The sequence below is a fragment of the Muntiacus reevesi genome, chromosome 2, assembly GCF_963930625.1.
Source record: "Muntiacus reevesi chromosome 2, mMunRee1.1, whole genome shotgun sequence".
Classification (NCBI taxonomy): domain Eukaryota; kingdom Metazoa; phylum Chordata; class Mammalia; order Artiodactyla; family Cervidae; genus Muntiacus; species Muntiacus reevesi.
The window spans coordinates 267,674,364-267,814,591 of NC_089250.1; the positions used below are offsets into that span (position 1 = coordinate 267,674,364).

Here is a 140,228-nt window from a genome sequence, read left to right on the forward strand (position 1 = left end):
CACAACTATATATAAAGCAAGGACCTACTATATAACACAGGGAACTATACTCAGTAGATCTTGTAATAACCTATAATGGAAAAGAATCTGAGAAAGAATACATGTATAACTGAATCACTGCTGTACATCTGAAACATTGTAGATCTGTACTTCAATTTAAAAAAAAAGTTTAAAAAGTTTTTTTAAAGATGTAAAAAGACTGGGTAGAGGAACTTCCCTGGTGGTCCTGCAGCTAAGACTCTCAGCTCCCAGTGCCCGGGGCCTGGATTTCATAGATCTCTGGTCAGGGAACTAGATCCCACATACAGCAACTAAAACTGCATGCCACAAGAAAGATGGAAGATGGAGGATCCCTTGTGTCACAACTACGACCCAGCATAGCATAAACAAATAAATAAAAATCAGGTAGAGCGGAGGGTCCTCACAGGGCCAGGACAGAAAATGGCCTCCAGTTCATGACGGCAGGTTCACTGTCTGTGTTTTTACTTCCTAATGATAACAGAGGAGTAACAAAGCAAGGTTCTGTCAGCAGTCGAGATGTCAGCTCATTTCTGGATTAAAGACGAAATAGGACAATGGCGAGGACACGTCAGTCTGGTGGCCACTGGAGAAGGGAGCCATCCGCAGACCTTGCAGAACACGTACAGAGGCTCAGGACTGCAACTTCAGGGATCACAAGGGTAGGAGACTGGAATAGGATCTGTACGCAGAACGATCGCACTCTGTTTCCGCAATCAGAATGCCTAGGAGCTGGGCATTTGCAAATACAAGTTTCTCAGCCTGAAGGCAAAGTTGGCCTGATAACTAGAGGCAAACTGTCAGTGAAATCCAACTGCACACACCAGGTTCTAGTGTTTTTATTTTTAATTGCCTCAGTTTTTACAAGCATATAACCAAAGATCCCAGACATTTGAAAAAAATGTGCCGAAAGAGACCACAAGATAAATAGAGAAACTGGTCCTGGAGAAGACAATTTAGGGAATAATTAAAAAAAAAACTTAATACCTCTAACGACTGTATTTTCATAGATACTCCAGATGTTGAAACCATACTTCTGGAGTTGGTTATGAAAAACAGTCCATGTTGGACTTTCCTGGCATAGTGTGCGTGCTAAGTCACTCAGCCACATCCAACTCTCTGTGACTCTGGACCACAGCCCGACAACAGACCAGGTACACAAAGACTGGACAGGGGCTTCCCTGGTAGCTCAGTGGCAAAGAATCCGCCCGCCAATGCAGCAGACACAGATTTGATCCCTGGTCCAGGAAGATCCCACGTAGCTTGGAGCAACCAAGCCCGTGCGCCACAAGTACTGAGGAGCCCGGGAACTGCATCTACCGAGCCTGCGCTCCCTGACGTTTGTGCTCTGCAACAAGAGAAGCCACTGCAATGAGAAGTCTGCTTGCCGCAACTGGACAAGGCCCGCACACGGCATCAAAGACCCAGCGCAGCCATAAAGAAAGAAAGAAATCTTAGGAAAAAAAAACTGGACAAAACATATAAAAGTAACTTGTGAAAGGCTTTGGGGAGCAAACAGTTGTAGGCCACACTTGAGGGGGTCTGATACCAAGAAAGGAAAGCATACAGAGGTGAACTTCGTATTTACTCTTGGGGGCTCAGACAGTAAAGAACCCACCTGCAATGCGGGAGACCTGAGTTCGATCCCTGGGTCGGGAAGATCCCCTGGAGAAGGGCATGGCAACCCACTCCAGTATTCTTACTGGGAGACTCCCATGGACAGAGAAGCCTGGTGGGCTACAGTCTATGGGGTCACAAAGAGTCAGACATGACTTGAGTGACTAACACTTTCTTTCACTTTTCCCTTGAGGATATTTGCCAATTATTGTGGCAGGACAGACTCAAAAAAGTGGTGGAAAAGACTCAGAAAGTGGTGGTCCTCAACTCGGCTGAGCTGACAGAGTTTGGACCAGACAGCGGGACTTGAGGGAGAAACTCCCAGATGGGGCGCTGAGTCTCAGAATGGACATGCAGTCTTCCCCGAAGGCATCTGCCAACTCCTAAGCGGCTCACTGTCCTTTCAAGACCCCCAGGGGGCTCATCAGAAAGCACTGAAGGAGGCTAAGTTGCGGAGCAGCCATGTAGCCCCGGCGGGGAGACAGGCTGGGTTCCATGCCTGCAGTGGAGAGATGGCTGTACCTGAGACTTCCAGAGTAACACAACATTGGAGTTGGGTCACATGTGAAATAGACCAGGCCTAAGAAAACCTAAAACCAGACCTCTCTCCTGCCAGAAGAAAACTGAACTTTCTGTGGAGGAAGGGAGAGCCTATGTGGTTTTTTTTTTTTTTTTTTTCATTTATTTGGCTGCACCAGGTCTTGGTTGCAGCATGTGGGATCTAGTTCCCTGACCAGGGATTGAACCTGGGCCCCCTGCATTGGGAGCTCAGAGTCTTAACCACTGGGCCAGCAGGGAAGTCCCCCTATGTGGTTTTTAGTACAAATGGGTGTGTGTCTTAGTCACTCAGTCATGTCCGACTCTGCGACCTCATGGACTGTAAGTCGACAGGCTTCTCCGTCCATGGGATTCTCCAGGCAAGAATACTGGAGTGGGTCGCTATTCCTGTCTCCAGGGAATCTCCCAACCTAGGGATCGAACCAGGGTCTCCTGACTCCAGGCAGATTCTTTACCGTCTGATCAACCAGAGGCTAACCCTTAGTGCCAATACTTAGCATTTATTCAAGGAGGAAAAGACAATAAAAACACGTTGGAATTATCAGAGGCTGAAATAATTATGTTCCCAAAATAAGGAAAAATGGAGAATTTGAATAGATCTTTAAAATTGTAAAGTTTAACAGGAGTCTTAAAAAAAAAGTCTATTGGAAATTTCAGAACTGGAAACCATCTGCAATTAATTAGTAGACACATTAGGTAGTTGATTAGATACTAGATGTGCAAGGGGAAAAAAGAATTAGAGGAACTTTCTTGAAGGACAAATCTCACAATCTTTGTTTCCCCCCAACGATCTTTTTAGGGAGTTATTAATAATGGGGGATATACTTTACCGAAATGAGGGAGTTAAAAAGCGATGATCCGGTTCAGCAGGGCAGTGGAGGGACATTCCAGGACGGCAGTTTCTTGGTTCAGACTGGAGTCAGAGGATTGAAGTTTACAAGAAGCCTCAGGATAAAAAGAGTCAATAAAGTAAGTGTTGTGATGCAGAGTTTGAAAGAAATTAAGAATGTGATGAGAGAAACAAAAGTAGATAGACATTACAGGGAAAAAAATGGAAGCTGTTCAAGAAAGGAAATGTAATCACAGGACAATACTTGAGCTCATACAGCCAACAGTAAGTATTGAATACTTAGACATAATGTGAGCCTTTTATTGACTGACCTAAAAACTGGTACCATAAAACTACCATGGGAAGAGAGGGGAAAGGTTGTAAGAGCAGAAAATCAATATGTAATATATTGCTAACAGCTAAAATTGAAAAATTGAGAAATGATATGTTACTTAGCTACAGAAGCAACTAGCAGGTGAAACATCTACCCCTTGTTGCCTCTTGCAGTGAGGAGAATTAGGATGGGGACAGAGGCCGGTGCTTTCCGTTTTGTGTGTGTGTGGGGGGGGTTGTTTTGTTTTTGTTTTTTAATTTTCTTGGCCTCCACACATGGCACGTGGGATCTTGGTTCCCTGACCAAGGATCAAACCCACACCCCTTGCTTTAGAAGTGCAGAGTCTTAACCACTGGATCACCAGGAAAGTCCCATGGGGCTGGTGCTTTTCGATATTCATCCTTCTAGGTCATGTACTGCTATATTTAAAATGGATAACCAACAAGGACCTACCGTACAGCGCATGGAACTCAGCTCAAAGTTCTGCGCCAGCTTGGATTTGGGGGGGGGGTTTGGGGGAGAATGGATACATGTATGTGCAGGGCTGAGTCCCTTCGCTGTTCACCTGAAGCTCCCACGACATTATTCATCAGCTATGCCCCAATACAAAAGAAAACGTTTGGAAAAAAAATTAAAAGGGACAAAATATATTTATCCTTCTGTATTATTTCATTTTGTTTTAAAGTCCATAACTATGTTCTTCTGTTGTTGTTGTTAAAATGAAAAGAGAAAAACACTATGATGGCAAGAGGGTAAACAAACCTGCTCTAGTCCTCTCACGTTGCAAAAACCCCTTTCTGGATTCCATCCCACTACTGGTGAGGTTACCCGAGGATGCACTTTCTGCATCCACTGATGGCTGAATAGCCAGGCTTCTCCAGTCTCATCTGCCTCTACATGTCTCTAACTCTCCAGAGAATCTGATACCACTGCTCACTTCCTTTTTCAGAAACACTCTCTTCTCATGGTTTCTCCCACCTGAGTTTTCCTCCTACCTTTCCAGCTATTCTTTGTCTTCTTCCTGACTTTTATACATTAGGAGTTTTGAAGAGTCTGTCTTCAATCCTCTTCATTCTAGATTCTCTTCTCTCTAGCATTCTTGTTCACTCTTCTGATGTTATTTAGCAGCTTTGCCTAAATTCTCAGAACTGCTTGCAGGCCTGGTTTACTGCACAGGTTCCTCAAAGTCAAAATATCTACTGTCCTGTCACCAGCATAGACCATCTTAGCAAAAGGCCCCACATGCACCTTAATATCCCCTTCTCCTCCACCTCTCAGGCCTCATATACAATTAAGACACATCCAAACATCTCCAAATCTGTCCATATACCCTCCACACCTCTGCTCATTGTAGGATTACAGGGATGACCTCCTGATCTGTCCCCCGATCCCAGTTTTGCTCCCATCCAATCCAGTCTCCACACAGTGTCCATGGTGATCTTAACATACACATGTGACTATCACATTTTACTTGTAGGAGTTACCATGAAGCCAAAATCCTTAACATGAATAAGCCAACATAAAAGGCGGGGCATCAGTTATAGCCTGTCAACCTTTCCGCCTTCCTCATAAACCACTCCAGTCCTTACTCTGCTATCCTGCCATGGGGAAGTGACCCACGCTGCACCTCTTGAAGATCTTACCTCCAAGAACTTTCCACCAGTGTCCCTCCTAGATCGTCACCTCCCTACTCTCATATCTGTCTACCCGCCTCCACCACCACCCGCGTCATAGGATAAGCTCTAGGAGGGCAGTGGGCTTAGTTGCCCTGCTCACCATCGTGTCCATGATCTTGGGCCCAATGTGTGACATAGCTCAGTTCAGTTCAGTCGCTCGGTCGTGTCCGATTCTTTGCGACCCCATGGACCGCAGCACTCCAGGTCTCCCTGTCCATCATCAACTCCTGGAGTTTACTCAAACTCATGTCCATTGAGTCGGTGATGCCATCCAACCATCTCATCCTCTGTCGTCCCCTTCCTCTCCCGCCTTCAATCTTTCCGCAATGAATGTGGAAAAAACGGATAGAAAGGAGACAGACAGGTGAGGCGGGCAGAACAGACAGATGAGATGGAAGGTGGTGCAGACAGACAGAAGCTGCAATAGGAGGGGTCACTAACCCAACAGCCGGTTGGGGTCTGAGGGCAGGGCAGCGAGACAGGACCCGAGGCGGGAGGGCAGGCGCGCACGCCGGGCCCCGCTTCCGCAGGGGGCGCTCGTCGCCGGGGCGTGGCCTCGCGCAGCCCCGCCCTCCTCGCCGGCGACCGGCAGGAGGGTGCCTCGCAGCGGCGGCGCGGACATGGCTGCGCTGGTGGAGCCGCTGGGGCTGGAGCGGGGTAAGCGCGCCCCGCGGCCCTGCCCACCCGGCCCCGGGTCTGCATCCCGATCTCCCGCCCCTCCCCGCGCAAGACCCGGGCGGGTGGGCGGGCCCGGCGGGGGTGGGCGGGGCGGGGCGCCGAGAGTCCGGCCGTCGGAGGGTGTGGGAGGGTCTGTGGCGAGCGGGCCGGGGAGGGGGCGCCCGCTGCACGCACACCTCTGCGTGTGTGTCTATGGGGATCCCGGGGACTCAGGGCGCCCGGCTGGCCGCAGTCTCTCCTCTGCCACCCGCGGCGACTCTGCGGGTGTCCGGCCAGGACGCGGCTGTTCTTCCCCGGGTCTGCGTTCGCCCTGACTTGGTCTCTGGCCGCAGTTTCTCCGTGTTCTCTGCGTCTTCGCGTCTCTGACTGTGTGTATCTGTGCGCCCCGCCCCCGCCCCGCAGAAGTGTCCCGGGCGGTGGAGCTCCTCGAGCGGCTCCAGCGCAGCGGGGAGCTGCCCCCGCAGAAGCTGCAAGCCCTCCAGCGAGTCCTGCAGAGCCGCTTCTGCTCTGCCATTCGGGAGGTGAGAGCACCGCGGCGCCAGGGCACGGGGCGGGCGGCCGTGGTCCTCCTCCTGGTCGCCCCAAGCCGAGGGACTACGCCTCCCAGCAGCTACCGGGGCGGCCCTCCTGGGGCGGGGGTGGTGCCCGGGCTTCAGCTCAGGGGTTCTTCGGGAGTTGTAGTTTCCGCCGCTTCGGAGTTGCGGGGCCGGGGCGGACCCTTGGGTGGGAGGGTCTGCGGGCCTGGACGCCTGTGTTGAGGAGCTGGCCTGGCGGCTCCCTGAGGCGGGGCTGCGTCCTCACCAGGTGTATGAGCAGCTCTACGACACGCTGGACATCACCGGCAGTGCTGAGATCCGGGCCCACGCCACGGCCAAGGTAGGCTCCCCCACCCCATGGCTCATGGTATCCATTGAATCGCATGGTCCAGCTCAGCGTCTTCCTAAAGTCAGTCATTCCTGTTTCCTCCTTCATGATTTTTGCCACATCTATCTACCACCTTTACTAGTATTTATAATGTATTCTGATTAATCTCACATTTGTAGCTTCAGTGTCATATAAAGGTATCTTTGAAAGTGAAAAGTGAAAGTTTTAGTCACTGAGTCCTGTTCGACTCTATGTGACCCCATGGACTGTAGCCCACCGGGCTCCTCTGTCCGTGGAATTCTCCAAGCAATTAGCAAGTACAATTAGAAACTAGTATGAAATGCCTGACTAGAAGATAACTTTAAACCTTTACATGATGAAAACAGTTTGGGTTAAACACTGAAATCTTACTAAACCAGGTTAGATGTTGTTTGCTTGGTCGAGGCTTGAGACTCTGTCCAGGCCTTTGTTTCTCTCTGTAAAAAAGTGAGATTGGCAAAAAAGTGAGATTCAAGACACACACAGACCAAACGGAGACCTTCTCTTTGACAGTATGAAGTGTCCAAAGTGACTTAAAATGGACATCTCCTCACTACAGAGTGATCTTGTGTTGACTTGTGTGGCAGGCGCCGCATTCTTGAGGAAAGCTCCCTGGCCGAAATCCCTCTCCCGGGCGGGGTCCTAGCCTCCACCCGAATGCGCATGCCCATTGTGGGGGGGTCCTCACCGCCCAAGGCTTTCTCATTCCCAGGCCACGGTGGCCGCCTTCACAGCCAGTGAGGGCCACGCACATCCCAGGGTAGTGGAACTGCCGAAGACGGACGAGGGCCTGGGCTTCAACATCATGGGGGGCAAGGAGCAGAATTCGCCTATCTACATCTCCCGTGTCATCCCCGGGGGCGTGGCTGACCGCCACGGAGGCCTGAAGCGTGGGGACCAGCTGCTGTCAGTGAATGGTGTGGTGAGTTGGGGGCTGAGGCAGGGCTGGGGGTCATAGTCTGCCCAAGGGAGCAGAATCCCTGTTTTTCATATTCACTGAACACACTGACCACTGCCTCTGTGTCTCACCCTGTTCTGGGCTTTGCTGCAGACCCTGAGAGTTCCTAGGGGGCTTCCCAGGTGGCTCAGTGGTAAAGAATCCCCATGCCAATGCAGGAGACCCGGGTTTGATGCTTGGGTCAGGAAGATCCCCTGGAGAAGGAAATGGAAACGTACTCCAGTATTCTTGCCTGAAGAATCCCATGGACAGAGGAGCCTGGCAGGCTACAGTCCATGGGTTGCAAAGAGTTGGACACTGAAGCAGCTTAGCATGCACACATGCTGAGAGTAACTGGCCTCCGCTGCCACCTCCAAGGACACTCTCTTGGGTGGGGGAGATAGACTCTGGCTGAAATAATCCTAAACCAAGGAGATAATGAGAAAGCACAGAGCACTGTGAGAGCCCAGATGTGGCACCAGACCACTGTAGATGAGGGATGTTTTTGGAGATTAAGGAACATTTGAGTTTGTTTGTTTGTTTTGGCTGCTCCAGGTCTTGGTTGCAGCATGTGGGATCTAGTTCTCTGACCAGGGAGTGAACCTGGGCTCCCTCCATTGGGAGCACAGAGTCTTAGCCACTGGACCACCAGGGAAGTCCCCTCGAGTTGGGTTTTGAAGGATGAGTAGGAGTTGGTGGAGAAGAGTGTTAGGTTGAAGGTACTGTAGGCAGGGACTGTGACTATGCACTCCTGTAAGCTGAAGAGAAAGGGCTTGATTCTGATGGACTAGGACATGCAGATAATTAAAACCTCTGTGGTTAGAGTAGAAGGAGGCAGAGCTAGATAGGTGGTTGGGGCCAGCCTGGGAGCACTGTGAGCAGTGGAAGGATAGGCTCAGTCTGGAGGTGTAGAAAGACCCCCTTGGGGCTCTGGGGAATAAGAGACTGGAGGCTGGAACACCGAGGATGAGGTCTGAGCTGGGGCCAGGTGGTGGGGACAAAAAACAGGGCAGGAGGGATGGACTGGGGGTCATCAGGCTTTGCCAGGGAGGAAGGGGATAAAGATGAGCTGTCTGAACGGCCCCTGCAGAGCGTTGAGGGTGAGCAGCATGAGAAGGCAGTGGAACTTCTGAAGGCTGCCCAGGGCTCGGTGAAGCTGGTGGTACGCTACACACCTCGGGTGCTGGAGGAGATGGAAGCCCGCTTTGAGAAGATGCGCTCCGCCCGGCGGCGCCAGCAACATCAGAGCTACTCGTGAGCCCTTTGCCACCACACCCCTGGGGCTCCTCTGCCTCCCTCATCCCCAGACTCCCAGACCAGGCCGGTAATTTCTGAGACACTGATTGCCACCCCCAGCCCTGGCTCCTTTCCCTGGGATTCTGACCCTTGACCCTGACTCTCACCCCAAGCCATTCTGACTACTTTGGGGCCCCCTATTTAGCTCACTCCCACCCCAAGATGGGGAACCTGCTCTTTCCGGAATCCCTCAACCCACTTCCCTGGGCTCTTGGCTCTGGAACCCCAATCCTGGCTCTCTCCCATGCCTACCCCTGTCCCCTCCGCTGAGCTTGGCTCCCCTCTCTTCACCCTCCTTTTAGGTCCTTGGAGTCTCGAGGCTGAAACCACAGATCTGGACCCTCACCCCCTCCCCTGTACAGTATTTATTGTCACCAACTCCTTATTTAAAGATCTTTGACCCTCATTGAGTGTCTGTGTCTGTCCTGCATCCAGGGGTTGGAATGTCTGGAGATGTGGGAGAGGGAGAGAAGCTGAGGTCGAGACCAGACCTTTTTCAGGGTCTGAGAGCGGAACTTGAGAGTTTTTGCCAGGTCCGAAGACAGAGGCTGGCCGGCTTCCTGGCAATAAATCCAGGATGGAGGCTGGGACCTGGTCTGGGTCTGAGCGCGGCATCAGAGCTGAAAACAACTCCCCCCAACCCTTCCGAGATTCTGAGGGTGGAAGCCAAGCCCCCTTTCGGTGTAGCTGGTCTGACAGAGGAGTCCTGAAACGCGCCAGTCAGTGGGCGGCCTCTGTGTGGGCGGGGCGGAGCGAACCATTAGCTTAGTCCGCCGGGGGGGCCCTGCCGGCCGCGCAATAGTCTGCGAGAGGTGGGGGTGCCACGTGCAGTTCCCGAGGCGGGCTCAGGGGGTGCAGAGTAAGGTGCACTCGCCGACCAGGCATTCACCCCACCTTATAACCCGAGCGCGTGTCTCCGGGAGCCGCCCCCATCTTAAAAGCCATCTTTTACTCCCACCTCGCCGCCCGCCCAACCCTCCTGTCCCGTGCGGCGTGAGGGCAGGCGCGCGCCACCGCCGGAATCCGGGGTCGCGACTGGCGTTCCACGCCGCGCGCCACTCGCTCCAGGTGACATCATCCCCATGCCGGGCTCCGCCTCCCGCCCCAGCCGCCTCACCCCGCATGCCTATTGGCCGGCCCGCCTTAGCCCCGCCTCCCGCTCTCCGCCCGCGCGACCCCTCCCAGGCAGCGCGGGGGCGGGGCTTAACCGCCGGCCGGCGCCGACACCACCTCCCATTGGCCACTCGGCGCCGTCTGTCAGTCTCCTGTTAAAGGGGCCACGACCGCCCCAGCGCTGGTTGCTGGGGGGAGGAGGGAGGAGGAATTTTTTGGCGGGGGAAGGTGGGATTTGGGGGGCGCTGGTGAGCACCCCTAGATCTGGCGGCTGCGGCCTCGCGGGGGGAGGCTGAACGGTGACAGGGGCAGGGGGCTATTTTAGGGGGTAAAGGGCTGTTAGACGGTGAAGGGGAGGGGGTCCCCAGCGCCCAAGCCGGAGCAAGAGACGCGGAGCCCGCGCGAGCCGCGGAGACAGGGCTCCAGAGCTACAGATCCGGGCCCCGGCCGCCGCCAGGGGCCCCGCCCGGTCCCCCCACCCCACCCCCCACGTCCCTCCTGCAGCCCAGCTCCGCCCGCAGCCGCCGCGGACCAGGTAGGTAAGAGCCCAGCCCGGCCCGCCTGGCAGCGCCCACCCCGGGGACCCCTCGCCGAGCTTCCCCCGCCTCCCCGAGAACCTGGATTCTCTTCTCCTTCCCCGAGGACCTTACAGCCCAGATTTCATAGCCCGACCCCAGAGACTCAGGCGTGTCCCTCCCGGCTCTCAGAGTCCCCAACCGAACCCTAGGATCCCAGGCGTACTGCTGCCTTGCGCCTCCTTCAGGGCCCAGGAGCCTTAATTTCCCAGGTCAGCTCCGGGAATCCCCTCTGGACCAAGATCCTCCTCCTGGGCCCAGTCCTGGGAGATCGACACCGACCAAGGCTGTGTCAGACTCCCCCAGCTAGAGCCGCCGGCCCCCCCTCCCCCGGTCGCGTCCGCATAGTCCCCCATTTGGGGACCCAGTCAGCCCATCTCCGGTCCTTCGGCTTGTACAGCCGGCCGAGTCCCTCAGTCCAGGCCGGCTCAGCGGCCGCCCTGGACACAGGCCCGCTCTGGAGCTGTCCATGGTCACCATTCTCGGCAGCCTTGCCTCCCCCATCTCCTGCTGCCGCCGCCGGGGAGGGGGCGCCGGCGGCGCGGGGATCCCCCTCGCTGCGCCTTTGACCTGGGAATACCCAGGCCCTCCCCGACCTGGGCGCCTGGGCCTCAGGATTCCGCTGGCCAGGCTCTCGGCCCCATCCTTAGCACCCCAGTTGCGGTCACCCCAGCTGCTACTTGAGGAGTCGGAGCCTGAATGTTCTTGCCTGGTCCACCTTAGGGATCTTGGCATCCGGGGATCCAGATCCTACCCGGCTCTGGGTGCCTTGTCAGTCCTCACTTCCTCTGGTTAGAGGCCCCAGCTGGTAGCCTTCACCCCCTCCAGGAAAGAATCCAGTTTCCCAGCCTTTGCCCCCTTGAGAGACTCAGTTCAAAGCTCTGTTCCCCTCCAATAAGTATACTCAGCCTCCTGGCACCCCAGCATCTGCCTCCTTAGGGATTCAGGCGCCATGATTCCTCCCTTTCAGGGGCTCAGAATGCAATTCTTAATGCAATTCTCTGGTTTCTGCCTGTCCTCCCCCTTGAAGACCTAGATGCCTTGTCCCTGATCCTGCCTCCCCTCAGCGACCCAGGAGTTCAGAACTCATCTTCTGTACTGCCCATCAAAGTCATCTACCCCTGCCCTTCCTTCCAACAAGGACTCAGGCTCCAAACTTCCATCTCCTGTCTTTTGCCTCCACAAAGATTCAGGAGTCCAGTCCCCCAACTGTGACCTCCAAAGTATCTAGCTGTTCAGCTGTTACTCTTAGGAACCCAAGTCCCTACAGCCTCACCATTGCCCATCAACTCTGGTGGCCTTGAAAAACCCCTGCCTCATCCCCATATCATCTCAGATTTGGGGCTTCCTGGGGTTTCCAATATTTCCCCTGAGACCCAGGTTCTTGAGATGCTTCCAGCACCCCATCATGATTTTTTCATATCTTGATGCCCCATCCTTCAAGTACATTCTCAGACTGATAAGTCGAGCATACATCCCTTCCTCCAGATGTGCTCTGTGACATAGGTTCATTTTGTGATCTAGAATTGTCTTCCATATTTCCAACTAAACAGGCACCCTGGCAGTGCTTCGTGGAATTCTTTCTAAATCCTAGAATACTCCCAGTGAACATCTCTGTTCCTCTTTCACCCAAGGTATGTTCTAAATTCTAGGTTAGATGCTAAATTCGAGTCATGATGTTCCCCAGGTAAATTCAAATTTCTAGCCAGTGCTCCCAAGCCAAATTCTGATCCCACTTTCCTCCCCTTAGACATGTTCCTTCCTCCCCCCTTCACTTCCTCCCCCACAGATCTTAGTTCCCTGACCAGGGATCCAACCCAGGCCCCAGCAGTGAAAGTGCATAGTCCTAACCACTGGACCGCCAAGTAATTCCTGACATATTCCAATTTTTAAGAAGCCAGTTTTTGCTTATTTTCTTTTAAAATTTCATTTTGGGTGTGTTCTAGGTTCTAGCCACATCCTTGGCATTGTTCTAGATTTTATTCTTTTCCCAGGGGCATTCTCAGTGCTAGAATGTGTGTGTGTGTGTTCCATTATGGGCTCTAGCTTTTCTCCAAACTGCGCTATCAATTCTAGAATATGCTTCCGTATTTCATTTTATTTATTTTTGGGCTGTGCTGTGAGGTATGCGGGATCTTAGTTCCCCAACCAGGGATCGAACCTACACCCCCTGCAGTGAAAGGGCAGAGTCTTGACCACTGGACCACCAGAGAAGTCCCTGCACCTCCCTATTTTATATGCCATCCAGTTCTGCAGTCTTAAGTCCCCAGGATTACACTGCACCTTCCTTCTTCAGGTTCTGTATTCTAAGCCCATCCATCCCCACCTTCTCTATCTTTTCCCCTAGTGTGACCTTGGCTCAGAACTTGTCCCCTGGTGGATTGTGGGCTTCTTCCATCTGCCACTTCAGCATTCTAAACATGCTCTAGGCTCTCTCTTGTTCTGGAGTCTTCAGCCTAGAAATGTCCTCATTTCTAGAACACACCACCCCCACCCCCACCTCCTTTGCCAGCTCAGTCCTTATGCCAGTAAATTCTCAATTGCCAGAATGCCTCCTTCAGCATTCTCCCCCAGGCAGTTCTAAGTTCCAGGCAAACTTCTTGCTATTTTCTAGGTTTTTTTCTTTGCTCCAGGGCATGTTCTGAATTCTAGAGCAAATATTCTGCCCTCTGAGTTCTAACATTATCTAGACACATGAAGAAACCAAGAATGTGACCTCTGCTATATTCTGTGTTATACTTTCATCCCTGGTAGGTTCTGAGTTCTTGTTTATGTCTTCTGACTTAGGTTTGTTAAGCACTGCATTAGGTCTGTCCTTAGATATCATCACCCTCCCCTCTATGTTTGGGGTTCTAGGGTGAACCAGACACTCTTGTAAGTTATTGGATTGCTCTTGGCTGGTTCAACGTTCTAGACCTGGGTTCCAGAATATGCCCCTCTATTTGGTCCCATGTGAGGCTCTTACCCCAAGCACATTGTAAATGTGAAAGCATATATCCTTTCTGCATGCTGTACTGTGTCTTTCTAGATTCTACAGTTAACCTTGCTGAGTTTTGTTTCCTTCTCAGGGAATCTGAAGTTCTAGGGCAGCCTCCTGAAAACATCCCTAGCTGCATCTCATTAGTAGGTTCTGAGTTTTAGATACCATGCTGATTTTTTAAGGCTGGCTTGCTCTCTTATAAACATTTTCTTGAATCTGACCTCTCTGTTGGGACTCAGATGTCTAGATTCTTAGATATACCTCTTCAAAGACCCAAGGGTATAGACACCTAGTTGCCTCCTCTCCCAGGTCCTGGGGCTCTCAGTCCCTACCTCTCCTCCCTGGAGTCCAGGGTTCCAGTCCCAGGCTGTAGATATAGTCCAAATATTGGGTGGGGCTGGGAATTATCCACTCTGAGAACCGGTTATTCCTCTGTCTGAGGGAGAGAAAGAAAGGAGAAAACAGAGTGAAAGTCCCTCCTGCTTTCGGCTTGGCCAGCCAGACCCGTCTGACCTGATGTGAGCAGGGGGAGTGTCTCAGGAGAGCTTCCTTCATCCCCGCCCACGGCTCATGCACCCAGACTCCTGGGTCCTGGGGGCCTGGATTCCGAGGGAAGAGAAATCTGAAGGCTGAGATTTCTGGGTATACAGTTGGAGTCTGAAAGCCCAGACTCTAGTGCCCTGGAAGGAGAGGGATCTGGTCTCTGACTTCTGGGTCTGGGGAGGAGAAGGATGGAGGCTCAGACTCCTCTCTCTGGGGGACAGAAGGGACAGGGGAACCTAGATTCCTGTGACCTGAGGGAAGAAGTAGCCGGATCTAGGATTCCTGTGTAGTGTGAAGTGGCTAGCATGGTCCATGCCATCTTTTATTGCTTCTGCCTGGAGTGAGTCTTTGATTCTCCTGTAACTAGATATCTAGATACCTGGGCAGTTGAAGGAGGCAGGAATTGGGCTGAAGAGCAGCTGAGGACCATCCCTGTGACATTATACAGGTGACCCCTGTATATGACCAGTGACCTCATCCTGTGACCCCTGGTTTTGTGACCTCCTGAAGACATAGTCTCCTTCTCCTGGGCCTGAGTTTTCTCATTCATACAGTGAGGTTGAAGGGAATTCTCAGCAGGGCCAGAATAGGTAGACTGATTTTCCCACAGTGCCAGTGATGGACGGGGCCTGAGCCCCTTGCAGGGGTGGGATATGGACTGGAGGGGAGTGCCTGTGCACTCAGTCATGTCCGACTCTGTGGGACCCAATGGACTTCCCAGGCAAGAATACTGGAGTGGGTTGCCATTCCCTTCTTCAGGGGATCTTCTCCACCCAGGGATCGAACCTGTGTCTCCTGCATTGGCAGGTGGATTCTTTACCACTGAGCCACCTGGGAAGCCCTTGGGTGGGGGGGGGGCTTCCAAGCTTTCAACTTTCTCTCAGGGAGTGGGTCATTCGGCCTTTGTTTCTCTTAATAGGCTGAGTCTAGATTTGCTGCCCGTTGTCAGATGAAGTCTGACCTCAGTTTCTCCAAGTGCTCTCACCTAGGTCTGGTTTCCTGAGAGCACTGGGTTTCCGTTTATCTTGCACCATGATCGGAATGGATGGGCTTCCGTTTCTGCTGTGCAGTTGCTTGGGTTGTCTAGCCTCAGTTCTCACTATGTAGTATCCCAGTGACGGTGCCTCAGTTTCGTTGCCTGCGCTTTGACGAAGCCGCTCTCGGTTGCCTGCCCCCTCCCGGTACACGCAGGCCAGCACCGCCGCCATGATGTGCGAGGTGATGCCCACCATCAGCGAGGATGGCCGGCGGGGCTCGGCGCTGGGCCCGGACGAGGCTGGCGGCGAGCTGGAGCGCCTCATGGTCACGATGCTCACCGAGCGCGAGCGCCTGCTGGAGACGCTGCGCGAAGCGCAGGATGGGCTTGCTACGGCGCAGTTGCGGCTGCGCGAGCTGGGCCACGAGAAGGACTCTTTGCAGCGCCAGCTCAGCATCGCGCTGCCCCAGGTCTGGGCGGGGCCAGGGCGGGGCCTGAGGGAGGCGGGGCCTCGGCTCGCCAGGGCAAGGGGGAGGACGGCAGGAAGGGGCGGGACCTGACTCTTGAAAGGAGGAGGGGCTTGCCTGTGATGGGCGGGGCCTAGGTCTCTTGAAGGGGCGGGACTTGGCCGAGAGGGGAGGGACTTACTAATCTCCCAGTCCTTTGGGATGAGGGAGATGGGGAAAGGATTGATCTGATTGTACAATTCTGCTCATCACTGGACAGGAGTTTGCGGCTCTGACGAAGGAGCTGAACTTGTGTCGGGAACAGTTACTGGAACGGGAGGAAGAAATTGCGGAGCTGAAGGCGGAGCGGAACAATACACGGGTGAGGCGTCTTGGGGGCGGGACTTAAGCAGGGTGGGCGGAGCCTTGGGTGTTAAAGCCTGACCCATCTTTTTATACCCTGCCTTGCCTTCCTTTCTTCTTCCTGCTTCCACAACTTGGGCGGGTCTCCTCTGGTCCCCTCCTTCCTTCATGTCCCCTCCCCTATCTCCAAAACTGTTCTCATTTTCTGTACCACTTCTTCCTGACCACCCCACCCCCGACCCGTTATCCCTCTCTTCTCCGAATCTGTCTCTCTTCACACCTCTTTACTTGGCTCCACTTCTTCCCTGTGTCTGCCCCACCTGTCTGAATCCTCTTCCTGCACTCTGCCTCTCTTCCCTTGACACTTTTCCTTGTCCCGGTGCTCTATCCCTGTAGCTTCTCCTAGAACACCTGGAATGCCTGGTGTCCAGGCACGAGAGGTCACTGCGCATGACCGTGGTAAAGCGCCAGGCCCAGTCTCCGGGCGGGGTCTCTTCCGAGGTGGAGGTACTCAAGGCTCTAAAATCCCTCTTCGAGCACCACAAGGCCCTGGATGAGAAGGTATGAGAATCAGAAGAGACTGCATGTAGAACAGAAACCTGTGGTCGGCTGGGGCTGTCTTGAATGGCAGAAATTCTGGCTGTGATTGATTGGAGATAGCCCAAGTGGGGAGAATGTTGACTGTCTTGAAATTGAAACAGACTATTGCAGAGACCTGATAATGGAAAAAAGTAATGGAATAGGGTATACCAGTGGGTGAAGCTGCCTTACTAGCTGGTTGGGGCTGCACACCTATTATAAATAGAGGAATGATAATGTCGTCCTGTCAGGTCCATCCCAAGGTGTTCTGCATCAGCTATCCTCGATCGGGTCTGATCTCTATCTCACTCGGTCTTGCCCCCATCCTCAGGTCCGAGAGCGGCTGCGAATGGCGCTGGAGCGGGTGGCAGTCCTAGAGGAAGAGCTGGAGCTGAGCAATCAGGAGGTGGGGGTGTGGCCAAGAAGGAGGCGGGACTAGTGAACTTACCAATGGGGTGGAGCCGATTGAGTGGGTCCTAGAATCTACTGGGGACAGGACCAGGGCACAGGACCAGTAGGATTGGGCTGTGGAGAACCGGGTTCCTAAGGTGAAATTCACTGGGCAGGACTAAGGGGAGTGGAGGACCGCTCTGTGACAGTGAGCCTAGGGTGAGAAGCAGGGCTGGGGGCGGCTAAGGGAAAGAACCGACTTCGTAGGAAATGGTTGGGTGGGGTAAGTCTGGGCACAGGACTTAACCTTAGGGTTAAGATTAAGGGTGGCTTCCTCTCTGGTGGGTGGCTAAGGAGAGATACGAGGACACGGGGCCTAAGGGTAGACTATGAGATAAGTGTGGCCCCAGCAGGACCAGAGCCAGTGGGAAGTAAAACGGGGGTTGTAGGACCCCCTTCACCCTGATCTCCCTTTCCTGTTGCCAGACTCTGAACCTTCGAGAGCAGCTGTCTAGGCGCCGGTCGGGGCTAGAGGAGCCCGGCAAGGATGGGGATGGGCAGGTAAGAGGTGGACGTTTTTCCGTCTCCTTGCTCCTCACTGGCCCCCATCCCTGTGGTCCTACTCAGCCCCGTGACTTTGTGGTGGTCCCGTTAATGTTTGGTATGATTCTCACAGACCCTAGGCCATCTGAATCCCTCAGACTCTAGCTGACCTTTGACCTCTGATTCAGGTTAGCTAGCTAAATTTGTGATCCCCATGGCCCTTAACTGATCTTTGATTCCCTCTCACCCCCGTCAGCTTTCTCTTTGTATTCTATCTCTGTGTTACCCAATCTGAGTTCTGTGCCTTTCTCCCTCACTGTCCCCATTACAGACTCTTGCCAATGGCCTGGGTCCTGGTGGGGATTCGAACCGGCGCACGGCGGAGCTGGAGGAGGCCCTGGAGCGGCAGCGGGCAGAGGTGTGCCAGCTGCGGGAGCGCTTGGCGGTGTTGTGCCGCCAGATGAGTCAGCTGGAGGAGGAGCTGGGCACCGCCCACCGCGAGCTGGGTAAGGCCGAGGAAGCTAACGCCAAGCTCCAGCGCGACCTCAAGGAGGTGAGGCCGGAGCCCCTGCTGGGCTGCCCTCTGTCCCTCCCCCGCCCCCCCCAACCCTCCCTATTCCCCTCTGCCCATAGTCACAGAACTCATGAACCTGGATTCAGTCCACAGTGAGTGCAGTTTCTTCTCCTCTCTGAGCCTGTTTCCTCACCTGTAAAATGGGATTTATGGCCCTTGTCAGAGAGTTGGTACATGGCACATAAATGGTAGTCACCCAGTATCTGGTTGTAGTTTTTATGTTACCATTGGGAAATTCTCTCCCACCTCTTAGTTGAGCTCCATTGGCTGTATTTCACCCCATCCTGGCTGAGGCTCCTTGATCTTAACTCCCACGCTCTAGGGACTGCTGAGAAATGTAGGGCATGGATTCTTTAAAGCCCTGAATGAGAAAGAAGAGAGAGCACTTTTGTTTTCATCATCCACTGGGGCTTTTACCTCGGATTTGAAGTGTGGATGGCCCGAGGGCTTATTAGGAAGTGGGGTCCCACCACACCAGCTTCTAGGCAGGAGTCCATTCCCCATGAGACCCTGGAACACCTTCTCTGGTTTTATAAACCTGTGCTACCTTGGGAGGTCTTGGGAGATGTTGCCTCCCAGATGGAAGGGACTTTTGTTCTCTGTGAGACCCTATGGCATTTGCTCTGTGATTCTAAATCCGAGTTGTGTCAGAAGTTGCTGAAAAATGTAAAACTTGGGTTTTTGAGTGGGCCAAGAAGAGTGGAGACTTTCCATCCCCTGGGCCTTAGGTCATCCATATGATAAGCCAATACTGTCCCCAAAGTTTATGGGAGGTGCTGTACCGCCATTTTATCTGCCAGGTGGCAGAGGGCAGGCAATGTAACGTTGGCTATTGTCAGGAGCTCTTGGCAGGTGTGGTTCCATCTTTCTGACGCCCAGATGGCAAGGGACTTCATTTCCCAGTGCACCCTGGGGTGCCTGCATTGAGGTTCTAAGCCTAGGCAACCCACAGGACCTTCTGAGAGCTGTAGTCCACGCGGCCCTTTGTCACCTCTGCAGGCGCTGGCACAGCGGGAGGATATGGAGGAACGGATCACAACACTAGAGAAGCGCTATTTGAGTGCCCAGCGTGAGGCCACCTCTCTACACGACGCCAACGACAAGTTGGAAAACGAGTTGGCCAGCAAGGAGTCACTGTACCGACAGGTGGGGGCACAGCCGGGGAGGGGCGATAGGGGCGAGGCTGTGGCCCATATGACCAACCTCCTCCTTTCCCCTTGTCTGTGTCCCCCAGAGTGAAGAGAAGAGCCGTCAGCTGGCCGAGTGGCTGGACGATGCCAAGCAGAAGCTGCAGCAGACGCTGCAGAAGGCAGAGACCTTGCCAGAAATTGAGGCCCAGCTGGCCCAGCGCGTGGCGGCTCTGAATAAAGTGAGGGCGGCCTGGGGTGGGCCTTGAATCTCTGGGGCGAAGGGGAGGGGCTTAGAGAAGGCGGGGCCTGGAGTCTGGAGGGGATGAAGACCAACAGCCTGAATTCAGATGGAAAGGGCAGGGCCTGGGATCTAGAAAGGGATGTGACTTAGAATGGGGGAAGGGCCTAGAGGTTTGGTGGGAGGTGGTCTCTGCTAAGTCGCTTCAGTCGTGTCCGACTCAGCAACACTATGGACTGTAGCGCCCGCCAGGTTCCTCTGTCCATGGGATTCTCCAGGCAAGAATACTGGAGTGGATTGCCATTTCCTCCTCCGGAGGATCTAACCGACTCAGCGGTGTTTTCTAGTTTGAACTAAAAGGATGGGTGGGACCTGAACTGAGAAGGGGACAGAGCTTATAGAAGAGGGCAGGGCTTGAGACTCCAGTGCAAGGTTTGGAGTTTTGTGGGGGAGGAGCCTGGAGCTCCAGGGGCGGGGCTTGGAAGCCAGCCATAGAGGAGGTGGGGCCTGGGGCCTGACCGGGTCCTAGTGGGACAGTCAGATGCCATGGGTTCCAACTTCTAGGCTGAGGAACGTCATGGGAATTTTGAGGAGCGGCTTCGGCAGCTGGAGGCCCAGTTGGAGGAGAAGAACCAGGAGCTGCAGCGGGTGAGCGGGCTTTGAGGCTTGGGGGATGAGCCTTAGATGAGGGGGTGGGCTGAAGGGGATGGGAGCTGGGAGCAGGGGCAGCGCTCAGGGCTCAGCACCTGTGCCCTGCTCTCCTCTGGGCAGGCCCGGCAGCGGGAGAAGATGAATGATGACCACAATAAGCGGCTATCTGAGACAGTGGACAAGTTGCTGAGTGAGTCCAACGAACGACTGCAGCTTCACCTCAAGGAGCGCATGGGGGCACTGGAGGAGAAGGTGTGCCCCAATCTAGGACTCCCATAAACTGGAATCGTGGGGCCCCAGGCCTTTCCCCAAACCATTATATTAGATCTCCCCAAATCTAGGCATCCCGAATTCAAATCTGACAGACTGCTGTATTGCTGGAACCAGCACTATTTCACCTGAGCACCCTAGGGCTGAATTCTGGGGCACCTATACCCCGAATTCTTGGCGTTTCCCTAAGCTTATAACCCTATGGACCCTCAAACTCTGAATCCACTGAAATTACACAGGATGCTGAATTCTGGGCTCCCAGGGACTCCCCCCTCCTCAGCAGCATCTTCACTCCACAACCCTCTTCCCCTCCAGCTCACCATTCCAGCTCACCCATTACCCTTGGGGGTTCCCTCAGGCCTGGAGACTGCTTCCATGGTCAAGCCCCTCACTGCACCCCTGTTCCCCTACAGAACTCACTAAGCGAGGAGATTGCCAACATGAAGAAGCTTCAGGATGAGCTGCTGCTCAACAAGGTAAGGAGGAGCCTGGGGGGTGAGGGCCAGAGAAACAGAGCAGGCGTTGCTGGGGTTGGAATCAGCCTGGCTGGGAGGGGCCGATCTCAGAAGCGGGCAGATTCTGACCTGGCCTCTCCAACCTCCTCCCCCAGGAGCAGCTCCTGGCTGAGATGGAGCGGATGCAGATGGAGATTGACCAGCTTCGGGGGAGGCCACCGTCGTCCTACTCCAGGTGACAGTAACTTTCCTGTGCCCACGGGGCCCCCTTGGCCAAGCACATCCCTTCTGCTTCCCAAGTCTCCCCACCCCCTCCCTGTTCGCCTGAGACTTCCACCGGCCCCTCTTATTTTTGACCCCTGACTTCATGATCTCTGGCCCCAGACCCTTTTTTCCTGACTTTTAACACAAGATCCTTCTTCCAGTCCTCTGACCCCAAGCCCTTCCACATGACCACTGACCTCTATTTCCTTTTCCTGACCCTTTGGTCTCCACCCTCTCCGTGCCCACAGATCTCTCCCTGGCAGTGCCCTGGAGCTCCGTTACTCTCAGGCACCCACCTTACCTTCTGGCGCCCACCTGGACCCCTATGGGGCTGGCAGTGGCCGAGCAAGCAAGAGGGGCCGCTGGTCAGGGGTCAAGGATGAGCCCTCTAAGGTCAGCAGCCACTTCTGGGGCCTGGGCTGAGCAGGGCCGGGGAGGGCAGTAGTGGGAGGTGGTGCTCAGTATGCAGGGCTCTGGGCGGGGACTAGTTGAGAAGTAAGGTTTCCTGGACCCACACTGTCTTCTCTTCTTCCATCATCCCCACTTGCCTTGATGTCTCCTCATGTGGATGTTCTGCTGCCTGGTGAGAACTTTAGAGGAATGATGGGCTGGGAAGAGGGTTTTTGGGGAGATGACATGCAAGGTGTAGAATCCTAGAATGGATGGGGCTAAGTGAAGAAAAGAAGTGGGCTGGGTCAAAGGAAACAGTGGACTCAGGGGAGGTTGTGGGCGGTGTCAGGGGTGATCAAAAAATGGGACCCACCAAGAAAGAAAGGTGGGCTTGGGAAACTGTGGGGACTGGATCACAGGGTGAGGGCAGTTAGTTTCAGCAGACGTGGGCAGGGTCATAGAGGGTGGGAAAGGTCAGAAGCAGTGAGGGAAGACCCAGCTTCTACCTTTGGCCCCTGTCCACCTGTCATCCTTCTGTCTCCACACAGAGACAGGAGTGGGAGAGGTCTGCCCCTGCGGGGTCGATGCCACCTCCATTCCCTGGCGAGCTGGATGGCTCAGATGAAGAGGAGGCCGAGGGGATGTTTGGAGCTGAGTTGCTGTCCCCCAGCGGGCAGGCTGATGTTCAGACACTGGCCATCATGCTTCAGGAGCAGCTGGAGGCCATCAACAAAGAGATCAAGTGAGTACTGGCCCAGTTCTCTCTCGTCCCACCTGAGCTAAGTCCACAGCCCCTCTAGCTCTTGAGACTGATCTGAATACTTAAGCCCAACTCCTTTCTTAACCATCCTCAAGGAGTTCTCCCAGCCCAACACTATTCAGGAATCCCTGAGGAAATACCCGGAAGTCTCCTATGTGCTATTTATACATTATATACCACCCCCCGCCCCCAAAGAGTACTCACAGTTTCCCCAAATACCCAAGACTGCATCCTCAGATACCAAAAATCAAAATCCAATCCAATCCATCAAGAGTCCATTATATCACGGCTTTCATGACTTCAAGCAACCATTACCCAGAGACTCCTGGTACCCTAAGCATCTCAACACGAGGTCTCCAATCCTAAACACCTTAAGAACCTCAACTCTAGATAGCAAGAATTTCTACCTGATAAAATAAAAATCCTCAGTTTATTAAGACTCCCCCATCACATAAAGTCTACTTGGATTCCCCAGCAATTCTTAGCAATTCTCTGAAAACACACTTTGCATGGACCCCAGCAAACACATCAACCTGACCACCATCTTCCATTCCAACTTGTTCTGACTGGAGATATTGACTTTCACCAAATGTCTCTATGACATTCCCAGATCCCAGATTGACTTCAGAGTCCCTGATCTCACCTTTCTCTTATTATAAGCTTGCTCTTTCTGTCCTCCTTAGAACTTGACCTCTTGCCCAGGGTCATCCATTTATGATTTTCCAGAGCTGCCTGGTCATCATCAGGGTCATCCTGAGGCACACTCTGGTCATCCTGTCATCCCTAATCTTTCCACGACCTCCTGAGCCTAGCATGGTCCCTTGACTCCCTTTGAACCTATGAAGCTATCAGGGATCCACCAAGATCTCATTGTGCCTTCCCCAGAATTACTTTTGCTCCACCAAGCCTTCCTGGTCCATTGGGATCCCCAGACTGCCCCTTTAGGACGTGCAATGCAGCGTGTGGGATCTTAGTTCCCCAACCAGGGATTGAACCTGCATCCTCTGCATTGGAAGCATGGAGTCTTAACTTCTGGATCACCAGGGAAGTCCCCGCAGGCTCCCTCTCCTATCGCCTGCCTCCGTCCTCTCATCCCATCTCCCCATTTGCCTTCTCAGGTTAATCCAAGAGGAGAAGGAGACAACAGAACAAAGGGCAGAGGAGCTGGAGAGCCGGGTGTCAGGCTCTGGCCTGGACTCACTGGGCCGCTACCGCAGTAGCTGCTCACTGCCCCCCTCCCTCACCACCTCTACCCTCGCCAGCCCCTCCCCTCCCAGCTCTGGCCACTCAACACCCCGCCTGGCACCCCCTAGCCCTGCCCGTGAGGGCACCGACAAAGCTGTGAGTATTCTTAAGTCTCCTCAGCTTGGTGGTGGTGGTGGTGGTGGTGGGAGATCATAAACAGGGCTCCCTAACAAACAGCAACAATAATCATCACACCAATGATAGCAACCTTAGCTTCCGCTAAAAGCTCAACTCGAAGGGCAAAGGAGGACTTCCCTGGTGGTCCAGTGGTTGGGAATTCGCCTGCCAGTGCAGGGGACATGGATTCGATCCCTTCTCCAGGAAGATTTCACATGCTGGGGGGAGGCTAAGCCTGTGCACCACAACTATTGAGCCTGTGCTCTAGAGCCCATGCGCCACAACAAGAGAAACCACTGCAATGAGAAGCTCATGCACTGCAACTAAAGAGTAGCCTGTGCTCTCTGCAACTAGAGAAAGCATATGCACAGCAATGGAGACCCAGTGCAGCTAAAAATAAATAATTTTTAAAATTTAAAAAGGGAGGTAAAGGGGAGGCTGAGTCACTGGATTCCTGAACCTTAACTTGTACTTTAGTCAGATCTGTTCTACTTTTACTTACTTTAGGCATTAAATTTCTGCATAGGATTTTTATTTATTTTTTGGCCATGTCATGCAGCTTGCTGGATTTTAGTTCTCCAACCAGACCCTGGGCTCCAGCAATGAGAGCACCAAGTCTTAACCACTTAACCACTGACCACAGAATATATATATATTCTGTGACTAAATATACATTTGAGAAATATCATGATAGCCTAGAATTGACCTTAGAGGCAGGCACAAGAGCTATAACCCTGTTTTATTGCCTTAAACTCAGCTTTCCTATTTTCAGAACTTGTAACTCATTAGATTTCCTTGAGAGTGAGCAGATCCCACTCCTGACACCAGAAGCTAAGATAGTAGAAATATGGGCTCATCAAGCTCCAGAGGGACTGCAGTTATTGCCTTTATATTTCTGCAGTTCACTCCCACTTAATCTATCCTATCTTTAGAAGTGATAGTCCAAATCAGGGGTATCCTAGACACCTGGTCTACCTCCCAATTAATGAGGAGCCCCCAACATGATCCCTCTGACTCAGTGTAGCAACTCTGCCTCTCTACAGAACCATCTCCCTAAGGAGGAAGCTGTGGCTCCCCGAGGGGAGGGGCCGGCAATCCCAGGAGACACCCCGCCTCCCACTCCTCGCTCTGCCCGCCTTGAGAGAATGACGCAAGCCTTGGCACTGCAGGCGGGATCCCTGGAGGACGGAGGGCCATCACGGGGAAGGTCAGTAAGAATAAGGGACAAGACAGGGAGGGACTTGCTTGGGAGGAGGAGATGGGAGTGAACAAAGACTAGAGATGGGATCTACCTTCACTCTGTCCTGCTCACCCAGTGAGGGCACCCCAGATTCCCTGCACAAAGCTCCCAAGAAGAAGAGCATCAAGTCATCCATAGGCCGTCTCTTTGGCAAGAAGGAGAAGGGGAGAATGGGACCACCAGGTCGGGACAGCTCTTCTCTGGGTGAGTCCCGATTTCCTCTCCCTTTCTTTATTCCTTCCTTCCTCCTTCTTTACATATTCACTTGACATACAACCCTGTCCACAATCATTTGGTAATGCATTTTGAGCACTGGAACCTTGGCAGAAGTTGAGGGGAGGAGAAGGGGCAGGAAGGGCATTCTGAGGCCTGCCTGAGTGACTGTTGGACAAATAAATTCTTTATTTCATTTACTTGTTTTTTTAAAAATAGAGTGGAGCTTGCTTGTCTGACTTGTGAAATCCAAGTTAGTCAAATTTTCAGAAATTTTATGAGCTGCTTTGACATCACATTTTGTGGCCTGAAATTGGTGGGATTATTTACACCATGGAAATTGGCAAATGCTACCAATCAGGAAATACGTCTTCTTCCCCAGGAAGCCAGTTGTTAAGTATTTAGCAGCATACCCCTGCCACCTTACCAAGGCCAGTCCAGTGAATCAGCTCTATTTGGGGGATTTCTCCAATTCTTTGCCTAGGAGGTGACATTGGTTCCTGTGTGGTTTTATCACTCCCTCTGTGTGGCCTCATTTACTAATCCCTCTGGGCCTCTGCTTTCCTGGCATCCTTCTCAACCCCCCAGCATCAAAGATTCTGCCTCCCCTCTGAGGCTCTCCAAATTTTGGCCCCTCCCTGCCTCCAGCTGGAACACCCTCAGACGAGACACTGGCCACTGACCCTCTGGGGCTAGCCAAGCTGACGGGCCCAGGAGATAAGGACCGAAGGAACAAGAGGAAGTGAGTGTGGGTGTGTGATGTGTGTGCAGGGGAGGGTTGGTCATAAGTAAGAAAATTCTGGGAAGGGGTGTTCAAGATCCTGAACTTGTTTGGAAATTTGGGAACTCCTAGAGGGTTTTTTTTTTCCCCCTCCTCTTTTCATTTGTTTGGTGTGTGTGTACATGTGTTTTAGGGGAGGGGGATTACAAAGAGTCACGTGTTCTGTTTTTAACCTTCTGCCATGTATTCTACATTCATAAAAGTTGTTTTTGTGGAGGCGGGGGGAGCAGTTGGTGAAGGGAGCCATCCGAGAGGGCTAGGTGTCCCTACCCCTGAGATCTCCTGCCATGGCCCTCTCTCTTCAGGCATGAACTTCTGGAAGAGGCCTGCCGTCAGGGCCTGCCTTTTGCTGCTTGGGATGGGCCCACTGTGGTCTCCTGGCTAGAGGTACTGGGGTCCAGAAATGTCCTGACTCTTCATCCCCAATCCCTCTGAGAACCCCATGGCCAGGGCTGGCTGACCCTGTGCCATCCTCCTCGCCCAGAGGTGTCGGGAGAAGGGGGTTGGGGGGTGAGGCCCTGGGAGGGGTCAGGTTTCTTGTGGACCTTCCTGTTGCTTTTTTTTTCCTTCTCCCCTCACCCCTCACCACGCCCATCTTGGTCCTACTGTCTCTTTCTTTGTGTCTTCCCATGCCTCTGTCTCTGGGATTCTCTTTCTCTATTTTTCTGCCTCTCTCCTCATCTCTGTGTTTTTGTCATTCCCCGGATTTCTTCCCATATCTCTCTCCCAATGTGTTTTGCTTCTTTCTCTCTGCCTCTCTGCCTCTCATCTCTGTCTCTCCCCATCTCTCTCTTTCCCCTCTGACTCGGCTCACCCGTCTGACTGTCCTCCTTCATCTCTTTGTGTCTCCCTCTGACTCTTGATCTCTTTGCTTCACTCCTGTATTTCTGTTTCTCCCCACTTGCCTTTCCCCACCTCTCTGTCTCCCTCTCCCCCTTTCTTTCTGTCCTTCTCCCATTTCTCCTGAGATATATCTCCGCCTCTCTGTCTCATACCCCCCCTCCTCACTTTCTCCCTCTGGTCCAGCTATGGGTAGGCATGCCTGCGTGGTACGTGGCCGCCTGCCGGGCCAATGTCAAGAGTGGTGCCATCATGGCCAACTTGTCAGACACGGAGATCCAGCGTGAGATCGGCATCAGCAACCCACTGCACCGGCTCAAGCTGCGCCTTGCCATCCAGGAGATGGTCTCACTCACCTCACCCTCTGCTCCTGCCTCCTCTCGCACGGTGAGTGTCCAGGGCCAGTGCCAGCCCCTGCTGTAGGCCCCGTCTACCGTCCTCAGAGTAGTCAATCCTGAGTCCGCTCATTCTAGCTCTGTCTTGTCAGATACACTCTGCTCTGCACAGGCTCTCACCTGGATTATCTCTGAGGGTGGGACACCCTTCAGGTCTCCCTGCCTCCCCTCTACTTCCAACCCTCAGTCTGTCTTACACACCGCAGCGTAAGGATCCTATCCCGGAGAAAAACCCAAATTCATATGGTTCTCTACAAGTCCCATGATGAGGGGCCCCTTCCCCAGCTCTTTTTCTACTCTGTTCCTTGACACTTGCTGCTCCCTTTTCTTGGAGCACCCGTCCTTCTTTTTTACCTCCAAGGCTGGCTCCAACTCATCCCTGAGGTCTCAGCCCAAATGTCACCACCTCCAAGAGGCCTCCCTAACTCAACAGCTAAACTAGTCACCGGTTCCATCATACACGAACACCTCTGTTTTTTTTCACCTCATGGCATTTACTGCCTTCTAACATTTTATCATTTTGTTCCATACATAAAATTATGTGTTCCCATGGCTAATTCGGCTCCTCCAGGAGCACGACTGTCTTCCCCTCCCCTGTCCAGAAGCTTTCTCCCAACCTCCGTAACACCTCTCGCCCCTCAGTCCACAGGAAACGTGTGGATGACACACGAGGAGATGGAGTCCCTGACCGCGACGACCAAGCCTGTGAGTGCCCCCTGCCGGTGGCCTTGGGGGTGGCACTAACTTTCCCTGGGCAGGGGCCGGGTGGCGGGTGAGTCTGTGGCTGGCTGTCCGTCCGTTCGTCCCTCCCGCCCTCCTCCGCCTGCCCCTTAACCCACCCCTTCTCTCCCCTCTTCCCACTAACTGGTCAGGAGACCAAGGAGATCAGCTGGGAGCAGGTAGGGGGCGCGGGGCGGGTCGTGGGCGCATGAACAGGCTGTGCACGCTGCATGGACGCCCCTCCTTCTCCGAGCCCCGCCCCGCCCCTCGCCGGAGCATTCCATCCTCACCGCGGGGGGGCGCTGCGCGCAGCGCTGCTCTGGGCTGTCACTGTGGCTTGGTGGGGTGGTGTAGAAGCCCGACTGTTCCATGTCAGTGGTGCACGGGTCATCCCATTATGGTTGGTTGCGCGGGCTCCAGAGGCTGTTTCATTGCTGTAACTAGAGGGAAACGCCGAGCGGCTCTTTGCCCTACGGCAGAGGGAAGTGGGGCTGTTCCACTGTACTGGGGCAAAAGGGAGAGCATTTGGGGTGGGGTGGGGGGCTGGGCAGGGTACATCAGGCTGAGAAGTTGGGTAGGAGGTACATTTTATTCTCAAGAGAGCAAGAGGTATGAACTCACCTGAGGTAGAGGAACTATGTTGGGTCTTTGTTTCCAAGAGCCCAAGGTATGGATTGTTTCCTCATGCTGGGAGGAGTGAAGGACTTGGGGTGGATCCAGAATATTGTTCTGGGCCAGATGTGGCATCGGGCTAGTAGTTTTGGGACAGCGCAAGAGTGGTAGATGAAACCGTTGTCCTTTGTTGGGGAGGTAGCTATGCTGGAAGAATCTGTTGTGCGGAATTGGAGGAGTAGTGATATTGGACTGATCCATTGTTCTGAGTTGGGACGATGCTAGACTAGTACTTTTTTTTTTTTTTGGACTAGTACTTCTTAAATGTACTGTTCAGATCACCTGAGGCTCTTGTGAGAATGAGGATTTCCATTCAGTAGCCTAGGGTCTGAGATTCCGCAATTTCAGCAAGTTCTCAAGTGATAATGATGCTTTGAGTAGACAAGGGTCTGTGAGGTCATTATGAAGGAGAGGGAAACAGTTTTGGATTGCCCGTTGTCCTGAGCAGAGACTGGCCATTGTCTTGCTATGGGATAGAGAAAGAACAACCTTGGATTTGGGAGAAAGGGGGTTGGACTGTACCCTTTCATACACACCTGGGAAGGGGTCAGAAGGCCTGACTGCTCCCCCACCTGCCCATGGCCCCAGATCCTGGCATATGGCGACATGAACCACGAATGGGTGGGGAACGACTGGCTGCCCAGCCTGGGGCTGCCCCAGTACCGCAGCTACTTCATGGAATCGTTGGTGGATGCCCGAATGTTAGATCATCTTAACAAGAAGGAGCTCCGGGGCCAGCTCAAGATGGTGGACAGCTTTCACAGGTGAGGTTGCCTGGCTAGTGGCAACAGTCCAAGTGGGGGAGGCCCCCACTTCTAGAGAGTCTTTGGCAAATAGGACCAGTTATGTGGAATTTATCTTGGACTATCTTTGGTCCTTTAGCCTGGATTGTTAGGAAATCCAGACTCCTGTGCCCCTTCCACTCATTACGATGGCCCACTAGGAATTGTCCAAGTCCTGAGACAGCTTGGCTAGTTGACCCCATACCCCTTACAGGTTGGCTAACAGGAACTGCTTTTTTAAAAATATCCTGGCTCCTGGGAAGGTCAGCAATCAATAGAACAGATCCAGTGGAGCAATTCCCCAGCCTCTCCCAGAAAACCACAAGCAACAGGGAAAACAGTCACTGGGGTTGTGGGGGCTCTTCTGTGACTCTGCTCTCTGCTACTCAGGGTGAGTCTACATTATGGGATCATGTGCCTGAAACGGCTCAACTATGACCGGAAGGACTTGGAGCGGAGGCGGGAAGAGAGTCAGACCCAGATCCGAGGTGAGTAGAAAAGTATGAGTCCACCTGGGAGCCATGTGGAGGGGTTTGGGACAGGGTTGGAGGAGGCATAAACAGGGAAGGAGGCCAGGAGAGCCGGGGTGGAGATAGGAAGAGGAAATGGGGTTGGAGATATGGGATAAATGAGAAGGGCCAGGCCCCAGGAAGGGTGCAACTGAGGGTCCCTTCCATCCCCAGACGTGATGGTGTGGTCCAATGAGCGGGTCATGGGTTGGGTGTCCGGGCTGGGCCTGAAGGAATTCGCCACGAACCTCACGGAGAGCGGGGTGCACGGGGCACTGCTCGCCCTGGACGAGACCTTCGACTACTCCGACCTGGCCTTGCTTCTGCAGATCCCCACGCAGAATGCGCAGGTGAGCTGCCGCCGGGCCCGGGACACACTGGGCATCCCCATCTTGCAGACTGCACGCTGCAGCCTCTCTCCCACCTCTCCCCTGCAGGCCCGGCAGCTCTTGGAGAAGGAATTCAGCAACCTCATTTCCTTGGGCACAGACAGGCGGCTGGATGAGGTGGGCGCAGCAGCAACAAGCATAGGGTACTCCACACTCCCAGGGGCCCCTCTAGGCTCGCAGCTGAAGGGGTGGGGCTTGACTTGGCCAAGGAGTGGTGCCAGGGAAGGGGCGGGGCCAAAGGAGCGAAGGGAGCGGGAGAGGGGTGGGGTCAAAAGGAGGAGCGAAGTCGGAACGCGGCCCTAGTACCTCACCAGCTGGCTGCACCCCTATACCTAGGACAGTGCCAAGTCCTTCAGCCGCTCCCCATCTTGGCGGAAGATGTTCCGAGAGAAGGACCTTCGAGGCGTAACCCCTGACTCAGCTGAGATGTTGCCCCCCAACTTTCGTTCGGCCGCAGCAGGGGCTCTAGGCTCGCCGGGGCTCCCTCTCCGAAAGCTGCAGCCGGAAGGTGGGCGGATCCCAAATGGGACAGCCTCTGCTCCCCTCCCCTTCTTAGATGTCGGGGGAGGAACCATCTCCACATTCCAGCAGCCTCCCCGGGTTCTGAGATGGTCTAGTCCCTTTATCCCCACCCACGACAAATGGACCGCTCCAACAAGCCAACTCCCTCCTCAGGGTGTGGAATGGATTAATCCCATCATACCCGTTTTCCAGGGTGGGAAATGAACTCGTCCAGTGTCACCTGGGGCATTTTGAAGGAATCTGAGGCTTTGAGAAAGGAATGGAAACTGGCCTGGAGGGAGTCAGGCGGTCGTTGGCTTCTCGGGAGGGGGAATCCAAGGGAGGACGCTTGGGTGGAGGAGGAACTGGGCGGGTGTGTGTGTGCGCGCCGGCTTTACTGAACCAATGGTCACTGGGCCGATGTGTGTGTGTGTGTGTGCGCGCGCGCGCGCGCGCGGGCCTTTGCGCTTTGCTGAACCAATGCTCATTCTCCCTCCAGGTCAGACTTCTGGGAGTTCACGGGCAGATGGCGTTTCTGTCCGGACCTATTCCTGCTAGTGTAGGCTTCCAGGTGAGGACCGTACGGGGCGATCTTGGGGATCGGGGCGGCACAGTGGATCTTCACGCCTGGCGTCAATGCAGGTGACCTCACTCGGACGGAAGAACCCTTCAGAGGCTGGGCTGTTTCCCCTCCTGCCTACAGTATGGTCTCGCCGGGGAGAGTTTACTGGGGAGCTCGCGCCGCGGACTGGACCATCTGTACAGACGAACGGGGGATGCTGGTCCCCGCCTCACAAATGGACTGGGCCTGGACCAAACCACATGCACTGGACTGAGAGGGGGGAAGAAGAGGGCAGGAAGAAATCCCGCCCCAAACTTCCGCCTCCCTTTCCTCTACTTTGTAATTTATTGATCAGTTTCCGATGGGAGATGGGTGCCCTTCCCCCGCGGGAAGGGGGCGGGGCTTCCCTCCCGGGCCGCATGCGGGGAGAGGCTGACCCCTCCTCTTTCTTCTCAGTTGCGGGGCCCAAGTCCTCCTTCTTCGTCCGAAAGGAGGGGAGGGGGGACTCGCTGCTAAAAGCCTCGCCCCTTGTGCCACACTCAGCCCCGCCCCGCCGCGTCCCGTCGCCGGTGCCTGGGGTCAGCTGCGGGCGGGGTTCCCTCTCTCTCCCCAGTGTCTCGTGTCCCCGAGGCCCCTCCGCCCCCGTGCTGTGGCCGTGTCCGTGCCCCGGGGGTACGGGGTGCAGAACTGCGCTCCCCGTTGCACTCCGGCTCCGGGGTTTGCATGGGAGAATCCTCTTTCCACGATGCCACTGGGCGACGTGGCGTGGGGGGAGAAAGGACGGTGGGGGAGCCCTCGCCCCCGACTCTTGGTCGGCCTCCCTGCCCCAGGCGTCACTCAGTGATCACGGGTAAAGAGAACTGTTTCAAAAAGCTCCCGTGTTGACTGATTTATTTATCAGGACCTAGCAAACCAAACACCTCGAGGAGTTCAGGCCCCTTCTCCCTCAAACCCACGACCCCACGCCTGACAGTGAGGTCTCCGGGAGCACGTTTATTCAGAGAAATAAATATGGCTCGTGGAAAGGGGTTGGAGGGCCAGGGAGGTATGTCTGCGCCGCAGCCGCGAGGCTGGGTCAGGGTTCCGGAGTTTCCAGCATGTCGGCCAGGGCTCTGGAGAGAAGGACGCCGAGATTGGACAGTCGAAGTGTCCCTAGCTCACCCCAGGGCGCTTAGAGGTCCTTAACCTGCCCGTTTCACCAAGGGGGAAACAGAATCCCAGGATTGTCCAGTAATTCATAGCGGGACAGCACCTTTCTAAAGAAGCCCTCAAACTTTCCCTTCCATATACTTACTGGTACAGGGACGAGGAGAAATAGTCGACGTAGCTTCCTGTGGGAGAGAAGAGGCTTGAGGGGTACACCACGGGTGAATTTGGGGGTCACTTTTCCCTCAGTCCAGGATCAGGACTAGCTCCGCCCGCCTTTCTGGGTTCCTTCTCCCAAATGAATTCCTTCTTCTGGGACACCTTTGAAGGGTCCACTCCTTCCCTCGGCTCTGGGTGTTTCAGGAGCCCCGTTCTTGCTTTGGCCCCACCCTCTCGGCTCTAGGCTCGCCCCTCAATCCTCTAGGCAATCCTAACCCCTTTAGTTTTGGCATCTATCCCCATGCCATAGAAAATCCTTCTATGCGGGTCCCATCCCTCGGTGCCCCGCCCATTCCCGTCAAAGATGCCCCGCCTCGCCCACGCCTCCCCATATAGCCACGCCCACGGCCTTCCGGTCCCCTCCTCAGATTGGCTCCGCCCCCACCAGGCCCAGGCCCCGCCCCCTCACCCGGTTTCCTCCTGGGCCCCGCCCATGCTCACCGGGAGAGCAGAGAGTTTCGCAGACCAGCGGGCAGAGGTAGCAGAACTGACAGTGCTGGGGGCAAGGATAGGGAGAGAGAGGTAGGAGGTGGTCAGGGGCGGAGGTGACTAGCTAGGTGGAGGTTAAGGTCAGAGGTGGGATCGGGTTTGGAGTCAAGGCTACATCAAGAGTAAGGGGTTAGGTCAGGTTGAGGGCAGAGGCCCGGATTTGGGGCCGGGGGTGCTCGGCTGGTCCTGGGCCATCCTGAACCTGGGGCATCCGTGAGTCTGGGAGAACGCTCACCTGGCACTGGTCGCAATGCTCTCCCATGTTCTCCTCGTCACAGTGACAGTTTTCACATTCAGTGCATCGCTGGGGGCCAGAGGAGCCAAGTGAGACGGAAATGTTTGGGAGCCGTCCACCAGTGCTCCACCCAGCCCGCCGGACGTTTCCCCAACGTCTCGGCCTCCTCACATCCAACACTGAGCTCAGTCATCTTCCCCCAACCGGCTTGCCACCCTCTGGTTGCCCTATTGCAAGGTGCCGCAACATCACCTCGTTACTGTGGGCTGGACCTTCGGGTAGTCTCTTCACCTGCTTCCCTCCTGCTCCCCCCACGGGCGGTCAGTCTCCAGTCCTGTCCCACCTCCCCCTCCCCTCCCGGCTCTGCCTTGCACCCTCCTCCCTGTCCCTGGGTCTGCAAGTGCAGCTCAGGCCTCACCCTCCCACTCTTGGACCACTGTCCCAGCCTCCTCCCCAGCCTCCTGGCCTCCAGTCTGCCCCCCCCCAGGTGGCCCCAGAAGTGTCTGTGTTCACTTAGAACTGTCCCTGATTCTCCTTTGCTCACGACCCTTCCAAGGCACACCAGAGCCCTGGAACAAAGTCTAGGAACAGCTTGGTGGGTGGATCTGGCTTGCGGACATACATTGCAGAAGGAGCAGTAGCCACACAGGGACCCTGGCTGGTAGTTCCCATACTCCTGGGCTCCTGCTGACCTGTGGGGACAAGAGGGCAGCAATGACCCAGGCTGACTCTGCTCCTCCCCACCCCCAACCAGTCAGATCACTTACCCATGTCCTCGCCACTCTCCTCCTCACTGGAGGCCCCTCCAGACACCTCCTTCCTGGTCAGCGGGTTGGGGATGATGGTGAAGGGGAGTTCATCTTCTCCTAGCCCCGCCTCCTCATCATCTTCCTCTGGTGGTCTTGGTTCAGTGGGACCCAAACCTCAGCTCTCTCTTCTCTCTTTTTCCTCCTTCTCTTCCTCCTCCTCCTCTTCCCCCTCCTCCTGGCTCAGGCTGAGGCCATGCCCTTCCTCCTCGTCTTCCTCATCCTCCTGGTCATCCAGGCTGCCAAGCGGGGTGCCTTCTCCTCCCTCCTCTGAACCTTCGTCAGCTTCTTCATGGGAGCTGTGATCCTCTTCCTTCTCTTCCTCATCCTCCTCAGACTCGCTCTCCCTTAAGTGGCTTCTATCCTTCACCCCAATGTGTTCTGGAACCGGTGGCTAATCTCTTCCTTGATGGACCCTCTGTGGCCAGTCCCCTCATCTCTGTGGTCTTGCTGTCTGTGGCTGGGAGCCTGGTGGGCAAGCCTGGCAGAGATGTCATCTTCCTCCTTGGGGACTCCATGGTGGTCACGGCCAGGGGCTGCTTTTTTGTAATCTTCTGGGAAGTCCTCCCCCTTAGCGCTCTTGTGGCCTTGGGGTTGGTGGCTTGCAACAGCGTGGCTGAACTTGACTGTGATCTCCTCCTCCTCCTCCTCGTCTCCAAGGCCATGGTGGGTATGTCTGGGAGCCTGGTGCCAGTGTTCAGTGGACACATCCTCATCCTCGTCTTCCTTGCCACCACCGTGATGGTGGTGATGTTCCTCTGAGACAGCTTCATTCTCCTCCTTCCCATGATCTCCGTGTCTGTGGACCTGATGTCTGTGCTCAGTGGAGACAAAATCATCGTCATCTTCTTCATCATCATCTTCTTCTTCTTCGTAGCCCCCATAACTGTGACTGGGGCCATGGTGGTGATGTTCCTCTGAGTCATCTTCATCCTCCTCCTCCCCATGATCTCGGTGCCTGTGGACTTGATGTCTGTGCTCAGTAGAGACAATATCATTGTCATCTTCATCATCATCATCTTCTTCTTCGTGGCCCTGGTGTCTGAGGCTGGGGCTGTGATGGTGGGGATGTTCCTCTGAGACAGCCTCCTCCTCCTCCTCCCCATGATCTCGGTGCCTGTGGACTTGATGTCTGCGCTCGGCGGAGACAACATCATCGCCATCATCATCATCTTCTTCGTGGCCCCCGTGTCTGTGGCTGGGGCCATGGTCGTGGTCATGTTCCTCTGAGACGTCTTCATCCTCCTTCTTCCCATGGTCCTGGTGTCTGTGGACCTGGTGTCCATACTCAGTGGAGACATTCTCCTCTTCCTCGTCTTCATCTTCCTCTTCTCTGTGGCCTCGGTGGACATGCCTGACGATGTGATGATGGTGATGCTCACTGGACACAACTTCCTCCTCCTCCTCCTCCTCGTCTTGATGACTCTGGCTCCCGTGGCTGGGGAAGTGGTCCCCACGCTCAGCTGAATCATCCGCGTCTTCATTTCCGTGGTGTCTGTGTCCGCGGGCCTGCTGAGCATGCTCGGGGTATTCCTCATCGTCAGAGACGTTCTCATCTCCCACCTTGTGGCCTTGGTACCTATGGCCTTGGGAGTCTCTGGAGACATCTTCGTCCTCTTCTCCATGGTCTCCGTGGCCCCAGAGATGATGCCCACTCTCTGTGGAAACACCCCTGTTCTCATCTCCATGGCCTCCGTGGCTGCGCATCGGGTGGTCAGACTTGCCCGACACGTCCTCTGAGGGCCCCGGAACTCCTGCATGGTCGTCCCAGTTGCTGGGGCCGGGCCCAGCCCCTCTCAGCTGCTGGGTCACGGCAGGGGGGAGGAGCAGGCTGGCCACTGCGGCCCAGAGGACAGAAGTGTGCAGCCATGGCCCGCAGAGGCCCATGGGGACGGATGGGCCGCAGAGCTGCTCCCAGGGCTGGCTCCCACTGCGGCTGTGGCTGCGAGGATGGATGTTGGGCTCCTTGTCCCTTTGGGGCTCCTTCCCTTTCTGGCTCCCTGTGTCGTTCCTTTGCTGTGTCCCTCCCCGTCTCTGCCCTCTGGCCCTCACAGTCAGCCTCTGGACACCCCTCTGAGGCTGTCTTCAGAGTCCTCTGACCCCCCTCGTTGGTCCTCCCTCCCACTTCCCAGCCAATAGGGTCTCTCCCCTCCCCTCTCTGTGGCTAAATTTACTCTGGGCCCTGAGTTATTCTGGGTCAGTCCCCTCCTGCCCCTCCCCTCCTGCACCTCCTCCTCTCAGCTGGGAAGGGGGTGGATGAAGGGGTCTCTCTTTGGCCAGGAGAGAGGAGTCAAGGGTCTCTGACTTCGGGCTGCCAACGCGCTCATGTTTGGCAGCAGCCAAGACAATGGCTAGATTTTTAGTCGGCCAGTGTGGGGGAGCCTGGACCCCGGGGGAGGGGAGCAGGAGGGATGTATGTGAAGGGAGAGACCCCTGCCAAGGAAGAACTGGGGGGTTAGATTCCCAGGAGTTTCTGGCCAGAATGGGCTACTCTGCTGAGATGGTGGATGCCAGTATGGAGGCCCTGGCGAGGGGTGAGAGGAATCCTGCTGCAGCACACATACCCGTGACCTCCCGTCCCTGGGACTCAGATCTGGGGGCAGGGGATGGGGCCAGGCCAGGGCTATAAATGTGGTGCGGGGGGGCGGGGGGCTCAGGTTACCCAGGCGGCCACAGCTGTCCCTGTCAGAGAGCTGGCAGGGGACACGTGGCCCTGCCCGTCCACCTACCCACACCTCCCACTGCTCATCCCAGCACTGCCGCTCCAGCTCTTTGGGGTCCCTTCCTCTTCACGGGTCTCCCTCTCTCCACCGTTGTTTCTTCACCTGCTCTCTCAGGATCCCTGTCCCCCATCCTGAGGGTTCTGTCCCCTTCTGCTCACTCTTGAGTGTGTCTGCGTGCCCCCACCCTATCCAAGGCTTTCTCACTGTCTCTGTGGGTCATGTAGCCCGCCACCCATCCAATTCTCTGCCCCCACCTAAGTCTTTATGTCCCCCCAACACTTTGTCAGTGTTGTCAGCGGACCCTCTGCCTCGTTGCTGCCATTTCCTCTCTGGGTCTCCATCCTCCCTCTCTTTGAACTCTGTCTCTCACTCTCTGAGTCTCCGTCCCCCTCTCCCTGGGTCCCCGTCCCCCTCTCCCTGGGTCCCCGTCCACTCCTCTGGTCCCCGTCCCCTCCTCTGGTCCCCGTACCCCTCTCTGGGTCCTCATCCCCTCCTCTGGTCCCCGTCCCTCTCTCCCTGGGTCCCCGTCCCCCTCTCTGGGTCCTCGTCCCCTCCTCTGGTCCCCGTCCCCCTCTCTCTGGGTCCCCGTCCTCCTCTCTGGGTCCCCGTCCTCCTCTCTGGGTCCCCGTCCCCTCCTCTGGTCCCCGTCCCCCTCTCTCTGGGTCCCCGTCCCCCTCTCTCTGGTCCCCGTCCCCTCCTCTGGTCCCCGTCCCCCTCTCCCTGGGTCCCCGTCCCCCTCTCTGGGTCCCCGTCCCCCTCTCCCTGGGTCCCCGTCCCCTCCTCTGGTCCCCGTCCCCTCCTCTGGTCCCCGTCCCCCTCTCTCTGGGTCCCCATCCCCCTCTCTCTGGTCCCCGTCCCCCTCTCTGGGTCCCCGTCCCCCTCTCTCTGGTCCCCGTCCTCCTCTCTCTGGTCCCTGACCCCTTTTCCCGAGTTCTGTTCCATCCTCGGCCCCGCCTCCCGCTCTACGCATGTCCTTTGCTCCCCGCCCCACAGACCTGGTCCCGCCCCGGGCTGGGCGGGGAGGCGGCGGATCCGGTCTGTCCCGGGCACTTCTGGAGCTCCGGGTTGGTGGAGGGGGTGCTTGCTGTCAGATAGGTCGCTGTGGCCGCGGCAGCATGGTGGGTGCGGAGAAGGAGCAGGTACAGCGCCGGACCCGGGTCCGAGGGAACAGGGAGCCTGGGCCGGGCCTCCTTGATCGAAGGGAGGAGGGCGCTTGAGACCTAGATTCTCGGGTCAGACAAAGGAGGGGGGGTTGCTGGAGGCCGGGACTCCTGGGTCCCTGGGGACGGATAGAAGGGGGGAGGCTGGGGGTGGGGTCGAGTCTCCGGAGTCCGGGAGACGATGACGCTGGGGTCCCGGACTCCCGGATCTCCCGCTAGGGCGGGTCACTCCGTGTCCGCAGGACTGAGCTGGATCCCCTCACCCCTTGTTCCTGCCCCCCAGAGCTGGATTCCCAAGATCTTCAAGAAGAAGACGTGCACGACTTTCGTCGCTGACCCCACAGATTCGGGGTGAGGAGCTCGCCCAGGGGACAGACCCTCGAGCGTCCGGGGCCCGCTGACCCCCGCAAACCGCAGACCCCGCCCTTCGGGTCCTTTCAGTCCCGGGTCCTGTCACTGCGGACACTCCCAAGGGCGTTCCCCGGTGGCTCTGTATCTTGGGGAGGCCTTGGGTCAGTCTGCAAACACTTGCAGTGTTAAAGCCCCAGGGCAGGCTTCTGTTTCTTTCCTTCCTGGTATCCCTTCTGGGTGTCTGCCTCCTGGTGTCACTTTCTCTTGTCTTTCTTTCTTGGCTGTCCCTGTCTCATTCATTCATCCCTTCCTTCATTCCTCCAAGAAACTCTCACTCAGCACTTCCAAGGGGGAGCACTGTGTTCAAGAGTACAGGCCCCGGCCAGGGTTCACATTTCAACTGAGACACAAATTTCAGCTGAGGCGCTAGGTGGCTTCCGGCAAATCATTTTACTTTTCTGGGCATTGTACTCATCTATCCTCTGGGCATAAAACAGGCTCTATTTCCTGAAGCTATTGTGAGAGTTAAACAAGTTAATGCTTGTGGTATTTCTGAAACAGCACCCAGCGCTTAATAAGCCCTGGCAAATATGCCTGACTCCCACTGGAAGGTCGCAGTTATTAACTAGCGTGCGTAGACCCTGTGCTTGGGCGGGGTGACCGAGGGTGCAGAGTGGCCGCTCTTAGGAGCTCCCAGTCTTCAGTGATGGTCTCTCAAGGGGGCTCTGGCTTTCTGGTGTCCTTAAGACGATCCTTGGGGTATGGGAAACGTCAGTGTTCCTAATTTAGTGTGTGTTCTGTTATGAATATATTGTATCAGTGCAGGATGGCTTGAATGATGTGTAAATATAAATACTATTTGGGGGTGAGTGCTCAGAAACTTTTACTGACGGGAAGGGTGGTCAAGGAGGTTTAGAAACCTCTGGTCTGGTGGGAGGAAGATGATTCTAAGGCCAGGAAGTGAGAGTTGCAGAGGACACACCGCTGGTCCCCGGGGGAGCATCTGGTTAAGGCTGGGAGGGGACACAGGAAGAGGGGCCAGTGAGGGGGCATTTGAAGGTGATGGAGTTTGACAGCTGAAGGTGGGCTGGATTCCAGGAGTGGGACCAGCAAGTATAAATCGCCCCCTGTTGACATTGTGCGTTGAAGAGAGGGCAGAGTTCAGGATGCCAGGGCCATCAGAGAGAGGAGACCAAGGAAGAGGGTGGGACCAGAAGTCACAGGGCCTCAAATGCCACCCTGAGGGGTTGGGGGCCGGGTCTGAGTGTTCCAGGGAGCCCTGGGAGGGGCAGGGTCAGCTCTGGGTGTGGAACTCCCTGGGGGCCACGTGAGGATGACTGGGAGTTTGGGAAGCTGGCGAAAAGGCTGGGCAAGGGTCAAGTGGGAGGAGAAGAGGCCTGAGGCAGGCCAGGGCTGTGGGAAGGAGAGGAGGGGTCAGGGCAAAGATTCACGAAGCAGGAGCTTGGGGGCTGATGGATTTGTGGAATGAGGGGCAAGGGGAGGATGGGCCCAGACATCTGGTCTGGGGCTTGGGAACCCCAGAGATGGGAACCCAGGAGCAAGAGTAGGTTTGGGAAAAGATACCAAGCTCAGAGTGGGGCTTCATGAGTGGAAGGGACCTGGGGGAACCAAAGGCATAGCAGACCTGGGTCAGGGACTTAGGACAGCTCTGCGACTTCCATCTTAGATTTGAGAAGGGTTTGAGAAGTCCTAGCTGTAGATGGTAATGGCACTGTGGAAGTAGGATGGGGGTGGGAAGAAAGCATAAAATCAGAGGCTGTTGCAAATGGGTGATTCTGTGGCCCACCCCTCCACCTCCCACCCACTGCCATGGAAGAGGGTTCCTTAAAAACTTGTCTCTGAAAGCTTCGAGATAGACATGCTACCTCAAGTCAGGACGGTGTCCAGCACACCCACTTATAATCTTCCACCTGATGCTTCTTTCTCTTCCCTGCCTGGCCCTCGGGAACACTGAGCTTGAGACCCATGTCGGGCAAGGGTCAAGTGGGAGGAGAAGAGGCCTGAGGCAGGCCGGGGCTGTGGGACGCAGAGAGGAGGGGTCAGGGCAAAGATTCACGGGGCAGGAGCCTGGGGGCTGATGGATTTGTGGAGTGAGGGGTAAGGAGAGGATGGGCCCAGATGTCTGGTCTGGGGCTTGGGAGCCCGGACATGGGAACCCAGGAGCAAGAGTAGGTTTGGGAAAAGGCATCAAACTAAGAATGGGGCTTCACGAGTGGAAGGGACCTGGGGGAACCAAAGGCATGGCAGACCTGGGTCAGGGACTCAGGACAGGTCTGCGACTCCCATCCTAGATTTGGGAAGTCCTAGCTGTAGATGATCGGGGAAGGCAATGGCACCCCACTCCAGTACTCTTGCCTGGAAAATCCCATGGACGGAGGAGCCTGGTAGGCTGCAGTCCATGGGGTCTCTAAGAGTCGGACACGACTGAGCAACTTCCCTTTCACTTTTCACTTTCAAGCATTAGAGAAGGAAATGGCGACCCACTCCTGTGTTCTTGCCTGGAGGATCCCAGGGACGGGGGAGCCTGGTAGGCTTCTGTCTATGGGGTCGCACAGAGTCGGACACGACTGAAGCGACTTAGCAACAGCAGCTGTAGATGGTAATGGACACTGTGGAAGTAGGATGGGGGTGGGAAGAAAGCGTAAAATTGGAGGATATTGCGAATGGTTAATTCTGCGGCCCATCTCTCCACCCCTCCACCTCCCACCCACTGCCATGGAAGAGAGTTTCTTAAAAACTTGTCTCTGAAAGCTTCAAGACAGACATGCTACCTCAAGTCAGGACAGTATTCGGCACACCCACTTATAATCTTCCACCTGATGCTTCTTTCTCTTCCCTGCCTGGCCCTCGGGGACACTGAGCTTGAGGCACCTGTTGGGAAGGCACGTGACCGTGGCTCTGGGGAACACCTAGACTCAGGGGAGGCACAGAGGAAGGGAAAGCCGCAGATGAGGCCGGACGGGGCAGTCAGGGGAACGGGCGTGCTCTGCCAAGGAAAAGGTTTTCTAGAATCAGAGCCTTTTAGCCATGACTGGTGCTGTTTCATCAGTCAGATGAGACCTGAATAGAAACCACTGTATTTGGGGACATGCAGGTAACCGCTGATTTTATCGCGGACAATTTTGGTATCGGTGGCCACGCAGAGAAAAGGGTGGGTAGGAGATGAGACAGGCAGACGGGGTGTCCTGGTCCACCAGAGTTTTCTGCAATGATGAAAATGTTCTATAGTCACATCCAATATGGCACCCACTGGCCATACATGTGTGGCTCCTGATTACTTGAAATGTGACCAGAGCAACTGTGGAACTGAATTTTTAATTGTATTTAATTTTATTTGACTACAAGGAGCACTGATTAGAGGCTGTTGTACTGGATAGTTCAGGTTCTGGAACATTCCTTGACGAAATTTTGCCAGGAAGGGCTCACGGGAAGTAGATGGACAGGAACGAGTGATGGGGGGCCCAGGGACGGGGTTGAGATGGGTGAAAGGATCAGGTGGGTAAACTGAGGCATGCCAGGACCTTGAACGTTGACTCAGAAAGGAGGAGGGATATGTCCTGTAGTTCTCACTCTGCCAGGAGCTGGTGCATTCAGTGTGGTTGCTTGATTCTTTTCATTGTCTCTGCATGTGCGCGCGTGTGCTAAGTTGCTTCAGTCGTATCTGACTCTTTGCAGCCCCATGGACTGTAGCCCGCTAGGTTCCTCTGTCCATGGGATTCTCCAGGCAAGTATACTGGAGCAGGTTGCCATGCGCTCCTTCAGGGGATCTTCCCGACCCAGAGATTGAACCCTAGTCTCAACTTTTGTCTCCTGCCTTGGCTAGCAAGTTCTTTACCACTAGCGCCACCTGGCAAGCCCCTATTGTCTTTACAACTTTTGCTAAATCCATGGACCACTTGTGCTATTCCTTTTAGAAAATTAGTCTAAGTTGTAGCTTACTCTGTTTATACTCCAGTATTCCTGCCTGGAGAATTCCGTAGACAGATAAGCCTGGCAGGCTACAGTCCCTGGGGTAGCAAAGAGTCGGACACGACTGAGCGACTATCACTCATTCACTGTTTACATAAATGCCAGTCTCCCCTGATATCTGAATCCCTTCTGGCATCAGGGACCAAAGAAGTTTTGGCCCAAAACAAATCCCTCATCTCTCAACCCTCGGTGTTTGCTCTTTTAAAACTCGGGTGCCAATCCCATTAAGTCACTATGGATAATTGTATATTTATTTAGGGGGAAAATGTCTCATATATGATCACCATAAATGGAAAATCCATTCCATTTGCCACAAAGAGAAAGAAACAAGCCATAAAAGACAATTACAATAAAAACTAAGCTGAAGTATTTACCTTCTAAATGGATGCTGTTGCCAGCCTTTTTCTAAGCCCGAGGCCAACTTTTCTCTGTTATAAAAAAAGTAATACAGAGTTAGGCATGACAAGTATTCTAGCACTCAGCTGAGTCTCTCTTCTTGACAGTAATCAGGAGAGCTCAAAAAGGAATGACTTTCTCACTGTGCTATTCAAGGTTATTTAAAGCTCTGTGTAGAGTTCACGGAGACTGGATCTGGTATGCAGCCCCCACTGGAGGAAATGTTGTTATTCCACTGGCTCCTCACAGCTCTCTGAAGTAGGCTGTGCTATTATTTTCTTTTCATTTGAGGGGGAAATTGAGGCTCAGAGAGGTGAAGCTACTTAGTCAATGTCACACAGCTGCCTTGGCCTCTAGAACGCGCATGCTCTCTGAATCACTCTCTTGATTTCCCTTTTCATGTGAATATCATCTATCTGGACTGGGAGCAGCAAGGCCACCCCAATGACCGACCCCCCTGCCCTTTCTCACTTCAGGCCCTGAAGGCAGCAGTGAGGATGGGGCCCTGTACACAGACCTCCCTGCCCAGGCTTGCTTAGCCACCGTGGCTTCCTGCTGGTGGGCGAGGTGACTGCGGCTGTTCTGGCCCAATCTCTCCCTCAGACTGGTCAGAACCAAGGAGGGGTAGTGCCAGGGTCAGCATGGACTGTGAGCGCCTCTGGGGGGGACACACAGAAGTAGGGACATTTCTGCAGGCTGCTTGGGGTTGGTCGGACACTCTTGGGGTTCATCCTCTTCTTTCCTCCTCCCCCCACCCAGGGGGACTTTGTGCCAGTGTGGGCATCCCCGGGGCGCCCACCCTTCTGTGGCTGTGGAGGATGCATTCGGGGCAGCCGTGGTGACCGTATGGGACAGTGACTTGCACACCACAGAGAAGCCCACAGATGCCTTCGGGGACCTGGACTTCCTGGGCGCCGGCCGCAAGATCAGCAATGTGAGGCCAGCATGTCTGGGCAAAGCTGGTGGGACTGCATGCCTCAGCGTCCCAGCTGAACACTGCGTCTCTCCATTTGCCCATCCTTGTCTTCACCTCTCCCGGGTCTCTGTCCCCTCTACCCTCTCTGTCTTTTGTAAGTCTGTCCTTCTCTCTCTGGGTCTCTGTCCCAATCTCTGGGTCTCTGTCCCCCCTCTTGGGGTCTCTGTCTCCCCTCTCTGGGTCTCTGTCCCCCTCTCAGGGTCTCTGTCCCCTGTCTTTGGGTCTCTGGGTCTCTGTCCCCCCTCTCTGGGTCTCTGTCCCCCTCTCTGGGTCTCTGTCCCCCTCTCAGGGTCTCTATCCCCCTCTCTGGGTCTCTGTCCCCCTCTCTGGGTCTCTGTCCCCCTCTCAGGGTCTCTGTCCCCCTCTCTGGGTCTCTGTCCCCCTCTCAGGGTCTCTGTCCCCCTCTCTGGGTCTCTGTCCCCCTCTCAGGGTCTCTGTCCCCCTCTCAGGGTCTCTGTCCCCTGTCTTTGGGTCTCTGGGTCTCTGTCCCCCCTCTTGGGGTCTCTGTCCCCCCTCTTGGGGTCTCTGTCCCCCCTCTCTGGGTCTCTGTCCCCCTCTCTGGGTCTCTGTCCCCCTCTCTGGGTCTCTGTCCCCCTCTCAGGGTCTCTGTCCCCTGTCTTTGGGTCTCTGGGTCTCTGTCCCCCCTCTCTGGGTCTCTGTCCCCCTCTCAGGGTCTCTGTCCCCCTCTCTGGGTCTCTGTCCCCCTCTCTGGGTCTCTGTCCCCCTCTCAGGGTCTCTGTCCCCCTCTCAGGGTCTCTGTCCCCTGTCTTTGGGTCTCTGGGTCTCTGTCCCCCTCTCAGGGTCTCTGTCCCCTGTCTTTGGGTCTCTGGGTCTCTGTCCCCCCATCTCTGTGTCCTCTCTCTGCATCTCTGTCCCCTCTCCCCGTGTCCCTTCCTCTCGTGTGTCCACAGTTCCTCCGGCTCTCGGACCGCACGGACCCAGCTACAGTTTACACTCTGGTCACCAAAGTGTGGGGCTTCCGGGCCCCGAACCTGGTGGTGTCAGTTCTGGGGGGGTCAGGGGGCCCCACCCTCCAGACCTGGCTGCAGGACCTGCTGCGACGCGGGCTGGTGCGGGCTGCCCAGAGCACAGGTGACTGAGGTGGGGGGCTGTGCCTCCTGGCCCCCCATCTCCCCCCACTTCCCTGGAATGCCTGTCTTCTCCCCTGCCATCTCTGTGTGGCTTTTGTCTCACTCTCTGGTCTCTTTCTGTGTCTCTGCGCCAGCCTGCGTTGTCTCTGGACCTCACCACCACTCTGTGTCCCTGTGTAGGGGCCTGGATTGTCACTGGGGGGCTGCACAAAGGCATCGGCCGGCACGTCGGGGCGGCCGTGCGGGACCACCAGACGGCCAGCACTGGGGGCAGCAAGGTGGTGGCCATGGGCGTGGCCCCCTGGGGCGTGGTGCGGAATAGATACACCCTCACCAACCCCAAGGTGGGATTTGGGGTCTTGGAAGAGGGGGGCGCTGGGGGCCTGGAGTCCCGGGTCTGAGTGGGGAGGGGTCTGGGGCTTAGGGCTAGGGGAGGAGTGAGTGCCTAGTGTCTGTCCCCTTGGCCCTGATGGAAAGACCCCCTGGTCTGGCCACTTGTCCCCCCAGGGCTCGTTCCCCGCAAGGTACCGGTGGCGCGGAGACCCGGAGGATGGGGTCCAGTTCCCTCTCGACTACAACTACTCGGCCTTCTTCCTGGTGGACGACGGCACACACGGCCGCCTGGGCGGCGAGAACCGCTTCCGCCTGGGCTTCGAGTCCTACCTGGCCCAACAGAAGACCGGCGTGGGAGGTGAGTGCCTTCCTCCACTGCGGATTCACTTCCCAAGGTTCAGGATCCCAGCGGTCCGCTCTGGTTGGAATTTGGGGACTGCAGCCAGGGGGGATTTCTTATGGTCAAGGGCCTTCCCCCATCCCTTGCTGTGTTTAAAAAAGTCCTTTATCTTGAAATCTACAATACACAAAGGTGGACAGCTTGATAAGTTTTTAACAAACTGAACCCACTTAGGCAACCAGGACCCAGATCAAGAAACAGAATAATACCAGCCCTCAGAAGCCTTCTCCTAACCACACCCAAAGGCCACCTCATCGTGTCTGTCGCAGTGTCAAGTAGTTCTGAACCTGTTTCTTAGGACTAGAATCATACCATCCTCATGTCTTAAATTCCGGCTTCTCATAGTCAATGTTACTTCTGTGAGATTCATCCATATCATTGCATGAATTGTAGTTTGTGATTAACCCATGGATCAAAGAAGGAAAAAAAAGAACTAGGTAATATTTTGAACTGAGTGATGGTTATGTCATGACATACCAACATGTTTGGGGGTGCGGCTAATGCTTGGGCTTCCCTGGTAGCTCAGCTGGTAAAGAATCTGCCTGCAGTGCAGGAGACCCAGATTCGATTCCTGGGTCGGGAAGGTCCCCTGGAGGAGGGATAGGCTACCCACGCCAGTATTGTTGGGCTTCCCCGGTGGCTCAAACCGCAGAGACCTCCTGCAATGCAGGAGACCTGGGTTTGATCCCTGGGTCAGGAAGATCCCCTGGAGGAGGGCATGGCAACCCACTCCAGTATTCTTGCCTGGAGAATCCCCATGGAGAGAGGAGCCTGGAGGGCTAACAGTCTATGGGGTCACAGAGAGTCGGACACGACTGAGCGACCTAGCACAGCACAGCACAATGTACCTAGGGGGAAAGTAAGTACCTAGGGGGAAATCTGTAGACTTAAATGCGCATTTAATAAAGGAAAGGAAAGGAAGGTCGAAAATCAATGATTTGTCTCCAATTTAAAAAAATCCTAAACAGAAGAGCAAGACAAATCTAGAGGAAGTAGAAGCAATGAAATCATACAGACAAGAGCATAATCTCTAAAACAGGAACAAATGTCCAATGTAGAAAATCAACTGAACAGAAAGCTGCTTCTTTATAAACGTTCCTTATATTTTAAAAGGTGTCCACCTAATTCTTGAAATTTAATTAGTTTTGGGGCAATTTTAATCTCATTCTTATATTTTATTTTTGGTTAATAAACCATTTTATTTTTCTTCCCACTCATAGAACACACCCTCCCAGAAGAGACAACTCAAAGTTCCTTCCAGCCACTACTCCTTGATCAAAGTCAAAGTATCCAGGGCATGCACACTAGTCTATTGGGCCCAGTGGTTCCAGAGTCCAACTCACACATGCAGGGATTTTTTTTATATATATAATTAATTTTTACTGGAATATAGTTGATTTACGATGTTGTGTTACTTCCTGCTGTACACCAAGGTGACTCAGATAGCCATGATTTTTTATATTCTATTCCCATATAGGTCATCACAGAGTGTTGAGTAGAGTTCTTATTAGTTATCTATTTTATACATAGTGGGCTTTATACATAATGGGCTTTGCTGGTGCCTCAGATGGCAAAGAATCTGCCTGCAATGCAGGAGACTTGGTTCAACCCCTGGGTTGGGAAGAGCCCGCTGGAGAGGGGAATGGCTACCTATTCCAGTATTCTTGCCTGGAGAATTCCATGGACAGAGAAGCCTGGCGGGCTACAATCTATGGGGTCTCAAAGAGTCGGCCGTGCTGAGCGACTAACACTTTCACTTTTTGTACCTAGTGTGACACGTCAATCCCAGTCTGCCAACTTATTCCTCCTGCCCTGCTTTCCCCCTTGGTAACCATAAGTGTGTTTTCCACATCTGTGACTCTGTTTTATAAACAGTTTCATTTGTACCATTTTTTAAAATTCCACATACAAGCAATTATCATATGGTTTTTGTCTTTTTCTGTCTGACGTCACTCAGGATGAGAATCTCAAGGTCCATCCATGTTGCTGCAAGTGACATTATTTCATTCTTTTTTATGGCTGAGTAATGTTCCATTATATATATTATATATATAATTATAATTATATACACACACACATCACATCTTATATACATATACACATATATTTATACATATGTGCTGTGCTTAGTCGGTCAGTCGTGTCCGATTCTTTGCAGCCCCATTGACTGCAGCCCGCCAGGCTCCTGTGTCCATGGGGATTCTCCAGGCAAAAACACTGGAGTGGGTTGCCATGCCCTCCTCCAGGGGATCGTCCCAACCCAGGGATCGAACCCTGGTCTCTGGCATCGCAAGTGGAGTCTTTGCCACTGAGCCACCAGCGAAGCCCATTTATTCATATACACATATATAAACATATACACATCACATCTTCTTTATCAGTTCTCCATCGACAAACATTGAGGATGTCTCCATGTCTTGGCTATTGTAAATAGTGCTCAATGGACATTGGGGAACATGTATCTTTTTGCATCATGGTTTTCTCCAAATATATGCCCAGGAGTGGGATTGTTGGATCATATGGTAGCTCTATTTTCATTTTTTTAAGGGACCTCCTTACTGTTCTCCATAGTGGCTACACCAACAGTGTAGGAGGTTTCCCTTAATCTTATTTTTAAAGTTATCTTTTTGGGGTGTAAACTGACTTTTGGGGGTGTATAATTCCGTGAGTTTAGGCATATGTACAGAGATTCATGTGGCCATTCCCACAATCAGGACACAGACCAGTTCTGTCCCCATGAAGGCATTTCTTTGGTACCCAGCCCTTGGCAGTCACTGATCTGTTTACTATCACGCTGGGCCTCTCTCTTCCAGAAGATAAATAAATGGAATATAATATATGACCTTTTGAAATTGCCTCCTTTCACTCAACATAATATTTTAATGTTAATTTAATATTTTAATTAATTTTTAAAAAATCAATGTGCTTAATATATGGCAACTTTAATATGTGTTTATTGGAGCTAATCAAACCATGTGAAGGTATATAAGGAAATTCTTATCATTGCGTGAGATGTAGTTTGTAAATAACCCACAGGTCAAAGATGAAGAAGAAAAAAACCGAAGTTAGAAAATTCCCTTCCCGGCTCCAGCCCCCTCTGTTGGGGTAATCAGTGTTATATGGTTTAGGGTTTATCCTTTTATACCTTTCTCTACATTTATAAAATCTTATAGTTATATTTCCACCTCTATGGTCTTTCTTTCTTTTTTACTATACATATACATATCACTTTCTTATAACCATCCTTTTAGGTCTAAACTTCACTATCTTGCATCTCCTTTTAATGGTTGCATGACATTCCTTTATAATGTTTGTTTCATTTGTTATTTAAGTTTTTCTCAGTTGGTGGATACTTAAACTGCTATCAGTGTTTGGCACTACAAACAATGCTGAAAAAATATCTTTGTATAAATGTCCATAATTACATCCCAGTGTTTTATTTTAATTTTTTTAATTAAAAATTTATTTTTCCTGGCTGTGCACCACCACTTGTGGGATCTTAGTTCCCCGACCAGGGAGGCAATGCAGGACTAATCACTGGACCGCCAGGGAACTCCCAACATCCAGGTGTTTAAAATTCTATACAGTAGATCTTGAAAGTGAGATTGCTGTGTGTGTACTAATAGTACTAGGTCACTTTCTCAAAATGTGTAGCAGTTTTCATCCACTCTCTCATAAGAATGTGAGTTTCCTTTTCCATTCAGTCTTAACCAACTCTGGATACTCTTGATATAATTTTTCTCTTTTTTTGCCAACTTGATGGGCAGAAAGTGATGTATCACTTTAAAAAAATTTTTAATTTATTTTATTTTTGGCTGTTGCTGGGTCTTCATTGCTGTGCTTGAGCCTTCTCTGGTTGCTGCGAGTGGGGTCTACTCTCCAGTTGCAATGCGTAGGCTTCTCATTGCAGCGGCTTCTCTCGTTGCAAAGCTTGGGCACTAGGACTCAGGCTCAGTAGTTATGGCACATGGACTTCGTTGCCCGAAGCATGTGGAATCTTCCTAGACCAGGGATTGAACCCGTGTCCCCTGCATTGGCAGCAGATTCTTAACCACTGGACCACCAGGGAAGCCCTCATTTTGCACTTTTAATCTATCTAACCATTGTTAAAAGATATAAACATATTTTGTTGGCTGATCAGATTTCTATTCAGTATGAATTGAATATGAAAAGCCTATTCATATTCTTTGCTCTTTTTGAATTAGATTCTTTTTTAAATCTTTTTATAAGAATACTTTGTATCCTGTTGATAGGAAAGCTTCAACTGTTAGATGTATTGTAAAATTTTTAAAAGATACTTTAATTCTGATGTCTACTTTCATAAAAATTTGATCATTTTAATGTGGTTAGGTATATTTGTTGTTCCTTTCATAGCCCCTTGGTTTCCCTTGGTTTTTTAGAAAAGTCCATTCCACTCCAATGCTACACAAATATTCTAAGTTTTCTTTTTTAATATCTTATACTTCTATATTTAAACCTTAATCCATCTGGAAATGATTTTTACATATTTTGAGATAAAGTCTACATTTCTTTCTTCCAAATGGGAAGCTGTATTTTCTTCATGACCATTTAATAAATAAACTATCTTTTCCCAGCTAAATTGAAATGCCACTTCAGTTATATATTCAGTTCCTTTAGACACCAAACTATTTCTGAACCTTTTCCTCTTCTACTTCTCTATGTATTTACTCCTGTGCCAAAAATATATTTTGTTTACAGCAGTTTAAAGACGTTTAAATATATATATCAGAGAAAGTTCCTCCTCACTGTCCTTTTTCAACAATTTCTTAACTCTTCAATATTTATTCTTTCATATGAATTTTAAAAGTATTTTGTTCCATTAAAAAAGAAAAAAGGAAAAACATTGCCAACCTCCTTCGACTTCCCTCTTTCCCCAAACTGCATTGAATTTATGTTACATTGTGACAGATTAACATGGTATTTACTTTTCCATTTATTCATACCTTGTCCTTAAATAAGGTTTTATCAATCTTATTATAACTTTCTATACAAATTAATCCCTGGGCATTTTATCTATCATTTTTGTGGAAATGTGGATAAGATACATATTCTTACTAGCTGGAGAAAAAGTTTTTGGTTTTTGTGTATTTTTCTTGTATTAATCCACTTAACCCAATTATCTTATTAGTATTTAGTTATTTTGAGTGGAGTCTCTCCAATTTTCTGAGAATGTAAATCATCTTTTCTTCAAATAAATCTCTTCCAGCTTAAAAAAAAATGCAAGTTTTCACTCCAGTTATTTCATTTTCTTGCATTATTGCATTAGTTCAAGACACCCAGATAAGTGTGACTAGTAGTAATGTTGTCTCATTCTTTATTTTAATGGGACTAGAGTTAATAGAAAACTTTTATGAGTTTGCTATTGGGCTTTGATAAATATCTTTATTGTATTTGAATAGTCCTTTCAATTCTTTATTTCCTTCATTTTCTGTTTGAACTTTCATCTTCTCCTGGCTCCAGGTCAGTTAATCAGTCACAGGATTGACTCATGCCTCCTTTGGGAACCCAGGAGTCCAGGTTCCCAGTCCTGTCCTCCCAAGGGAAGTTCAACAATACTGTCTTCGAGTTCCGGCCCCTCCCAACCTCATCAAAGGCATGACAGTTTCCATGATGAGCCTCAGAACTGAGGATTAAGCAGAAGCCAGTGTTTGCCCCAGGGACTCCTGGGAAATGTGATTCTCTGCCGTTCCCAGCAGAGGCTGATGGGAGCTGACCAAGCCTTCTGCTCTGTTCTCCCTGCAGGGACTGGCATCGACATCCCTGTCCTCCTCCTTCTGATTGACGGTGATGAGAAGATGTTGAAGGTATAGGAGCCCGGGAGGCCTGGGGGCTGTACTCCTGGGTACCAAGTCCTGGAGGAGAAGAGGGCTGGGAATCTAGGCCCCAGGAAGGGTGGATGCTTTCCTTCCCTAACCTGCCTCCCCCTTTTATTCTGTAGCGGATAGAGAATGCCACCCAGGCTCAGCTCCCCTGCCTTCTGGTGGCTGGATCTGGGGGAGCTGCAGACTGCCTGGCAGAGATCCTGGAAGATACTCTGGCTCCAGGGAGTGGAGGGGGCAGGCGACGTGAACCCCTAGATCTGATTAAGCGTTTCTTCCCCAAAGGGGACCCTGAGGTCCTGAAGGCCCAGGTAGGACACTGAGGGACCAACTCTGGAACCTGAGATGGGCGAGAGCTGGGGACCTGGATTCCTGGGTCTTGAGATGTGAGGATGCTGAAGATTTGGAGTCCTGGATCCAAGAAGGGGAATGGGGGCCCAGTCTCCTGGAGATGAGGAAAGCCTGGGAACCTGGACTCTTGGGTCTGAGGGAGAAGAAACCTGGGGGCCTGGACACCCCTAGGTTCTGGGAGTAAAGGGTCCTGGGCACCTAGACTATGGGGTCCTGCAGGGGAATGTTCTCTTTTATCTCTGTGGACAGGACCAGGGAATTGAGTGGGGGTGGCAGAATTTGGTATTCTGCAGGTGGAGAGGATCATGACTCGGAAGGAGCTGCTGACAGTCTATGCAACTGATGATGGTCCTGAGGAATTTGAGACCATTGTTTTAAGGGCCCTTGTCAAGGGTAAGACTTGGAATCCCCCAACCTCTGCTTCTGTCAGCTCAGCTTCGGACACCTCTCCTGTCTTTGGCACTTTACCTATCCTCTCTAATCTACATTGTGGCCCCCTCTTATCTCTTTCCTTTTGTCAGTACATTTTGGGGCTTTGCATTGTGCTGTTGGACAGTTTTCCCAAGATACTTTCATTATGTTCCAACATTGCTTTCTTTCTGTTGCATCCATCCACCCATCCTTTCATCCATCTAGCCAGCCATATGTACACTGATCTATCTACCCATTATTCCCTTCATCCTTTCATTCCACCATCTGTTCAACCATTCATCCATCTTGCCATTCACCCATCCTTCTACCAATCTATTCACTCATCTGTTAGCAATTCCATCCAGTCATCATTCTTCCATCCATTCAGCTTTCATCTACCCATCCATCTTTTCATTCATCCATCCATCTTTCATCTATCCGTCCTTTCATCCATCTATCCATCCATCCTTTCATCCATCTATCCATTCATCCTTTCATCCACCCATCTTTTCATCCATCCATCTTATCCATCCATCTTTTCATCCATCCATCTTATCCATCCATTCTTCCATCTATCCACCCAGGCTCACCCTTTCTACCTTTCCTACATGCCTCCAATATGTTTTTAGCCCTGAGGCATGGTGGCATCGGAGAGGAACCAGAGTGCCATCTCCCTGTGAGGGACTTCTGATATTTCACTAGGGGAATGAATGATGAAAACCAAGATAGGGAGCGCAACGGCCACGTGGTAGAGGTTGACGTTGGAGCTCATTATTCATTCAGCCAAGACTATCTTAGGCTTCAGAGATAAAAGCAGTTCCTACCTGGGCTATTTGGACACATCTTAAGTAAAACTCAAGACAAAAACATGGGCGAGGAACTGCTGTCAGAAAGGTGAGAAAAATTCATTTGGGAGGTGGTATTTGAGTTGGGCCTTGAAGAGCCAGTAGAACCTGGAGTTAGTAAGATGGGGTGGTGGGATAAATAAAGGTGGATCCCCAGGGCTCTGTGGGGATGAGGGTGACGAGGGTCATTTTTGGTGTCAGAAGAGTTTTACATGGGAAGCACTCACCTAGATAAAAAGAACTCCCAAGAGGCATAGTGTCAATTTTTAATGTGTTCTGAGCCCCAGGTCCCCACCCCAATTGCATCTACCATATTCTGTGGTGAGGTAGCCATTTTTGACTTTGGAATCAGATAAAACTAAAATTTGAATACCAGCGTGGCACACCGCCCCCCCTGCTGTGTGACTTTGAGGAAGAGACCTTCCCTCTCTGAGCTTTAGTTTCTGTCTTTGAGAAAATTGAGATAATACCTGGCAGGAGTGTTTTGAGCCTCAGCAGTGCCTGCCCCAGGGGAAGTCTGATAAATGGGAGCTCTCCTTAATATGATTCCATTTCTTGTGGGGACACATCCTTTAATAGAGGATGGCAATCAGTGAGCAAATGTGATTCATTTCACAGAAGTTAACTCACCAGCCTCCTGGGAGAAAACAAAGCCGCTCTCTAAGATGTGGTTTGAGGGGGTGGTGGTATAAGTCCGTGGCTTGCAGCAGGGCAAGTGATCACACTCTGCCGGGGAAACTGGAGATGGCTGGACAGGCTCAGCACTGGCAGAGTTGAAGGGATGGGGTTTCAGCAGGTGAGGAAGGAATGGGGGAAGGGGATGAATGCTTCTTAGAGTCTAGGAACACCCAGGCCCTGTGCTGAGCGGGCAGCACGTGTCATTGCCCCGATCCTCCACCCCTGCCTAGAAGGATCGTCTCCCCAGTTTGCAGATGAAGAAACTGATGCTCAGAGAGGGGGATAGTGACTTGTCCAAGGTCACACGAGGTTGACTGCACATTTTTGGATTAAAGTTTTAAAGGCCACTTCTTCTTCCTTGTTCTTTTGAATGGCCTCAGGGTCTCCTGGAGCCCTGCTAATGTTTGGATTTTTTTCCTGCTACAGTCTCCTCCTCCTCACAAATACTTCCAAGTTGCAGGAAGCCAGAGTGACTCACGTGTGCAGTCATATCCTGTGCTTTCCTGCACCCAGGCTTTTGCTTGGGCTGCCCCTGCTGCCTCAGAGATTCCTCATTTTAGACGCATAATTACAAATCCTACTAGTCTTTCAAAAGTCCTTCCTCATTGTCTACCCTCTAGGAGGCTCCCTTGGGTGTCTCCATACCTCTGTGACTGTAGCCTCCTCTGGTCTTGATCACATTCTACACCCACCTCCAAGGGGACTGATCACTCTGAAGGTGTTTATGTGATTCTGGGACACATTCTGGAGATTCCCTGGAATGAGGTTCCTTCAGGGCAGAGACTGTATCCACTTTCTCTCTCCATCTCTCTCACTGCCTGGCCCATTGTTGTTGTTGCTGTTGAGTCGCTAAGTCGTGTCCGACTCTTTGCGATCCCATGGACTATAGCCCACCAGGCTTCTCCATCCACGGAATTCCCCATATACTGGAGTGGGTAGCCATTCTCTTCTCCAAGGGATCTTCCCGGCCCTGGGATTGAACCCAGGTCTCCTACATCACAGGCGGATTCTTTACAGTCTGAGCTACCAGGGAAGCCCACCTGGCCCATAGCATACCTCAATAAATGTAAGTGAGTGGAAAAAAAAAGTGAAGTCAGTCGTGCCTGACTCTTTGTGACCCCATGGACGATGGCTACCAGGGTCCTCCGTCCATGAGATTTTCCAGGCAAGAGTACCGGAGTGGGTTGCCATTTCCTTCTCCAGGGGATCTTTCCAACTCAGGGATCAAACCCAGGTCTCCTGTATTGCAGGCAGATGTTTTACTCTCTGAGCCACCAGGGAAGCCCCAATAAATGTAAAGTGAATATAAATGATTCCTTTTCCTCTTCTTGGGGCCTCTAAACCACTGATCTGTGTTCTGTCCCTGAGCTGAGTGACTTCATGCTTGTAATAGCCTGGCTTCTTAAAGACCCTAGACTCTGCCCAACAACACTCACTTTATACCGAGGTTAAATGTCAGGCATCTCAAGAAGCAACACAGATGCTCATCTTGTTCCCAGTCCCCCCCCGCCCCCAACCCCGACTTCATGCCCCCTCTCCCTGTCACCCTTTCAGCCTGTGGGAGCTCTGAAGCCTCAGCTTACCTGGACGAGTTGCGTTTGGCTGTGGCTTGGAACCGTGTGGACATTGCCCAGAGTGAACTCTTCCGGGGGGACATCCAATGGCGGGTGAGGGTTGGGGCCAGGAGGTTGGGATCCTGACAAAAGGGATGCATTCTCCCCGCTCCAACTCCTTTGACATCTGGCTCTGTCTTCCATTATGGCCTGTCCAGCCTTCTCGTAATTGTCCATCCGTCTCTGGTTGCCCGAATGTCCCCATCTTGTTTCCTCTCTCCCCATCCATCCATCTGCCCCTCATTCATGGTTCTGGACTCCCTTCTCCTGTCCTTAACCTCTGACCTCGCCTGGCCTTCTGCCCGCCTCTGTGCTCAACTCCTCGCCCATTCATTCCGCCCCCACCAGTCCTTCCACCTGGAGGCCTCCCTCATGGACGCCCTCCTGAACGACCGACCGGAGTTCGTGCGCTTGCTCATCTCGCATGGCCTCAGCTTGGGCCACTTCCTGACCCCGGTGCGCCTGGCCCAGCTCTACAACGCAGCGCCCCCCAACTCCCTTATCCGCAACCTTCTGGACCAAGTGTCACACGGCGCAAGCGCCAAAGCCCCAGCCCTTAAACCCTCTGCGGAGCCACAACTTCCTAAGGTGGGGCAGGTGCTGCGGATGCTCCTGGGGAAGACGTGCGCGCCGACGTTCCCCGCCGGGGGCACCCACCGCAGCGACGGCAGCAGAGAGAATGTAAGAAAGGAGGGTGGGAGTAGGGTGGCCCCAAAAGGACCTGGGGGCGGGGCTCTGCCGGGGGGAGGTGTGATCAGAGAGCGGGCTGTGCCACTGAACCGAGTGTGGGGTTGATGGTTGGGGCGGAGTCAGGAAGGGGCTGGGGCGGAGCCAACCTCATCGCGCCTTTCCGGCCCGCAGTCGTTTGTGCTGTCAGACAAGGCTGCCTCGGAACTGATGGAAGCTGTCCCCGGGCAGGCCCCCTGGAGCGACCTGCTGCTCTGGGCACTGCTGCTCAACAGGGCTCAGATGGCCTTGTACTTCTGGGAGATGGTGAGTGCTGGCTTGACCTATGATTCTACTCTCTCCTACATTCCTGGCCTTTATTTCTACCGGACTCCAGTGCCTGAGCAGGAAGGTTCTGGGACCCCCCACTCCCCTCTCCATTCTTCTTTTTTTTTTTTTAAACAAGTTTTACTGATTTATTTTTAATTTTGCCCATACTCTGCAGCACATGAGATCCTAGTTCCCGGACCGGGGATCGAACCCTTATCCCTGCCCATCCCCGCATTGGAAGAAGGAATCTTAACCACTGGACTGCTGGGGGGGGTCCCCCTCCGTTCTTGATATATGACTCTGAGTGCTGCTTCTTTCTCCTGCCTCTCCCATCATGCATTTCTTGTAACTCGATTTTTCCATTCACCATTTATGCTGGGCATTTACCCTGTTCATGCATATGCATCGGGGCTTCTCCCAGGTGGCTTAGCAGTAAAGAATCTGCCTGAAATGCAGGAGATTGCGGGTTGGATACCTGGCTAGGGAAGACCCCCAGGAGAAGAAAATGGCAGCCCAGTACAGTATTCTTGTCTGGGAAAACCCACGGACGGAGGAGCCTGGTGGGCTACAGCCCATAGGTTCGCAAAAAATTGGACATGTCTTAGCGACTAAACAACAACAAGAGCAACAACAGTACACATGCCTCAATCTCATCCTTTCAAACAGTTGCCTCTGTGAGGAAGTTAGGTGTTATCTGAAGATGATGGGATGTCACTGCATCTCAATTGTGCACTGTTGTGCATTGCTGTAGTTGCAATGCAGAAGGAGACGGAACTAGAGGCAAGGACACTGCGTGGGAAAGTAAAGCTGGGATCCTTCAGGCAGCCAAGATGGGGGCCTGAACTGAAGCTGAAGTGTTGGGACACATTTGAGAAGTTTAAAAAGAAAGTCATGGTATTCAAGTAGGATCAGATATAGACCTTATTTTTGTGTCAAAGAAGAACCTTGCCAGGAGTTCTTTGGCTTTGGATTATTATATGGTCATCAGCCAAATATAGATTTTTTAAAAAATTGAGATGGTATAGCATGTATTAGAATATCCTTCCTTTTAAAGGTTGAATACCATTCCATTACACGGATATACTATATTTTCTTTATTTGTTTATCTGTTGCTGGACATGTGGATTGTTTTGACCTTTTGACTATCATGGAAAATACTGCTATGATTAATGTATGAACATCTATTTGCATCTTTGCTTTCAACTATTTTGAGTACATATCTAAGAGTGGAATTGCTGGACCATCTAGGTTTCATTTTTTGAGAAACTGCTGTACTGTTTTCCACAGTGGTGTTACCATTTAAATTTCTACCAGCAATGAACAGTTGTTCTAATTTCTCCACATCTTCACCATCACTTGTTACTTTCTTTTCTCTTGCCCTTTTTCCCTTCCTTCCTTCTCTCTGTCTCTTTCTTTTTTATAATTGTCATTCTAATGGGTGTGAAATGGTACCTCACTGTGGTTTTGATTTGCATTTTCTTAACAACTGATGATGTTGAGCATCTTTTCCTGTGATTCTCGGCAACCTATATATTTTTGGAGAAATGTCTATTCAAGTCTTTGCCCATTTTTAAATTGGATTGTCAGTCTTTTTTGTTGATGAGTTTAAAGAATTCTTTATATGTTCTGGGTATTAATCCCTTCTTAGATACATGATTTGCAAATACATTCTCCCTTTCTGTGGGCAGTCTTTTTCTTCTATTGATAGTGTCCTTTGATGCACAAAAGTTTTACATTTTGATGAAGTCCTATTTGTCTTTTTTATTTCTTTATTTCTTGTGCTTTAGGTGGCATATCTAAGTAACCATTGCCAAACACAAGGTCATAAAGTTTTATCCCTATGTTTCTAAGAGTTTTATGGTTTTGTAACTATCATATATAATTATTTGATCTTACATGAGTCACTTCTGTCTTGCTGATTTTGAAATTCTCTCTTTGTGTTTGCCTTTCAGCAGTTTAGTTATAATGTTTCTTAGTGTGAATCTCTTTGAACCTATCCTACTTGGATTTCTTCATCTTCTTGGATGTATAGATTCATGTATTTCATCAGATGTGGGAAGTTTCAGTCTGTTATATCTTCAGATATCCTTTCTGTCTCTTTCTCTTTGTCCTCTCCTTTTGGGGTTCCCATTATGGCTATGTTAGTCTGATTAATGGTGTCCCATAGATCTCTTAGGGTCTGTTTATTTTTCTTCATTCTTTTTTCTTTCTACAGCTCAAACTGGATAATCACAGTGGACCTATCTTCAAGTTTACAAACTCTTTCTTCTGCCTCCTCAATGCTGCTCTTAAACCCTTTAAAAGAGTTTTTCATTTCAGTTACTGCACTTTTCAGCTCCAGAATTTCTACTTGGTTCCTTTTTGTTATCTCTATATCTTTATTTCTTTTTTTTAAAAAATCTATTTATTTATTTGGCTGTGAGAGGTCTTAGTTGCAGCAGGCACGATTTTCAGCTGTGGCCTATGGGATCTAGTTCCCTAAAGGGATTGAACTTGGACCCCCTGCATTGGGAGTTCGGAGTCTTAGCCACTGGACCACCAGGGAAATCCCTATATCTTTATTTCTATTCTCTTATTTGCTGAGACATCATTCTCCTGGGTTCCTTTAGCTCTTTGTTCATAATTTCCTTTAGCTTTTTGAGCATATTTAAGACAGTTGATTTAAAGTCTTTTTCTAGTAATTCCAGTGACTCAGCTTCCTAATATCTTTTGTCCTGTGAATGGGTCATACTTTCTTGGTTCTTTGCAACCCTCATAATTTTTTGTTGTTGAAAACAGGACATTTTGACTATTATAATATGGCAACTCTGGAAATCAGCTTAGCTCCTCCCTGCAGGGCTTGTTGCTGCTGCTTGTGGGTTGTTGTTGTTTGGTGACTTTTCTATTTTTGAAAAGTCTGTATTCTTCTTTTGTTTTGTTTTGTTTTTTTTTTAAAGTCTGTATTCTTGATATGTATGACCACTGAAATCCGGTTCTGTTAGCTTAGTGGTCAGATAGTGACTTGACAGAGATTTCCTTAGATGCATGCAGGTGGGGGAATAAAACTCTCCCACTGTGCAAACTGGCTGTTTGTGGAGCTGTCTTTCAAAACTTGGGTAGGCTGTTTACAATTCTGCTTTAGCTTCAGCTTCCTGCTTTGGCTGAGCCTAAAGGTCAGCCAGAGGTGAAAGCTTAGGAGTTTCCTTAGTCTTTTCTGAGCACGCATCCAGTCTCAGTCATGTTTGCAATTTTCTAGATTTCCTGGTATATATAGCAGCTTTTTAAAAAAAATTTATTTTTATTTGGCTGCACTGAGTCTTTATTAACTGTATTCCTGGTGGCTCAGTGGTAAAGAATCTGCCTGTCAATGCAGGAGACTCAGGAGACCTGGGAGATGTGGGTTCGATCCCTGGTTTGGGAAGATCCCCTGGAGTAGGAAATGGCAACCCACTCCAGTAATCTTGCCTGGAAAATTCCGTGGACAGAGGAGCCTGGCGGGCTGCAGTCAATGGGGTTGCAAAGAGACATGAGTGAGCACGCACACACGTCCCAGTTCAGCTGCATCGCCTTTTCTCCAGCTGCTGTGAGTGGGGGCTACATTCTAGTTGTGGTGCATGGGCTTCCTATTGCCATGGCTTCTCTTGTTGTGGAACACAGGCTCTAGGTGTGCAGGCTTCAGTAGCTGTGGTTCCCTGGCTCTAGAGCAGATGCTCAATAGTTGTGACACATGGGCTTAGTTGCCCTGCAGCATGTGGGATCTTCCCGGACCAGGGATTGAACCTGTTTCTCCTGCATTGGCAGGTGGATTCTTTACCACTGAGCCACCAGAGAGAAGCCCCGTGTAGGAGCTTTTTAAACCCCTCACTCCCCCAAGCATCCCCTTTCCCAGCTGTTTCCATTTGCCCTCCCAGGTTGTTCAGAGTATCTCTCACATGCCTTGACTGTTATTATTTGCATCAAAGAGTCAAGGCTAATACGTTTGTCTTTAATATTTTCAAACACCACCTGGGAAGCCACTTCTGCTCTGGGGGAAGCTGCAAGAACAGTGAAACAACAGCCAGCCCTTGAGCCGTCCCTTCAGAGACCCACCAGCTAGGTTGATACACACAACCACAGTTGTTTAAGAGTAAGATCTGGGGCTTCTCTGGTGGCTCAGTGGTAAGGAATCCGCCTGCCAGTGCAAGACTCATGGGTTCCATCCCTGATCCGGGAAGATCCCATAGACATAAAAAAAAGAATTAAGATCTGAGTTGTTCCCTCTTATAGCAACAACCTACAGCAGGAATATGGGCTGTTTTATTCAAGGCAATCACTGTGCTGGGGAATTGGCAATGATAAGTGGATTAGTTTAAAGGTCACAGTGCTCTTTTACTGAAATCTTTCTTCATTAAGCATTCTCCCGTTTGTTGTAAATTTTATGTTAGATTCCAGAATTCTGAAAAAGTTGATCCTGACAGTTTTTTCTTTTTTAGCCAGCTTATTTGTTGCCGTTGTGGAGGGACCAAGTTTTGAGGTTCTCTCTGACTGAGGTGACTTAGCATGCATGCATGCATTGGAGAAGGAAATGGCAACCCACTCCAGTGTTCTTGCCTGGAGAATCCCAGGGATGGAGGAGCCTGGTGGGCTGCCGTTATTGGGGTTGCACGGGGTTGGACACGACTGAAGCGACTTAGCAGCAGCAGCAGCAGCAGCCTCTGCCATCTCTCTCAACTTGCTAGGTGGCTCAGTGGTAAAGAATCTGCCTGCAATGCAGGAGACTCTGGTTCAATCCCTGGGTCGAAAAGATCCCCTGGAGAAGGGAATGGCAACCTACTCCAGTATTCTTGCCTGGAGAATCTCCTGGACAGAGAGCCTGGTGGGCCACAGTTCACAGGTCGCTAAGAGTTGGACACGACCGAGAATTTAGCTGTGTTTCAGCAGGTCTGGCCAAGACGTGAGATGCTGTCTTCCTTCTTTCCTTCCTCTGCCATTTTAGGTGACACCTCTGACCACTTCCTGGTCTGTCCGTAACCTCTGATGTCATTTTAATTCCGGCCCAGTCCGGGCAGTCTCTGAACCATCTGACTTTTGACATGTTGCCTTGATGTTCAGTTTCTTCCAGATCCATCTGCAAACATCCTTGGCTTCTGATTCCCTTGGTTAATTTCTGATGACCTCTGGCCTCTGTCCCTTCCTTTGATCACAAGCGTTCCTCCCATCTTCTTCACCGCCTCCGTGCATCTCACTTCAAACTCTGTCCCTACCCATGACCCCCTGTCTCTGTCTCTCCAGGGTTCCAATTCCGTGGCCTCAGCTCTTGGGGCCTCTTTGTTGCTGCGAGTGCTGGGGCGCCTGGAGACTGAGGCCGAGGAGGCAGCACGGAGGAAGGATCTGGCGGCCAAGTTCGAGGGACTGGGTGTTGGTGCGTGGGGCCTGGGTGCCTGGGGGCACTGCAGGGAGCAGCAGGGAAGGGGGCCGTAAGTCTCCCCTTTCCGTCTCTAGTAACCCTGCCCCTTCCCCTGCAATCCCCTCATCTCTTCCCTCCCACTGTCTTCCCACGACTCTTCCTCCCTCTCACATGAATGTCCCACACCCAGACCTCTTTGGAGAGTGCTACCGCAGCAGCGAGGAACGGTCCGCCCGCCTGCTCCTTCGGCGCTGCCCACTCTGGGGTGATGCCACTTGCCTGCAGCTCGCCACACAGGCGGATGCCCGTGCCTTCTTTGCCCAGGATGGGGTGCAGGTGAGCATCTGAGACACCCACAGAGTCCTCAGCTGGACTCTGGGAAGCCTGGAGGACGAGCCCCTGCCATGTTGGCAGTCCGTGGTCTTGACCCCCTTCCTGGAGACCACCTCTCCTCCAGAACGTCTCAGTCCTCTTCCGGAAAGTCTGCGCTTCCCCAAAGAAGCCCCACCCCCTGCCACAGGAAAGCCAACCTTCCCACAGCAAAGCACACCCTCCTAGAAAGTTCTATTCCAGGACGTCCTGGTGCTTCAATGCCTAGGACTTTGGGTTCCTAATGCAGGGGGCCTGGCTTTGATCCCTGGTCAGGGAGTCAGAGCCTACATGCCACAACTAAAACATCCCAACATGCCACAGCTAAGACTCGACACAGCCAAATAAATAAAATAAACAAATATTTTTTAAAAAGTTCTATTCCAGGGAATTCCCTGGCAGTTCAGTGACTAGGATTCCGTGCTCCCACTGCACGGGGTACAAGTTTGCGGGCTGATCAGGGAACTAAGATCCTGCATGCCTGAGCAATGTGGCCAAAAAAAAAAATTCTATTCCAGAGACAGGAGTACTGGTGACTTTAGTAGGAAGTCCCGCCTCTCACACAAGAAGTCCTTTCCACTTCTCTGAGAGGTCCCCGTTTCCAGGTTTCAACAATTGAACGGCGTCACTGGACAATTACCTAGTGTTCTAGGTGTAGACAAACTCTGGCTTAGGAAATCCTACCCTTCCTTTGGGAAGCCCAGTATGGCCCCGCTGTCTCTCCCATTCTGCTAATCCTGACATTAAAAAAAATAATACTTATTTCTGATAATTGGGAGTAAATTTCGTACCTCATTATTTGTAGTCAGCCCTGCATTTTTGCATTCTGGTTGTCAATTTCTATTTTCTTTCTTTTTTTGCGGGGGCACACAGTGGCATGTGGAACTTCCCTGACCAGGGATCGAACCCACGCCCCCTGAAGTGGAAACGTGGAATCTTAACCACTGGACTACCCACCAAGGAAGTCCTTAGTCCTAACATTTTGAAACTTCTCTCGGTTTCCTTAGTCTAAATCTGATAAGGGTTCAGTGAGTCCCACACCAAGAATGAGGTGTGCCTACCCAGCAGGGAGTCCCACCTTCATTGTCAGAATGACTTGTTGTCACTTCAAGAACTTTCCCAGAGTCCTTTACACTGAACGATGGTTAAACTCAGGGATTCCAGTGTTCACCCCTTCCGTAACCTCCCTGTGCCCCATCTGTGGAAAAGGAGAAAATAATAGTGCCTGTCCTCCTGGGGGAGAGGTGAAGGTGAAGTGAGCTGATCTGTGCACAGTACTTAGCCCAGTATGTGGTGTATTGTGTTAACAAATGTTGGCTGTCTAACCCGACTAAAATCTGGGACAGGTGGTCCTTGTCTTTGACCCCTTTCCCCCCACCCCCACCCCCGCAGTGAGCATTTGCCCTGGGCTGGGGAGCAGGGTGCATCCTTGCCCGGGGTCTTTGGGAGGGGGTGTGGGGGAGATTCAGGCTCCTAATCCTCCCCGCCCCCGCAGGCTCTGCTGACACAGAAGTGGTGGGGGGAGATGGACAGTGCCACGCCCATCTGGGCCCTGGTTCTTGCCTTCTTTTGCCCCCCGCTCATCTACACCGACCTCATCACCTTCAGGTCAGTCCCTGGGGCTAGACTGGCAGGTGGCGGGATTGGGTTGGGGCGGGTGATCAGCCTCTCCTTCCTGCTCAATTCTGGCCGCTTTCCACGTGGTCTGTCCAGCGCTTCCTCTAACCATGTTCATTCCTTCCCTCCCCCAGCCAGGGGACACGTTGCGGGAGGGAGCTTTCGGGGGTCTCTATACAATGCCTCTGCTCTCTGGCCAGGGCTCTGGGGGCAGGTCCCTCTGGTGTAATTCCTCTCCTTCCTGCATGTCTCTGGGTGAGTGAGTTTGGGTCTCTCTGGAGAACTCCCTTCCTACCCTCCGTCCGTACCCTGTTCTTCACTCTGGGCGTCCCTCCATGCCAGGAAGCCAGATGAGGAACCCACGCAGAAGGACCTGATGCTTGACGAGGATGGCGATGTCAGTGGGGAAGGGCCTGCCGAGTGAGTGAAGCACCAGCCCCGGGAAGTGGGGGCACCCAGGGCAGCCCCAGGAGCACCAGGCGCTGGGAACAGGGCCAGAGGGGAGGAGTGGGGCTTCAGGAGATGGGCATTTCTTAAAGCCACTGAAAACACTTGAGGAAGTTTTCCAGATGCCAAGCTCAAGGCTTGGTTCTAGGTTTGGTTCTGCTGCCAAGGAATTCCTCACTGGCAGTCGGTTTGCTTCATGCTACATGTATTTCTGTCTCAACAGAGCAAATAGAATTGGGTGGATTTGGTTCATTTAGGGATCTTTTGCCTCTTATTTTTCTGTCTCCAAGAACTTTGCTCTTAATCTCTGTGCTGCAGTACCCATGAAGATGTTTTCAAAATCAGAGCCCTAAGCAAATGGAATAGAATACTTACCAATCTTCTGGTAATTCTGCAGAACTGAACTGTGAAGAACTTGGTTCTGAGTCGAGCAGACATGGGTTTAAATCCTGACTTTGACTTTGTAAGTGGCTCCACCCATGAGCCTCCACTTTCTTTCCTATAAAAAGAAGATTGTATGGTATTCGTCAGCTTAGATTGGGTAATGCTGCATTGACAAAGCATCCCAAACTCTCAGTGACTGGCAACAGTGAGGATTTCGTTGTCATTCATGCTCCGTTTTGGGGTTGTTTGTGGCTCTGCTCTACGTGGTCTCCACTTTGGGATAAGCAAGCACCTTCTAAATGAGATGTTGCTGGTCTCATGGTAGCTGAGAAAGAGACCAGGACCAGCTGTGTCAGTCTATCAGTCATGTCCGACTCCCCCCAGGCTCCTCTGTCCATGGAACTCTCCAGGCAAGAATACTGAAGTGGGTAGCCATTCCCTTCTCCAGGGGATCTACCTGATCCAGAGATCAAACCTGGGTCTCCAGCACGGCAGGCAGATTCTTTACTGTCTAAGCCACCGGGGAAGCCCCAGTGGCAACCAGGGAGGTATTGACCTTGAAGCCTCCACTTGCAAGTGACACACGTCACTTTTGCCCACATTTCATGGGCAAAAGTTAGTCATATGGTAATTCCTTAGCTCCTAATTCTCCCACTGGGAGGGAACCAAAATATTTGGTCCATAGTTAATACAGTGTATTCATTCGCAGTTGAGAAGATCCCCTGGAGGAGGAAATGGCAACCGACTCCAGTATTCTTGCCTAGGAAATCCCAAGGAGAGAGGAGCTTAGCGGGCTATAGTCCATGGGGTCACAAAGAGTCAGACATGACTGAGCGACTAACACGCGCGCGCGCGCACACACACACACACACACACACACACACACACATCTCTACTTTAGCCACTCGAATGGGAAAAGGGAGGAACCTCAGCCCCAATATTCTAGAAGAAGAAAATGTTCCCGGTAACTGTTAGAAACATAGTCAGACTGCCAAAAATCTGTAAAACACACCACCAACCAAGAAACAAGTCAAATTTAAATGTATTATGTATACTTTTTTTTTCTGAGATAATGCACAAAGAATATAAAATATTTGTCAAGGTAGAGGATGAAACTAAAAAAAAAAAAAATCGGACCTCTGAAATAAATTAGATAGAAGGTCCCAGCGTCAGGATCCATAATGGTGTCCTTGCCCGGCGAGTTCCCAACATTTGTGCCATGTGATAATGATAACAAGAGATGATGGGGACTTCCTGGGTGGTCCAGCGGCTGGGACTCCGTGCTTCCAATGCAGGAGGCCTGGGTTCCATCCCTGGTCAGGGAACTGGATCCCACAAGCCATAAGTAGGACTTTGCATGCCACAACTAAAGATCACAGTGAAAATCGAAGATCCCGCATCCTGCAACTGAGACCAGGCCCAGCCAAATAAATAAATAAAAATAGATATAAAAAATAGATGATGTCATAGCACACTTACAGTGGGCAGCCAGTGTACTAAATCATTTTGAAATCAGTTCATTTAATTCTCTCAACAACCGTATGCGTGTCTATTCTTATCCCCATTTTACAGATGAAATAACTGAGGCATTAAGTCACCCACCTCAGATCATGTGATTGACTGGTCAGTGGTGGGAGGTGGGATTTGAACCCAGATCTTCTTGTTCCTGAATCTGTGCTCTTAGCCACTGTGGAGAGCCACCTTCTTGGAGAACTTTCTTAGAGGACAGATTCCTGGCACTCCCTCAGTGAAGCATCCAGGAATTCGTGTGTGTCTTATTTGGATTTCAGATGGCAGACTTTGGGGAGCATTCTTACCCACCACATATTTTTGTTACCAGGTCTATTCCCTGTTATTGGGGAGCTAATTCTCCTTTCTTTTTTTATCTTTATTTTTTTAAAACTCTTTATTTATTTTTGGCTGCACTGGGTCTTCTTTGCTGCGTGAGGGCTTTCTTTATTTGCCATGAGTGGGGGCTACTCTCTAGTTGTGGGCTTCTCATTCCAGTGGCTTCTCTTGTTCTGGGCCACGGGCTCTAGGAGCCTGTGTTCCCTGCATTGGCAGACACAGTCTTAACCACTGGACCACCAGGAAAGTCACTAGTTCTTTCTGCATCTCACTGTCTTTAACTTTTACTATTCTTTCTGCTTATTTGTTTTAGAACAGCTTTATTGAGATATAGTTCCCATACATTCAGTTCACCCATTTACGGTGTACAATTCTGTCATTTTCAGTATATTCACAGAATTGTGAAATCATCACAAAATTAATTTTAAAATATTTTCATCACTGCAGCAAGAAATCTTGTGTCTATTAACAGTCTCACTCTCCACTCCTCCCTTCCCCAGCCTCAGGCACTAATTTACTTTCTGTCTCTATGGATTCACCTGTTCTGGATATTTCATGTAAATGGAGGCATATACTATGTGGTATTTTATGACTGGTTTCATTAACTTAGCATCATGTTTTCAAGATTTATCTGCTGTGTAACATGTATCAGTGCCCCATTCCTTTTTCATTGCTGAATAATATTCCATTGTGTGAATCTACTACCTTTTATCTATCTGTTCATCAGTTCATGGACATTTGGGTTCTTTCCACTTTGCAGTTTCCTTTCTGCTTGTTTTTTTTCTTTTTTTTTTTTTTTTAAGACAGGATGACTTTCCAAGCCAGTTTATTTTTCCTGTTAGCTTTCTGAATTTATTATTAGTAATAGTATTCATTATGCTGTTTCTGATTTGAGATCAGAATTAAGAATTAGGATATAACTGGGAAGAGCATCAGAACTCAGGTGAAAAGGGTCAGAGATATGAGTGGACCAAGAAGGTTATAATTCAGGTAAGGCTATACAGTGAGAGATCAGATATTGGGAAGGAAGAATTAACTGAGAAAACTCAGCTGGATAATCTATTATTGGGTGTGGGTCAGAAGTTAACATTCAGATACAGAGTTCCATGAAGGAATTTGGTGCTTTTCTAAATATGAGGAGATGCAAGAATTGGATTCATAAGATCACCTGAAAATATCTGTCTGAAAACCTGTTCTGCCAGTTTTCCCCAGAGCACAGAGTGCCTCATTCCGGCTCTCCACCCTGAATTCCCTTCAAGGGGTGTTAAATAAAGGTCAGCAGCTGCAGCAGCACCTGATTTAATCCTTGTAGAGGCAGATGCGTACTAAGTCACTTCAGTGTCCGACTCTTTGCGACCCTGTGGACTGTAGGCCACCAGGCTCCTCTGTCCGTGGAATTCTCCAGGCAAGAATACTGGAGTGGGTTGCCATTTCCTTCTCCAGGGGATCTTCCTGACCCAGGAATCCAACCTGCATCTCTTACCACTAGTGCCTGGGAAGCCCTGTAGAGGTAGATGGCAAGTGCCAACCGTAGTTAACAGAGTTGTCAAACCTGGGGAACCGAGGTCATGAAATGAGGAGGTCAGAGGTTATATTTGAGGGCCAGAGGTCAGGTAAATGGTCCAAGGTCAGACAGAGTCAGAGGTTGTGAGGGTGAAAGAAGAGGGACTTGGAGCCAAAAGCCAGACAAGAGTCAGAGGTCAGTCCAGAGGCCAGAGATCAGAACGGTGGGGAAAGTCAGGGGTGGAAGCTCAGCAGTGTTGAAGGTAGATTTCAGAGGTCAGAGGTTAGATCAGGGGTCAAAGCTCAAGGAGATGGAGGGCGTCAGACTTCGTTTCAGGCCGGGCAGGAAGGCGGGGACTGACTGGAAAGCAGGGTGAGGAGGGTAGGACAGCTCAGAGTCCTGATGATGGTGAAGGTCAGGTGCAGAGATCAGGTTGAGCCCTCCTCCCTCCCCCCCTCTCTCCCGCACAGGCCCACAGACCCCCCTGAGAAGATGCCCTTGGGGGTATTGAGGCCGCCCAGACACAGGGACTGCTGCGGGGGGTGCCCACCGCGCCTGCGCCGCTGGCCGCAGTTCTGGGGGGCGCCGGTGACGGCCTTCATGGGCAACGTGATCAGCTACCTCCTCTTCCTGCTGCTCTTCGCGCGCGTGCTGCTCATCGACTTCGGGCCCGAGAGACCCGGCGTCCTGGAGCTGCTGCTCTACTTCTGGGCCTTCACCCTGCTCTGTGAGGAGTTCCGCCAGGGCCTGGGCGGCGGCCTGGGCAGCCTGGCCATGGGGGGGCCCGGGACAGACTCCCACCAGGCCCCACTGCGCCGCCGCCTGCATCTCTACCTCTCCGACGCCTGGAACCAGTGCGACCTGGTGGCCCTCACCTGCTTTCTCCTGGGCGTGGGCTGCAGGTGAGTGCCCTGCCCACGACCTCCGACCCTCCTTCCTGGGGGTGGGCGGGTGGGGAAGGGAGGTGAGGGGTAGGGTTAGGGGCCTCAACTCTTGGCTTCTCTGCAGCAGGCAGCAGCTAAATCCAGTTCTGCTGCTGCTTTTCTTTTTTTTCCATTGACATATAATTGAGGTACAATATTATATCAGTTGTAGGCATACAATATTGTTATTGTTTAGTTGCTAAATCGTGTCTGACTCTGCGACTCATGGATTGTAGCCCCCCAGGTGCCTCTGTCTATGGGATTTCCCAGGCAAGAACACTGGAATGAATTGCCATTTCCTTTTTTAGGGGATCTTCCTGACCCAGGGATCAGACCTGCCTTCTCCTGCATTGGCAGGCGGATTCTTTATCACTGAGCCACCTGTGATATCAGTTGCAGATGTACAGTATGGTGGTTCACAATTTTAAAACAACTCCCCTTTTTTTTTCTTAAAAAGAATGTTTAAAGCACATATGAAAATGAAAAGACAAGTTGCAGACTGTAAGATGATATTTAGAGCAAAACCACCAAGGATTGGGATCCAGAGTATAAGAGCGCCTACCACAAAATATATACATGCACGAGATCAGTGAACACAATAAATTAAAAACTGGGACAGAGAATATGAAAAGACAGGTAATAAAGTACATGTGCCATTAGATATGAAAGGTGCCTAACTTTTTTTCTTAAAAAAAAAAAAGGCTCAGATCCCACCTTGATTGAACATACTGGCTAAAGATGTTCTATCAGTCGTTTGCTCACATGTGGGTATCTGGCTTTGGGGCTGATGGGCCAAAAGGAGCTCTTTGTTCGATTAATAGATCTGGACTTCAAAAGATGTTTCCCTAGTCCTCAACCTGGCCCTGCAGCTGCACCCCTGTCCTGGCCCCCAGACACCAGGCCACACAGCGAGTGCCACCCTCACTTTCTCCCTCTTCTTCCTCTACAGTCCTTGGTCCCGGGCCCCATCCTCCTGTCCCCTGACTTCCTCTGTCCCGTCCCCAACTCATCCTCATGGCTGCCTGTCCCACCTGGACCCTTGCCCAGCTTCCTGGACCCCGCTCTCTTCCCTCCCTAGTCCATCCTCTTCAGGGTCTACAAGGAGCCTTCTATGCCCAGGGCTGGCCTGTCCTCCCTAACTTCTCGGGGCTCCCCAGCACCACGCCACAGTCCCTGGACCTGGTCTGGGTCTGCCCTTCTCTGCAGGGCTGCCTCTCGGGTTCCTTTCTCTGTTCTTCATCTACACTCCAGCCTCTCTGAGAACTACTTACAATTCCTTCTTCACAAGGCCAGTGGCTTTGACCTTGATCCTCGGTATTTTGAATCTGCATGATTATAAAATGGTAATCAGAATTCTACTGACAGATTCTTACCAAGAAAGTATTTTCTAGTTACTTTAAACTGCCTTGATCAATTTTATATTGCAAGGCAGTGAAAGTAGCTTCAATTATTTTCTTTTTCCGTTTCTGAAATTATTTCAGTTTGATTACTATTCGAGTAAAGTTTTACAAGTATTTGGTTCAGTGTTTGTGTTTTTAATCCATCTCAGATTTTGCTAAAATCTGCTCAAACTATGTCTGTAAACTTTACTTTGTGACTTTAATTCTGTCATGTCTGATTTTCCTGGGTCAAATTTCATCAGGGAAGCCTGAGTGTTTTATCAACTTTTTACTCTCTGATCAATCAGGGTTTCCCTGATAGCTCAGTTGGTAAAGAATCCACCTGCAATGCAGGAGACCCCAGTTCGATTCCTGGGTTGGGAAGATCCCCTGGAGAAGGGAAAGGCTACCCACTCCAGTATTCTGGCCTGGAGAATTCCATGGACTATACAGTCCGTGGGGTCGCAAAGAGTCAGACACACTGAGCGACTTTCACTTACTCCATAAAAATCTTGACTTTCTGCTTATTTCTTAGCTAATTAATAAAACAAATTGGGGGAATTACCCTGAAGTATTTTCTGTTGCCCAGGTTGGGATATATGTATATATAATGCTAGTTCATTTCTTCTGTAGTTTCTAGATCATGTTGTGTGGTACCCAGAGAGAGGGCAAAGGGAAAATCGAAATATTCTTGGGAATACATTATGTTGTCTTTGGGTCTTGGCACATGCTGTTCCCCCACCCGGAAATGCTCTTCCCTCCTCTCCTTGGCCAGGCCAGCCTTCTGTACTTCCTTTCTGCCTCAGCTTTACTGTTGTGTCTCTGAAAGTCTTCCTTTTTCCTTCCTGGACTCTGGCTCTCTCCTTTGTGTTCCCCTAACATCCTGAGAGCATCCATAGTGCTTAGGTCATGGCTTTTGTGTCTCTCTTCTCAATGCAAGATTATAAACTCCTCAAGCCATGTCTGTCTTATCTCCCAGCAACTTAAAACATCTCTGAGTATAGTTTATTCCCAAAGAAATGCAGAAGTACATCCTTATTGAACAAGATTATGTCCCAGTGTAGAAGAGAATAAAACAGAAACCAATTATCTTCCTCAGCCATTGCAAGATTCCTCCTTTTTTTTTCTTTTTCCAAGCTTCCTCCTTTTGTCTGTACCTGCCTCCATCAACAGTTTCGTGAACATCCTGCCTGTTCTTTCTCTATGCATTTACATACTTCTTCTATACACAGAAGACACTATGTTTTTTAAAATTCATTCTTTTATTGAAGGAGAATTGCTTTACAGAATTTTGTTGTTTTCTGTCAAAGATACTGTATGTTTTCTTTTTTTTTTTTTATGTTATGTATTCTTTTGCAACCTCTTCTTTTTCTCCATAATATGTTCCTGACATTCTTTCCATGTTAGTATTTGCAGATATTCCTTATTCTTTAAAAATGCTGCATCCGATTCCTGAAGAAGAGGTTTTAGCCAGTCATTGCCGGCTAAAGCAACCAGGAAAGACTTCTCCTTGCCAGATTTAATGAATGAATGAATTCTTTTCATGAGGCAGTGGGACAAAAATTCTGAACTTCAAGAGAGAGAATCAGACCAAATACTTCTCTCTAAAGTGTCTTTCATTTTCTACTTGAGATAACATGAAGTTTTAATCAGATATTAGCTGCTCTGAGTTCAGTATTCTGATGGTATTTTTTTTAAAAATAAAGTATCAGCTGTTAGAACACTGCTGCTTTTGAAGAGAGCAAAGAACTTTTTGATCACAACCTGGTGACTATTTATAGGGGATGAAGGATCCTGACACCCCCTTTGATAATCTGGACAGTTGACAGCAATGACCCTCTATTCTTTTCAATGGTTCCTCTGTGCTGTGTTAAAAATGGTACAAAGTAACTTGACATGAATAATTTTTTCAAACAGCAAGATAAGAAAGTTTTGTAGAACATTGTGCTTCTGTTTATTCCTTGTATTTTGTATCAAGCATCTTCTGAGAGGAAAGGACTAAGGCCATGTGCTAACATTCTTTAGCAATACCACTGATATTTTAGATATTTTCGTCAAGCTCATCATTTTCTAGATGGGGGAAGAATTGCATGTGGAAAAAAAAGTCCAAAAATCTCAGTTTACACAGGACAAATTTCCAGCATTCTCCAGAATTGAATGGATGAACTGTTTTATTTTGCCAGTCCCTTCTGGATGGACATTTCAGTTGTTTCTAATTTTTTATTATTTCAAAGTTATAAAAGTTTACATCCCGGACGTACACTTTGTGAGTCAAAGGGTATAGGTATTTTTGAGGTTCATTGGTTTTCCTTGTAAAAATAGCTTCCTCCAGCTACACACCCATCATCTGGGTAAGACACTGCCCCCTTGAGGACTTGCTTGATGATACCTAGTATTTTCAATCTAAGATTGTAGCTCTCCAATTATTAACCTTTACATGTTTTGCCAATCTGATGGGTAAAAATGACCTCTCCTTGTTCTAATTTATGCATTCAAGACTCCTAGTTGGGTAAGTTGGGCACCTTTCATGTCTAATGGCACGTGTACTTTATCGCCTGTCTTTTCATATTCTCTGTCCCAGTTTTTAATTTATTGTGTTCACTGATCTCGTGCATGTATATATTTTGTGGTAGGCGCTCTTCTTATACTCTGGATCCCAATCCTTGGTGGTTTTGCTCTAAATATCATCTTACAGTCTGCAACTTGTCTTTTCATTTTCATATGTTCTTTAAACACTTTATTCTTTAACCTTTCATTTTGAAAAACCCTTAGACTTATAAAAAAAATGTTGCAGAAACAGCACAAAGAAGTCTCATACACCATTCATCCAGATGCCCCAAATGTTAACATCTTACATTATCAAAACCAGGAGATTTTATTTAAATTTCATCAATTGTCCACTGATGTCCTTTTTCTGGATCAGGAGCCAATCCAAGATTCCATGTTGCCTTTAGTTGTCACATCTTAATTGTCTCTAATATGGGACAGGTTTTCAGTCCATCTTCAACTTTTACGATAAGTTCAGACTAGTTATTTCGTAGAATTTGCCTCCATTGGAGTTTGTCTAATACTCCCTCAGGATCAAATTTAGGCTATACATTTTTTGGCAGAAAATTCTGCCTTTCTCTGTCCATCATATTTATGTAATCTTTTAATACACATATGTTTTATATTTCAAAGTAGTTAATTTTTCAGTATTTTGTCATGATTTTGTGTCTGGTATATAGGACTCTTTTTCTTATATGACAGTTATCTTATTTCAAGTTCATGAAGAAATTCTTCTATATTTTCTTATTAAGATTTGATGTCTTACCTTTAACTTTAGGTTTTTAATCCCTTCAAAGTTTAAGTACAGGATGATGCAAAGTAGGGATATAATTTTCATTTTCCCCTTAGAGATTGCTGACATTATTCACTGTTTGACCTTCTTCTGTGAACTGTGTGTTCTTAGCCTTTATCCATTTTCCTGTTAGGTCCATTGTCTTCTGCTTATTGGTTTGCTGGAACGCTCCCTATCTTGCCATTTATAGGTTGGGCAAATATACCTGCCGTTTTCCCAACTTGATGTTATAGGGACCTCCTTCCCAGCTTTTTGCTAAGGCCGTTTTTCATACAGCCATTATTTAACGGGTACCAGCGCCCTGTGAGGCCCAGCTTGGCAATGTCACGGTGCCAAATTTTAAGTAAACCCCAGGTGAATTGGAGTGGGGAGTGTCCCAGTTCTGGCCCTGGAGAGGCCACATCCTCGCCTTCAGTCCGGTGTTGGGAAGACTCGGAGCTTTCTTTGCACGCTGTAACCCTTGAGTGACGTCTGCCGCGTCTCCCCACACCCCAGGCTGACCCCGGGCCTGTATGACCTGGGCCGCACTGTCCTCTGCCTTGACTTCATGATCTTCACGCTGAGGCTGCTGCACATCTTCACAGTCAACAAACAGCTGGGGCCCAAGATCGTCATCGTGAGCAAGATGGTGAGGGGTGGGGTCGCGCTGGTGTGGGCGGGGCCTGAGGATGAAAGGGGCGGAGCCAAGAAGCTGTCATGGATTCGCGGTAACTGAGCGTCTGGTGAGGAGAAGGGGCTTCGGGCACTGGGGCGGGGCCAGAGTAGGGAAGGGCGGGGCCAGGCTTGGTCTCATCTTCCTCTTCTGCAGGTGAAGGATGTGTTCTTCTTCCTCTTCTTCCTCGGCGTGTGGCTCGTTGCCTACGGGGTGGCCACTGAGGGGCTCCTTAGGCCCCAGGACCGTAGTCTCCCGAATATCCTGCGCCGCGTCTTCTACCGGCCCTACCTGCAGATCTTTGGGCAGATCCCTCAGGGGGAGATGGACGGTAAGGAGGATGAGAGGACCTGACCTCCAAGTGAGCCCCCCTCCTCCTCCCTTATCTCTCGGTCTCTGACCCTTCCCTCTTCTTCTTTGCGTGTCTGTCCCCCTCTCTTTGTGGGATTCTGTCGCCCTCTCTCCGGGTCTTTGCTCTCCTCCGCCCTCTGGATTTCTGTCTTCCTTAGGTCCCTGTCCCTCTGGCTCCATCTCTGACTGTATCCCTTCACAGTGGCCCTCATGGAGCACGGCAACTGTTCACTGGAGCATGGCTCATGGGGGTACCCCGAAGGGACCCTCTCGGGCAGATGCGTCTCGCTTTATGCCAACTGGCTGGTGGTGCTCCTCCTTGTCGTCTTCCTGCTGGTGGCCAACATCCTGCTTCTCAACCTGCTCATTGCCATGTTCAGGTGAGTCCCTACCGCCCTGGTGGCTCAGACGGTGAAGAGTCTGCCTGCAATGCGGGAGACCTGTGATTGATCCCTGGGTTGGGAATATCCCCAGGAGAAGAAAATGGCAATCCACTCCAGTATTCTTGCCTGGAAAATCCCGTGGACGGAGGAACCTGGCAGGCTACAGTCCATGGGGTCCCAAACAGTTGGATACAACTGAGAGACTTCACTACTGCTCTTTGATGATCTGGCCTCATCCAGCATGACCCTTGACCCCAGAGTGACTCTTGATCCCAGCTTAACCCTTGATCCCAGCATCATTTTTGATCCCAGTCTAAGTAATTCTAGTTTTAGTTTCTGAACTCTGATTAAAATCTAATGCTGGCGGAGAAGGAAATGGCAACCCACTCCAGTATTCTTGCCTGGAAAAATCCATGGACAGAGGAGTCTGGTGGGCTGAAGTCCATGGGATTACATGACTGAGCGTATGTGCACGAGGTTGGAGGGAGATGGGTTGGTAGCAATAAACTGGGAGAACTAAAAAAAAAAAAAAAAAAAAAATCTAATGCTGGCTTGTTCCCAAATCCAGCCAGAGTGTGCTCTTGACCTGGACTTTGGAATCTGATCCACTCTCTGAGTCCAGGCTGAAGATTAAAATGTTTAAAATTGTGGTTATATATATATATATAACATAAAAACTGCCACCTTCTCCATTTTAAAGTGTATAATGCAGTGACATTAATTACATTTATAACGTTATACAGCCACCACCACTATTTCCTAAACATTTTCATCACTCCAAACAGAGTGTGTAACCATTAAGCAAGGGATAACTTCTCATTTTCCCCTCCCTGCCAGTCCCTGGTAACCTCTACTTTACTTTCTGTCTCTATGACTCTGCTTCTTGGACGTAAGTAGAGTCATACAGTGTTTATTCTTTTGTGTCTGGCATAATGTTTTCATGTACCACTACTCCATTCTTTTTTATGGCTGAACAATACTGATGTACTGATAAAAGGCATCCATTAGTTGATCCATTCATCTAATGAGACTTGGGTTATTCCATCTTTTGGCTGTTGGGGATAATGCTGCAATGAACACTGGTGTTTACGTATCTGTTTGAATCTCTGTTTTTATTTCTTTTGGTTATATTTCTAGAATAGAATGCTGGGTCATGTGTTAATTCGGTGTTTAGCTTTTCCACATACTTATTAATAGGTGCTTTCCTTATTGAGAGGTTATAGCCATCCTAGTGGGCATGAACTAGTTATTTCATTGTGGTTTTGATTTGCATTTTCCTAATGACTAGTATTCTTGACTGGAGAATCCCATGGACAGAGGAGCCTGGCAGGCGACAGTCCATAGCGTTGCAGAGTCGGACACAACTGAAGCAACTTAACATGCACACATCCCTCCTATAATCCTTTTAATATGTAGTTGAATTAGGTTTCTAGTATTTTGTTGAGGATTTTTTCATGTATATTCATAAAGGATATTGGTCTGTAATTGTGATATTTTTATCTGACTTTGATTTCCCTGGTGGCTCAGATGGTAAAGCATTTGCCTATAATGTGGGAGACCCAGGTTCGATCCCTGGGTCGGGAAGATCCCCTGGAGAAGGAAATGGCAACCCACTCCAGTATTCTTGCCTGGAAAATCCCATGGACAGAGCCTGGTGGGCTATAGTCCATGGGGTCACAAAGAGTCGGACACGACTGAGCAACTTTGCTTTCACTTTCACCTTGATATCATCATGGTGATGCTGGCCTCATAGAATGAGTTGGGAAGTGCTCTCTTCTCTTCAATGTTTTGGAAGAGTCTGAGAAAGATTGGTGTTAATTCTCTTTTAAATGTTTGGTAAAATTCACCAGTCAAGCCATCTGGTCCTGGGCTTATTTTGTTGGGATATTTCTGATTAGTGATTCAATCTCTTTACTTGTTATAGGTCTTTTGAGATTGTCTATTTCTTCTTGAGTCAGTTTAGGTAATTTGTGTGTTTCTAGTAATTCTTCCATTTCATCTAGGTTGTTTAATTTGTTGGCATACAATTATTAACAGCATTTTCTTATAATGGTTTTTGGCTTCCCAGGTGGTGCTAGTGGTAAAGAATCTGCCTGCCAATGCAGGAGACGTAAGACACACTGGTCCCATCCCTAGTTGAAGAAGATCCCCTGGAGAAGGAAATGGCAACCCACTCCAGTATCCTTGCCTGGAGAATCCCATGGACAGAGACGCATGGTAGGCTACACATTAGGGTTGAAAAGAGTTGGACATGACCGAAGCGACTTACCACATACATAATGGTTTTTAGTAGGATTCTATAAGGTTGATAGTAATGTCCCCATTTTCATTTTTGATTTTAGTTACTTGTGTCCAGGCTGACTTGTGAACCTGACTCCAATCTCTACCTAATTTGTGATAGCTTTCCCAACTTAATCTCTGACATCCGACTCTGGAGCCTCCTAACCCAGCTACCAAATGCCTCTGACTTTATTGATCCTGACATCTGCCTTCTGCCTTGGGTTTCAAACAGATATTGACTGACGGGTAATCTTAATCCACTTTTCCAAGGGGCGCCTCTACCTCTAGTGACTCTTGATCTCTGGTCCCTACAGCCATACCTTCGGCAAAGTACAGGGCAACAGCGACCTCTACTGGAAGGCGCAGCGCTACAGCCTCATCCGGGAATTTCACTCTCGACCCGCACTGGCCCCGCCTCTCATCTTCATATCACACGTGCGCTCCCTCATCCATCGATTTCGCAGGCGCCGGGCGCGCTTGCCACCATCCCCAGTCATCGAGCATTTTCGTGAGAGCCCGGCTTGGCCCAAAAGAGAGAAACTCAGGGGGCGGAACCTGGAGAGAAAGAAGAGCATGATTATGCAGGAGGAGGACGCTTAGGAGCACTAGTGGGCAGGGCTTTGTCTGTCAGGGGGCCGGGCGTGGGGTATTAGTGGAAGACCAAGAACGGTGAGGAGGTGCGGTCTGGGAGATCACTGAAGCTCGAGGTTTTGGGTGGGGAAGCTGGGTCTAGGAGCGGGCGTGGCCCGAAGATGGGCAGTCCCTTTGACTCTATTCTGGCCACACTGTCCAGGGGTCCACCTCTCGAAGGAAGCGGAGCGGAGGCTGTTGACATGGGAGTCAGTGCAAAAGGAGAATTTCTTGCTGGCGCGTGCTCGGGACAAACGGGAGAGCAACTCTGAACGTCTGAAGCGCACGTCGCAGAAGTGAGGGCGGGGCCTGGTCCTGGGCGGGGCTTCTGACCTCCGAGATCGGTCTCGATCTCGTGACTTACTTCCTGCAAAGGCCAAGGCTAGAGGCGGAGCCTACGGGGGCAGGGTCCTAGAATGCTAGGGAGGAAAGCTGAGCTCCGGGGGGTGGGTCTTTCAAGGTGGGCGGGGCTGGTAGGCTGCTGGCACCCACCTAAAACCCTGGATCCCCAGGGTGGACACAGCATTGAAGCAGCTGAGACAGATCCGCGAGTACGAGCAGCGTCTGAAAGGGCTGGAACAGGAGGTGAGGACCCCGGGCCAGGCTGGAGGAGGATGGCTAGGGTGAGGGGCAGCAGATTCCGGTCAGGTTCCCTGATGTCTTCCGCTGCTCCCCAGGTCCAGCACTGTACCCGTGTCCTGGGCTGGGTAGCTGAGGCCCTGAGCCGTTCTGCATTGCTTCCCCCAGGGGGACCGCCTCCCCCAATCCCACCAGGGCCCAAAGGTCAGTATTTGCTGTGTGTATGTCTGGCGTCTGTCACCACCTACGTCTATGTCCTTGCTTTCTGGGTCTCTGCCCATATCTCAGTGTTTCTCTCTTTCACTGGCCTTCCTTTGTCCCTGGTTCATTCTTGGTCTCCTTTGCTTTTTGTGCATCTTTCTTTTTGCCAGTCTCTTATTTTTTCTGCCCTCCTGTCTATGCCCATCGCTTCTTTTCTCTCTTCTCCCAGACTGAGCCCTGCTGGTGGACGTCAAGGAGTAGCTGCCAGGGGGAGTTTTGCTCCCAGAGTAAGGCCTAGCAGGCCCTTGACTCCTGCACCTGGCGACCTTGTCTTTGAGGTGAACCGGATACCCATGGACTACCACCTCGGATGCTGCCAGGGTCACTCAGGGAGTGTCATCCATGCAAACCACGGCAGGCCTGGCTCCTCCCAGAACCAGCCCTACTCTGGGAGGATGAGCCTCGGGAGCCCAGGCGTTCCCTCTCTGAGCCCACCGGACTGGAGAAGGCTACCGGGTCCTTGCGGTACAGGGACCAGAGTCCACTCACAGCTCCCCACACTGGGGAAATAAAGCCGTTTGAGAGGAGTGGGGTCTGAATGCTGGATTCTTTGGGGAATTGGTGGGTGGCTAGATCCTTTTGGGATGGCAGCTGAAGCTGGGGGTGTGTTTGGGGTCCTTGGTCCATTTGCTGCTACTGCATTTCAGGTCTCACCGGGGCTGTTTCTTCCTCTCAGCCCCACTGTTCCTGTCTGACTCAGGCCCAGCACCTCTTGTCTGCACTGCGTGATGACTCTCACTTCAGTGGGACAAGAACCCCATCCATCTGTACCCCCCAACACCCGTTCCTGCCTACCAGTGCAAAAAGAACTTGGAGATAAAAAGCAAATTATTTCCTGGAGGAGGGGTGGGTGGGCACTGTGTACATCTGCTTTGGCAATAGGGGAACAGATGATGCAAATTTGAGTAGATAACTGCATATGTGTCTTTAAAAAGTCTAATTAGTGGAAAATTGCAGGCCATGCACGCACGGAATTGAGGCAAATATGCATCATTATACATGCCATTTAACTAAACAACCCGTAACAAACTAAACTGGTAATGACAAGGCTGAACTGACAGCAATTATTAGTAAAATAGCAAGAAAGCCACCAACAACACACATCCAAAAATGAAAACCAAAACATCCTTTTCCCAAATTGGAGGAATTCCAACTGTCTGCCACTTTGGGTGCAGAGTAGCTTTGAAATATTGCCAAGTGTTTTGTGGCAACCAGCTATCTCTGGAAGATAACCAAATCAGTTTGCAGTAACCCAAGTAGTAATATCATCAGTAATGACGATGGTGACAACAACAGCAGCTAACAAGAGTGCTGTGTGCCTGGCATTGTGTTTAAGTGCTTCACAGGTGCTAAGTCAAGGAATTCTCATGAAAACCATATAAGGTAAGTGCTGATGTCTCCATTTTGCAGATTAGAAAACTAAGGCACAATAAAAATTAAGTGACTCACACAAAGCCACAGAGCTAGAAACTGGTCCCCTAGAGAAGGGAATGGCAACCCACTCCAGTGTTATTGCCTGGAGAAGGGGGTTACAGTCCACAGGGTTGTGAAGAGCACTTGCTGTGATGTACTTATGCGCTCAGTCGTGTCGGACTCTTTGCGACCCAGGTCTCCTGCTTTGCTGGAGATTCTTTACCATCTGAGCCACCAGGGAAGCCCAAGAATACTGAAGAATACTGAAGTGGGTAGCCTATCCCTTGTCCAGGAATAGAACCAGGGTCTCTTGCATTGCAGGCCAATTCTTTACCAGCTGAGCTACCTGGGAAGCTCTTTGCAGGGCCCCAGGATCACAGAACTGAGCATCTAGAAAGGCCGATTTGAAGCAACTTAGTACACAGCACAAAGGGGACGTTAGAGGGAGAAGTGAAAGGCAACGGAGAAAAGGAAAGATACACCCATCTGAATGCAGAGTTCCAAAGAATAGCAAGGAGAGAGAAAGCCTTCCTAAGTGAACAATGCAAAGAAATAGAGGAAAACAATAGAATGGGAAAGGCCATGGATCTCTTCAAGAAAATTAGAGATACTAAGGGAACATTTCATGCAAAGATGGGCACAATAAAGGACAGAAATGATATGGACCTAACAGAAGCAGAAGAGATTAAGAAGAGATGGCAAGAATACACAGAAGAACTGTGCAAAAAAGATCTTAATGACCCAGGTAACCACGAAGGTGTGATCACTCACCTAGAGCCAGATATCTTGGAGTGCAAAGTCAAGTGGGTGTTAGGAAGCTTCACTGCGAACAAAGCTAGTGGAGGTGATGGAAATTCAGCTGAGCTTTTTCAAATCCTAAAAGATGATGCTGTGAAAGTGCTGCACTCAGTATGCCAGCAAATTTGAAAAACTCAGCAGTGACAACAGGACTGGAAAGATCAAGGAAAGGCAATGCCAAAGAATGTTCAAACACACAATTGCACTCATATCACACGCTAGCAAAGTAACGCTCAAAATTCTCCAAGCCAGGCTTCAGCAACACATGAACTGTGAATTTCCAGATGTTCAAGCTGGATTTAGAAAAGGCAGAGGAAGCAGAGATCAAATTGCTAACATCCACTGGATCATCAAAAAAGCATGAGAGTTCCAGAAAAACATCTACTTTTGCTTTATTGACTAAGCCAAAGCCTTTGACTGTGTGGATCACAACTAATTGTGGACAACTCTTGAAGAGATGGGAATACGAAACCACCTGACTTGCTTCCTGAGAAACCTATATGCAAGTCAAGAAGCAACAGTTAGAACTGGACATGGAACAACAGACTGGTTCCAAATCGGGAAAGGAGTACACCAAGGCTGTATATTGTCACCCTGCTTATTTAACTTATATGCAGAGTACATCATGAGAAATGCTGGGCTGGAAGAAGCACAAGCTGGAATCAAGATTGCCGGGAGAAAGATCAATAACCTCAGATATGCAGTTGACACCACCCTTAATGGCAGAATGTGAAGAGGAACTAAAGTGCCTCTTGATGAAGGTGAAAAAGGAGAGTGAAAAGGCTGGCTTAAAACTCAACATTCAGGAAACTAAGATCAGGGCATCCAGTCCCATCACTTCACAGCAAGTAGATGGGGGAACAATGGAAACAGTGAGACTTTATTGTTTTGGGCTCCGAAATCACTGCAGATGGTGACTACAGCCTTGAAATTAAAAGACGCTTGCTCCTTGGAAAAAAAGCCATGGCCAATCTAGACAGCATATTATAAAGCAGAGACATTACTCTGCCGACAAAGGTCTGTATAGTCAAAGCTGTGGTTTTTCCAGTAGTCATGTATGGATGTGAGAGTTGGAACATAAAGAAGACTGAACACCAAAGAACTGATGCTTTTGAACTGGAGAAGACTCTTGAGAGTCCCTTAGACTGCAAGAAGATCCAACCAGTCAATCCTAAAGGAAATCAGTCCTGAATATCCATTGGAAGGACTGATGCTGAAGCTGAAACTCCAACACTTTGGCCACCTGATGCGAAGAGCTGACTCTTTAGATCCTGATGCTGGGAAAGAATGGAGGCAGGAGGAGAAGGGGGTGACAGGGAACCAGATGGTTGGATGGCATCACTGACCCAAAGGACATGAGTTTGAGCAAGCTCCGGGAGATGGTGAAGGACAGGGAAGCCTGGCATACTGCAGTCCATGGGGTCGCAAAGGGTCGAACATGACTGAGTGAACAACAGCAGAGGGAGAGTGGCAACTGGAGGAGGAAGAAGGGATGGGCTGTTTCCTGTTTGCTTCTGGTTCCTGAGCACAGCCTCATAGCACTGCTTTCTCTGATTACAGTTTCCATCTCCCCTCCAGCACTCCTACGACAAGTTCCATATATGCCCTCAGTCACACCCACTCCATCCAGGCAGCCCCCTTTTCTAGAGTGGGTTTCAGCTCCCAGAAGCACTTCTCCAAAAGTTTAGGTTCTGATAGCTCTATTCTCTTCCCTTTGTCACTCCAGCCCTGGGGGTGATAACTACTTCCTGCAGTTTACTATTTCTGTACTAACTCTGTGCTTCTATTTCTTTCCCAGTTGTCTGAGACATGTTTAATATACCCGGTTCAGTTTAGTCACCCAGTCGTATCTGACTCCCTGCCACCCATGGACTGCAGCACGCCAGGCTTCTGTGTCCATCGTCAACTCCCTGAGCTTACTCAAACTCAAGTCCATCAAGGTGGTGATGCCATCCAAACATCTCATCCTCTTTCGTCTCCTTCTCTTCCCACCTTCAATCTGTCCCAGCATCAGGATCTTTTCCAATGAGTTGGTTCTTCACATCAGGTGGCCAAAGTATTGGAGTTTCAGCTTCAGCATCAGTCCTTCCAATGAATATTCAGGACTGATTTCCTTTAGGATTGACTGGTTTGATCTTCTTGCATAGCTTTGACTATACAGACCTTTGTTGGCAAAGTGATATCTCTGCTTTTTAATATGCTGTCTAGGTTGTCCATGGCTTTTCTTCCAAGGAGCAAGCATCTTTTAATATCATGGCTGCAGGCACCATCTGCAGTGATTTTGGAGCCCCCCAAAATAAAGTCTCACTGTTTCCATTGTTTCCCCATCTATTTGCTGTGAAGTGGGACTGGATGCCATGATCTTAGTTTTCTGAATGTTGAGTTTTAAGCCAAATTTTTCACTCTCCTCTTTCACTTTCATCAAGAGGCTTTTTAGTTCTTCTTCGCTTTCTACCATAAGGGTGATGTCATCTGTGTATCTGAGGTTATTGATATTTCTCCTGGAAATCTTGATTCCAGCTTGTGCTTCATCCAACCCAGCATTTCCCATGATGTAGTCTGCATATAAGATAAATAAACAGAATGACAATATACAGCCTTGACATACTCCTTTCCCAATTTGGAACCAGTCTGTTCCATGTCCAGTTCTAACTGTTGCTTCTTGACCTGCATACAGGTTTCTCAGAAGGCAGACCAGGTGGTCTGGTATTCTCATCTCTTCAAGAATTTTCCACAGTTTGTTGTGATCCACACAGTCAAAGGCTTTGGCTTAGTCAATAAAGCAGAAGCAGGTGTTTTTCTGGAACTCTCTTGCTTTTTTGATGATCCAGCAGATGTTGGCAATTTGATTTCTGGTTCGTCTGCCTTTTCTAAATCCAGCTTGAACATCTGGAAGTTCACAGTTCACGTACTGTTGAAGCCTGGCTTGGAGAATTTTGAACATTACTTTGCTAGCATGTGAGGTGAGTGCAATTGTGCGGTAGTTTGAACATTCTTTGGAGGAGGAGATGGCAACCCACTCCAGTATTCTTGCCTGGAAAATCCCATGGACGGAGGAGCCTGATGGACTGTACTCCATGGAGTTGCAAAGAGTCGGACACGACTGAACGACTTCACTTTCACTTTGAACATTCTTTTGGCGTTGCCTTCTTTGGGATTGGAATGAAAACTGATCTTTCCAGCCTTGTGGCCACTGCTGAGTTTTCCAGATTTGTTGGCATATTGAGTGCAACACTTTCACAGCACCATCTTTTAAGATTTGAAATAGCTCAACTGGAATTCCATCACCTCCACTAGCTTTGTTCCTAGTGATGCTTCCTAAGGCCTACTAGACTTTGCATTCCAGGATGTCTGGCTCTAGTCCAGTGATCACACCATGGTGGTTATCTGGGTCATTAAGATCTTTTTTGTACAGTTCTATGTATTCTTGCCACCTCTTAATCTCTTCTGCTTCTGTTAGGTCCATACCGTTTCTGTCCTTTATTGTGCCCATCTTTGCATGAAATGTTCCCTTGGGATCTCTAGTTTTCTTGAAGAGATCTCTAGTCTTTCCCATTCTATTGTTTTCTTCTATTGGCTTTCTTATCTCTCCTTGCTATTCTTTGGAACTCTGCATTCAAATGGGTATATCTTTCCTTTTCTCCTTTGCCTTTTGCTTCTTTTCTCAGCTATTTGTAAGGCCTCCTCAGAGAACCATTTTGCCTTTTTGCATTTCTTTTTCTCAGGGATGGTCTTGATCCTTGTCTCTTGTACAATGTTATAAACCTTCATCCATAGTTCTTCAGGCACTCTATCAGATCTAGTCCCTTGAATCTATTTGTCATTTCCACCATATAATCATAAGGGATTTGATTTAGGTCATAACTGAATGGTCTAGTGGTTTTCCCTACTTTCTTCAGTTTAAGTCTGAATTTGGCAATAAGGAGTTCGTGATCTAGCCAGTCAGCTCCCAGTCTTGTTTTTGCTGACTGTATAGAGCTTCTCCCATCTTTGGCTGCAAAGAATATAATCAATCTGATTTCGGTATTGACCCTCTGGTGATGTCCATGTGTAGAGTCTTCTTTCATGTTGTTGGAAGAGGGTATTTGCTATGACCAGTGCATTCTCTTGGCAAAACTGTTAGCCTTTGACCTGCTTTTTGTACTCCAAGGCCAAATTTGCCTGTTACTCCTGGTAGTTCTTAACTTCCTACTAGAAGTTAAGTTGCATATACTGGAAGACCCCTATTTATTTATGTTGAAATATCTCTATGACAGGAAAACTCCAGGTCTTGCAGGTAGAAATCTGAACATGAGTCATCAGATGGAGAGATATAATCTCTATGTCATTTCCACACATAAATCAATTTTGGAAACCAAATGTCCTGGAATTGAAGAGGAGGTTAGGTGTTCTTGGGGAATTATAAAATACTATAAATTTATATTTGAATCTTTCCTACTTGTATATTTTCCCACAAAGCACCCATTTTACTTCTCCATTGCACAGCCTTAGTGTGGTGGGTATCCTGACCCTTTGCATGACCACTGGTGACCACAAAGCACTTATCTTGGTGCTGCTTTTGAAAGCCACAAAGAGTTTACCTGGACCATTATGAAGGTGGAAGATATTCCCTCTTAGGAGTGATGGTAGGTCACTAGCAAGGCCAGTAAGTGACTGGGTGTCCATCAACCAAGATTGAGCAGCATAGCCATGATCTGCTAGTCTAGGGTCCTCTGGAGGGGCTTCTGAGTACATGGAACTGCTGCGGCATTCACTAGCCTGTGAAGCTAGAGAACCATATCCCTGGGATATCTGCTCTGGGGACTTCCCTGGTGGTCCAGTGGTTAAGACTCCGAGCTCCCAGTGCAGGGGGCTTGGGTTCAACCCCTGGTTGGAGAACTAGGTTCCACGTGCCTCAACTAAAGATCCCGCATGTCACAACAAAGACTGAAGATTCTGCCTGATGCAACTGAGACCAGGCTTGGCCTAAATAAATAAATATGTGCTCAGTCGTGTCTGACTCTTTCCAGCACCGTGGACTGCAGATGACCTGCCCAAGGACCCACCAGGCTTCTGTGTCCATGGGATTTTCCAGGGAGGAAAACTGGAATTTCCTATTCTAGGGGATCTTCCTGACCCAGGGATCGAACCCTGGGTTTGGTTTCTCACGTCTCCTGAATTGGCAGGTGGATTCTTTACCACTAGCACCACCTGGGAAACCCAAATAAATAAATAATAAAAACAAACAAAAAAATTATATCTGCTCCAGTCTCAGATATGGGAGGAGGGAGAGTGGCCATCCGTAGAATATGCAAGCCCCTAAAATCCTAAACAAGCGGGTCATTTGAACAAGAGGTTTATTTTACACAGAAAAGAAAACTCCAGATAAGGGACTGCAGGTCATCAGAGAAAAGGAGGAGACAGGGTGCAGTGAGGACTCCTGAATGCATGTGCTTGGTGACTGAAGGCTGAGGGCCTGCTATGTCAAAGGGACAAGTTGGGCTAGAGAGGACAGCTGTGAAGGCTGTGCAGAGCTGCAGCCAAAAACTGGAATGCTTTGGTAGCTGCTGTGGAGCAAAGACTTAAGACAAACCAAGGGGATGATACGCAAACCTAGACCGAACTAGAGAAAAACTGGGTATCAGAGATGTTTTTGTCTCTTTTGGGTGAATACCTGAGATAGGGGGGGTCTGGATCGTATAATAAGTGGAATCTTAGTTTCCTGACCAGGGATTGAACCCGGGCCCCAGCAGTGAAAGCTCCGAGTCCTAACCACTGGGCTGCCAGGAAATTCTGAAGTGGCTCAGCTCTTTTCCTAAGTGGTTGTACCTTTTGCATTTCCACCAACAATGTATGAGAGAATTTCAGTTTCTCTGCATTCTCACTAGTACTTGCTGTTATCAGTATTTTTTAATGAGCCATTAATAGGTTTGTAATGGAGTCTCATTGTGGCTTTACTTTGCCTTTCCCAAATGATTAATGATCTTGAGCATCTTCACATTTACTTATTACCATCCATATAGCTTTTTTGGTGAAGTGCCAGTTGAAATCTTTTACCCATTTAAAAAAAAAGGGTTGTTTTCTTATCAATAAATTGTAAGATTTAATGTATTATGGATACATCTATATCAGATATGTACTTTACAAATGTTTTCCCTCAGTAGGGAGCTTACTTTTTCATTTTCTTAATAGTGCCTTTTGGAGAGTGGAGTTGTTAAATTAACAATGAAATTTTTATCAGCATTTTCTTTTACAGTTGATGCCTTTCTGTCCTGAGAGATCTTTGACAAACCCAAGTCACAGAGGTTTTCTCTTTGAATTTTATAGTTTTAGGCTTTACATTTAGGTCTGCAATCTATTTTGGTTTGGTTTTGTGGCCGTGCAGTGAAGCTTGTGGGATCGTAGTTCCCGGACCTGTGCCCTTGGCAGTGAAAGTGCAGAGTACTAACCACTGGAGCACCAGGGAATTCCCTGCAATGTCTTTTGAGTTCATTTTTATACACAGGTTAAATACGTAGGTTTTATACATGCATATACTCAAGGTTGTGTATTTTTGCAAATGGGTAACTTAATTGTTTAGCATCATTGGTTAAAAAGACTCTTCTTTTTGCTATTTTCCTGGCACATTTGTTGAAGATCAGTTGGCAGTAGATGATGTATATAGGCCTATTTCTTTTTTTGGCCACACCACAAGGCATTCGGGATCCTAGTCCACCCACCAATCTTTTAACCCATGCCCCCTGCAGTGGAAGTGTCGAGTCTTAACCCCTGGACCACCACAGAAGTCCCTGTGTGGGTCTGTTTCTGAGCTCTCTATTCTGTTCAGTACATCTATGTCAATCTTTTCACCAATACCATACTGTTTCGATTACTGTAGCTTTATACTACAAGTCTTGAAATCGGGTAGTGTGAGTCCTCCAGCTTTGCTTTGCCTTTTCAAAATTGTTTTCATCACTCTACGCAGTAACCTTGTATCCAGTAAGAACTCACTTATTCTCCTCTGTCTCCAGTCCCTTAGCAACCAGCAATCTGCTCTTATCTCTATGGATTTGCCTATTCTGTATATTTCATATAAAGGGAATATGTGGTCTTCTGTGCCTGACTTTCACTAACCACACAGGTTCATCGATGTTGTAGTATAACTTCATCCTTTCCATAGCTGAATAATAGCCATAGTATGGATATATAACTTCAAAAAATCCGTCAATCCACTGATGAACATTTGGGTTGTTTGTGTTTTTTAGATATTGTGACTAATGCTGCTATGAATGTTCAGGTACAACTTTTTGTTTGAACAGTTGTTTTCAGTGTTTTGGGGGGGCATATAACTAGGAGTGGAACTGCTGGCAATTCTACATTAAAGTTTTTGAAGACCTGCCAAATTGATTTTCACAGTGGCTGCTCCATTTCACATTCCCACCAGCAGTGTATGAGGTTCCAAATTCTTCAAATCCACACCAATACTTGTTCTTTTGTTTTTTTTTTTTCCTTCGGTTTTGATCTCCTGGTGGGTGGGCTTCCCAGGTGGTGCTAGTGATAAAGAACCGCCCCCCCCCCCCCACCGCAAATGTAAGTTAGACATAATAGACGCTGGTTTGATCCCTAGATTGGGAAGATCCCCTGGAGGAGGGCATGGCAACCCACTCAAGTATTCTTGCCTGGAGAATCTCATAGAAGTACCTCCATAGCCATTAAGCCAGCCCATTAAAACTGTGATTTCTCTTTCCTATTCACGGCTTCTACATGGTTTCTGTAGCCTGCCATGAAGAGGACATGCTAACGTCCCTGGATAGGAGAATCCCCTGACACATAGGAGGTGATCAGGCTACAATCTGTGCAGTTGCATGGAGTCTGATATGACCAAAGTGAATTCATACACCCTGTGTGACATTTCACGGTGAGTTTGATTTGTATTTCCATAATGACTAATGACACTGAATTTTTATGTGCTTTTTAGCCATTTGTATATCTTTGGAAGAAACGGCTTTTTAGTTATGACCTCCACTGCTTCTATAGCACTCCCCACCACCCAATCACAGTTAACTAAGAATGGATGGGTCTTGAAGGAAGACAAATACAGACCCTACTGTCCAAGTCATCATCTTAAGGACTATCTAGGCTTAGACATGTCATAGCTTAGAAAAGACAAACTGTTGGTCCTGCACTCCCTGACTTCAAAGGATGTTCAACAAGGATCAGTCTTTGTGGAGTTTGCACAGTACATCCTCCAGGTGGAAATTTCACTAAAGTTGATGCTGTAGTCCCTGACTAATGCATGTTCCTCAAGGAGGAAAGAGCACTTGAATTCGACTGATAAGGGTCACCGTGAGGGAAGGGAAGCTGAAGTGACCTTGCAGAGTAGGGGCATTTGGGCCAATTCAGTGTGCTGGTATGTTTTCCTTTATTGAAGATATAATTGGTACTGATTGGAGTCCCAGGTGGCTCAGCGGTAAAGAACCTGGCTGCCAATGCAGGAGACACAAGAGATGCAGTTTCGATCCCTGGGTCGAGAAGATCACCTGGAGTAGGAAATGGCAACTCACTCCAATATTCTTGCCTGGAAAATTCCATGGACAGAGGAGCCTGGCGGGCTTCAGTCCATGGGGTCTCGAAAAGTCCGACACGACTGGGCGAGTGAGCGACTGATGTTTACTTGTTCATCCTGTGATCGCCCCATAAGTGTCAGGGTATTGTCTCACCCAGGGATTGTACCATGTGTCATCCTCTTTATGGCAGGATACAGAAACCACGTGGAAGCCCAGAAGAAGAAAGGGAAATCCCAGTTTTAACTGCTTAATGGCTATGGAGGCACTAAGAAGCCATTTCCCAATACCAGGGCGCCACCTGCCGGACGCACCTGCTGCATACACTCCTTTCAAGAAAAGTGCAAGTGAAGTCGCTCAGTCGTGTCCTACTCTTTGTGACCCCACGGACTGTAGCCCACCAGGCCCCTCCATCCATGGAATTTTTCAGACAAGAGAACTGGAATGGGTTGCCATCCCCTCCAGGGGATCTTACTGACCCAGGGATGGAACTCGGGGCTCCCACATTGCAGACAGACGCTTTACCGTCTGAACCACCACTATTAATTGCTGTTTTGCCAAAGAATGTTCAAACTACTGCACAAGTGCATTCATCTCACACGCTAGCAAAGTGATGCTCAAAATTCTCCAACCCAGGCTTCAACAGTACTTGAACTGTGAACTTCCGGATGTTCAAGCTGGATTTAGAAAAGTCAGAGGAACCAGAAATCAAATTGCCAACATCTGCTGGATCATCAAAAAAGCAAGAGAGTTCCAGAAAAACATCTACTTTTGCTTTATTGACTAAGCCAAAGTCTTTGACTGTGTGGACCACAACAAACTGTGGAAAATTCTTCAAGAGGTGGGAATACGAGACTACCTGACCTGCCTCCTGAGAAACCTATATGCAAGTCAAGAAGCAACAGTTAGAACTGGACATGGAACAACAGACTGTTTCCAAATCGGGAAAGGAGTATGTCAAGGCTGTATATTGTCATCATGCTTATTTAATTTATATGCAGAGTACCTCATAAGAAATGCTGGACTGGATGAAGCACAAGCTTGAATCAAGATTTCCAGGAGAAATATCAATAACCTCAGATATGCAGATGACACCACTCTTATGGCAGAAAGTGAAGAAGAACTAAAGAGCCTCTTGATGAAAGTGAAAGAGGAGAGTGAAAAAGTTGGCTTAAAACTCAACATTCAGAAAACCAAGATCATGGCATCCGGTCCCATCACTTTATGGCAAATAGATGGGGAAACAATGGAAACAGTGAGAGACTTTATTTTGGGGGGCTCCAAAATCACTGCAGATGATGACTGCAACCATGAAATTAAAAGACGTTTGCTCTTTGGAAGAAAAGCTATGACCAACCTAGGCAGCATATTAAAAAGCAGAGACATTAGTTTGTCATCAAAGGTCTGTATAGTCAAAGCTCTGGTTTTTCCAGTAGTCATGTATGGATGTGAGAAGTGGACTATAAAGAAAAGTGAGCACCAAAGAATTGATGCTTTGAACTGTGGTGTTGGAGAAGACTCTTGAGAGTCCCTTGAACTGCAAGGAGATCCAACCAGTCAATCCTAAAGGAGATCAGTCCTGAATATTCATTGGAAGGACTGATGCTGAAGTTGAAACTCCAATACTTTGGCCACCTAATGTGAAGAACCAACTCATTGGAAAAGAGTCTGATGCTGGGAAAGATTGAAGGTGGAAGAAAGGAATGACAGAGGATGAGATGGTTGGATGGCATCACCACCTTGATGGACGTGAGTTTGAGCAAGCTGCAGGAGGTGATGATGGACAGAGAAGCCTGGCGTGCTGCAGCCCATGGGGTTGCAAAGCGTCGGACACGACTGAGCGACTGAACTGAACTGAAGCTCCGTTGAAAGGCTGATCCTCAGGTCATCTCAGTTTTGCAATTGAAAAGTAGGGGCTTCCTCTTTGGAGACAACTTAACCCCCACCCCCCCACCCTGCCCAAACACACACACACTGCCTGAAGCAAAGCTGCTAGTTTCGTGAGTTCTCGAAAGTGACTGGGCCTGGGTCACTGCTTGTTGGACTGAGTTAAAAGCCAGTGGTTGGTGGCCCGGTGGTTAAGAATCTGCCTGCCAGTGCAGGTGACATGGGTTTCATCTTGGGTCTGGAAGGCTCCTACATGCCATGGGCAACGAAGCCCGTGCACCACCAGTGCTGAGCCCATACCCTAGAGCCTGTGCTCCACGGCAAGAGAAGCCGTCATGATGAGGAGCCTGCGCACCTCGGGGAAGCGTAGCCCCTGCTCACCACAACTAGAGCAAGCCCGCCTACAGCAGCGAACACCCGAGGGAGCCAAGAATTTTTTAAATTTATGAGAAGTGGAGGAGGATTCACAGCAGTCATCCAACCCCAGAGCCAAATTTGGAAGACACTGCAGTCAAGGATAAGGTGGGACTTTCTATTCTCCCTCCTGCCCACATGCATCTGGTATTAATGGTTGTTGGACCCATCTCCTAAATAATCAACTCAGAAAGATTTCTGACTTTACCTTCTTCCTCTCCTGGTCCACACGGCTTAGTCGGGCAGGTTGGGCACTGAATGTGGTCCTCCCAGTGAGGTTGCCTCTCTTCTTGGCTGCCTCCTGATAATTAATCTCCTGAGATCTAAGGTGTGGGGGAGTTATATAGACCATTTTGAGAATTTAGGATTCTGCCCCCTGACCATTCTTGGGTCACCTTTCTTTCTGCTGGACGGCCTGGTGGTCATACCCTCCAGGTGGCTGCCTGGTACAAAGTGAACCAACTAGAGAGTTCAAAATGATTCCTGGTTTAGTCACCAGCATTCTTTTGTCGGCATCATGCGACCCTAGATCAGGGGTTGGCACACTACACGCGTAGTGTGTGGGATAAATCTGGCCTGTGAGCTAAGAGTGGTTTTTACATTTTTTAAGAGTTGCAAAAATCAAATAAAGAGAATACACTTGGCCCCCTTTGCATCCACGGGTTCAACCACATGTGATAGAAAACATGTGAAAAAATTTTTAGAATGCAAAACTTCCCACACTGGGTATTATTTACATAACATTTATGTTATATTAGGTATTAAGTAATCTAGAGATGATTTAAAACATACGGGAGGATGTGTGTAGGTTATATGCAAATACTACATCATTTTATATAAGGGGCTTGAGCATCTGAAAATGTTGGCATCTGGGGAGTGGGGGAGCAGGGTCCTGCAAGCAATCCTGAGGGACAGGATTGTATGCCATAGAGACCATGTCCTGAAAAACCAAAACTATCATCTGACACTTTATAGGAAAAGCTTGCAGAACTGTCTTAGCAGAAACTACTTGCCGAAGCTCCTCACGTGGCTTCCCCAAGTCAATGTCATGGTCATTCAGATCACAGTTAACAAAACCCATCCCTCCACATACACACTGCAGGACCGTCCTAACCAAGACACGTCTTCCTCCACAGCCCACTGCAGAGAGGCCTGAGGCCCCCACCCCACATTCCCCAAGATCACCAATCTCCCCCAACACAGAGGCCACCTCGCATGTCCTCAATTCCCTCCCAAGCTTGTGGGAGCCCCTCAGACCAGGGAATGTAAGTTGCATGCCGGTATCCTAGACACAAGGGTCAAGAAGCACTTAACCCCCTGGTGAGGAAATGAAAAATGAAAGGATTCCAGACTGGGAGCCAGACCCCCTCGCTTCTCTCTCCACCTGGGTCGCTGACTGGTTGATTTGACCACAGTGCTGTCCTTTCTTTTCTCTGAGCCTTCTGCAATATCCACTTCCTGAAAGGAGAGGTGGGAGAGGGAGACCGGCCACAGGCCTGTCTGTCAATGTCTTGTTCAAGTATTAATAGGGGCAGGGGGCTTCTCATAGCATCTGGGAAGGTGTTCTCCATGCCGGAACTTCTCACTCACCCTCAGCCTCACATAAAACCACCTTCTGACTACCGCTCTGCGTGTAGGACTCATTGTCTACACTGGCCTTTCTCTTACCCTACCAGATGCCTGATTCATGGTGGCCCTTCCTGACTCTGAGAGGGGAGGAGAGACACAGAGGGGAAGGTGAGGGTGGAAGGGGGACCAGATCCACTCCACTCACCTCCAGCTCCCTGGGTCATCCTAGACCCAGGGTCCACAGAGAGTAAGGGAGGAGGCAGGAGGCCACGAGGGGAGTCTCGGGACAGGTAGGACCTGGGGGCCTCTGCCTCTTTCAGGGCTCTCCAAACGGGGTTGGAGAAGCCATTACATTGGGAATGCAGGAAGAAAAATTTAGAATTTCTACTTACATTTACTTTTTTTTAACCAGTGTGCAAAACAAATGAAACTTAACTGACATCAGGTATATAGAATAATGGGAGTTCACAGGTAAATTTTCTACCTAGGTTGGGGATGTTTTTTCAGAAAGTGGGCGCTAATAAAGAAGTGTCATAAAAGATGTTTAGACATGTTTCAGATAAATAAAAGGTGCACATGAAGATTTGAGAAGTGACTGGGAACCAGAGTTGGGGATGATGGAAGCTGGCATTGATTCTCAAGGTCATGACCTTTGGGGGGTAGGCAGTGGGAAAGAGGGGTTTTTGCCCAGGAAGTCACTAAGGAGTGTGGCTTCCAGAAAGGGCCTAGGTCCTCCACCTCTGCCCCCCAGTGCCTTAACTCCATGTGACATTCAGAGAGGCTTGCTGTGCTTAGATGCTCAGTCAATGTCCCACTCTTTGCAACCCCATGGACTGTAGCGTGCCAAGCTCCAATGTCCATGCGGATTCTCCAGGCAAGAATACTGGAGTGGGTTGCCGTGCCCTTTTCCAGGGGATTTCCCAACCCAGGAATCGAACCCAGGTCTCCCGCATTGCAGGTGGATTCTTTACTGTCTGAGCCACCAGAGAAGCCCATTCAGGAGGCAGGGTGGTGTTATCTAGCTCCCACAGAAAACCCTAATAAGGTCCAAGTTCTCTATGATTCCCTGTTCCTGATCTCACGGAAACCAGGGGACCCACCTCCTACGGGTGAGGGCCTCTAACAGCCAGCTCGCGAGGATCAGAATGTTCTAGGCATACTTCCCTCTTGGTAGGAGTAGTGAGAGGAGAGTTACGGGATAGATTCAGTACGGCCACCAATTACCAGTTAGCTTTAGGGATTAGCACACGTTCTGGGTTGAGTGACACTGATCGCTGCAAAGTTCCCCACACAGTTCGGCTCAAACAGGACACAGAAGGGTCTCAAAAGCAGGGGGGAGCTGGGGTCACCAGACTGGATGCTCAGTTTGCCAGAGGTTGGCAGTTTGGAGGGTGCGTTTGCAGGCGGAGGCTGACATCTGGGCTGTTCACCCAAAGAACACTATGCTCAAGGCCTGTGCGTGGGGGGGTGGGGTCCCAGTGGACCCATTTATTAACTCACAGCATTGTTGTCTCAGCCTCATTCTGAGAGAGCAGCCCCCGAGATGTCAGCCACCCCACCAGTCCAGTCTGGTGGCAGAGGTGGGGGCGTTGGAGAGAACGTTGCCTGTCTCCATGGTAATGGAAGTTGGGTCCTGGGTACACAACATCTCCATAGTAAATGGAAGTTGGGTCCTGGAAAGCACTGTGATGCCTATGCCATCATGGTGCCCCTACTTCGCAGGGGGAAAGGGGCACCAGGTCCAGTTCTGGTAGCAATGAAGGTGACTTCTTCTGAGTTCCCCAAGCCCAAAGCAGGGTGTTCCACTTAGCAGAAGTGGGGGAGGGGAGGAAAGAGCTTCTGGGTTGTCCATTTCCTTCCAAGGTCAAATGAGTGATATCACCGATTGCTAGGCAAGTTTTCCATGTGCCCCTTCCCCTCCTTTCTGGCAGAACCAACTATTTCTGTAGCAAAATGTTCACAAATGCCACCAGTCATTGGACAGATTTGCTGCCTTGGAAAAGGTGGGTGGTGTCGCAAGTTACTGAACAGATTTCTTCTTTGGGCTTTCTTCCTGGGTCTCACTGCCCTTGTTGCTGTTGTCTGTGGTTACTGAGGTTGGGCTCACCTGCCTTGAGACACGGAAGCTGGCACTCCTTATGGTCAAGGAAGACGACAGGGAGGTCAGTAGTGGCAGGCTGAACCAGGAAGAGCTCTCATACTTGACTGGGTCCTGGCTGAGGCACTCTGGCTCAGGTTTCTGGGACCTGAGTAAGGACATACTTAACCCTCTGGTTGAGGTGTTGCTGGTTCTCTCCTGGGACTTCAATGAGTGATGCTTTGGCCTCTGTGAGGACATGGAGGACACCATGGGTGTCTTTTTAGACATTAGTTTTTCAAAGGGATCTGGGGCAACGTACTCCTGGAGGGACCACCACTGGTGGAGTGGGTGGACTGGAATCGGCAGGAAGGTGAGGACGCTGAGGAAGATGACCCAGCCCAGGCTGTTCTGCGGGTAGAGATGTTTTACTTCCTTGCTCTGGGGGCAGAGAGAGAGGAGACCAGGGTGGGAGGAAGAGGCAGTGGTGGTGGGGTCTCAGTCCACATGATGCTGGGGATCAGATTTCCCAGGGGCTGGCAAGCTGGCCAAAGGGTCCCTGGGGACCATACGAGCCCAGACGTGGGGTCCTGCGGGGTGTCCTCTGACAAGGAGTACCCAAGGTGGGAGTGGGAGGCCAGGGTGGGGCCGTCTCACCCCACTGGTGTTCCAGGCAGTGTAGTAGAGGCGCGTCCCCTGGAAGAGCTGCATGAAGCAGATGGTGAGGAGGGCCAGCAGCCCTGGCCAGGTCACGTAGCACCACAGGAATGAGGACAAGGGCCACAGAGGGCGGCCCATCTCACTGAACACTTCTTCCCTGAACCTGCGGTGGGGGCAACGGTCAGGGACGTCTGGAAGGGAGCCCTCCTCTGGCCGCCGGGGCCTGGGGTCCTTAGGAGGGTGGGCTTTCCAGGCGTCTGGTTCGTGCACAAGTTCTCAACATTTAGGAGCTGCCAAGTCCTGCCAGGCCCTCCTTGGGGTTGGTCTTCCATCTAGTCTCCCCATGGGAAACACCCCCCACCCCCAATCCTGGGGGGACGCATCGCTCCCAGCCTTTTGTCTTCAGCGTAGCCCATGTGGCCAATGGCAGGGTCCCTGAGTCCCCTGGATCCTGACTGCTTGTCCCATTAGGGCCCCCCAGCCCCAGATTCCCTCAGATCACTCCCTCCTGTAGCCCTGCACCCTCAGCCGGACCTCCCTGCTGTGGGAAGGACTGAGGGACCAGACCAGGCCCCCAACTCTCCTCAGAGACCCAGGGTTGGGGGGAGGGTTCCCTGGCTGGGCAGACCCCGGGGGCTTGGGCATTCACCTCCCGGCTCCGTAGATCCAGGCCAGGGCCATGTTCTGGAAGATCACAGTGATGACGAGGGACAGTGGGACCACGAGGTCATCAAACAAGTACATTATGTAGCTGCCAGCACGACTGGTGAAGATGAGGCTGCCCAGAAAACCTCCCAAGCAGACGATCGCTAAGGCAGGGGCAGGTTTGGCCACACTTGAGGTCTATGTGTAGGGCTGGGTTCAGGGGTCAAAGTGAGCCCTGGAGACTGGGGGTGGCTGGATAAGGAGGGGCCAAAGGCAAGGCTGTCACTGGGGTGAGAATCCACAGTACCTGTGAGTATCCTGGGATAATTCCTGAAGATGGAGATGGAGTTCTGGAGGGGAAAGACAATGCCTTCCAAGAGCCTCATCAAGTTGCTCAAGCCTATGATGAGCAGGGCCATGAAGAAGAGGATGGCCCAGAAAGAGGAGCCAGGGAACAACGAGACGACTTGGGAGAAGGCTGCGAGTGCCAGGCCGGGGCCCTGCATGAACTGTGGGGGAGAAGGGCTCTGAGGCAGTGGTGGGTCTGGATGCAGGGACGGAAATGGTGCAGTGATTGATTAGCAATGTCTGCCTTGGGTGGAAGAAAGAGGCCAGAGTGGGGATGAATGGTTTGAGGGCCCTTCTTGGTTTCAGGAGTCATTTGAGCTTAACTTCTTGAGGCCTCGGTTTCCATCTCTAATACATGGGGATCCTGAGGTCAATGTGAGAATTAGAGGGACAGTTTCCCCAGAGGCCTGGGCACATATGAAATGGTGGTGGAAAAGTGATTATAATGGTTACCTAGAAGATGATTGAGTGGCCCCCCACCCAGGCCAAGGACCCTAGGAAATGCAGCTCTCTAGGTCCTCTGGGGCCGTTAAGGACTCCAACTTCCCTCCTGTTCCCAAACACGCACCATTTCCTTCTGCACCTTGATGCTGCAGGATGGGGATAAGTGGATGACCTGTTGCTGGAGACGGCCCGGGAGACTGTTGATCCATTTTATGTAGTCCAGGGTGGGCAGCAGCAGGATGTCTTTTGGGGGCTTGGCATTCTGAGGCAACACCCCCTCGTCTATCAGCTGCATCAGCTTTGAGATGCTCCTGAAGTGGGGAGAGAGGAAAGGAAAGGTGGTGGAGAGCTGACTGCAGACCAGTGATGTCAAGGACTGAAGAGGAAAGTAAGCAGCCCAAGATGAGTGCAGCTGAGTAACAAGGGCAGGGACCAGAAGCTAACCACATGGATTTGGGGCCAGTTGGCCTGGGGATCCCACCTAAGAGGCAGGAGATGTTGTAATTGCAGTAGCTAATTCCTCAGTGTTATGAATTGTGTGTCCCCGCCTCTCAGATTCATCCGGTGGAAGTCCTAACCCCCCACTACCTCAGAAAGGGACCTTATTTAGAAATAAGACTGTCGTGGAGGTAATTAAAGATGAGGTTGTATTCTAGTGGCGGGAGGCTCTAATCCATTGTGACTGGTATCTTTCTGTAACAAGAGGTAATTTGCACACACACACAGACACACACACACACATGGAGAAGAACACCATGTGAGAATGCCAGTGAGATCTACAAGACAAGAACACCAGAGATTGCCGGCAAACCCCCGGAAGAGGCATGGGACAAATTCTTCCTTACAGCCCGAGGGAGGACACAGCCCTGCCAACGCATGGAGCTCAGACTTCTGGCCTCCAAAGCTGTGAGACATTTCTGTTGTTTTAGCCACCCAGTTTGTGGAACTTTGTTATGGCAGCCCCAGAAAATGAATACACTCAGGATTTTCTCTCTTTGGATCTTAGTTTGGAGTGCTGGGTTCATCAGGACCGTTCATAATACATTTTCCTCAACCAGCAGAGCAGAGTGTGTTTGATCTTTTTTCTCCTTCATTTAAAAAAAAAAAAAAAAAAAAACTATTTATTTTATTGGCTGTGTCAAGTCTTAGTTGCAGTACATGGACCCTTCCACTGGGGCCCACAGGCTTAGCTGCCCTGCAGCCTGGGATCAAACCTGAGTCCCCTGCATTGGAAGGCAAATTCTCAACCACTGGACCACCAGAGTGGACCACCACTGGACCTCCTTCATTTTTGAACTTCACTCTTTTCTCTGTTTCTATAGTGGCTCATATTCATGTGTTTCAAATATGGATTTTACTTTGTGGAAAAAATATGTTGTTTTGTGTGTCATTACTGAAGTGTTGTTGTGCTATAAACAGCATTCTGTTCCTTACTTTTTCTCCTTTTTTTCTTTTTGCTGATAGCTATACGTTGCTGAATGTACATCAAGTTTATTGCTCTTGACTGCTGAACTGTACTGCATAATACTTATTTACATTCCAAGCAGTATGTCTCAACTTGTTTTTTCTTTTTAAGATTGTTTTGACTAATATACATCCTTTGCATTTCCATATACATTTTAAAGTGATCTTGTCGGTTCTATGGTAAAGTTTGCTGGGATGTGAGCTGCCATTTCACTTGGCAGTTTGGGGAGAACTTATATCCTAACATCAATGATTCTTCAAATCCATGAACATAACATAGCTCTTCACTTATTTAGGTCTTTCTCTCAGCAATGCCTTGTAATTTTCAGTATGGAGATCTTGCACATCTTCTGTTAAGTTTAGCCTTAGTATTTGATGGGTTTCGATGCTAATGTAAATGGTTTTGCTTTTTTTAATTCTAATTTAACTGCTGTTTGCTGTTACCGTGTAGAAAAATTTGTTTGTTTTTGTATGGTGACTTTTATCTTTGTGACTTGCCTAAATGCACTTATTTTAGTTTTTTTGAGATTCTTTTAGGTTTTCTAAATACACACTTATGCCACTTGTGAATAAAGACAGTTTTAGTTCTTACTATGCTCTATTCTTTTTATATTCCTTTTTTGCCTCCTTTCACTGCTAGGAACTTCACTATAACATTGAAGAGATGTGATGAAAAGAGATACCCTTGTCTTGTTTTTAATATTAGAGGAAAATGTTCAATAATTGACCATTAAGAATGACATTGGACTTCCCTGGCAGTGGTTGAGTTTTCCGCCTGTCAATGCAGGGGGAGTGGGTTGGGTCCCTGGCCCGGGAGGACAGCTGAGCCCGTGTGCCGCGACTACTGAGCCTGTGCTCTAGAGCCCGCGAACCTCCACTTCTGAGCCCCCGCGCCCTAGAGCCTGCGCTCCGCAACAGAAGCCACTGCAATGAGAAGCCCACCACAGCTGGAAAGCAGCTCCTGCTCACTACAACCAAAGAAGTGTGCAGCAAAGAAGATCCAGGGCAGTCATAAATGAAATAAAATAAATTTTTTAAAGAAAGGATGATGGTAACTGTTTTTCTGTTGTTGATATCCTTAACACAATGGTTTTCAGTGGAGGGTGATAACCCCATCTTTTTCCCCAGGGACATTTAACGACATCTGGAGACAGTTTTGTTTGTCACAACTGAAGCAGGGGAGGGCACTGATATTTGGAATCTAGTGGGTTTGACGTATACCTCTTATTATTTTGTTTTTGATGATTACGCTAGAGCTGTGCTGTCTACAGTGGCCACTAATGAGATGTGGCTTGAGTACTTGAAATATGGCTAATACAACTGAGAAACCGAATTTTAAATTTTATTTAATTTTAATTAATTTAAACTAAAGAAGCTAGGTTATTCAGTTATTGGAAAACTAGCAAGTATGTTCAGAACAGCTTAGATAGGTGAAATTACTTTTTCATCTGTGTACTTTTATGAAATCTAAATACAAACCGGGTACTTCCCTTCAGCTTCAAGAATTTCCTTTAGTATTCTCTTGGTATAGATTTAGTTCTTTAAATCTTCTTGGGTCCACTGCACTTCAATAACTGTATAGCAAAGTATGATTTTTATTTTATCCACTAAAAAAGGCTGCTACTGTACAAATATGGACTTTTGCATCCTTCAATATCTTAACTGGAAGAAAAATTCCACTTTGACGCTTTAAAAAGTCCCAGTGCCTGAATGCACTCCAGACCAAGTAAATGAGAATTTCTTCAGGGGGGTGGGGGCACACAGACATGAGTATTTTCTAAGGCTTCCCAAATGATTCCAATGCACAGCCTGGGCCACAACCACTGACTGTGGCTCCAGATGCTCTACCGGTCCTCTCTGAGAGTTAAACAATTGATTCTGAAAACTTCTTTACACCATTTGCTGGTTATAGAAACCTTTGGACAGTCAGGGAATCTACCTGACCCAGGGGTTGAACCTGGGTCTCCTGCATGGCAGGCGGATTCTTTACCGTCCAAGCCACAAGGGAAGCCCAATCTTTGGACAGTCATGTATCTGAGACTCTTTTCTTACCTATAAAGTGATGGATATTAGACTATTTTACTATTTCCTTCTAGCTGTTTTTCTGTGAGAGTAATGTGATATTATTTTTGTTGTTGTTGTTGTTGTTGTTATTGGAGAGGTTTGAGTTTGAAGGTCCATGAGGCTGGGGGACTGCTGAAGTAGAGGAAGGGGGATCTCTTTTTGAATCTGCAAGGCTGCGACTACTCACTGCTTGACACAGGCGTGTCCACTGGTGGTGGTCCAGAAACCCAGCACTATAAAGATGATGGACGTAGTCAGCAATGAAGTCCCCAGGTTGATCAGGGTCACCAAAGAGGCCACCTGGGCGTAGTTGTCACCTCCAGCCTTGTAGGAGAATAAGATGATGGTGCCCATGCCCAGGCCCAGGGAATAGAGCACGTGGCCTCCTGCTTGACGCCACAGGTCCAGCGAGGCCAAGGCAGAGAACTGTCGATCGGGGTGGTGGGCAAGAGGAGTTTGGGAATGGGTTCAGAGTGCAGAACCACCAGTGGGCTGGCGGAGGGGGCAGGCTGGGGTGGAAACAGGAGGGATAAGCGGTACGCAGGAGACAGAAGGAGAGAAGATGCAGGGGAAGAAAACTCAGAGAAGGAGAGGGAGGGCGAAAGTTTGGAGTGCCCAGCCTCACCTCTGTGGTCACCATACGTCTGAGGCTGGTGGTTGCACCTTCCAAGAAGAGACCTCGGATGAGGAAGCAGAGGAGGATGACGTAGGGAAGGAATACTGAGAAAATCAGCATCTGGTCAGAGAGGTCAGGATAGAGAGCTGAAGTCAGGAGATGTGGGCAGGAGGGGAGCAGAGGACAGAGAGGCAAGCATTAGCCAGCAGGAGCAGAGAGTGAGGTGAGCAGCGTTAATGAGGCCGGGATGTGACAAGAGGGAGCTACAGGAGGATTATTCTAAGGAGACAACAATGTTGTTTGGGGGAAAAAAAATCCACCAATCAGGTGGGGGCCCCAGGTAAAGACGGCTTTTAAACGGTAGTGCAGTTGCTGTTTAGTTGCAACGTCTTGTCCAGCTCTTTTGTGACCCCATGGACTGTAATCCTCCAGGCTCCTCCGTCCATGGGATTTCCCAGGCAAGAATACTGGAGTGGGTTGCCATTTCATCCTCCAGGGAATCTTCCTGACCCAGGGATGCACTGCAAGTTGATTCTTTACCACACTGGGGAAGCCCTGTGGTGCAGTTGGATACTATCAATTCATGGGCTTTGGTTTTTCTGGCCTATTTTTGAGTTTAGGGACAAGAACTGCAAAGGGGAGAGGAGCCAGTGAGGCTGAAGACTGGATGTAACACCTTCACAGCTGAAGGGGAAAAGAAGAAATGGAGAAGAGACTTTGTGAGAAAATGATATGCTTAATAATTTTTTTTTTTTTTTTTTTTGCTCAGAGATTGATGAAGGAAACTCACCTCCCTGCCAACGTGTGCTCTACTAAGCCTTTAGTAAAACCCACTTTTGTGTGACTGGCTTATTTTGAAGGCTGTAAAGACATGGTGAGCTGGGCTTCCAGGGATGCCTGGCATGAAAGTTGATTGTTTGCATAGATACAGCGGTTAGAAGGTACAGGTAATGTTAACCAAGATAATCTGCCATTACTTTTCCACAGAAGGAGAATATCCAGGTGCCAAGCGAATGGGTTGGAAACAAGGATTGGAATAAAGTAATCTAAATGAAAAACTTTGAAGTCAGTGCCGATCGGCTCCTTTAGGGGTTAACGGGCACTATCAAGACTCAGGAAGGTGGGCTCAGGGGCTGCCAGGCTCAGGGCGTGGTCTCAGGGCTGTGGTCTGATCTACAAGGCTGTCTGCAGGTCCCCACATGCAGTGACATGCAGATGAGAGATGAAGAGGGAGCCGGGTCAGTCTGAGGTGCTCTTCTGTGCCACGGATGGGAGATGAGCGGTTCTCTTTGAGAGGAGCAGCGACAACTGCTGAGGGCAAGTACAGCATCTTCCTTAGGACCCCTGATGGAGTGACTGCGTGCTCACCTCTGAACTTACCCTCTGGGCGGGTGGTGGGGGATGGGTCATGAGGATTGGAAAAGAGAAGTCAGCAGGAAGGAGTTGGATGGTGTGGGGGCAGGGATCCTGAGGATCTTTGGACTTGGCAAAAGTGAAGGGGTAGTGAGATCGGCGATCAGAGTGGCTTACCTGCATTGAAATCTTTAGCCCCACCATCATGATTAAGAAGAGGAGGAACCAGACTGTGAAGATGCCCAGAGTGAGGTTCAGGACGAGGGTCTCGACCTCTTCTCCCATGTGGTTTGAGGCATTCAGGGTGGTGTGGTACCAGAAGTACTGGTGGGCTACAGTCTGAAGGCAAGAAAGGTCTGGGGGAAGCCAGTCACTCAGGTGCCGCCTCGCCTGGTGGCTGCCCCTGCTTGTCACTGCCTCCCTCTGGCTCTCACTCCCTGCCTCCTGCTCCCCAGTGCCCCTGCCTCCCTGGGCTCTGCGGGCCCCCCCTCTCCCCCTCCTCACCGGTGACGTTGGTGTTCCTCCCCAGCGGGCGCTCGTCCCATGGCAGGGGATAACTGAAGGAGTTGCTGAGATAGGAGAGGCTCCAGGTGATGATGATGCTGTTGTACAAACTCACCAAGACGCACACCTGGGGGTGGACACAGTGGGCCTGAAGGGGGGTGGGCTGGGTGGACACAGGGAACCTGGAGCCCGTAAGGGGGGTGCTGGGGTGCCCCTGGCTGGGCCCTCACTCACCAGTACGCTGGCGTAGCCAATGCCGCCCAGCCAGGGGACAAGCTGCTTCCAAACCTGGATGCTGTCCATGCGCAGACATTTCCCCATGATCATCTCCATGTACATGAGGGGAACCCCGAAAAAGAGGAGCATGAAGAAGTACATCAAGATAAAGTTGCCTGAAGAAGAGAGCCAGGAGCTGTGCGCAGAGAGCCAGGAGTCCTGGCCCCCCTCCTCTTAATCTCCAGTTATCTCCTCCCCAAACCCTCGGTGCCTAGGTACCCACTCTTAAAACTCCTTCTTTAAACTCAGGATCCAGGTCCCTGACCTTACCTCCTCCATTCAGATGACACAGGTAAGGGAACCGCCATATGCTGCTTAGACCAATGGAGAAGGCAACCTGGACCAAGATGTTCTCAGCTCTTTTAGTCTGAGCAAAGTAGTTTTGGGTCTTGGTGGCCAGAATCTCCTTGGCTGTGAGCTTCCAGGATGGTGTTGAGGAAGTGTGGCGTTCTTTGGGGGACTCTTCCTCTGATATTTCTTCAAGGAACTCCATGACTTTCTTCTTACAGGCCCACTAACTCCTGAGGGAATCTTGGGGTCACCAAGCAGAGCATACTTTAAGGAACCTGTCTCAAGATACCAGACTGTAAAACCCCATGACAGAAAAGGTTTTAGAGGGCTTTCCTGGTGGCTCAGTGGTAAAGAATCTGCCTGCCAATGCAGGAGACACAGGTTCGATCCCTGGTCAGGGAAGATCCCACATGCCTCTGAGCAACTAAGCCCATGTGCCACAATTATTGAGCCTGTGCTCTATAGTCCGGGAGCCACAACTACTGAAGCCTGTGTGCCCTAGAGCCCTTGCTCCACGACAAGAGAAACCACCGTAATGAGAAGCTCAAGCACTGCAATGAAGAGTAGCCCCTGCTCTCTGAAAGAGCGAAAAGCCCTAGCAGCCAGGAAGACCCAGCGCAGCCAAATATAAATAAACTAATGTTTTAAGAAAGGTTTTAGACCAGTGAAGGCCAGAGTTGTCATGAGTTATTGACTTTGAGAAAATAATTTCATTTCTCTGACACTCAGTTTTTTTCTCATCTTATAAGCAATAGATCAATTTCAAAATAGTTAATAACTGTTATAGCAAGTGGGAAGTGGAATTAAATCTTTAAAGGGCTGAAATTCAATAACTTTGAATTTGGAATTCCATTTCTAGAAAACATATTCTTCAAGAATGAAGATGAAGTAAATACATTTTTGGACCAACAAAACCATGGAGTTTTGTTGCCAGAAGCCTGGCACTACTAAAAATAATACAGACGTTTCTTCTGGAAGAAGAAAATTTACCTCAGAAGAAAGGTCAGACATGCAGAAAAGAATTGAGAATAATTAAAGTGAAAATATGTGGATAAAATTGAGACTGAAAAAAAAAACAACAGGAACACCTTGTTTAGTTTTAATTAAGTAAAGAACTAAGTATATAACAACAAAGATTAGGAGGGTGGTAAATGGGAATTTAATTACTGGAAGTACTTTTCATTGTCTAGGAAGAGGATAAAAGTACAAATAAATATAATTTGATAAAATATATATATCTTTAATATGTGGGGGAATCATTAAAATAATATAATTCCTAAGCTATCAGAGAAAAAAATGGACTAATGAAAACAATCAATGCACAAAGAATGCAAGAAAGAAGAGAAAAAGAAATATAGACTAGATAAGACAAGTACAAAACACCTAATCAGATGGTAGATTTAAACCTAAATCTGTCTCTAACACCAAACACAAAAATAAACACAAAATGAATTAAAGAAGACCAGGTACTATAAAACTCCCAGAGGAAGACATCAGCAGGACACTCTCTGACATAAGTCGCAGCAAGATCTTTCTTGATCCACCTCCTAGAGTACTGAAAACAAAAATAAAAGAAACTTAAAAAGAAACCATAAGCAAGATGAAAAGACAAGCCACAACATGGGAGAAAATATTTGAAATGAAGTGAACCACAAGGAATTAATCTCCAAGATATACAAACAGCTCATGCAGTTTAATTAAAAACAAACAAAAAATACTTCACAAACAGTCCAATCAAAAATGAGGAAAGGGATTTCCTTGGTGGTTCAGTGCTTAAGACTGCACTTCCACAGCAGAGGGTGGAGGTTCTATCCCTGGTTGGGGAACTGGTCATGGCACGGCCAAGAAAGGGGGGTGGAAGATCTAAACAGACATTTCTCCAAAGAAGACATACAGATGGCCAAAAAGCACATGAAAAGATGCTCAACATCACTCATTATTGGGCTTCCCTGGTGGCTCAGACAGTAAAGAATCTGCCTGCAATGCAGGAGACCTGGGTCCAATCCCTGGGTTGGGAAGATCTGCTGAAGGACGGTATGGCAACCCACTCCAGTATTCTTGCCTGGAGAATCCCCACAAACAGAAGAGCTTGGCAAGCTACAGCCCATGGGGTCGCAATGAGTTGGACTAAGTGACTAAGCACTCAGAGAAATGTAAATCAAAACTACAATGAGGTATCACCTCAAACTGGTCAGAATAGCCATCATCAAAAAATTCTACAAACAATAAATTGCTAAATGCTGGAGAAGGCGTAGAGAAAAGGGAACCCTCCTACATTGTTGGTGGGAATGTAAATTGGTACAGCTACTATGGAGAACAGTACAACGGTTCCTTAAAAAACTAAAAATAGAGCTACCATATAATCCAGCAATCCCATTCCTGGGCATATATCCTGAGAAAATCATAACTTGAGAAGATACATGTCCTATACTTTTAAATAAATTGCTTCTTAATTAGCAATATTCCTCCATAGCAAACTTCTGACCTGGTGATTTTACTGATGAATTGTACTGAACATTAAAGAAATAAATACTACTAATCTTGAATTAAAATCTTCCAGAATAGAAAAAGTAGCGAGACCAGCCTAACCTTAATACCAAAACCTGGCAGGGAATTATGAAAAAAAAAGAAAATCACATTCCCAATATCTTTCATGAACATTAATGCAAACATCCCAAACAAAATACTAGCAAATCAAATGCATCAACACATAAAAACAACATTACATCACAATTGAGTTGAGTTTATTCCAGTAATGCAGGGAAGTTTAAAAGTTTAAAAAATATCAATCAAGATAACACAATAAAGAATACAAGTCATAAGATCATCTAAATATTTGTGTAAATTTTTGATAAAATGCCAAAACTATTCATTAAAAAAGAACTCTTGGGAAAGTAGGACTAAAAATGAAGATCCTTGAATCCTCCTTCCAACACAGGGGACGTGGATTCTATCCTTGGTCAGGGAACTAAGATCCCATATGTCTCGGAGTAAGTAAGCCCATGCACCACAACTAAAATTGAGCATTCTTAATTTCATAGAGATTACTTACAGAAAAGCTTACAGCAAACATCAAACTTAGGGATAAAATTTTGAAAGCCTTCCCTTGGAGATCAGTAATAAGATAAGGTGCCCACTACCATCCATTCTAGTCAAACCAAATTTAAAATTTGGATAGGTTAATAGCATCCATGGCCCCACATCTTCAGTTTTTCCTTTATCTACTCCCTTCACAATGTTCTGGAGATCCTCTCACTAAGAGTGGCTGTAATCTACTTTCCTATCGCTTGAATCTAGGCTGATGTGCCAATTCAGAGACTAGGCTGCAAAAACTTTCGTTGTTACTGCTTGCTCTCTTACACTTTTGCTATCACCATAAGGACGCATCTAGACTAATCTGCTGAAATAGAGACAGATAAGCTGGAGCCAAATCACTTCAGAGATCCCCGCTCAAGCTAGCTTAGAAGAGTCAGTAGCCCCACACATATTTGCTGACCCCAGCCTAATGACTCATGAGACACAGTAATAAATTCCGGTTGTTTTAAGTCACTGAATTCTGAAGTGATGCATTAAACAGCATTTTGATGGCAATAGATAATTGATATGAGGTCTTAGAAAGTAGAATAAGATTTTTTAGAGTATAAAGTTTGGAATGAGAAGGAAAAGTGTCATTATTTATGTGAAAAGTAAAAAGGAATCCATAAGTACATAGCTGGATTAATAAGTGAGTAATAACAAGGTTGCTGAATACAGAGTTAATGGAATACTACTAATAGCATTTCTAATACCAACAAGAAATAGACAGGTAATGAAAAATTAAAGGTAATGTTTATAATAACATGAAGATATTTCAAGTGTTTAAGAACTAATCTAACGAAAGAAAAGACCTTTATACCAAAACCTACAAATGATTACTGAGAGAAGTAAAAGTTTTGAGTAACTGGAGAGGTATTCCATGTCAACTCAGAAGATCATGGAAATGACAAAATTAAGTAATTATGATGGGGAAAATGTATACTCATATTGAAAAAACAAAATTTGACTATTACCTCACAACATGCAAAAATTAATCCAGGAAGCTTCTAAAGAAATTAATATGGGAGAATATCTTCATGATTTGGAGGTTAGGAAAGATTCCTTAAACAGAGCTTAGATAGGGCTAACCATAAGGAAAACAATAGGTAAAGGTGAGTTTATTAGAATTTAGTATATCTGTTCATAAACAGACATGGTTAAAACGAAGACTGAAGATCCCGTGTGCCTTAAATAAGACCCAATGCAGCCAAATAAATAAATAAATATTTTAAAAACTAAAATTATTAAAATTTAAAACTATAATTATTAATACATATATGTCTATTTCTGACAAATGAGATACCCTTATAGAACACATATATTGGATAATACTGTTAAAAGTAACATGAAAGTGAAAGTGTTGGTCAATCAGTCTGTGTTCCACTCTTCGGGACCCCATGGACTATAGACCACCAGGTTCCCCTGTTCATGGAATTCTGCAAGCAAGATACTGGAGTGGGTTGCCATTCCCTTCTCCAGGGGATCTTCCCCACCCAAGGATCAAACCCACCCCAAGGGTATCCTGCATTGCAGGCAGATTAACACTGAGCCACCTGGGAAGCCCCAAACGTAACACAGAGTATATAAATATACATTAATATATACTCTATGAACATATAAGTTATTTCTTACAGATTGGAGATTTATTGGATATATACAACATACATTTCCATGATATCATGAGTATATAATGAGTATTTTCCTAGGTAATAAGGCATTCTTTTAAAATATGATTTTTAATGGCTACGTAATATTCTGGAGTCATTATATAAACCTGACCAAATCTATGGTCTGCTTAAGTCTTCCTGAGTATGCTTCACAGCCGGTTTAGTTTAGCACCCAGGGCCCTTCCTGAACAGCCCACTGCTTCCCGCTCCGACTCCCAGCCCCCACCCTACCTCCAACAGCAGCCAGCCCCTTGTCACCCTTTCAAGGCTTCTCACCTGCAGTTTGCTCTTTGATTCAGATGGGAGAGTACCAGGAGTCTAGAGTCAGTGAAGGCCGTGCCTATCACGTCCCAACCCTACCGGCCTCAGCCCCATCACCTGCTGGAGGGAGTCGTTGTCTCCAGGGCGGGCCCATCCGAGGCCTGGTTGAGGAGAGAGAAAGGGGGAGGAGATGGGAGGCGAGCTGGGGAGCAGAGAGGGGGCCGGATGGGCCACCAGACTTCTGCTCTAATTATAGAGGAATTGGGGACCGACGCTCCCCGCCCAGGTTCAGGGCATCCTGGACCCCTAAATTCCTGGGAAGAAAGGGAGATGGGAGGGGAAGTTCCGAGGCCTGCGTCCAGAGGCGGAGCGATGCTGGAAGGGGGAACAGACGCCTAGCTCCCAGAGAAGTCAGGAACTGGGACCACCCCCCACCTTTACCCGCCACTGACACGCGCATCTGGACAAGACCGGTCGCTTCTGCGGGTGCTTGGGGGTGGGGCGGCCTGGGCACGCGACAAGGGTATGAAGGTCGGTGCAAACCATTGCCACTGGGGTCAGAGGAGATTTTAATATCTCGCTGTAGCCGAAAGGTGAGGTAGGCAATTTACCTTGAAGATGCGCTCGCATCTGCGGTGCCTGCCCTCTTCAGACTCCCAGCCCAGCCGCTGCGGACTCACTCTTCTAGGCTTCGGACCCACAGTCCGTAGACCGAGCTTTGAAAGCTGAGGATCTGCGCGCTTAGGTGTGACGCCTAGTTCAGTTCTTCCCACTCCCTTCACCCCATCATCCCTGCCTTCTTTGAGCATCTTCTCTCCAAGTTTATTCTTTGAGGAGGATCCCTTGCTGTGGCTGGAGTGAGATCACCTGTTGCTAGGCAGATAGTAGTTTGGTGGTATTGCGTCTCTGGATTTTAATAGGTGAATTCATTACTAAAGATGAAGCATAAAGGAACTTAATATTCCCCCAAAGAAATCAGAATGACACCCAAACAAGCTAGAACCAGTATAATAAAATAAAAGGTGAAATTAATACAACAGAAAGTGAAAAAAGTAAAAAAAAAAAAAAATGTAAATAATCCAAATGCTGCTTCTGAGCCTGACTTTTAAAAAAGTAAAAATAAAAGTATACAACATTAAGAATGAGAAAAGCAACATTGTCACCAAAATTAGAATTTTAAGGGAATCCTATATGAAATTCTAGGTCAACAAATCTAAAACCCTAGAGGACACTGACATTATTTAGCAAGTTTAAATTGTTAAAGTGACCCAAGAATTTGGGGGTGGGAGGAATCAATAGAAATGATTTAGAAGATGAGTAAAGATCTACCATTGATACAGGCACTGGGACCAGATGGGTTCAGTGCTGAGTTTTGTTTAACCTTTGAAAAAACAGATGGTTCTAAAGTCAACTAAACCATATAACTCAAAGTATGATCCACGAAGAAAAAGGCAGAGGAACCAGAGATCAAATTGCCAACATTCGTTGGATCATAGAGAAAGCAAGGGAATTCCAGGAAATATCTATTTCTGCTTCATTGACTACACAAAAGCCTTTGACTTATGAGAATCACAACAAACTGTAAAAATTCTTAAAGAGATGGGAATACCAGACCATTTTACCTGTCTCCTGAGAAACCTGTATGCCAGTCAAGAAGCAACAGTTAAAACCTTACACAGAAAAACAAACTGGTACAAAATTGGGAAAGGAGTACGTCAAGGCTGTATATTGTCATCCTGTTTATTTAATTTATATGCAGAGTACATCATGAGAAATGCTGGGTTGGATGAACCACAACCTGGAATCAAGATTGCTGGGAGAAATATCAACAACCTTAGATATGCAGATGATACCATTCTAATGGCAGAAAGTGAAGAGGAACTAAAGAGCCTCTTAATGAAGGTGAAAGAGAAGAGCAAAAAAGCTGGCTTAAAATTCAACATTCAAAAAACTAAGATTATGGCATCTGGTCACATCACTTCCTGGCAAATAGAAGAGGAAAAAGTGGAGGCAGTGACAGATTTTATTTTCTTGGGTTTCAAAATCACTGTGGACAGTGACTGCAGCCATGAAATCACAAGGTGCAATTATCAAGGTGCAACCATTTGTGTATTACCTCAGAGTCGACATTATCTTCATTACCTCCACCATAGTTTGGTCTCAGGTCAAACAACAAGGAGGGAACACAGCCCTACCCATCAACAGAAAATTGGATTAAAGATTTACTGAGCATGGCCCCACCCATCAGAACAAGACCCAGTTTCCCCATCAGTCAGTCTCTCCTATCAGGAAGCTTCCATAAGCTTCTTTTTTATTATTATTATTATTAGTTGGAGGCTAATTACTTCACAACATTTCAGTGGGTTTTGTCATACATTGACATGAATCAGCCATGGAGTTACATGTGAGCCATCCTGATCCCCCCTCCCACCTCCCTCTCCACCCAATTCCTTTGGGTCTTCCCAGTGCACCAGGCCCGAGCACTTGTCTCATGCATCCCACCTGGGCTGGTGATCTGTTTCACTATAGATAATATACATGCTGTTCTTTCGAAACATCCCACCCGCACCTCTCCCACAGAGTTCAAAAGTCTGTTCTGTACTTCTGTGTCTCTTTTTCTGTTTTGCATATAGGGTTATCATTACCATCTTTCTAACTCCATAAGCTTCTTATCCTTATCAGAGGGCAGACAGAATGAAAACCACAGTCACAGAAAACTAATCAAACTGATCACATGGACCACAGCCTTGTCTAACTCAATGAAACTATGAGCTACGCCATGTAGGGCCACCCAAGGTGGATGGGTCATGATGGAGAGTTCTGACAAAGCTTGGCCCACTGGAGAAGGGAATGGCAAACCACTTCAGTATTCTTGCCTTGAGAACCCCATGAACAGTATGAAAAGGCAAAAAGATATGACACTGAAAGATGAACTCCCTGGGTCGGTAGGTGCCCAATATGTTACTGGAGAAGAGTGAAGAAATAACTCCAGAAAGAATGAAGAGACAAAGCCAAAGCGAAAACAATGCCCAGTTGTGGATGTGACTGGTGATGGAAGTAAAGTTCAATGCTGTAAAGAACAATATTGCATAGGAACCTGGAATGTTAAGTCCGTGAATCAAAGTAAATTCAGTTCAGTTCAGTTGCTCAGTTGTGTCTGACTCTTTGCAACCCCATGAACTGCAGCACGTCAGGCTTCCGTGTCCATTACCAGTTCCCAGAGTTTACTCAAACTCATGTCCATTGAATTGGTGATAGCATCCAACCATCTCATCCTCTGTCATCCCCTTCTCCTCCTGCCTTCAGTCTTTCTCAGGATCAGGGTCTTTTCAAATGAGTCAGTTCTTCGAATCAGGTGGCCAAAGTATTGGAGTTTCAGCTTCAGCATCAGTCCTTCCAATGAATATTCAGGACTGATTTCCTTTAGGATGGACTGGTTGGATGTCCTTGCAGTCCAAGGGACTCTCAAGAATCTTCTCCAACACCACAGTTCAAAAGCATCAATTCTTCAGCACTCAGCTTTCTATATAGTCCAAACTCTCACATCCATACATGACCACTGGAAAAACCATAGCCTTGACTAGATGGACCTTTGTTAGCAAAGTAATGTCTCTGCAAGGTAAATTGGAAGTGGTCAAACAGGAGATGGCAAGAGTGAACATTGACATTTTAGGAATCAGTGAACTAAAATGGACTGGAATGGGTGTATCTACTACTGTGGGCAAAATCCCTTAGAATAAATGGAGTAACAATCATAGTCAACAAAAGAGTCCAAAATGCGGTACTTGGGTGCAATCTCAAAAATGATGGAATGATCTCTGTTCATTTCCAAGGCAAACTATTCAATATCACAGTAATCCAAGTCTATGCCCCAACCAGAAGAAGAAGCTGAAGTTGAATGGTTCTATGAAGACCTACAAGACCTTCTAGAACTAACACGCAAAAAGATGTCCTTTTCATCATAGGGGACTAGAATGCAAAAGTAGAAAGTCAGGAGATACCTGGAGTAACAGGCAAATTTGGCCTTGGAGTATAAAATGAAGCAGGTCAAAGGCTAACAGAGTTTTGCCAAGAGAACGCACTGGTCATAGCAAACACCCTCTTCCAACAACACAAGAGAAGACTCTACACATGGACGTCACCAGATGGCCAATACCGAAATCAGATTGATTATATTCTTTGCAGCCAAAGATGGGAGAAGCTCTATACAGTCAGCAAAAACAAGACCTGGAGCTGACTGTGGCTCAGATCATGAACTCCTTATTGCCAAATTCAGGCTTAAATTGAAGAAAGTAGGGAAAACTACTAGACCATTCAGATATGACCTAAATCAAATCCCTTATGATTATACAGTGGAAGTAACAAATAGATTCAAGGGATTAGATCTGATAGACAGAGTGCCCAAAGAACTATGGACAGAGGTTTGTGACACTGTACAGAAGATAGTGATCAAGACCATCCCCAAGAAAAAGAAATGCAAAAAGGCAAAATGGTTGTCTGAGGAGGCCTTACAAATAGTTGTGTAAAGAAGAGAAGTGAAAAGCAAAGGAGAAAAGGAAAGATATGCCCATTTGAATGCAGAGTTCCAAAGAATAGCAAGGAGAGATAAGAAAGCCTTCCTCAGTGATCAAGGGAAAGAAATAGAGGAAAACAATAGAATGGGAAAGACTAGACATCTCAAGAAAATTAGAGATACCAAGGGAACATTTCATGCAAAGATGGACTCAATAAAGGACAGAAATGGTATGGACCTAACAGAAGCAGAAGAGATTAAGAAGAGGTGGCAAGAATACATAGAAGAACTGTACAAAAAAGATCTTAATGACCCAGATAACCACGATGGTGTGATCACTGGACTAGAGCCAGACATCTTGGAGTGCAAAGTCAACTGGGACTTAGAAGGCATCACTACGAACAAAGCTAATGGAGGTGACGGAATTCCAGTTGAGCCATGTCAAATGCTAGAAGATACTGCTGTTAAAGTGCTGCACTCAATATGCCAGCAAATTTGGAAAACTCAGCGGTGGCCACAAGACTGGAAAAGGTCAGTTTTCATTCCAAACCCAAAGAAAGGCAGTGCCAAAGAATGTTCAAACTACCGCACAATTGCACTCATCACATGTTAGCAAAGTAATGCTCAAAATTCTCCAAGCCAGGCTTCAGCAGTATATGAACCGTGAACTTCCAGATGTTCAAGCTGGATTAAGAAATGGCAGAGGAACCAGAGATCAAATTGCCAACAACCGTTGGATCACCAAAAAAGCAAGAGAGTTCCAGAAAAACATCTACTTTTGCTTTATTGACTAAGCCAAAGCCTTTGACTGTGTGGATCACAACAAACTGTGGAAAATTCTTCGAGAGGTGGGAATACCAGACCACCTGACCTGCCTCCTGAGAAACCTGTATGCAGGTCAAGAAGCAACAGTTAGAACTGGACATGGGACAACAGACTTGTTCCAAATCAGGAAAGGATTATGTCAGGGGTGTATACTGTCATGCTGCTTATTTAACTTATATGCAGAGTACATCATGAGAAATGCCAGGCTGGATAAAGCATAAGCTTGAATCAAGATTGCCAGGAGAAATATCAATAACCTCAGATATGCAGATGACACCACCCTTATGGCAGAAAGTGAAGAAGAACTAAAGAGCCTCTTGATGAAAGCGAAAGAGGAGAGTGAAAAAGTTGGCTTAAAATTCAACTTTCAAAAAATGAAATGTTGCCCTAATTGGTCCGGGAGCGAGCAACGAAAATGAAGACAGAACATGAAATCTGTTGCAATGGGTCAGGGGACCTGCAACCTCTGTTGGAATGAGGTGCAGAGTCCACTCTGAGTCCGGTTTTTATTCCTAATTGGAGACTACAAGACTTTCTCAGATTTTATCTTTCTCATGACTCATGCTGTGTTAATCACGTACTCCTAAATGTCATGGACTACACTGACATAGTCCAGATTTCCTTGTGTTTACCCCAGACCATTCCCTTCTGGGTTAGTCTCAGGAACTAGCAAGTGTGTAGGCAGCATTAATGCCTGGTGCCGACCTGGTGTTCCAAGGTCCTTGCTTTCATGATCCCAGTCATACTCCGTTCTGGGTCTGGCCTTGGGGTTTGGAACAAGGTGATTATTCTTAAGAAAAGCATGAAAGATAATCATTAACACAGTTTCTTAATATATGCTGTTTTTCCAGGCGCTATTTCTGTGAAATTTCTCAAGCTGTGAAAGTACATTATCGGGAATTCCCACTACAATGAAGATCCGGTCCCCTCACTTCATGGCAAACAGATGGGGAAACAATGGAAACAGTGACAGACTTTACTTTTTGGGGCTCCAAAATCACTGCAGATGGTGACTGCAGCCATGAAATTAAAAGACACTTGCTCTTGGAAGAAAAGCTATGACCAACCTAGATAGCATATTAAAAAGCAGAGACATTACTTTGCTGACAAAGGTCTGTCTAGTTAAAGCTATGGTTTTTCCAGTGGTCATGTATGGATGTGAGAGTTGGACAGTAAAGACTGAGTGCCGAAGAATTGAACTGTGGTGTTGGAGATTCTTGAGAATCCCTTTGACAGCAAGGAGATCAAATCAGTCAGTCCTAAAGGAAATCAACCCTGAATACTCATTGGAACTCCTCATGCTAAAACTGAAGCTCCAATACTTTGGCCACTTGATGGGAAGAAATGACTCATTGGAAAAGACTCTAATGTTGGGAAAGATTGAGGGCAAGAGGAGAAGAGGGTGACAGAGAATGAGATGGTTGGATGGCATCATCGATTCAATGGACATGAGTTTGAGCAAACTCCAGCACACTTCCATGAAGAACATGGAAGCCTGGCATGCTGCAGTCCATGGGGTTGCAAAGGGTCAGACACGACTGAGTGACTGAAAAACAACACATAAATAGCAGTGAGCTGGATTTAAAACAATTCAGTCCTCAATATTTGCTTTTTTACGAGTCCATGTATAAATAACTGCAATGGCTAGTATGAGTGGATTTATTTCTAATATTTTATCTTCTACTTGTCCCACTTTTTCTTTATTAACTTTTGACATTTTGTTCTGCATTCTTTTGGATTGATTGCCACCCCCGCTGCTGGCGTGTGAATGCAGCAGCAGTGACTAGTGTTTTTTAAAAGCAGTGCTCCCCGGTTCTTGCACTCTTCTTGTTCTGGTGAATAGAGTGTGAACAAAAGTGACATGCTTCACTTTCAGATCTGGCCCATAAAATTCATTCTCTTTCCACATGCACCAGCTCACTGGAAAGAACTCCAGAACCTAGAGGAGGGAAGGGCCCTAAGATGAGAGAGAGAGCACCCCCATCCCAGGCTGTATTGTACTGTATTCTGATGTAAGCAGGAAATAAAATTTGATTGTTGGAATTCATTGAGATTTTGTTTGATGTTAGAGAGGCTATCATTATTTACCTTAGCTAATCAGAAATTATAAATTGTTCCTTTTTCAGTAGTTACCCTTGAAATTTTAACATGCATTTTTATCAAAGTCTAAAGATCGGTGTTTATCATTATGCTGAGTTTATCATTCTCCATCTCCAGCTATGTATGATATATAGCTGCCCAGTATTTTAGCTATTTGCCAGTTTTTTAACCTTACAAATTAACTATTGCTATTATTGCTTTATAAGAGTTAATATGTGTTTACATTTACCCACATTGTTATCATTTTCTTGGCTCAGCATTTCTTCTGTCTCAGGTCTCAGACCTGCATTTTGGGATTATTTTACTACTTCTTGAGATATGTTCTTTTTTAAAATTAAAAAAAAATTTTTTTAATTAAAAACAAATTATTATTATTTTTTTACTGCATTGGGTCTTCATTACCATGTTCAAGGGCTACTCTCCAGTTGTAGTGCACAGGCTTCTCACTGCAGAGGCTACTCTTGTTGTGGAGCATGGGCTCTACAGCACTCAGGCTTCAGTAGTTACAATGTGCAGCCTTAGTTGCCCTGCAGCATGTGGAATCTTCATGGATCAGGGTTCAGACCTGTGTCCCATGCACTGGCAGGTGGATTCTTAACCACTGGACCACCAGGGAAGTCCTCCTTGAAGTATATATATATATATATATATATTTGAAGTATATTCTTTACCAAAGATTTGTGGGTGGAAAAGTGTTGCACTTCCCTGAAAAATCTCTGTTTTGCTTTGTTCTAGAGAAATTGTTTTTGCTGGATTTACGTTTTTAAGTTGACAGTTACTTTCACCTCTTGGCAGATACTCTTCTGCTGTACCCTGGATTCTCTTGCAGTTGATAAGAAACCAGCTGTGGATTGTCATTCCTTTTCGTACATTTTATTTATTTATTTTTGGCTGCGCTGGGTATTTGCTGCTGCAGGAGGGCCTTCTCCAGTTCCCGAGAGCAGGGCTACTCTTCGTTGCACTCTGACGGCTTCTTGTTGTGGTGGCTTCTTCCTGGACCAGGGATCAAACCTGTGTCCCCTGAATTGGCAGGCGGATTCCTATCCACTACACCAACAGGGAAGTCCTGTCATTCCTTTAGATGGAAGAAATTTTCACATATTGAAGTATATGAAAGTCATTCTAACTTATACGTGATGTAATTCAAGCTTTATGATAACCAAAACAGCCCGCCTGTGGCCTATCAAACATATATGGCTCAGTTCAGTTCAGTTCAGTTGCTCAGTCGTGTCCGACTCTTTGCCATCCCATGAACTGCGGCACGCCAGGCTTCCCTGTCCATCAGCAACTCCAGAAGCTTGATCAAACTCATGTCCTTCGAGTCATTGTACATTTGCTTTAACCCTTTTAAAAAGTAAAAATGGAGTAATTGTGGTTCAGGCATCCAAATTGGAGCTGGATAGCCATTGTGGATATGGTTTCAGACAGGTTCCTCCATCACTGGGAACTTGAATTTTCTGGACTGTATCAGACTCAAAGACACCACCAGGCATTCTCAAAACAGTGTCTGCTAGCAGCTGCCAGCTGCAACCTGAGACCTCAAGGTCTTCCCATAAAACTAGGCAACCATTTTGGACCCTAACCAATCCTTGCTTAATAAACATCTTTATTTCTTGCAGCCTTTGATTATAATCTTGATAAAAAAAAACCTTACATAATTTTGCAGTTTTTGCCTTTATAAGCTGCCTCCATCTTGTAGTCTAGCAGAACACAATTGAAGTGCTTCTTAACTCTGTATTTCCAGAGCTGTAGCTCTCAGTTTGGCTCAAATAGAACTCTTTTCCAGTCATAATAATAGATTTTTATTGTTTCTGTTGATACTTTATAGGTAATGTCTTTTCTGCCTGGTTGTTCTTTATTTTGGGGATACTGCAGTATTCCTTTTATTTAATCTTCTTTTCAACTTGTTATGTTTTCTCAGTCCAAGGATTTGAGTCTTTCCTTGATTTGGGGAATATGGTCATCTTTTTATTTGTCTTCGTATATTGTCTCTCCCCTAGTCTTCCAAAGATCTCTTTTTGGAATTCCTATTAGAGGTGTGTTGAACTTTGTCCCACTATTCTCCATGTCTCTTAAACTCATATTATTTTTATTGGCGTATAACTACTTTACAATGTTGTGTTTCTGCTGCACAATGACATAATCAGCTATATGTGTCAGTTATATGCGCACATATATCCCCGCCCTCTTGGGGTCTCCCCCCACGCCCAGCCCCACCCGTCTAGCTCACCATAGAGCGTCAAGTTGAGCAGCTCTCCGTGCTACACAGGTTCCCATTAGCTATCTATTTTACACACAGTAGTGTATGTCACACCCAATCCTCCAATTCATCCCACCTTCCCCTGCCCTGAGTCCACATGTCCATTCTCTGCATCTCTATTCCTGCCCTGGAACTAGGTTTATCTGTACCATTTTTCTGGATTCCACGTATGTGTATTAATGTAGGATATTTGTTTTTCTCTTTCTGACTTATTTCATTGTGTATGGCAGACTCTAGGTTCATCCATGTCCCACAAATGACACAATTCCATTCCTTTTTATGGCTGAGTAATATTCCATTGTATATATGTACACATCTTTATCCATTCATCGGTCAATGGACACTTAGGGTTTTTTTTTTTTTTTTTGACACTTAAGGTTTAAACTCATATTTTTAACTCCATAGTTTCTCATTATGCTCTCTTTAGATTTGTCTCTCTTCTTAGTTTTCTAATTTGTTGTTTAACCTACCCATTGATGTTTTAAATCCAAATTATTTTTTCATTTCTAAAAGTTATATTCAAATACCCTTTTCAAATACTCTGATTGTTTCTGAGAATCTCTTGCTCCTTGTTCTTAATTTCAACTCTTTCTTTTTGTCTTTAAGTATGTCAAGCACATTTATTCTCTATTATATACTTGATAATTCTGATATATAAGGTTTTTGCAGGTCTGATTCTGCTCATTGTTGATTCTGCTAATCCTCCCTTTAGGGTGCCTCATTTCCTTGAGTATTTTTGTGATTTCTTTTTGTTATCTCATGTTCATTGGTAGTTTATTGGTGGGAATCCTATGAAGCCTGGTAGAAGTTGTGTTTCCCTGAGATTAATTATATGTACTTATGACAGGTGCTGGGGCAAGGTGCTATCCACCAGACACCTTTTATGCTCATCCCAACTTGGATTTTTCAGATTATGCCAGTTGTGTGAATTTGAACCAAAATTCCATGTAAGTGTTACAAATTCTCAAAAAGTAAACTATTTCTCTCCTATCAAAGACAGCAACAGACATATGCATTATATTGCTATTTAACTCTTTTGCAGAGAGTACAGTCCTTAAGCTTTCTATGTACAGGGGTTTCTTTTTCTTTCATGGAACCAAGGCTTTGAATTCACCTAGCCTTTGAACTAAAAATCCCTAACTTACCACAGTGGCAATTCCCCCAAAGTGATTACTAAGTTTTACTACCTTACCTATCTTAATTCAAGTTTAGAATTAATTTTTGGCCTCTTAAAGATTTCTTCTAATTTATTCTAAGCTCATTTACACATTGGAAGAGGATGGTTGATATGTTTTATGCTACATTTAGGTGTCTTGTAATAAAGTGTGTTTTATCTTATTTTTTTGTCACGGTGCCCAAAATGAATCCTCCTTGGGTTTTCTTCAGTATCTGCAGTCAGCCTCTACTGTCCTCCTCATTCCCTGCCAAATATCCTTTTTCGAAACCCCCAGACCACCTTCGTAGAAAATACGATGTTGTGAAAAGTATTAAGTCCCTTGGTATTTAAGAGATAATGACAAGGTCACCAATTAGCAGATAGTTAACTGCTTTGCCATAATCAGCGACTCTACTCTGTTTGGTCTAGTGTACTTGTAGGAAGAAACAGGAAGAGAGGACCTGGGGTTCTAGCATTTGAATTTAACTGGAAACTGGGATTTCCTTTATGACAAAAGTAAAGTTTCACTGAACTGACTAATTTACCAGGATTATTTTTGCCCTGATTTCATAGGGACCAGACCTTACACAGACCAATTCCAAGAGGAAAGTAGCCCAGGAGAAGTAGTATCAGCGTTTACCATTAACCAAATACCGGAAGTCAAGAACACCATTATTATAGGTCTGATGAGGGAAAGTGTGGGAAATACAGGGAATGACAGCTATGTTAATTCCTATCAGGTCAGAAAAACTTTGCCAGTCCAGGAAGACTGGTATTTGGGTCCAGTTACATTAGCAGTTTCTGCATTTGCCTCTTCTAATACAAGTTGCCAACCAGAGAGTTCCACCTTGATAAAGGAGTGATGTTGTGCCAAATGAACCAAGTCTTTATTTCCAATAGGAATTATTCACAGGGCAGAAAGTTTTCCCTCTGTTTTTGGTTTATCCATTTTAATAATCTTTTGTTTTTTTTGCCTCACCTGAAGCCGTGGACCAACCTTCGGTGAGTCCCCCTTAGCTTCAGGTTGGAAGGTTATTATGGCCGTATTGTGGCTCATGGAGACAGGAGAAACCACCCGAATGATGACGGTGTAGAAAAAGTAGACAGGGACAGGCAGGACGGTGATGATGACGAGGAATATAAGCAAGGCTTTAGCCCATGATGGATAAATTCGGGTCACCTCGTTTGACTGTGGAGAAAAGGGAAGAAGGTTTAGAACGCCCAGGTTCTCTGAAGTGGAGGCTGAAGAGGATAGGGATAGGAGACGAACCAAGGCAACAGACTAAATCACTGGATCTCCAGGGAGTTAGGTGACTGTGTCCTGGTTGTAAGAGTGGATTTAGGAGTGGGAGTGGGGAGGGAAAAAGTGGACTGAAAAGTCTCATGTCCATTCCTTAGGGGTTTCTGGCGTCTGGGGAGGGAGGCTCACATTTCTTGAGTCCCAGGCCAAGTAGGTGATATCCTTCACAGACAGGTGAACCAGGGTGCTTAAAAACAGGACTAGCAGCACAAACGGAGACAGAAAACACCACAGCCAACGATAGATGGGGGAGACGGGGCGGCCCATCATGATATTCAGGTCTGTAAGGAACCTGGGAGAAGGGGTCACAAGACTTTGGGAGGCCCATTCAAGCCTTACCCAGCCTTGGTGTGGGGGTCAGTCCAAACCTAACCTGGGAGAAAACCCTTAACATTTCTTAAACCTTTCTGCTCACACCTCCGCAACCAGTCTTCTTGCCTCTAATTCATCCACTTTCAGTCTGGTTTCTGTCCCAGCCCCAGGGTTTTTCTTTTACATCTCTCTCCTCCATCACCCTTCAGGATAAAAGCCCAACTTTCTGAAAGTAGCTTCTTTAAGCTTTCTTTGGTGCACCTTCTTAATCCCAATACATACAATTCAGGTTCCTTCTGCTTAGAACACCCTTCCCTCTTTCTCTCCCTTGACAAACTTCTCCTTCATCTTTCTATATTCTATTCATGCATCATCTCCTTGACTGACTCTTCTATCTTCTTTAGATAAAAATCTGTGTTTCTAGAGTTCCCTCAGTTGCCTCCATCCTGCTCAAAGATATGTCTTTCTCCTTGGACTCTGAGAGCAGAAACTAAATTTAATTTATCTCAGTATTCCCCAGTACTCACCACAAGGCCTGCCTGGCAGATAGGAGGCTCTGAGAAATATTTGAGAGTGACTGGTTGCATGAATGAACAAACCGATGCCAAGAGTCACCATCACCTATAAACACTGCCACCCTTGGATTACATGGGGCTTCTCAAATGGTAGTGTGCATATGAATCACTTGGGGTTCCTGTTAAAATACAGATACAGATCCAAAGGTCTGGGGTGGAGCCTGAGGGTCTGCATTTCTGATAAGCTTCCAGGTGGTGCCAATGCCACTGGTCCACAGAGCAAGCTTTCAGAAGCAAAGCACTACACATTTCAGATGTCCACACTACCCCGGTTGAAAGAACAGCTCAGGAGCCCCTAGGACTTGATGTAGACTGCTAGCCACTTTCCCAGTTTACATTGGTATTCCCCTGGAATCAGCACGTTCTTTTTTCCCACCCTCCTGGGATCTCTCCATATGCCCTGGGATAAGAGCCTGGCAGTAAGAACAAAAGGGACTCTTAGCTGTGTGGCAGGAAATTCTGGGATTGGAACATCACCTCCTGGCCCCATAGATCCAGGCCATGGCAATGGTCTCCAAGATGACAATGAAGAAAAGGGGCAGAGATACCCAGTAGTCATCCAGCAGGTTCACATAGTAGCTGCCTGAGGGCCTCACAAAAAGGAGGCTGCCCAGGAACATAGGCACACAGACACCCACTGGAGAGAAACATCAGATATAAATCAAGGTCAGTATCAAAGCTGTGCTATGTAAGCCCCACTGGGGTTAAACTAAATGATGGCCATAGGTGGGAGTAGGGTCATAGGTCAGAGTACCTGTGAGCAGCTTTGAATGCTCCCTGAGGGAAGAGAAAGTATCCTGGAGAGGGGTGATGATGCCTTGTATGATTCCTATCACAGTGCTCAGCCCCAGGTTCACCAGCAACAGGAAGGTAATGATGGACCAGAAAGTGGGTCCAGAAAACAAAGAGATGATATCACTAAATGTCACAATGACCACACCTGGACCGAACATAACCTGTGAATGAAGGGAAGAATGGTGAGGGCTCTGAGCTCAGTCTGGGGAGCTCTAACTGCATTTCCATCCTTTCCCCTAGAAAACTATCTGTAGCCCTGTTCATGGATATTATTATACTCATCTGGCCTTGAGGCATGAGGATTTCCTCCTGGTCTAGCAATTCTTTGGGGTTGTGTTGAAGAAGCTTATATGAATTCTAGTGCTTTGTGCTACAAAGGCTACAACTGCCTTATCACAAAAGGATACTATGAATCTTGATCATGGCTGTCCAAGATGCTTCTGAGAATTGCCTTTCTGAATTCTACAGACACCTAAGCAGTGTGGAAGTTTCTGGTGCTCTGGGGGCTTTGAGGGGAACTCTACAGCCCTATCCCCAATCCCCTACCTACCTTATTCAATTCCTTAGATAAGTTGCATTCAGTCAAATTGGGTAGGATTCTGTTTTTGATGTGTTCAGGGAGGTTGTTGAGCCACTTGGGGTAGATGGAGCTCGGATCATAGTACAGACTGTCCGGAGGGTGGGCCTCAGGCGGCAGGACCTGGGCAATGATCAGATCCATCACTTTTTTGGCATTCCTGGGGACAGGAGTAGAATTATATAGGACCATTTGGCCTTTGATATAACCTACTCCCTCAGCCTCTAGATGAAAATGGAAATTACTAGCCTAAAGTTTTTGATTTGATTAAAGTAGGGCCTGCACTGAATCCTAGGTATCCAGGATCCTGCATGACACCTATTTTCATCATCATAGAAATGTTTGTGTGAGGCCAGAGAATTTCTAACTGAGGCAGACTCCTGGAGGGGTCTTTCCTACAGTACCATTGAGGGTTTTCAGATTTTTACCTCCTACTAGACAATCTCAGGATAACATTACGACTTCTTGGCTTTCTTGACCTGCTGGCCTCTTCAACTTCTTCGCAACTCTCAACCTTCTATACTTCAGCTGTCCTCAATTATTAAGCCTCTTTCAACTTGCCATGCTCTCTCAATTGTTTTAGCGTCTTTGGTCCCTGATGCTCTCTCTGCTTAGAACTATCCTACTCTATCTGCACCCAGTCTCCCCCAATTCTACCCTTTAAACTTTCTCCACCTGGCAAATTCCTACAAATGCTTACTCAGCTCGCTGCACTCTATTTACTGCCATGGAAATCTATTCATGATCTCAAATCAACAAACTGCAGAAAAGTAGTATGGTATAGGCCAATTTTTTTTAAAAATGGCATGTTTTTATATACAGGTCTATGAATTGGAAACACTTGAAAGAACACTCCCAGTGATTACTTGTCAGGAAACAAACTCAGCTCAGGATTGCCTCTACCAGGAAACCTTCTCTGACTGCTCCAAGTTAGTAGCTCCCTCCTCTGTGTCCACTCATCATCCCTACTACTAGTCCTCATCTAGTTTGTGATTATCTGTTTACTATTTGCTTCCTTATTTTCTTGAGGTCAGGGACGATAATCTAGTTTACCATTGGCTGTGTTGCCAGAGCTCAGCACAGGGGCTGGTATATAGGAGATGTTTTTATAAACGTTTGACGAGCATTTTTTGAATGAATGTTATAGGAGAAGAAAACTATGGGGACCCTGGTGCAGCAGGCCCTTTTTTTGTCTAATGGTTCAGCTGAAAGTATCCTCTCATTTGTCCATGGCAGCCTCCAGTTAAGAATGGGGTGAACACACTTTTGAAAACCTCCAACTTTGGGAGTTTCCTAGCTTAGAAAGGCATCTCTGAAAGGGACAGAGGTGGTAGAATTCAGGTATTTCTAAGGTTTAGGATGCTCCAGTTTGAGGACGCCATATTGACAGCCAACTTCCTTGAGTAATGGGAGCCTAGACTGGAGTTGTGTGGGCTAGTTCTAAGACTTTGGTTTTTGTGACGATCTCCATATGAAAGATTGGGCTCACATCAAGTAACATTTTTCGTTGTTATCTGTGACCAAGTGGCCCATTACAGCAAATACAAACACTGTGGTAGTCAGTGAGGCAAGCAAGTTGAGAAAAGCCACAGCATAGGCATCAATGATACAGTTATTGGACCGAGGGATGTACGAGCTGATTGCTGTGAAGCTGCCAAAGCCGGGGCCCAAGGACAAAAAGAGCTGGTTTCCTGTTCGGCGCCACACTTCCATAGAATACAGGGCTGGTACCTGAGAAGGAAAAGTACCATGTAAATGGGGATACAAAGAGAGGAGAGACAAGCCAAGATGGAAATGGAAGATGAGAAGAGAGTGACAGAGGGAGCTAGGAGGGTCTCTATCAGACTATCAACCCTACTGTTTGGATAAGAGACTCAAAGGGTGGGTGATGCCTTACCTTGGCAGCCAACAAATTCTTGAGGCCAAAATATGCGCCTTTCATCATGAGACTCCGGATAAGAAGAGAGAAAAGGATGATGTAGGGAAGGAGTACTGAGACATACAGCATCTGAGTAGGAAGTATGATTCACAAAGAAATTTCAGCAGAGGCAGAAGTCTGTAGAATAAGATCAAAGGCTATTGGGAATCAGATTAGAGGGAATGAGAAGTTGGAGACGTACAGGCATCAAGTTAGGAGAATATTAGGGGATCTCAGATAGAAGGAAGTCTACTGAATTAGTAAGTCAGAGGGTAGCTCACCTTCCCAGTGGACTTTGGCCCTTTGATCATGGAGATGCAGATGATTAACCAGATCACAAGGACAGAGGCACTCAAATGTAAGAGTGGTTTCCCGTCTATCTCGATTTCATCCGTGGCCTTCAATACCTTCCGGTACCAGAAGTATGTGGTGGGGTTGGTCCGTGCGCATTCAGAATCTGAGGTGAACTGGCCATGGAGGAGACTGCAGGACCAGGGATGCCTCCCCCTTCTTCACATCCACCCACTCCTTCCAGTCCCATTTCAGCGTATTCTCCCAAGGATCCTTTTCTACTTCAATCCGCTGTCCTTCTCTCAGCCCTCCCGTTTGCCCTTTTCGTCCCTCACTTCTCACCAGTACTGGAGTTCTGTGACAGGGGGCACAATAACCACGGCAGCGGAGACTGGAAAGACTGAACCAAATAGAAGAGATTCCAGGCCATGAGTACACTGTAGTACGAGCCCACGATGATGCACACCTAGGGACCACGGAGAGTTCTGGAGACGGGAGACGGGTGGGCTGGCTGGAGGGAGAACTGGGGAACCGAGTGGACTTGACCCTGGGAACTGAAGCACGGGACCCATTCCAGGATGAGGGTTAGGATGGGGATGGGGTGTGAAGGGTAGGCCTGGGCAGCCCAGCGCTCCTCACCATGAAGCTTGTATACCCTACACCACCAATCCAGGGGCTGATGACCTTCCACACACCAATGCTGCCCTGACGCATCCTCTGACCAGCTGCCATCTCCAGGAAGAGGAGAGGAATCCCAACCAAAAACATCATCAGGATGTAGATGATGATAAAACTGCCTGTGCAGGGAAATCAAGGAGGCGCTCTTAGAACCAACCATCTGGCCTGGACTTCTTCATAGGTCCAGGAAAACATGTTCCCCACCAGTGACCTCCCTCAGGGCCACAGGCATCAAGGGTCAACTGCTTCCATATCCCTCACAGTCCCAGGTATCTAGCCCCCAATTCCTGGAAGACCAAGATACCTAGTCTCTCTTGCCTTGACCCAGGCCTCTAGCTTCACCATTCTTATGAAACTAAGTAATCAGATATCCTGCTCCCACCCTCCCAAGGTTCTAGGGGTTCAGGTACCTGGCCCCTGCTTAGGTCAGTTTCCCAAATCCTCGGCCCCTATGTATCTCAGAGACCCCAGAGTAGCCAGGACAGGTCTCTGGATCCTCACCCCCTTGTAGGTTCATGATTTCTGGTCCCCAGGCTTACCACCTCCATTGTGAAAACACAGATAAGGAAAGCGCCAGATGGTGCTTAGCCCCACAGAGAAGCCCACCTGGGCCAGAAGGTACTCAGTTTTATTGGCCCAGATTGGTCGTTCATGGGGGGCTCCATCCTTTGGCTCATCTTTGCTTAGGGTCTCCAGTATGTCTTCATTATCTTCATCAGACCAAACTTGTACTGACAGAAGGTCAAACTTCTGGCTCTCCTCAGTGGGCAGCTCAGACACTAACTGGTAAGCTGAGGTAGTAGCAGTCAGGGATGTGGAAGTTGAAGGTACAGACAGCTGAGATTTCTCTTCCTGAGCCTCCATGTCTTCATTAACAGTTGTCATCCTGGGTGAACTCTAATTGCTGGTTCTGCAGGGATGGGGCCTCCTTCCTCGTTGACCTTAAGGACATTAAGACCTGCAGACTTTAGTTTTATGAGCTAAGGGAAGATGAGATTAATCCTGCAAAAACCACTGAGGCCTCCCCAACCTTCTTATCCTTATGTGGTAAGAATATGGAGTCTCCACTCTGGAAAAGATCTCTAGGAAATAATAACTTAAAACAATACCATCTACAATACCAAAAGACTTAAAACAATTTTATGAGGAATAACTTTATAATGAAAAATAAGCAAGACCTTTACACACACACACAAACTATAAAATGTTGTTGAGAGAACAGAGAAGCCCTAAATTAAGTGATGTAACATGTTCATGAATTGGAAGTCTCAGTAGTCTAACAACGTCCATGTTGCTCAATTTGGTCTATAGACTCAATGCAATTCTTATTAAAATCACAGCAGAGTCTTTGAGAAAATTGACAAGCGAATTCTAAAGTGTACATTGAAAGCAAAAGGCCTAAACTGGTTAATACAATCTTGATGGAGAAGAAAAAATGTAAAGGCTAACTATAAAGATATAGTAATTAAAAGAGTATAGTATTGATAGAAGGATCTATGGCACAATAAATCAATGGAGTAATATGCTACGCTGTCCAATATGGTAACTACTAGCCAGGGGCTATCTAAATTAAAACTAAGTAACATTAACAATTTAGTTCCTCAGTCATACTGCCACATATCAAATGCTCAGTAGACACATGGATACCATATTAGAAGGACAGAAATAGAAATTTCCATTATCACAGAAAACTCCTTGGATACCAGTGGGAGAGCTCAGAAACATACTCACACATATATAGACACCTGATTTACAACAAAGATGGCACTGCAAAGCCGTACAGAAAAGACACTGCTTTCAGTAAATGACTAGTTGCTTGCGCAATTGGATATCTATATAGAAATAAATGAACTTCGGCCTCCGCAACTTCACACATTAAATAAAAATATATTCAGAGCAGACTGTAGTTATACAAAAGGTAAAACAACAAGATTTTAAGATGAAAACCCCAGGAGAATATCTGCATGACTTGAGGGTAGGCACAGATTTCTTAGACAGTACACAAAAAGCACTAGTCATAAAGGAAAAGTTTGACATATTGGACAAAATTAAAAATAGAAGTGTCTTTCAATCAGAAGTTACCATTAATTGAGTAAACACAGACAAATCACAGAAGATATCTGCAACATACATGGTGAACAGAATCATGCCCTCTTCCAGGATATCCACATCCTAATTCCTGGAACCTGCCAATATGTTACCTCACATTTCTATGTAATTAAATTATGGATCTTGAAATGGGGAGATTATTTGGGATTATCTATGATGGACACAAGGTAATTACCAGGTCTTTGTAAGGGAAAGAAGGAGACAGCAGGTTCCAAATCACAAAAGGGAATAAGATAGCAGAAGCAGAAATCGGAGTGATATCCTTTGAATATATAGAAAGGAGCCATGATTCAAGGAATGTAGATGAATCCTAGTATGTGGAAAAGGCTAGGAAATGGCAAAGCCTTGGTCCTCTGTAAAGAACACAGGCCTGCTGACAACTTGGTTTTAGTTCAGTGAAACCGATTTCAGATTTCTGACCTGCAGAACTGTAAGATAATACATTCATGTTGTGTTAAGCCACTAAGTTTGTAGTTATTGTTACAGCAACGGTAGGAAACTAACAAAATACATAATCAAAAAGGGCATGTTTTTCCCCTAAAATTTATTTTTAAAAAAACATCCACAAATAAATAACAAAGGCAGGAGGGAAAAAGTGGAAGGAAGGGAACAGAAAGCTCAAACAGGCATATTATCAAAGAAGATATACAAATGGACAAGAAAGAGGAAAAGACACTCAATGCTCAACTTCATTCATCAACAAGAAAATGTAAATTAAAACCACAAATGAGAACAGATGGGTGTATATGTGATAAATCAAGTATGTCAATATGTTAACTGTAGAATCTAGGTTGATGGGTATATGGATGGTCACTGTATAAATCTTTGAACATTTCTGCATGCTTAAGAATTTTTTCACAATAAAATATTTGGGAGGACACCACAATAAGATACCACTATATATCCACTAGACAAGCGAACATGAAAAAGACTGATTAAACCAAATGATGGCATGTGTGGAAACTTCTGGAACTCATATACACTGCTGGTAGGAACACAGATTGCTATAGTGGCTTCAGAAAACTAGTTGAATGTACCCACATACTTTAAATATTTTCATATGTTATCACCCTTTCCAAAGTGATTATCTAACAGAAATGTGTGCATAAGTGCAGCAAAAACCACATTCAAGAATGCTCAAAGCTGCAATATTCATAACTGCCAAAACCTGAGAACAACCCAAATATCTTTCAACAGTAAACTTAATAAGTGAGAGTATATTCATATAATGAGACAACAGAAAAGAGTTAATTACAGGTATGTGCAACAATCTGGATGAATCTCAAAAATATTATTTTGAACGAAGGAAGCCAGGAAGAGAAGAGAACATACTATATAATTCTATTTATAAGAACAGGCAAAACAAATTTATGGTGTCAGAAGTCAGAATAGCATGCGCATGTTGTGACAATTTATCTAGCCATAATTATGCTTGTACATGCCTTACTATGTGATACTTCAATAAAAGTTTATCTAAAAATAAATGTTTGGGGGAAATGCTGGATTCTATACAATAACAATAAACAGAAAGTAGATTTTAAAAAGAAAGATAGCACAATAGCAACAAAAAATTTATGACATCAAGAAGTTAATATAAACAACATTAAAAGTCTTAAATAAAAGCAGAAATAGTCTATGTTCATGGGCATAAATACTCAGTACTGTAAAGATGGAATTTCTCCCCCAAATTTATAGATTCAATGCAATTCCTATCAAAAATCTCAAATTTTTTTTTCATGAAAGCTAGCAAGATTTTACTCTATATTTATTTGGCTGTGCCAGGAGGCATATGGGATCTTAGTTCCCTGACCAGGGATCAAACTCACACCCCCTGCATTGGAAGTGCAATCTTAACCACCAGGCCACCAGGGAAGTCTCTACAATTTACATAGAGGAATAAAGTGTCAAAAATAATGAAGAGACACCTTCTGTTACTGGCCAAGGGGGAGTGAGCTAACGACATATAACCAATCCTAATTACAGTTAAAATCTCTGGATAGAATACAGAAAGCAACTCCCTGAGGACTTTGAAAAGTAAATAGCAGCAGTCAGAATGGGTATTTAAGCTAACTTGAATAATGGCTTATAATGCAGAGGATGAGTTTCACAAATTTTTTCCCTCCTTTGTCTCTGATCCAAGAATAAGCTAAATCATAGACCTATACAACAAGTACTAAGTGAAAAAACTCCAGGAGAAATCCCCTATTTCTCAAGGACCAGGAAAAGGAGCTCCTATGCCTACTCGCACCCCCAAATAGGATGGAGGAAATACCAATTTCCCCTTCACAACCTGAAGGCTCACAAGTATGAACTGCATAAGTACAGAATGAATGCAAAGAAGCACAGCAAGGCTTTGAAAACTGAACAGTGATAGAAACAACTGACCAAGCCACAGACTAACCCTAGGGTGGCACACACTAACCCAAATAGCATCACAAGGGCTGTGAAAATTGAACTCACACTGTAACCACACCTGTAGAAGATATGACAAAATTTGCCATCTGAACTTAACCAGGTTGACACTCTGTTAAAACAAAATAAGCAAACAAATTCAACATTCTCCAGAGGATATTAACAGGATCTTGAGTCTCAAGACATAATATTCAAATTTTCCAGGATACAATCCAACATAACTCACCACTTACACACACATACACACACACACACACACACACACACACACACAGAAATCTGACCATTTCCCATGGGAAAAGACAATAGATGTCAACCCTGAGATGACCCAGATGATGGAATTATTACACAGACTTATTTTTAATTTTTTTATTATTTTTCCAGTTTTTAATGAGGTATGATTGACAAGTAAAAATTGTAGGGACTTCTCTGGTGGTCCAATGGCTAAACTTCATGCTCCCAATGCAGCGGGCCCAGATTCAATCCTTGGTCAGGGAACTAGAACCAACATGCCGCAACTAAAGATCCTGTGTGCTGCAGTTAAGGCCCAGTGTAGCCAAATAAATATATACATATGCAAATATATGTATATATATACTTTTAAATTATATATATTTATGGTATACATGTGATGTTTTGATATATGTGTACATTGTGAAATGATTGCTACAATGAAGTTAATTAACATCTCTCACCTCACACTTACCATTAATTTTGTGAATGTGGTAAGAATACTTAAGATCTACTTTCTTAGTAAATTTCAGGTTTACAATACATCATTAACTGTAAAGTCATTGTGCTGTTCATCGAGAACTTACTCATCTTATAATTGAAAGTTTGTTCTCTTTGACCAACAACTTCTTTTCTTCCTTCCCTCTGCCCCTACAATCACTCTTCTTCTCTTTGCATGAGTTAGACTTTTTTAGATTCCACATATAAGTGAGATCATGCAGTATTTATCTTTCTGTGCCTGGCTTATTTCACTTAATGTTCACAAGGGCTTCCCCCCGTGGGTCAGCGGTAAAGAATCTGCCTGCCAAAACAGAAGACTCAGGAGACACAGGTGGGATCCCTGGGTTGAAGATATCCCCTGCAGAAAGAAATGGCAAACCCACTCCAGTATTCTTACCTGGAAAATCCATGGACAGAGGAGTCTGGTAGGCTACAGTACCGTAAGGTTGCAAAAGAGTCAGATACGATTGAGCACAGCACATAGCACAATGTCCATGAGGTTCGTGTTGTCACAAATGGTAGTTTTTTAAGGTCAATAATAGTCCAGGGTGCACACGTGTGTGTGTGTGTGTGTACATGTGTGTGTGTGTACATGTGTGTGCTATTAATACATTTTCTTTACACCACTAAACCACTGATGGACACTTAGTTGTTTTCATTTCCCGGCTGTTGAGGTTAATGCTGCAGTGAATTTGAGAGTGCTGATATCTCTTCAAGATTCTGATTTCATTTTCTTTCAACGTATACCCAGAATTGGGGTTGCTGGATCATATGGTAGCTCTATTTTTAACTTTTTGAGGGACTGTCATCCTGTTTTCCATAGCGGCTGTTCCAAATTACATTTCTACCAACAGGGTATAAGGGTTCCTTTTTCTCCACATCCTTGCCAACACTTGTTATCTTGTGACTTTTTGATAATAGCCATATTAACAGATGTAAGGTGATATCTCATTGTAGTTTTGACTCGCATTTCCCTGATTAGTGATTTTGAGCACTTTTTCATATAACTATAGGTGGCCATTTGTATGTCTTCTTGGAAAAAAATCTCTACTTTTGAAGTTGGATTTTTTTTCCAGAGTTTTATGAGTTCCTTAGTATATTTTGAATGTTAATACATAGCTTGCAAATATTTTCTCCCATTTCATAGGATGCCTTTGTATTTCTTTATTGTTTCCTTTGCTGAGGAGAAACTTTGAAATTTAATGCAGTTGTTCTTGCTTTTGTTCCTGTGTTTTTGGTATCATAACTTCCTCCCTCCAAATCATTAGTTCCAGTTTTATGGCCTCTGGTCTTCAAACAACATAGAATTGTTTTGTATGGGGTTAGATAAGGGTCCTATTTCTTTCTTTTGCATGTGAAAATCCAGCTTTTCCAGAACCATTTATTGAACAGAATATCCTTTTCCCACTGTGTATTCTGGGATCCTTTGTTTAAGATTGGGGATTCCCTGGTAGCTCAGCTGGTAAAGAATCCGCCTGCAATAGGGGAGACCCTGGTTCGATTCCTGGGTTGGGAAGATCCCCTGCAGAAGGGAAGAGCTACCCACTCCAGTATTTTGGCCTGGAGAATTCCATAGACAAGACTGAATGACTTTCGCTTCGCTTGTTTAATAAGATTAGTTGACAATATGTGTGGCCTTATATCCAGGCTCTCTATTCTGTTCCATTGGCCTAGGTGTCCATCTTTATGCCAGTACAATATTGTTTTGATTTACAATAGCTTTGCAATATGATTTGACATTAGGAAATGATATGCCCCAACTTTGTTCTTCTTGCTCAAGATTGCTGTAGCTATTTGAGATCCTTTACAATTCTGTACAAATTATGAGATGGTTTTTCTTATTTCTATGAAAACCCATCACTGAAATTTTTTTTGGGGGGGGGGGAGACCCATCTCTTTATTTTCTTTTTCCATTTATTTTTATTAGTTGGAGGCTAATTACTTTACAATATTGTAGTGGGTTTTGCCACACATTGACATGAATCAGGCATGGATTTACATGTGTTCCCCATCCTGAAAGCCCCTCCCACCTCCCTCCCCATCCCATCTCTCTGGGTCATCCCAGTGCACCAGCCCCGAGCACTTGTCTCATGCATCCAACCTGGACTGGCGGTCTGTTTCACACTTGATAATATACATGTTTCGACGCTGTTCTCTCAGATCATCCCACCCTTACCTTCTCCCATAGAGTCCAAAAGTCTGTTCTATACATCTGTGTCTCTTTTTCTGTCTTGCATAAAGGGTTATCGTTACCATCTTTCTAAATTCCATATATATGCGTTAGTATTGGTGTTTATCTTTCTGGCTTACTTCACTCTGTATAATGGGCTCCAGTTTTATCCATCTCATTAGAACTGATTCAAATGTATTCTTTTTATTTTTATTTTTTTTAATGTATTCTTTTTAATGGTTGAGTAATATTTCATTGTGTATATGTACCACAGCTTTCTTATCCATTCGTCTGCTGATGGGCATCTAGGTTGTTTCCATGTCCTGGCTATTATAAACAGTGCTGCAATGAACATTGGGGTGCACGTGTCTCTTTCAGATCTGGTTTCCTCGGTGTGTATGCCCAGGAGTGGGATTGCTGGGTCATATGGCAGTTCTATTTCCAGTTTTTTAAGGAATCGCCACACTGTTCTCCATAGCGGCTGTACTAGTTTGCATTCCCACCAACAGTGTAAGAGGGTTCCCTTTTCTCCACACCCTCTCCAGCATTTATTGCTTGTAGACTTTTGGATAGCAGCCATTCTGACTGGCGTGTAATGGTACCTCATTGAGGTTTTGATTTGCATTTCTCTGATAATGAGTGAAGTTGAGCATCTTTTCATGTGTTTGTTAGCCATCTGTATGTCTTCTTTGGAGAAATGCCTGTTTAGATCTTTGGCCCATTTTTTGATTGGGTCATTTATTTTTCTGGAATTGAGCTGCAGGAGTTGTTTGTATATTTTTGAGATTAATCCTTTGTCTGTTTCTTCATTTGCTATTTTCTCCCATTCTGAAGGCTGTCTTTTCACCTTGCTTATAGTTTCCTTTGCTGTGCAAAAGCTTTTAAGTTTCATTAGGTCCCATTTGTTTATTTTTGCTTTTATTTCCAATATTCTGGGAGGTGGGTCATAGAGGATCTTGATTTATGTTAGAGAGTGTTTTGCCTACGTTCTTCTCTAGGAGTTTTATAGTTTCTGGTCTAACATTTAGATCTTTAATCCATTTTGAGTTTATTTTTGTGTATGGTGTTAGGAAGTGTTCTAGTTTCATTCTTTTACAAGCGGTTGACCAGTATTCCCAGCACCACTTGTTAAAGAGGTTGTCTTTTTTCCATTGTATATTCTTGCCTCCTTTGTCGAAGATAAGGTGTCCATAGGTATGTGGATTTATCTCTGGGCTTTCTATTTTGTTCCATTGATCTCTATTTCTGTCTTTGGGCCAATACCGCACTGTCTTGATGACTGTGGCTTTGTAGTAGAGCCTGAAGTAAGGCAGGTTTATTCCTCCAGTTACATTCTTCTTTCTCAAAATTGCTTTGACTATTTGAGGTTTTTTGTATTTCCATACAAATTGTGAAATTATTTGTTCTAGTTCTGTGAAGAATACCGCTGGTAACTTGATAGGGATTGCATTGAATCTATAGATTGCTTTAGTTAGTATACTCATTTGCACAATATTGATTCTTCCAATCCATGAACACGGTATATTTCTCCATCTATTTGTGTCCTCTTTGATTTCTTTCATCAGTGTTTTGTAGTTTTCTATGTATAGGTCTTTTGTTTCTTTAGGTAGATATACTCCTAAGTATTTTATTCTTTTTGTTTCAATGGTGAATGGTATTGTTTCCTTAATTTCTCTGTTTTCTCAATGTTAGTGTATAGGAATGCAAGGGATTTCTGTGTGTTAATTTTATATCCTGCAACTTTACTATATTCATTGATTAGCTCTAGTAATTTTCTGGTAGAGTCTTTAGGGTTTTCTATGTAGAGGATCATGTCATCTGCAAACAGCATCACTGGAATTTTGATAGGGATTGCATTAAATCTGTAAATTGCTTTGGTTAGGATGGACATTTTGACAATATTAATTCTTTCAATACATGAACACAGGACACATTTCCATTTATTTGCATCTCATTCAATTTCTTTCATCAGTGTTTTGTAGATTTCAGTGTATAGACATTTTACCTCTTTTTTTAAAAATTGTGTTTCACTTTATTACACTTTGCAGATATTGCATTTTTTTCTACAAACTGAAGGTCTGTGGCAACCCTGCACTGTAAGATGATGGTTAACATTCTTTTAGCAATAAAATATTTTAAAATTATGTACAACTTTCAGACATAATGCTATTGCACACTTAATCATATGGTAGTTCACTTTAAAATTTTGAGGAAATATTTTTATAAAAATAGAAAAACTCATCCTAAAATTGATATGGATTCTCAAGGGATCCCGAATAGCCAAAACAATCTTGAAAAAGAAGAATAAAGCTGGAGGACTCATACTTCCTGATTTGAAAACTTACTACAAAGTTGCAATGATCCAAACAGTGTGATAATGACATAAAGATAGACATATAGACAAGTGGATTAGAATGGAGAACCCAGAAATAAAACCCTTACATATACAGTAAATTGATTTTTGACAAGGGTGCTAAGATCATTCAAGGGGGGAAGAATAGTATTTTCGATAATTTGCGCTGGGAAAACTGGCTATCCACATGCAAAAGAATGAAGTTGGACCTTTTACCTAACACCCTATACAAAAACTAACTCAAAATGGATCAAAGACCTAAATGTAAAATCTGAAATTATAAAACTATTAGGAAAAAACATAGGGCAAAACTTACATGACACTGGATTTGATTTCTTGGATATGATACCAAAGGAACAGGCAATAAAACTATATGTAGATAAACTGGACTCCATAAAAAAAATTTTGTGTATAAAAAACAATACCAACAAAGTAAAAAGGTAACCCACATAATAAGAGAAAATATTTTCAAAACCATATGTCTGACAAGGGATCAATATCCAGAATATGCAGTGTGTATGCTGAGTCGCTTCAGTTGTGTCTGACTCTGTGCAACCCAATGGATGCAGCCTGCCAGCCTCCTGTGTCCATGGGATTCTCCAGGTAAGAATACTGGAGTGGGTTGTCATGCCCTCCTCCACGGGATCTTCCCAACCAGGGATTGAACCCATGTCTCCTGCATTGGCAGGCAGGTTTTTTTTTTACCACTAGAGCCACATAGAGAACACCACAAATTCATTCAAAAACGGTCAAAGGATTTGAATAAATATTCTTCCAAAGAAGATATATAAATGATCAAGAAGCACATGGAAAGATGCTCAACATCACTAATGTTGGTGGTTTCATCACCAAGTCTTGTGCGACTCTTGCCACCCCATGGACTATAGCCCACCAGGCTCCTCTGCCCATGGGATTTCCCAGGCAAGAATACTGGAGTGGGCTGCCATTTCCTCCTCCAGGGGATCTTCCCACCCAGGGATCAAACCTGGGTCTCCTGCATTGCGGGTGGACTCCTGCACAGGAGGTGGATTCTTTACCAACTGAGCTACGAGGGAAACTACAATAAGATACTATATCACATCCATGAGAATGACTACTTAAAAAAACAAAACAAAACAAGTGCTGGAAAAGATTTGGAATGACTGGAGTCCTGCACTGTTGGCGGGAATGTAAAATGATATAGTTACTGTCTGGAAAATATTATGAAGGTTCCTCAAAAAATTAAAAATAAAATTGCCACATGATCCAACAATTCCACTTCTGGCTATATACCTAAAGCAATTGAAAATAGGGTCTTGAGAACTTTGTACATTCATATTTATTCACATTAGCTAGAACATAGAAGAAATCCAAATGTCCACTGACAGATAAATTGGTAAACAAAATGTAGTATATCCATGTAATGGGATATTATTCAGCCTCAAAAAGGAAGGAAATTGTGACATGTACTACAGCACGGATAAACGTTGAGGACATTATGTTCATTGCTAAGTCAGCTACAAAAAGACAAAGACTATATGTTTCCACTTGTATGAGATACTTAGAATAGACAAAATCATAGAGACAGACAGCTGTAGAATGGTAATTGTCAGGGTTAGAGGGGGAGAGTAATAAGGAATTACTGCTTAATGGACAGAGTTTCAGTTTCACAAGATGAAAGAAGTTATGGAGATGAATGATGGTGATGGTTATGCAATATTATGAATGTATTTAACCACCGAACTGGACACTTAAAAATGGTTGAGATGGTAAATTTTATATTATGTGTATTTTTCCACAATTAAAAAAAATGGAAAAAATGGAATGCACAGGGTATATAGCCAGCTTGGAGTCAGATAAGATTGCAGTTTTAAAATGGACCTTAGAACGGATTTTTAATGAATGAAAATGAGAAATTAAGGGATCTGGAACACAGTAAGAGAAAGTCAAAATAAAAGTAAATATAATACTTGGGGAAAAACAAAGCTTTTCATATTTGTAGTTTACCACTTCAGACTGTTAAAGAGGTTTTCTTTTTTTTAATTAAGAGAGAAATAAAATTTGAAGTGGAAAATTCTGACTTTTAGACTGGCAGCTGCTTTTACCTACTTAAACATCAACTTCTGGGATTAATTGGTTCACTGAACAAATATTTGACTGGCTTCCCTGGTGGCTCAGAGGTTAAAGTGTCTGCCTGCAATGTGGGAGACCTGGGTTCAATCCTTGGGTTGGGAAGATCCCCTGGAAAAGGAAATGGCAACCCACTCCAGTGTTATTGCCTGGAGAATCCCATGGGTGGAGGAGCCTGGGGGGTCCACGGGGTCGCAAAGAGTTGGACACGACTGAGAGACTTCACTTTGCCCTTGAAAATACATGTCTGACACTGTTTAATCCTTATAGACAGAGCAGTAAACAAACAAAAGTCCCACCTTCCTTGAGCTTACATCCTAGTAACTTAAGGTTATCTGTGTATAAAATCTGGAAAAAAAAGTACAGATTTAGAGAAAATTACATACTCTTAGCATACTATCATCTCTATTAGCTCTTTAATTTTGTGATAATTCCCTTATGCTTAAACATTAAATTTACCCAACAAATCTGGGGGATTGTTTCACCATCTCCATTTGACACAGAAGAAAGCTAAGAACAAGAAGAAAAAGCATTTTGCTGAGAGACTCAGAGAATTACCTAAGGATATGATATAACATATAAACACAGATTTGTTTGTCTCCAAATGCTATGTTCTTCCCACCAGGCCAAGAAGCCTCTCAAGACAGGGACTGGAACAACAGAACCATCAGCAGGTACATCTGGGATTAGTCTTGCTGCCCATGGACCCCAACACAGTGAGAGAACATGTGAACATTTCCATTTTGGATGTGTACAAAGAGTCCTAAAACACATTTGGCTCAATTTCCTACCTAGACTCTAGGCCCACCAGGTCCACCTGCCCTACTCCCTAGGTAGAAACATATATGTAGGTCTGAGAATGGCGAAATTGATAAGAGACAATGATGAGCTCAGTTTGGGGAAATGATGAGGGTGAGGGCATGTGGGCACCAATTTCTAACTGAGAAACAAACATCAAGAGCCTCAAACTGGCGATTTCCCTGGTGGTCCAGTGGCTAAGACTCCAAGCTCCCAATGTGGTGTGGGGGGCCTGGATTCAGTCCCTGATCGGGGAACTAGATCCCACATGTTGCAACTAGGGGTTCACATGCCTCAACCAAAGATTCTGCAACTAAAGATCCCACATGCTGCAAATGAGACCTGGTGTGGCCAAATACATAGATTAAAAAGAGAGAGTCTAAACCACATAGAGAAAAAAATATATAAAGTAAGATCCAAGAGGCTAAGTAAAAACTCTATAGTCCTAAATTTGAATTGAAAAAAAAAGTATGCATTTATAATATATTTTCAGGGGAAAAAGGATTTCCTACCTGTATCTATTAAAATGGCTTACAAACAATGATCAATGCAATAAACGAACACTCCAAGCACAAAATTGTAATCTCTAAATAGCATTTTCCATTAAAAGGGATTAGGCATTCTTGGAAAAATAACTGATTTCAGATTTGGGCCATAAAATGAACAAGTTAATTTCAAGGTTAATTTCATTGACCATTCAACCAATACCAGAAAGCAAGGAAATTTTTATATATATTCGGGTCTTGTCAAAAGGACTCAGGAGTCAACTTGAAGACACTCCCATGGGTCCAAGATGAGATGATTTGAGCATCAATAAGAATGACTGCAATGGACTCAAATACATCAAATAAGTTTAAATCAATGAGTTCAGAGAGAGATTAAAATAAAAAATCTCAGTGATCATATTCAGAGGATAGTAGGCAATGAACTCATTATTTAAGCTGGTAAGTAAAGGGAAAGAATAAAAACTTATTTTGCTTTTCCTGTACAAAGTGTAGGCCAGGGTAATTAATGTTTGATATGAAGTCCTCTTCCTAGAATTATTCCAACTAAGAAAAAAAGAAAGAATAATAAACTTAGAATACCACATCTTATCCCTTTGTTGAAAGGCGAATCTAGGCAATGATCATCAATGGCTGCTAATACCACAAAAGGAGAGCCATCTGGGCATTTGAGGGTTTTTTGGTCCTCCTAACTGAAATACATAAAACCAATCATGAAGTATTCTTGCCAGAATATTGAACCTAGAAGAAATAAACTTCTTCACCTAATTACCAATTTACTTGAAGCACAGGAAACATAAGAATATATTAAATAACAAGAGGTAATCAGCAAATTCCAGATGGCCAGAAATTGTACAGGACAAATAACCCAGTTTTATCAATAAATACATTTCAAGGGGGAAGAAAAGAGGAAGGGAGACCTACACATTAAAAGATGCTTAAAAGGTATAGCAATGGATTGCAACATATAAATTTTAGTTG

The 140,228-nt window shown here is 47.6% G+C and overlaps 6 protein-coding genes and 1 long non-coding RNA gene across 13 annotated transcripts; 3 read left to right on the top strand and 4 right to left on the bottom strand.

Moving 5' to 3' along the window:
* Positions 1-541: 541 nt before the first annotated feature.
* Positions 542-5,457, bottom strand: LOC136158873 (uncharacterized). Its single transcript, XR_010661376.1, has 3 exons — positions 5,133-5,457; positions 3,024-3,138; positions 542-663 (listed from the first exon to the last, which is right to left on the bottom strand). It is a non-coding gene; the product is annotated as an uncharacterized lncRNA (long non-coding RNA).
* Positions 5,458-5,566: 109 nt separating this feature from the next.
* LIN7B (lin-7 homolog B, crumbs cell polarity complex component) lies at positions 5,567-9,251 on the top strand. 3 transcript variants are annotated; one of them, XR_010661374.1, is made up of 6 exons: positions 5,567-5,689; positions 6,113-6,231; positions 6,515-6,586; positions 7,326-7,535; positions 8,641-8,874; positions 9,149-9,245. XR_010661374.1 is itself a non-coding variant. In XM_065920711.1 (6 exons), the coding sequence occupies exons 1-6, from the start codon at positions 5,653-5,655 to the stop codon at positions 9,168-9,170; spliced, it is 624 nt and encodes a 207-aa protein (XP_065776783.1). In that variant the 5' UTR covers positions 5,592-5,652; the 3' UTR covers positions 9,171-9,251. The 3 variants fall into 3 exon arrangements, 1 of the variants encoding a protein (XP_065776783.1); XR_010661375.1 differs by having other exon boundaries at positions 8,641-8,870; XM_065920711.1 differs by having other exon boundaries at positions 5,592-5,689; positions 8,641-8,804; positions 9,149-9,251.
* A 6,012-nt stretch (positions 9,252-15,263) lies between these two features.
* Positions 15,264-31,904, top strand: PPFIA3 (PTPRF interacting protein alpha 3). 2 transcript variants are annotated; one of them, XM_065926486.1, is made up of 29 exons: positions 15,264-15,503; positions 15,760-15,861; positions 16,239-16,403; positions 16,753-16,827; positions 17,298-17,372; positions 17,686-17,907; positions 18,928-19,074; positions 19,163-19,297; positions 19,861-19,944; positions 20,068-20,199; positions 20,631-20,693; positions 20,828-20,907; positions 21,185-21,329; positions 21,881-22,068; positions 23,205-23,427; positions 24,492-24,655; positions 24,765-24,892; positions 25,550-25,643; positions 25,988-26,069; positions 26,709-26,909; positions 27,560-27,622; positions 27,790-27,816; positions 28,898-29,073; positions 29,482-29,579; positions 29,775-29,950; positions 30,038-30,106; positions 30,326-30,497; positions 30,990-31,061; positions 31,133-31,904. In XM_065926486.1, exons 1-28 carry the CDS (start codon positions 15,264-15,266, stop codon positions 31,046-31,048), a joined length of 3,585 nt encoding a protein of 1,194 aa, XP_065782558.1. In that variant the 3' UTR covers positions 31,049-31,061; positions 31,133-31,904. The 2 variants fall into 2 exon arrangements, with proteins under 2 accessions (XP_065782558.1, XP_065782557.1); XM_065926485.1 differs by having other exon boundaries at positions 30,990-31,904.
* A 22-nt stretch (positions 31,905-31,926) lies between these two features.
* HRC (histidine rich calcium binding protein) lies at positions 31,927-36,035 on the bottom strand. Its single transcript, XM_065926487.1, is given in 7 exon segments — positions 31,927-32,164; positions 32,347-32,383; positions 32,859-32,913; positions 33,142-33,210; positions 33,764-33,833; positions 33,905-34,334; positions 34,337-36,035. Coding segments are annotated over 7 exon segments (2,196 nt in total). The 5' UTR covers positions 35,835-36,035; the 3' UTR covers positions 31,927-32,127.
* A 1,649-nt stretch (positions 36,036-37,684) lies between these two features.
* Positions 37,685-78,925, top strand: TRPM4 (transient receptor potential cation channel subfamily M member 4). 4 transcript variants are annotated; one of them, XM_065926488.1, is made up of 25 exons: positions 37,685-37,809; positions 38,114-38,181; positions 43,327-43,501; positions 44,455-44,635; positions 44,815-44,978; positions 45,142-45,325; positions 51,131-51,192; positions 51,327-51,518; positions 51,852-51,951; positions 55,047-55,159; positions 55,454-55,786; positions 55,967-56,098; positions 61,352-61,481; positions 61,657-61,802; positions 63,331-63,443; positions 63,795-63,872; positions 68,106-68,537; positions 73,773-73,905; positions 74,086-74,260; positions 74,483-74,660; positions 77,258-77,451; positions 77,737-77,869; positions 78,086-78,158; positions 78,251-78,356; positions 78,583-78,925. In XM_065926488.1, exons 1-25 carry the CDS (start codon positions 37,786-37,788, stop codon positions 78,585-78,587), a joined length of 3,624 nt encoding a protein of 1,207 aa, XP_065782560.1. In that variant the 5' UTR covers positions 37,685-37,785; the 3' UTR covers positions 78,588-78,925. The 4 variants fall into 4 exon arrangements, 3 of the variants coding, with proteins under 3 accessions (XP_065782560.1, XP_065782561.1, XP_065782562.1); XM_065926489.1 differs by lacking the exon at positions 68,106-68,537; XR_010661740.1 differs by lacking the exons at positions 78,086-78,158; positions 78,251-78,356; positions 78,583-78,925 and having other exon boundaries at positions 77,258-77,620; positions 77,737-77,870.
* A 16,111-nt stretch (positions 78,926-95,036) lies between these two features.
* Positions 95,037-103,960, bottom strand: LOC136157529 (orphan sodium- and chloride-dependent neurotransmitter transporter NTT5-like). Its single transcript, XM_065919387.1, has 11 exons — positions 103,738-103,960; positions 103,426-103,583; positions 103,192-103,318; positions 102,865-103,043; positions 101,344-101,454; positions 100,906-101,144; positions 97,315-97,501; positions 96,706-96,907; positions 96,403-96,562; positions 95,751-95,916; positions 95,037-95,534 (listed from the first exon to the last, which is right to left on the bottom strand). The coding sequence occupies exons 1-11, from the start codon at positions 103,958-103,960 to the stop codon at positions 95,037-95,039; spliced, it is 2,250 nt and encodes a 749-aa protein (XP_065775459.1).
* A 16,739-nt stretch (positions 103,961-120,699) lies between these two features.
* On the bottom strand, positions 120,700-125,146 carry LOC136158874 (orphan sodium- and chloride-dependent neurotransmitter transporter NTT5-like). Its single transcript, XM_065920712.1, has 5 exons — positions 125,072-125,146; positions 123,148-123,334; positions 122,557-122,758; positions 122,280-122,439; positions 120,700-120,804 (listed from the first exon to the last, which is right to left on the bottom strand). Exons 2-5 carry the CDS (start codon positions 123,316-123,318, stop codon positions 120,792-120,794), a joined length of 546 nt encoding a protein of 181 aa, XP_065776784.1. The 5' UTR covers positions 123,319-123,334; positions 125,072-125,146; the 3' UTR covers positions 120,700-120,791.
* Positions 125,147-140,228: the final 15,082 nt, after the last annotated feature.

Bases quoted from the DNA above. Each gene is read 5' to 3' on its own strand.
- LIN7B (XM_065920711.1), top strand. From the start codon at position 5,653: ATGGCTGCGCTGGTGGAGCCGCTGGGGCTGGAGCGGG. The intron at 6,232-6,514 runs GTGAGAGCACCG...CGTCCTCACCAG, and splicing joins TCTGCTCTGCCATTCGGGAG to GTGTATGAGCAGCTCTACGA. The intron at 6,587-7,325 runs GTAGGCTCCCCC...TCTCATTCCCAG, and splicing joins GGGCCCACGCCACGGCCAAG to GCCACGGTGGCCGCCTTCAC.
- PPFIA3 (XM_065926485.1), top strand. From the start codon at position 15,264: ATGATGTGCGAGGTGATGCCCACCATCAGCGAGGATGGCCGGCGGGGC. The intron at 16,828-17,297 runs GTGGGGGTGTGG...TCCTGTTGCCAG, and splicing joins TGGAGCTGAGCAATCAGGAG to ACTCTGAACCTTCGAGAGCA. The intron at 30,107-30,325 runs GTGGGCGCAGCA...CCCTATACCTAG, and splicing joins CAGACAGGCGGCTGGATGAG to GACAGTGCCAAGTCCTTCAG.
- TRPM4 (XM_065926488.1), top strand. From the start codon at position 37,786: ATGGTGGGTGCGGAGAAGGAGCAG. The intron at 43,502-44,454 runs GTGAGGCCAGCA...GTGTGTCCACAG, and splicing joins CCGGCCGCAAGATCAGCAAT to TTCCTCCGGCTCTCGGACCG. The intron at 51,519-51,851 runs GTAGGACACTGA...GGTATTCTGCAG, and splicing joins CTGAGGTCCTGAAGGCCCAG to GTGGAGAGGATCATGACTCG.
- LOC136157529 (XM_065919387.1), bottom strand. From the start codon at position 103,960: ATGGAGTTCCTTGAAGAAATATCAGAGGAAGAGTCCCCCAAAGAACGC. The intron at 101,455-102,864 runs GTAAGCCACTCT...CTCTCTGACCAG, and splicing joins GGCTAAAGATTTCAATGCAG to ATGCTGATTTTCTCAGTATT. The intron at 95,535-95,750 runs GTGAGACGGCCC...CTCTGCCCCCAG, and splicing joins CTGCCTGGAACACCAGTGGG to AGCAAGGAAGTAAAACATCT.
- LOC136158874 (XM_065920712.1), bottom strand. From the start codon at position 123,318: ATGGATCTGATCATTGCCCAGGTCCTGCCGCCTGAGGCCCACCCTCCG. The intron at 122,759-123,147 runs GTAGGTAGGGGA...CTTCATTCACAG, and splicing joins TATCTAAGGAATTGAATAAG to GTTATGTTCGGTCCAGGTGT. The intron at 122,440-122,556 runs GTACTCTGACCT...GTTTCTCTCCAG, and splicing joins GCATTCAAAGCTGCTCACAG to TGGGTGTCTGTGTGCCTATG.